This window comes from Mytilus trossulus, chromosome 1 (assembly GCF_036588685.1).
Source record: "Mytilus trossulus isolate FHL-02 chromosome 1, PNRI_Mtr1.1.1.hap1, whole genome shotgun sequence".
Lineage (NCBI taxonomy): Eukaryota > Metazoa > Mollusca > Bivalvia > Mytilida > Mytilidae > Mytilus > Mytilus trossulus.
This window is the reverse complement of record NC_086373.1, coordinates 4,440,229-4,584,407: the sequence shown is the minus strand read 5'-3', so window position 1 is coordinate 4,584,407 and position 144,179 is coordinate 4,440,229. Positions and strand designations below refer to the sequence as shown.

General features: G+C 32.4%; 9 protein-coding genes across 10 annotated transcripts in view; 4 read left to right on the top strand and 5 right to left on the bottom strand.

The window, feature by feature from the left end:
• The window catches only part of LOC134712748 (alpha-L-fucosidase-like), a 6,866-nt gene extending 308 nt beyond the window's left edge, over positions 1-6,558 (bottom strand). Inside the window, exons 1-8 of the mRNA XM_063574599.1 lie at positions 6,093-6,558; positions 5,561-5,667; positions 4,815-4,945; positions 4,334-4,470; positions 3,410-3,507; positions 2,550-2,682; positions 1,860-2,030; positions 1-214 (exon numbers count right to left, since the gene is read on the bottom strand). The exon at positions 1-214 is cut by the window's left edge and continues 308 nt beyond it. Of these exons, the coding sequence (XP_063430669.1) occupies positions 1-214; positions 1,860-2,030; positions 2,550-2,682; positions 3,410-3,507; positions 4,334-4,470; positions 4,815-4,945; positions 5,561-5,667; positions 6,093-6,439 (1,338 nt within the window). The 5' untranslated portion in view covers positions 6,440-6,558. The remainder of the gene's footprint in view (positions 215-1,859; positions 2,031-2,549; positions 2,683-3,409; positions 3,508-4,333; positions 4,471-4,814; positions 4,946-5,560; positions 5,668-6,092) is intronic.
• Positions 6,559-13,554: 6,996 nt separating this feature from the next.
• LOC134712743 (alpha-L-fucosidase-like) lies at positions 13,555-21,801 on the bottom strand. Its single transcript, XM_063574586.1, has 8 exons — positions 21,419-21,801; positions 20,816-20,922; positions 18,213-18,343; positions 17,203-17,339; positions 16,368-16,465; positions 15,758-15,890; positions 14,954-15,124; positions 13,555-14,372 (listed from the first exon to the last, which is right to left on the bottom strand). Exons 1-8 carry the CDS (start codon positions 21,763-21,765, stop codon positions 14,111-14,113), a joined length of 1,386 nt encoding a protein of 461 aa, XP_063430656.1. The 5' UTR covers positions 21,766-21,801; the 3' UTR covers positions 13,555-14,110.
• Positions 21,802-30,163: 8,362 nt separating this feature from the next.
• Positions 30,164-41,696, bottom strand: LOC134712757 (alpha-L-fucosidase-like). The gene is made up of 8 exons (XM_063574609.1): positions 41,326-41,696; positions 36,800-36,906; positions 36,141-36,271; positions 35,487-35,617; positions 34,899-34,996; positions 34,432-34,564; positions 31,322-31,492; positions 30,164-30,976 (listed from the first exon to the last, which is right to left on the bottom strand). Exons 1-8 carry the CDS (start codon positions 41,676-41,678, stop codon positions 30,718-30,720), a joined length of 1,383 nt encoding a protein of 460 aa, XP_063430679.1. The 5' UTR covers positions 41,679-41,696; the 3' UTR covers positions 30,164-30,717.
• Positions 41,697-42,879: 1,183 nt separating this feature from the next.
• Positions 42,880-50,436, top strand: LOC134712733 (kelch-like protein 18). Its single transcript, XM_063574576.1, has 2 exons — positions 42,880-43,037; positions 46,905-50,436. Exons 1-2 carry the CDS (start codon positions 42,909-42,911, stop codon positions 48,501-48,503), a joined length of 1,728 nt encoding a protein of 575 aa, XP_063430646.1. The 5' UTR covers positions 42,880-42,908; the 3' UTR covers positions 48,504-50,436.
• Positions 50,437-58,126: 7,690 nt separating this feature from the next.
• Positions 58,127-100,142, bottom strand: LOC134712721 (serine/threonine-protein kinase 31-like). Of its 2 annotated transcripts, XM_063574555.1 has the most exons (29): positions 99,929-100,142; positions 95,587-95,672; positions 95,027-95,131; positions 94,638-94,717; positions 93,418-93,483; positions 92,646-92,692; positions 91,940-92,162; positions 90,234-90,394; positions 89,250-89,475; positions 88,457-88,727; positions 88,099-88,203; positions 87,434-87,569; positions 85,654-85,697; positions 84,721-84,883; positions 78,391-78,513; positions 75,225-75,329; positions 73,635-73,724; positions 73,281-73,385; positions 72,411-72,659; positions 71,902-72,003; positions 71,492-71,572; positions 70,992-71,105; positions 70,382-70,507; positions 69,804-69,887; positions 68,714-68,863; positions 67,036-67,164; positions 66,280-66,348; positions 65,196-65,329; positions 58,127-58,885 (listed from the first exon to the last, which is right to left on the bottom strand). In XM_063574555.1, exons 1-29 carry the CDS (start codon positions 100,022-100,024, stop codon positions 58,426-58,428), a joined length of 3,930 nt encoding a protein of 1,309 aa, XP_063430625.1. In that variant the 5' UTR covers positions 100,025-100,142; the 3' UTR covers positions 58,127-58,425. The 2 variants fall into 2 exon arrangements, with proteins under 2 accessions (XP_063430625.1, XP_063430634.1); XM_063574564.1 differs by lacking the exon at positions 93,418-93,483.
• Positions 100,143-103,397: 3,255 nt separating this feature from the next.
• On the top strand, positions 103,398-112,930 carry LOC134712714 (alpha-L-fucosidase-like). Its single transcript, XM_063574540.1, has 8 exons — positions 103,398-103,837; positions 105,368-105,474; positions 105,780-105,910; positions 108,077-108,213; positions 109,977-110,074; positions 110,662-110,794; positions 111,215-111,385; positions 112,246-112,930. Exons 1-8 carry the CDS (start codon positions 103,473-103,475, stop codon positions 112,505-112,507), a joined length of 1,404 nt encoding a protein of 467 aa, XP_063430610.1. The 5' UTR covers positions 103,398-103,472; the 3' UTR covers positions 112,508-112,930.
• A 2,920-nt stretch (positions 112,931-115,850) lies between these two features.
• Positions 115,851-116,755, top strand: LOC134706312 (M-phase inducer phosphatase-like). The gene has a single exon (XM_063565146.1). The coding sequence runs from the start codon at positions 115,871-115,873 to the stop codon at positions 116,750-116,752; it is 882 nt and encodes a 293-aa protein (XP_063421216.1). The 5' UTR covers positions 115,851-115,870; the 3' UTR covers positions 116,753-116,755.
• A 3,499-nt stretch (positions 116,756-120,254) lies between these two features.
• Positions 120,255-121,067, top strand: LOC134706305 (M-phase inducer phosphatase-like). Its single transcript, XM_063565132.1, has one exon. It carries the CDS (start codon positions 120,257-120,259, stop codon positions 121,025-121,027), a length of 771 nt encoding a protein of 256 aa, XP_063421202.1. The 5' UTR covers positions 120,255-120,256; the 3' UTR covers positions 121,028-121,067.
• Positions 121,068-126,939: 5,872 nt separating this feature from the next.
• On the bottom strand, positions 126,940-143,156 carry LOC134712707 (conserved oligomeric Golgi complex subunit 6-like). The gene is made up of 18 exons (XM_063574528.1): positions 143,033-143,156; positions 140,579-140,722; positions 140,001-140,072; positions 139,500-139,558; positions 137,574-137,685; positions 137,015-137,097; positions 136,594-136,664; positions 132,138-132,231; positions 131,469-131,545; positions 130,952-131,089; positions 130,499-130,563; positions 129,955-130,046; positions 129,412-129,658; positions 128,989-129,156; positions 128,475-128,582; positions 128,169-128,222; positions 127,584-127,663; positions 126,940-127,150 (listed from the first exon to the last, which is right to left on the bottom strand). Exons 1-18 carry the CDS (start codon positions 143,138-143,140, stop codon positions 127,003-127,005), a joined length of 1,920 nt encoding a protein of 639 aa, XP_063430598.1. The 5' UTR covers positions 143,141-143,156; the 3' UTR covers positions 126,940-127,002.
• Positions 143,157-144,179: the final 1,023 nt, after the last annotated feature.

The window sequence follows — 144,179 nt, the reverse complement described above, 5'->3', positions numbered from 1 at the left end:
CAGTTTGTTCCATGGTATAATTGGTATAGTGACATAAATTCCTTGGCCTCCTGGACCAGCTTTCCAGATAAATTTGTCTGGGTAACCGAGCATGCTGACTTCTGTCTGCTCTGATGGAATTGGTGCTCCTAATTTCAGAACTGTGTCTTCAGGCCATGAAAGAAGAAAAACATAAACCACAGTTCCTTCCTTCTCCAATTTTCGTTTCGTGTACCTGTAAAACCAACATCGGTTTAACAGATCCTTGAAATATTCAATAAGATAAAAAGCTTTATATTGCATATGGTGTAGCATTCCACTATTTTGGATATTACGATCACGTGTTTTTAAATGTTATTTTACGTATCCAAAGCCTTGTTTCTATTTCTATGTTTATTGACGTTATGGTTCTATTGATATGTATATTAGTTGTCGATTTAAAAAAAACATCTTGTTTAAAAAGAAGGACGAAAGATACCAGATGGACAGTCAAACTCATAAGTCGAAAATAAACACAAACAAACAAACAATAGTACACATGACACAACATAGATAACTAAATAATAAATAACACGAACCCTTCCAAAAACTAGGGGTGATCTCAGGTGATCTCATGAAGGGTAAGCAGATACTGCTCCACATGTGGCACCCGTCGTGTTGCTCATGTTATAAAATAATCTGATAAATAGTGTACTTCGGTAGGTCACATTCATTAAAGGGTAGGGGATTGTAGTTACGACGTAAGGACCATATCTGATATCATCTGTGAAACGATTATTCCATAACAGTCAACCAAATCATGAGGGCGTCCGTAAATTTACGAAGGTATGATTTCAACTGCGGGGACAACAACATATTTTTCATGGAGGTATGATAAGTGTTTTGCAACATTTGGGTCTTTAAAGATTGACGTAGCATGGGCATTGATAGACTTAAGACTAATGACGACATGACGTCAAACATAAAAACATTGGAGAAATCGCCGCAGCAGACAAAGAGAAAATTGTAGAGCCATGGTGTAGTGGTTAGTGCATCGGACTACTAACACAAAGGTTCCTGGTTCGATTCCCGTTTGGGATGAAAATTTCAGAAACTCAATTTTCGGCTCTCCCTTGACACCATCTGCGAGTATGGTCTTGAGGAAACGATGATAGTCCGTCGGAAAGGGACGATAAATGGCTGACCCGTGTTAAGAGAGAGCCACATCTCTTGCACGTTAAAGACACCCTTGTAGATTTCGAAAAAGAGTAGGCTAATGCCGCTACAAGACAGCACTCGCACCCGCAAAGTGGAAAGGGATTAATATAAGTTGCAAAACTTGTTTCCCAATCCACTATAAATAAATATGTTTAAACTAAACTAAAGAGAAAATTTTCAAGTTTATCAGGAGATTTCAAGAATTTATGTTAAATACAGACACTAAGAATACAAGGAAGCTGATGAAACAACTTATTAAGTTGTTCAAAGAATATGGAAATTTTCAATTTCATATTAAACTTCTTGCAAAATACAATTTACTATATAGACACTCGTACTTCGTCCTCGGCCAAATATAATCTGAACAGGTCCATATATAACGTATTGACCTATAAAACACAAGAAAAGCATTTTCTATAAGTCGATTGTGTTGCTTTTTTTTAAAATCGTATTATCTGATTTCTACGATCAATCGAGTACCAGAAAAGGACGAACAAACCAGCATAAATAATATTTGAAATTATCTAGAGGTTTGTATAGTAAAAGAAGAGATGAATGCTAGGACCGTATTACATTTACATTAATACGTCTTGTCAATTTGTATTAATGTGCAAGATTTATAACCATTTATTGTTTGTAAACCTTTTACAGTTTCGTGTAGTGCAACTTAAAAGATATCATACCAAGTATTTATGATTACTGTGTCATTCTGGTGACTCCATGGAACTGTACTGTAAACTGCCTCTCCATTAACCTTCAACCATTGGCCGAACTGACGAAGTCTTTCTTCAAATATTGGCATGATTTTGCCAAATTTTGTTGGTCCTACATTCATCAGCATATTACCGCCACAACTATGACATAACAAGCAAGAATATTATTATTAAATAGATAAACTACCGCCTAAATATCATCATTAAATGATGTAACTAGGTATTAAGTGTTGATGTTGATACAATGAATATTTTTTGAGAACTTGTGATGTCAAAGTAGAATATGGGTCAGGCCAACGACTTTTAAGTCTGATGAGCCATTAATCTAGTAAAAAACTCACTAAGCTGAAATATCCTACCAACATGAACATCTCCATATTATAGTTAGAAAAATGCACAAACTTCCATGTCGATATGATTAACTATGCATGAAGCGTTGGGATAACAAAGAAGGCGGTTGAAAAAAACAACATATTTTAAACATGTTTATTGATTTAAAACCTTCAATTTCCCTTGGATTTTATATTACCAATACTTTTAATATTACATGTTCAAAGTTAATGCTTGGAACTCTTTATAATGACCAGAGTCCAGACAAGTTTTTGAATGTATCTTGAATCTAATGCTTACATTTCTTTTCCATGAGGATATTTTACTTACCTTATTGTCGATGCAAAGGTTGAAATGATTTCATGAATAGTCAGAAAGTCTCCAACAACAGCATTTCTTCGGTACCCCCAGGCATACCTATCTATAGTCATACAATTTTCCCATTTGAATTTCTGTAAAACACCTGAAAGTTGAAATAGAAATCATTTGCACCTGTATCATTGGATATAACCACGGTGCTTAATATTTCATTACCTATGATTTTAAACATATTATGAATAAGATTAAAACACAGTAATTACTACAACTGTATTACTGTCTGGTCAGATCTGTTATATATTACAACTGACAAATGTGATAAGTACTTTATGCAAGAACCTCAACATAACAACGAGAATAAAAATAAATGTACCCATTCCTAAACATGCCATTTACCTACAAATTTAATTATTGACCACACGAGAAATTGTATAGACACAATGAAAGTCAGTGGGAACAAGGTTTTTGGTACTTATTATGTTGAAGATGTAATTGAACCAAAGCCTGCATTTATATATTAAACTTCTTTGTGCACGTTGGTTCATACTTTACGAATCCAAACGGTAATTTCGACAAAAAAAATTGTAGTGAATTGTATAAACCTGGCACTCAACTTTCTGGTTGCAATCCGAACGATATTTACTATTAGATAAGTATTTAGGACACAATGTGTTATTTTTTGATAAATATCTTTTTTTGTTTTGCATGAGTTTCACTTTGTTTTTTTCATAATAGTTCTAAATGATTCAGTGTCTTAGGTTTTTTCTTAAGTTTCAGAACGATTAATACTATATTCTTTGCACGTTTTGTTACCTTTTCGGTAATAACGGGTTCCCCCAGGTTGGCGCTGTGCAATGTATTTATTCACTAACCTGGATTGAACTTATCTGTACAGGTTTTGTAGCTACCATGTTTGCATTTACAATCTTGGCCAAATCGGTCATTTGTCACAACCGTGTCCTTTACTGGACTATAAGTAAACGAATTGAAAAGAGGTCACAAGATAAAAAAAATGTAAAGACACTTATGGTACCAACCATACAGACACTTTCGGTTCCTTCAAAGAAAAGCAACAACTAGCAACACACGAATCAGCCTTGATACAGGCACACAATATGGTATGATGAAACAATAGTTAAAACCGCCTTATCTGAATCTGCCGAATGACATATTGTTGTAAACTTCTACGTCATTTGGTTTCTGGAGGAGATTTGGCTTATGGTCAATCATTTTATTTCTTATTTTTATATCGAAGTGCGCACACACGTTTTTTGCCGACCTCGAAAAGTACAAAAAAATCACTGTAGTTGTATATACAATGTATTTGTGCTGACAAATGTTAATCTTGTATTGTTGGTTTTTTTTTATTATAGTTCATATAAAATTTTGGAGTTTAGTATGACGTCCAATTTCATTGAACTAGTACACATTTTGTTTATGGGCCAACCAAAATCCGACGCCGGTTGCGGGGTTTTGTCCTACCGAAAAGGTAAACATAGCCTTAAACTATCAACTATGTTTGTAATGTAAAACCAATTAATTAAAAAAATTATCATGGCTGATTGAGCTGTCTTCGTGTAATTCGTAAAGCCCTTAGTCCATACTATTTCCTACATATGATAATACTTTGGATAATGTTATGGTATAAATTCATATCGACGCATATTAAATACGCTTATACAGAACGGGGAAAGTTTTACAAAACAATTTATATACCTAACCAGATTTCTAAGTAGTGTTGCAAAAATAATGGTTTACAATTAGAATAAAAGTGTAAAAGTATATTGTACAGTTACCTTTCATTGAACAACCAAGCAAGAAATTCTTTTGAAGTCCAGTACGAAGAAGATCCTAAATCATCAACCATATCAGCCCATACAATTTCTGGTTTATATTTACTTACTAGTTCATAAAGGTCAGGCATGGTTTTTGTCTAAAATAGCAAGCAAATACCAAATTGATACTACAATTTAAAACAATTCAACAAAAGGAAATCATAAACAGAAATATCGACTTTAATTAACAAAACTTTATATAGCATAATTTGATGTTTTTACTCTTAACATGATGAGTGGATAATATTTCCACTGTGCTAAGGTATAAGAACAACAGATATGCCAATAATGAAACATTTTTATGATACCAAGATTTCAGTATGTGTTTGGATGGATAGCTCACTGGTATTACATATTTTTTTACTAATCAACCTACTTATTTAATAAATATTATATGAAGCATAAAGTGTACTCTGGACCGTTTCTGTTTATAGAATTTTACCTTTACAAAATTCTGAGTTGTGAAGTTTGATGCCTTATCTTGCATATACAGTGGATGAAGCCACTCTGAAAGACAGTAGTATGTTCCAAACTTTATATCCGTTCTGTTTCGTATTGCTGCAGCCAGATCACCTAAAACAATTAATAAAGACTTTAGATATCGATCGTTTGTCAGTGTTACATTTAACTATCTAACTTTAGTCTAAGAGCATACACCTTCGGCGCTGGGTGTTGACATTTCTAGGCTTTAAAGTTTATTAGTCTATGTGTATGATACCAACAGGTTTCAGTACGTGACTTAACAGAATTAAACAAGCAAATATAAAGTTTCTCGTCATCAGCATGGAGAAAATGTAAATGCATTTTTTGCAAAATGTGAAAGTTTTAAAAACTAACAAAGTTTGAATTATAAAGAGCATATAATATAATGGAATCATTTATCAACGAAAATACTCTTTAAATCAAATTTTATTCATCGCTTTATATTGCCTGAAGAAAATTTTGATACTAGATTGCAAATAAACATAGATCATTTTGCTTTTAAACAGTGCATAAGAAACAATCTTACAACGTATGTGCTTTGTCGTTGTAATATTTATCGCCCTCTAGCAAATTCACTTATGAGTCAGACCGCAAATAATACGAAATCATAATTATTTCATTATATATAGAATTAAAGCCAGTATATAAAAAAAAACTTTTTTAAAGATATATTTCTTGTTATTCAATACACTTGATTTTACCTACCAACAAGATCCCTGTTTGGTCCAACTGCTTTTGCATTCCAGTTAAAAGAATGAGAGGACGGCCAGTTGGGAAATCCTTCACCATGTTTACTGGTAAGAACAACATATCTAAAAAAAATATTCAAACCTAAAAATTATAGTAAAAAACGATTATGACATACGTCAACCAACGAAAGTCACTAAACTACCTTCATTTGGTACAGAGATATAACTAATCTGTTGAGTAATAATGTTTATAAACGCTCAACTACCCATTAACCTAGTACGGTGGTGTGTCAGCACACTATTGGCAACAACTAACTTAAAGGGCCTTACTCGACAGACAGATTCTAGGCACACAAAAGAAAAGACATAAGACAAAATAGCGATTTACGAGGTTTTTCAGTAACTAAAAGCAAGTAAAAATAAATAGACCACGTTTTCAGAATAAATACCAATCATTACACGTCCAAATGCTGTAGTGTAAATCTTACGTTACAAGCATTCTCTTGTGACCTGTTCCCATTGCTTAAAATATATCTTCAAATTCTTACCCAGCTCCCGATGCTTTAAATATGTCTGCCCACTCGTCTGGATTAAAAAATTCTGCTGTGAAATCTTTTGCAAAGTCAGCATAGGTAAAATCAGGTGGGTAATTCTTTTTCATAAAATCTGCAATATCTGGAGATGGGTTGCTCGACTTCCACAACGGCCAAAACCATGCTCCATGGAAACTTGGAACAGAAAATACTCCCCAATGAATGAAAATTCCAAATTTGGCTTCGTCATACCATGTTGGTAACGGTCGTGTATCCAAAGATGCCCAATCAGGAGTATATTTTGCATTACTATAGTGTATCCCAATGCAACAAATGAACAGCAACAAGTACTGTTTTGCCATGTTTACAATTTAAAGCTCACATGATTTATCACATGACCATAGGCCTTTCGTGTTTACTACCTTGTCATTAGAAAATCGACAGAGCGTTGAATTTGTTATATCTCAATCACTGTCGATAAATATTTGATATTTTTACATTTCCTTATTGATCTATGCAACAGCTCGCATGACAGTTGAAGACATTTCTAATTAAATTGTTAGAAGCAACCAACCTAAAGCAATCATAAAGTCATTGAATGAAAGAAGTTGTCAATGATTACTTTTTTAATGTAGCAACCAAACATCTTGAAAGAAGGGGAAATACTTTCTAGTTAAATCCTCCTTTGGTTGACAAAATAAGCAAATTATTTATTGAGTTCTAATATAATGTTATGTCATACAAAAGGTATAATTATATTATTGATGAGGTATTTCCATATACCTATAGATTATCGTTAATTATCTCAACGAGACTGATATTCTCGCTTGAGTTGACACAGCGAAAGTGAGAAAAGCAATCGAGTTGAGATGACCAATGATAAATGAATTTTCCCGCGTTTCAACTAGTAATAGCGGGAAAATGTCTGTATTAACGGTTTGTAAATAAAGTATTGTCCAATCAGGATTTGTTTGTAATCAAAATTGATTACAGGTAAAAGGTATACATGTAAATGTATCTCACTTTCTAGCCGTCCTTTGAAGTGTCCACATCAAAATGGACGCCGAACTTCAAGAGCAGATCAGAATTCAAGTCTCGAATATTCTGACGGTAAACCAAAATGACATGATGAACCAAATGCGTTCGATTATATCCAGTGAAATGGGACAGATGCATGTGCAACAACAACAGCTTGCAGAAACACAGGTTTCCAAGATAGAAGCTACCTTGACGGATGGACCCAAATTCAAGAAACGAGGGAATTAAGAGCAATTTAAGCAAAACGTGAATGTGCTCAGCAAAATGAAAGAAGCAGACAGTATATTGGACGGTAACAATCCAACGCCAGATACCGTATGCAAAGCCAAGGAGAAGGTAGCGGAAGGTATTTCTTTAATGAACTATAGACAAAAGTTAATACGTATTGCTGATTCATCCGAGCTGGGCTGGCGAGTTGTACATGAATATGAAACCAACCCGCTTGCAGATGATTCTGAGGATGAAAGGAAATTGTACAAGGCTGAACACAGAGCGGAAAGAAAGGTGAAAGCTGATAAGACAAAGAAAGCTAGACGAGTGCATCCCTACGTACAACCAGCAGAACAAGCAGTTACTAGTATGACAAGAAAACCAGGCAGATGTTTTAAATGTGGTGTAAAAGGTCATTGGAAACAGGAATGTCCTAAGAAACAGCAAAGAAAAAATGATAAGGAATAGGTTTGAGAGACAAAATTAAGGATGATGTTAAAGAAGCCGGAGTAGACGAGGAATCTGAACTTTTCAAGTATGCAGAACATATGTCCAGTTATATTGTGAACAGTAGAAATGATATTACAGCAAAATCGTACTTTTAAGCATTTAAACGTTGGGAAACATTTATTAAAAAACATGGTTTTCAAGCTTTACCAGCAAAGCCGGTTCATATAGCTTTATTTATAACTTACTTGCTTGACACTGGTGCTACATGTAACACTATTAATTCTGCTATATATAGTATAAAATGGGTGCATGAAATGAGTAATTTTGCAGATCCAACTAAAAATTCATATTTACATTCATTACAAGAATCTGCCAAGAGAGTGGCTACTGTTAAGAAACACAAGAAGGACCCCGTTTCATTAGATATGTTATTGAAATTGTGTAGCATGTTTTCAGATAGCCAAGATTTACTTGTGGTTCGTGATTTAACAATGATTTTACTGTCTTTTGCTGGGTTTTTGCGTTTCGCTGAGATTAGCTCTCTTTTGTGTAAAAATGTTGAAGTTAAATCAGATTATTTAATTTTGTATATAGAGAAGAGTAAGACTGACCAGTATCGTGATGGTAATGAGGTTTTAATTTCCAAGGGGGATACCATTGCTTGTCCATATGAGATGTTTTTGAAATATGTAAATCTTTCAGGTGTCAATTTGGAATCAAATTTTTTACTGTTTAGACCTAATTTTCGTTCTAAAAGTATTTGTAAACTTATATATAAAAACAAAAAGCTTAGTTATACTACAGCCAGAGAAAGCATTATTTCTAGACTGAAACTAGTTTCAAAAGACCTGAAGCTTGGATTGCATTCAATGCGGTCAGGTGGTGAAAAGGTATAAGGAAAAGGTATAAATTGGTACCTTTAATTTTATTATAAGTGTAGTTTTTGATTAGGAATGAAAGTTCATTATCAACGCAGGTTCTCGTGTTTTCCCTATGAGACGGTCTGTCGAAAGATACTTTTGCTGTATAACACAGGTTTCCAGAGCCTTTATGACCATCAAAGAAAATATGGTTTTATCTCTGGTTTTTCCTGGGCGTGTCTTGGCCGTTGGTACGGGGAAGAACTTTCTTAAGTTAGTTGTAATGATCAATGATTATAAAATGAGTGGATGTTTACTTAAACAATGTTTATCATATTTATTACATGTTGTATATCTAAAATAAAATCCGGCGTCCAGCGTACTTGACGGGCTAGTCGGCAAAATTAAATTCGAATTTGAACTGTATAGAGTTAACCAATTCTGAGAACATGAAGTGCCAATTCTACCTTTATATAAAATCATACTGACTATGAAAAATAAATGAAAACAATACAAAAAAACATACCCTCCACCAAAAATTAACTATAACAAAAAGCGCAAAAGTTAAGGTAAAATTAATTAGAAATGCGCATTAACAACATAAAGTATAGTTTATAATAATCTATATACAAGAGAGGCGAAAGAGAAAAAAGGGGTATTCAAACTCGTTCGTCGAAATAAACAGACAGCATCGTGAAAAACAGTAAAGATCAAACAGTAAACAAAACACCACTTATGAAACTAAAACATATGCAATATCAATCCAAAAAAAAACGAATTCTTCTCCACATAAGACACATGTTGCTTTATTAAGTACAACCCGGTGAAAAGTTAAATAGCTGTGATAGCTTGAGTACCAAGTATGCAAACATCATGAAATATCATATTTACCACGGGCTAGTCGGCAAAATTAATATTGTTCTTAATTTGTATATTAATTATGGTAAACGTACATAGTGTTTATGTAAAATATGGTGTAGGCCGGTTAGTAGGTAATAGAGTAAATACATGAATTTTCCCGCGTTTCGACTAGTAATAGCGGGAAAATGTCTGTATTAACGGTTTGTAAATAAGGCATTGTCCAATCAGGATTTGTTAGAAATCAAAATTGATTACAGGTAAAAGGTATACATGTAAATGTATCTCACTTTCTAGCCGTCCTTTGAAGTGTACATATCAAAATTACATTTTTGATAATAGTTTTCAATATATCAAAGCTGTGGGAGTATTGTATATTTTTTATTCTTTTAATTTTCAATTTCGAAATGTTATATAGATTATAAGCTTTGGATTTCAAATATTTTGGCCACGAGCATAACTGAAGAGACATGTATTGTCGAAATGCGCATCTGGTGCAAGAAAATTGGTACCTTTAATTTTATTATAAGTGTAGTTTTTGATTAGGAATGAAAGTTCATTAACAACGCAGGTTCTCGTGTTGTCCCTATGAGACGGTCTGTCGAAAGATACTTTTGCTGTATAACACAGGTTTCCAGAGCCTTTATGACCATCAAAGAAAATATGGTTTTATCTCTGGTTTTTCCTGGGCGTGCCTTGGCCGTTGGTACGGGGAAGAACTTTCTTAAGTTAGTTGTAATGATCAATGGTTATAAAATGAGTGGATGTTTACTTAAACAATGTTTATCATATTTATTACATGTTGTATATCTAAAATAAAATCCGGCGTCCAGCGTATTTGACGGGCTAGTCGGCAAAATTAATATTGTTCTTAATTTGTATATTAATTATGGTAAACGTACATAGTGTTTATGTACAATATGGTGTAGGCCGGTTAGTAGGTAATAGAGTAAATACTCTGTTTATCGCTATTTTACCTATGACGACGTTTTTAATTTCAATATCAATTTCGTTAGCAACGCCACGTGACCTCATTCACAATGTTCACTAGTAAGAACAACATATATGACAAAAAAGACATTTTAAATTCGAATTTGAACTGTATAGAGTTAACCAATTCTGAGAACATGAAGTGCCAATTCTACCTTTATATAAAATCATACTGACTATGAAAAATAAATGAAAACAATACAAAAAAACATACCCTCCACCAAAAATTAACTATAACAAAAAGCGCAAAAGTTAAGGTAAAATTAATTAGAAATGCGCATTAACAACATAAAGTATAGTTTATAATAATCTATATACAAGAGAGGCGAAAGATAACAAAGGGGTATTCAAACTCGTTCGTCGAAATAAACAGACAGCATCGTGAAAAACAGTAAAGATCAAACAGTAAACAAAACACCACTTATGAAACTAAAACATATGCAATATCAATCCAAAAAAAACGAATTCTTCTCCACATAAGACACATGTTGCTTTATTAAGTACAACCCGGTGAAAAGTTAAATAGCTGTGATAGCTTGAGTACCAAGCATGCAAACATCATGAAATATCATATTTACCAATATTCTGCATAGAAAGAATATGGACTTGATTAAAGACATGACATCGATTAAAATGTTCACCAAAGAAAAAATATTAAGGATGAACGCATATACATTTTTGGATAACAAACTTTGAATTGGAAGCAATACAACCTACAACCTGTTTAAAGTTAAATATAATAATGGATTAAATTATGACTGATGCAACCATTACACTATAGGCTTTGAACAGGAAAATAAAGAATGTTCAAGGTGTTGAGGTGCTCAAACAACCAATAACCATAAACTCCACCGTCTAAAAAAATCTACTTTTTAGAGCATGTCTTACCAGATTGATACTAAGCACATACAAAACTCTCAAAGAGATAAAGTACTTGAGTGACTGAAGGCCTGTAAAAATAAATAGACCACGTTAATCAGACTTATTTGTAAGCGATGACACCTCAAAAGGTTTAAGTGTAAAATAACCATACGGAGTTTTCTGTGTAGTTATACGTATTGACAGGATGAAGGACTATAACGGGTAAAAACTTGATAGTAATACTTGTTTAGTTATGAACAAAATCATGTTTCCATCTATGATGGACATTACTATAATGATAATTCGTTTATGGCAGAATATGCTTAAGTTGACACATTTATCCTATTCCGATTTCACATCACCAGCCCAGTAGCCAGTACTTCGGTACTGGCATGAAAATAGGGATTTGTTTGTGTTATTAAAATTTGTTGTTACAAATTATTATAAATTATTATAAATTAAAGAATGTATCTCCCTCATGCAAAGCTCTGCTTCCTTTCACGGATTCGGCTATACTTTTTGGACCTTTTGGATTATAGCTCTTCATCTTTTATATAAGCTTTGGATTTTAAATATTTTAGCCACGAGCATCACTGAAGAGACATGTATTGTCGAAATGCGCATCTGGTGCAAGAAAATTGGTACCGTTAATTTTATTTATCAAGATTGAAATAGTAGCAGCACTGCAGCATTGTGTTGCTGAAGATAACAATTAAGTGTATTACAAATTAAGTGAATATTTTTTAGCCTATTTCTCTTTTTCGCCTTCGGTCCCCTTTGTCCATTGTTATCTAGTTTGTACATCCAAGCAATATCTCATTATTGTCGTTCCTAAGTCGTCCGTACAAAATTATCTGAGCGTATTTCATTGTAATATGTTTAAGGGCAATGCACAACGCGAAAAGAAGCTTGCATAATCCTTAAAATTCATTTTCCGCTATGGTGATGTTGAACGAATATATCCCCTTGGATTGGAAATGAACGATAAAATTATGTACGTATAATATATTGACTTACTAGTATATCTAGACATTTACAATGAGGATTGGTTGAGAACAAAACATATGATGTCAGCTTCCAAATAGTGAACTTTCTATATCTGTGCTCCTGCATATGATTAATATATCTCCTAGACCCAGAGTTTGCATTTCCTATCATGATTTCCTTGAGGGTTTCCTTTTTTAAAGAAGTTATAAAACCAAGAGTTCAAAAGGGAGTTTTTAAAAATCATCTCTTCGAAATTTTACAGACGAGATCACGAGTTGGTTGATGGTTATTGAATATCTGTTTCGCAGATGACGACGAATATGTTTTAACTATCGTGACCACAATCATGTCATCTTTTCTTCGAATGTAATCTACCAAATAAGACTTTTCACCGGGTGTACTAACATGAGCAACATGAACAGGATCGGTCTACCCGTCAGTTGTACCTTAGAAAATCCTCGCCATTTAATGAGATTTGTGTTGCTCAGTCTAAAGTTTTCTGAGTTGAACTAGTATTTTGTATAATGTTGTAAATCTTTTGATATGTTTCCCCGTGGCATTTTCAGTTACCATGACTTCGAGTATCTCTCTGGTATATTTCGTTTCTATTTCAAGAAACCAAGAACTGTACTAAATAACAATTTTTTCTGCTGCTTTAATAAAGGCAACAGTAGTATACCGCTGTTCAAAATACATAAATCGATAGAGAAAAAACAAATCCGTGTTACAAACTAAAACTGAGGAAAACGTATCAAATATAAGAGAACTACGACTCAGCACCGAAATGTTAAAAAAACATGAAGAGGGGTGGGCTTTATAATCTCCATGGAAACAATACTTGCAAATTTGCATACCAAATATCATTGATTTAACATTAGAAGTTCATCTTAAACTGATCTAATCACAAACTAATAGATGTACACTAAGACAAGTTTCAAAGTCATTATTAGACTGTGACTGAGGGGAGAGGCCTAATATTCTCCATGGAAATGAGATGTACCAATGCTTATACAACTGAATACCATTTAATTGGCCTACCACAAATGGTTTTCCTTAGACTGACATAATCACAAACTTATACTGGCATAAACACTAAAAATGTTTCGTAAACTGACGTTTTTATTAAACTAATAATGCTGATTTGCGAAGAACATTTATCAAATATGTAATTAAAATATAACTGAAAAAGAAATAAGTACATTTGGACCATATATGTTCACCAATACTGACAAACATTCATTAAGCACATATACAAGTGATAAAATATGCATGGACGGTTATAGATAGACACATGAATATATATATAAACTGAAACTCAAATGCATGCTTAGCTTTAATCAAACATAATAATAAACTGTCTTTTTCTTTAATTTTTTTCAGATTTATTTATATTAGATTCTTATTCAGTGATCAAAGAGTTTGCTTTAAATATTGAAGAATCCATGCAAAGGAATGTATGAAAATCAATGTTATCAGGACAATGAACTCAAACTGAATGGCAAACACAAACATGTTTCTACAACATAATTATCTGTACAAGTTTGTTGTGAAACTGCCGAATGAAAGAGTAATATAAAAAATGCGTTCCTCTACAAAGTTTGAAAACAAAATATGTTGTATAATCTTCTCTTCTATTGATAAGTTAATTTGTGTCTCGTATCTTTCAAATTATTTTTTATCAGACATATTTAATGACTTGTTTCATAAACTGAGGTAGTCTGATATTTGTGACACGATTACACATATCCATATCAATAGCCTACACATACTTTTAAAAGTCTAATTTGATATATGCGTTAGTCTAAGTACCCATGCCCATTCACATGGTAGTTTGTTCCATGGTATAATTGGTATAGTGACATAAATTCCTTGACCACCGGGGCCAGCTTTCCAATCAAATTTATCTGGGTAACCGAGCATGCTGACTTCTGTCTGTTGTGATGTGATTGGTGCTCCTAATTTGAAAACTGTGTCTTCAGGCCATGAAAGGAGAAATACATACACCACAGTTCCTTCATTCTCCATATGTCGTTTAGTATACCTGTAAACAAAACATCATTTTTGATGAGACTGTTATTAAAGTGAAAGGGTTAGCACTATAGAACCAGGTATAATCTACCACTTTCTACATTTGAAAATGCCTGTACCAAGTCAGGAATATGACAGTTCTTGCCCATTCGTTTTTGATGCGTTTTGTTATTTGATTTTGCCATGTGATTATGGACTTTCCAAATTGATTTTCCTCTGAGTTCAGTATTTTTGTGATTTTACTTTTTATAGATCTTTTCAATTAGAGAGCTTAGAAAGAGATTACTAGCAATCATTTTACTAGTATTTAACTATTTCTTTCGCATGCAATTACTATTATTAAATTGTGATTTCATTATTTTAAATTAAATTTCTACAATTTTGTTCAATAATTTTGGTGCCAGGACATTAGAAACAAACCAGTATGAATGATAATTTTCATTAATCTCGAGATTTATTTAAGAAAGTGAGGTCAATATGTCTTACAAACTTGTATTTAATTTATTATAGCTGAATAACCATTCGATTCCTTATTTTTTCTCTCTTTGTATTCCTTCTTCAATTTCGTGTTATATAATTAGTTGATTGTCATACCATGTATATTTAGTGACTGTATCATTCTGGTGGCTCCATGGAACCGTACTGTAAACCCCTTCTCCATTAACCTTCAACCATTGGCCAAACTGACGGAGTCTTTCTTCAAATATTGGCATGATTTTGCCGTATTTGGTTGGTCCTACATTCATCAGCATGTTACCACCACAGCTACAATAAAAAGTAAGAATCTTGTTTCAAAATAAATTTCTTCCTTGATGTTATCATCAAAGATTAACGTTACCCCATATGATTTGATATAATTTTAATAAATATTTTATTTAATAGTTGCAATGGCCAGGTAGGAACTGGACAGGGCAAACATTTGTTTGATTATAAATAGCCATTTTTGGAAAGAACGGTTAGAAATGTAGGAGTTGAGATATCAAGGTCAGTGCAGGACATGACCATCATTTCTTTGTCGAAAGGAGCATTATTCATATATTAAACCAAATGTTACTCTGCATTTTATGATTTAAAAATGAACTAAATATCATGTTGATGTTGAAATCTATGTACGATGAGTTGTGATGACAAAGTAGAGGTGTGTCTAGACAAAAATGTTCTCATTCAAAAATGCATGCCTCTGGAAAAACTAAAAAGACTATAGCATCTTTACTGAATACCAGCTGTATATTTCAATGTAACATCATACCAAGTTTCATGTTGACACAATAAAACAAGAGGCTCTAAAGAACATGTGTTGCTCACCTGCATTTTCAATAATTTTGTAAAAGGAAAAGGGCATTAGAAAAGGGGCATTAGAAAAGAGGCATTATCTCTGTATAACTGTTGGTTACTTGCCTGATTGTGGATGCAAATGTTGAAATGATTTGATGAATAGTCAGATAGGCTTCGAGGTTAGCATTTCTGCGATATCCCCATGATCCTTTGTCTATTGTCATACAATTCTCCCATTTGAATTTCTGTAAAACACCTAAAAGTTGAAAAGAAGAATATCTAAAAATGACAGGGTTTATTGAATATAAATACGGTGCTTAATATTTAGTTATTCTTATTTATATAGTATTAGTAAGATGGAACCACATAAACTACTAAAACTATTCTACTTTCCCCTCAGATCAGTTATTGAATACAGATGACAAGCATAATTAGATGCAAAGTACCTCAATATAATTTAGAGAATACAATGAAAAGCGCTGACGTATGTCTAGCCATACCATTTAACTGGCTTGGAAGGAGCATATTATTTATATACAATAATGGATGCAACAACCAAACGAGAAATTGTAAAGTTACAATGACACTCGATGGTAGTAACATTTAAACCACAGCTGCTGGTAACATACAGAGAACAGGGTAGATAAGAAACTTATTGTGACATTTTGTTATCAATTGACAAATGAAGGTCATCAATTTAAACCACTTTTACCATATATTGGTATCCACTAACCTGGATTGAATTTATCTGTACAGGTTTTGTAGCTACCATGTTTGCATTTACAATCTGGACCCCATCGGTCATTTGTAACAACAGTGTATTTTACTGGGCTGAAAGTAAACGAGTAGAAATGATAAAACAGCAATCATTACCCCAAACACCAACGAACAACTCATCATTCATATAGTCTGATATTTTTGTTTAGATTGCGATGATATAATAGGTCAAAGTAAGCTTTTCTCATTGTGAAACACCAAACAATACTTAGGTTTTACCAAAAAAATACATAATATATAACACACAACGCAGCAGACCAACGTATCAAAACGGATTGAGCTGACTATGTGTTATTTTAAAAAAATAAATCTTTCACTTCCATCGGACGAATCTGTTTTAACATCCTGCACAGCCACACTACGCCCCCTCTGTATAGGTTATGCAGCCGAAAGAGAGCAATTAAAGAAATCATGTGTGTATTGCTAAGAAGCCCAATATGTCGGTTTTTATAGTATAAAAGTAGACGTCAATTTCTTGTTGTGTCTTTTCTAACGAAGACTAAGTAGAAAAAACATAACTGTCACAACTTCAGATTATAAAGGCTTTGTAACTCTGTCTCAAATACTGGTTATGATATTACAGATATATTCTGTCTTATGTATAAAAAGATTATATATATTTTCATGGCTTGAATTGAATCGTTGCATTTATAAAATGAATATACAGAAATAGAATAATTTCCACAATAAGTTTTAATAACCAAAGTGAAAACAGTAAAACAAAAGAAAACAAGCGTAAAAAAGGTATCAACCAATCGGCTGTAAGGGCAAATGAAATGATTTCCAATTACCTTTCATTAAACAACCAAGCCAGAAATTCTTTAGCAGTCCAGTATGAGGAAGGTCCCATATCATCAACCATATCAGCCCATACAATGTCGGGTTTATAATTACGTACTAGTTCATACAGGTCTGGCATGGTTTTTGTCTAAAAGAACATTACACATCATTTTGATAAAACTATTATTTCGTAAATAAATTCTTATTTTAACGAAATAAAAGAATGGTCGACATGTAGTATGTTGTTTCTACATTAGAAAATGGTTGACATGTAGTATGTTGTTTCTACATTAGAAAATGGTTGACATGTAGTATGTTGTTTTTACATTAGAAAATGGTTGACATGTAGTATGTTGTTTCTACATTAGAAAATGGTTGACATGTAGTATGTTGTTTCTGCATTGGAAAATGGTTGACATGTAGTATGTTGTTTCTGCATTAGAAAATGGTTGACATGTAGTATGTTGTTACTACATTAGAAAATGGTTGACATGTAGTATGTTGTTTCTACATTAGAAAATGGTTGACATGTAGTATGTTGTTTCTACATTAGAAAATGGTTGACATGTAGTATGTTGTTTCTACATTAGAAAATGGTTGACATGTAGTATGTTGTTTTTACATTAGAAAATGGTTGACATGTAGTATGTTGTTTCTACATTAGAAAATGACTGCACCAAGTCAGGAATATGACAGTTGCTTTCCATTCGTATGTTGTGTTTGAACTTTTGATTTTGCCATTTGATAAGTGACTTTCCTATTGGGATTTTCCGAAGAGTTCAGTATTTTTATTTTACATTTTGCCTGATTGTTATCGAACCAAGTTTAAACTTATTGCGATGGAAAGTTTGCTCTTCGAAATTCAACATTATTCGATCTAGCTATCAAGATGCTTTGTATGCACTCGGGGATATGTAAATGTTATTAATTTGAATAAACTTTCATATATAAAACGCGTATTTTATTGTAAGTATTATATGAAACAGTTTTATCCAAAACAATACTGGACCTAATACTATACCTTAACATAGTTCTGGGTTGTGAAGTTTGATGCCTTATCTTTAAGATAGAGTGGATTAAGCCATTCTGAAAGACAGTAGTATGTTCCAAATTTTATATCCGTTCTGTTTCGTATTGCTGCAGCCAGATCGCCTGAAAACAAATAAAGACTTCAAATATAATGCTTATGGCAGAGTTAGCCTCTAAATCTCTAACGCTGGAGTTTATATATTCAACACTGGGGTTTACATCTCTAGACTCATAATCATATGTTCATGATACCAACAAGGTTCCAAACGTATACATACAGAAAACAAAACAAAATCTAGAATTTCGTAATCAGTATCGAACAAATTGATGTAAATTGTTAGTAACGTAATATGCGTTCTTTGGAAGAATAGAAAATACAATTCGAGAATCTCTTACTAGTATGGGTATTATACACAAAGATGTTATAGCAGTAGAAAACCCAGAATTGTATAACAAAATGCAGGATTAAATGGATGAAAATACAACTACAACACAAAGTCATATTCAATAACCTAAATTCGGCAAATACCAACTAGAGTGAACATCTTCCTCGACATATTGCTTGCTACAAATCAGGCACTGATCAAATCAATAACAAATATTCGGTAACCATGATATGATAATAGCAATATCAGAGAAGACGGCCATGCAAATGCAACTCCAAAGGCAAACGATCTTGGACAAACACAAAAACCAAACACAAACCATCAAAATGCATTACTGATCAACAGAAACCCTGACACAAACTGTGAGTGATTTCAGGTTCTCCGGGATGGCCAGTGGATTGTGCTTCACGTGTTGCAACCGTCGGGTTGCTCATGCAGGTCAACACCGATGCAAGCCCATCTCAGTATGTTACATTCTGTGAAAAAAGGACGTGAATGCAGTTCCTACAGTTGGAACATATCCGTCGTCACTTGTGAAACAGATATTACTAAACAGTCAACCAACTCCTTATTGTGTCCGTTATAGTTACGACAGGGTGATTTCAACTTCATCACTTTGAACCGTTAGTTAAATATCTTCCTAGTGAACAAAACCTCTTCACCAAAGAAATCATGATAGGAAATGCAAGCCCTTGAATATCGCATCAACTGGGAGATATCTACTCAGATTTAGGCGTTGATTGAATATTGCATATAGAAATGGAAAATCACAATTTAGAAGCTCAAATACTTCAGAGATTTGTTTTCAATCGACCCTCAATGCCAATGTCTGGATGTTAGTGAAGATATTGGAAGGACTTAACTGTATCTGTTGTATTTGTTATCTCGAGTATGACGGGATAAATGGAATCAACATAGTCATTATATTAACAAGATACTTGTATCTGCGTTGGCCACTCTTTTTATGAAACAAAACGGAAGTCTTAACATACAAATTTAATTATAAGATCATATGAATAAAGGCAACAGTAGTATACCGCTGTTTAAAACTCATAAATCCATGGACAAAAATCAAAATCGGGGTAACAAACTAAAACCGAGGGAAACGCATTATATATAAGAGGAGAACAACGACATAACACTAAAATGTAACACACACAGAAACGGACCGAACATCAGACAAAATCCCACGAGAATAACAAATATAACATCAAAACCAAATACATGAATTTTGGATAGACAAGTACCGTGCCACATCTTATCGCAATGTGAATTTACACTCAAAAATAAGAGAAAACAAACGACACAACGTTAAAATGTAATACACACAGAAACGAACTATAATATAACAATGGCCATATTCCTGACTTGGTACAGGGCATTTTTAAAAGAAAAAAATGGTGGGTTGAACCTGGTTGTGTGGCATGCCAAACCACGCACTTTTATGGCCATGTGAAATATAACATCAAAATGACAACACAACACCACAGGACTACAATATAAATAAATTGGAGAACACAACTGACAAAGAATCACACGAACAACAGCCAACAAAAGACAAGTTCTAAATTTTAATACGCCAGAAGTGCATTTTGTCACACAAGACCTACTAGTGACGCCCAGATACAAAAGTTTGAAAGCCGAAACAAGCACAAAGTTGAACAGCATCGAAGACCAAAAGATCAAAAAAGTTGTGCCAAAAACGGCAAAGGTTTTGTGTCAAAACATTTATCAACTATTTCACAAATACCCATTAAATCAGAAATTTATCCAGTGCTGTGTTGCTTCTGAAGAAAATCTGATAAAAGATTGCAAGGGTTCAATTGCATGTTTTGTTAAAATTTGAAATTAGAGGTCGATTCGTATTAGATCCAATAAGGGCAACAGAAGTTAACTGCTGTTCAATAGTCATAAATCAATTACTAGTAGGCCTAAACAAATCCTAGTCAAAAACCAAAACTAAAAGAAACGCGTCAATAATTAAAAAAAAGCAAGGACACAACATAAACCCTGAACTGCTACAAAAAACAAACGCCAAAGACAGACTTTTGTATTGAAAAAAGTACAAATCTCGACGACCAACTGGCAAGTCTTAATTGCCAAAACAGTTATTTAAAGACACTTATATGGAGGTCACAGACATAGATCAGATATTCGAAAACTAAAAGTCACGTTTTCTGGTTATACTATAAAAACATTTTTTACCCACCAACAAGATCCCTGTTTGGTCCCACTGCTTTTGCATTCCAGTTAAATGAATGAGAAGATGGCCAGTTAGGAAATCCTTCACCATGTTTACTGGTCAGAACTACATATCTGAAAATATTTTAAAAAAAAACAAGACATTTATAATTTGAATTAAGACACTGTATCAAGCAATTTTATCAACATTAGTGCCAATTCTGTCTTATTGAAATACAGGAAGAAAATTATTTAATCTGTACAAACCCCTTATAGAACTAGCCTGACTCGTCAGAATTACGCACTAAAAGAATTATGAACGCAAAATATCGATCTAAGAGTATATGCAGTTACTGAAGGCTAGTAAAAATAAAATCTCCGGGCCACGTTTTTGAAACTTGTTTAATAATTACAACACCTCCAGATAGGCTTTTAGTGTACAGTCAACACTAGCATAGTTTTTGTGCAATAATAAAGAAAACTTTTTAATTCGTAAACTTTTCTGTATATTTGAAATTCATATGTGTTTCTTTATTGTACATAAGAAACCATATAACCTTTTATAAAACAAATCTTCACCGTTTAACAATTATTAACGAAAATTACAACTGGCCTTAAAAATCATTCTCACCCTGCTCCAGATGCTTTAAATATGTCTGCCCATTCGTCTGGATTGAAGAATTCAGCTGTAAAATCTTTAGCAAAGTCAGCATAGGTAAAATCAGGTGGGTAATTTCTTTTCATGAAGTCTGCAATATCTTGAGGTGGGTGCTTTGACTTCCATAGTGGCCAAAACCATTCTGAATGGAAACTTGGAACAGAAAATACTCCCCAATGAACGAAAATTCCAAATTTGGCCTCGTCATACCATTTAGGTAACGGTCTTGTATCCAAAGAGGCCCAATCAGGAGTATATTTGGCACAACTGTACTGTAATCCTATACAGCAAATAAGAATCAACAACCACTGTTTCGCCATGTTTACAAATTAATGGTTCATGATACAAAACCACATGATATGTCACATGTATAGTACTTATTTTATTGTACTACCTGTAACCATAATTGACATAAAAAAAATCGATGAAGCATAACTTTGGTTATGGTTCAATCACCGTCGTTAAGTTATACAACACGGAAAATGTCAATTTACATTTAAATACTTAAACAAAGATATAATATAATAAGTATTTATATAAATATTCGATAAATTATTGAATTTTGCAAGTTTCGTTTCAACAGTTCGATATAAAAATACAGACAATGACTTTTCTATATTAAAACAAGTGGGAAATAAGCTGCATGTTTTCAGTAAAAATGTATGTTAAAGAGTAGTTGAAAAACATTTAAAAGATATATAAAGGTTTGTGTAGTCAAATCAGGTGTAATGACGTAGAAAAATTTGTTAACTATTTGCTGAAATTTATTCATAGCAATATGCCTGGAATATGCACATAATAGACTTAAAATTTCCATAAATTGATACATTCAGTGTCAAATTATTTCGAGTATAAAATATCCAGATTTCACGATCTATTGAGAACTTGGCACATATATTTTTGAAATTGATATTAAGTTGCGAATTTTAAATGACTGGTCGAAACTTCTGATAGGAAAGGAAGAATACAATTTTGATTGTAAGGTGTGCATGATCAACTGCAAGTGTCATTTGAACTTGACCTCGTTTTCACGGTTAAATGGTTTAAGTTTTTGTGTTTTGCTCTTATTTTGCATACTTTATGATAAAGGTCAACTATATTTGATGTCTGGGATTATTTTATGATGTGCATGTCAGTGCATTGCTACGTCTTTTGAAACATAAAATCAATGGTCAGTAAAGTAGGCGAAACATTTCAGCATGTGCACTCGACTTGTTACAGATCGGGTACATTCCACATAATAATTGGTATACACAGAAACATTATTAAACATATTTCCTAATGTTTGGGCTCATGGGTGAGCTTAAATGCTTTTATTGACGCACAGGGAGCCTTCATTTATTTCTTATTTTCTGATATCAAAAATTCGAATTTATCAACAAATCGATTTCCTGATATCAAGAAACGAATTTTTGATATCAGGAATTCGAATTGTTGATATCAGAAAATATGCTTTATTTCGCCGCATATAGATATGTACTAGTGAAAAAAAGTTTGATTTGTTCTATGAATGAAACTTACTGATGACTTTCATTAATATCGATACTTATTAACTTTCAAAGGTACCAGGATTATAATTCAATTCGCCAGATCACGGGTAGTAAGGTCGTCATATCGAGGAACGTTTAGTACAGTGATTTTGTCATAATTTGGATAAGTTTGACATGGTTAATTTATGTTTCTTCCCCAAACTATTGCCTCAGTTCTAGTCACACGAGCAGATAAAAAGCAAATAAGATGCTTGAATCTGTATTGGAGGTCAAACGATCTATATTGGAATTGTTGTTTCTCGAAATTAACGCAGAATAAGCAAGATATCGGAATTGCTATGGTTTGGTTAAGCGTTTGGTTAAGAGTCGAGAAAATCGTCATGGTTTTGGTCAAGATTGTCATGGTTTAGATCGAAATAAATATATATGTGTTCCACTTTAATACTGAAAATTTGACTGATATCGCCTGTTATTGAACGAAGATACACTATATATTAACTGCCTGAGAAGAAAAATGCCTGTTTAACCAAATTTAGTGGGTGTAATCGTCAAAGCGTAAATTAAACATGTGATGTTACTTTTCGTAAGTTTTCTACAATATAAATTTAAAAGTCACTGCTCTTTTAAACTAGCTTTCGATATAATTTTCCAAAAAAAAAGACAAAGCGTTGCTTCTGTTTCACATATAGCCTAATCTTTTCTCCATATGTCCATGCTTGATTCTGCCGGGGATATCATGAGCAGCATCACTAGTCAAATAGCTAAAGGCTACTCAAAAATGGCAGCCAGTCAAAAAGTAATTCTTATTTTTCATTTTCTTTTCTAGAAAACTATACATTTGTTGGTTTTTCTTTATTTTAAATTTTGAACCAGTTTAAGATGAATAAAAGGAGATGTGGGGTTATAGGTCCATGATACAGTAACCAACTTCAAAACTAACCAAAAGATATTAAGAGGACATCATAAGTCTTTAACCATTTACGAAACCCAATATTTACGCGTGACATGGACAACATTTTTAAAACTTATTGGTTTTAAAACTATAACAGGTGAAATTTCAATAAAAAGTACTTTCAAAGTTTGAATTTAAAATATGAAGGATTACAAAATCTTTGTAATATTGTATAAATGCAACGTTTTCATTTAATATTGTATAAATGCATCATTCATTTTTTTACATATATAAAAAACCGTAACTTTTCTCGTTTGAATTGTTGAATACATTGTCTTATCGGGGCTTTTTATAGCTGACTATGTGGTATGGGCTTTGCTCATTGTTGAAGGTCGTACGGTGACCTATAATTCTTAATGTTTATGTCATTTTGGTCTTTTGGGGATAGTTGTCTTCTCGGCAATCATATCACATCTTCTTTTTGATCACGCGTATTGTATCATTAAACTATTTCAAATATTTTACTTTTTATGTAATATAGTTTCTATACTATCTGAAAAAAAACTCCTGCTATCTAATTTTAAGTATGAGGAGGTATATCATTAAATGTGATTGAATAAAAGATTGAAAATCAAAGAAACACGTGTTATATTGTCTGCTACATGTACATTTAAACTGTTAATTTTGACCATGCTAGACAAGAAATCATCGTTTGTAATAGGACAGAACGCATTATAAGATGGACGAAGATGAAACAGATGGTAAGTTTGTTGATATATATCACAAGTACACTTCATTTGAACTTCTTAGAACATTCAATGATACTTTTATGCTATCTATATTTGCCGTTTATCATTTTTGATTATTTGATTTTCAATTTACTAGGTAATGTCAAATGTAAGATGACGCAGGAAATACATAAATGAGACAGCAAACCAACAACACAAACATATGAATTCTTCAACAATATATAAATTAAATAGGCCAACCTCTGTATCTGCCTGTTTCTATAAAATGGGTAAATAAATTTGACAGAGACAACCAGAGATCCGAAACCATCAAACTATTCTCAGTAAAGCGTAACATAGTAAGGTATGGCATAGGACAACTTGTCACGTCACTAGGTTCTGAACATTTTTGGTAAGTCGCAACTTCGGAATTCAGTAAATATGTTTTTGAAATTAAATGTGTAAAACCCTTCGTTTCACAATAGTTAGCACTTATGAATGCCTGTTTGGTGTCTGTGATGAAAACTTATATTTTCATGATTTCGTAGTTTATAACTTATTTTCAATTTGTGTAACTAAATATGTTAAACATAAAAACAACGCAGTCAAATTCAGAATTGTTTTTTTTTTATTTTGTTATTTATTTACATGATATTAAGGCTCCAAATTTACACAAATGCATTGAATTGGACTCATACAATTTATCAGAGGCAATTGCATATATTGCTCCTTTAGACGGGTCATTTGAAGTTGTTGGTGATACTGATTAATTTCTAGCATTCATAAAGTTTAAATGATATATTATCTCATTTTCAAGATAATGACATTTTTAGAGATCATAACATGCTCTTTTATGGCACTGACGAATCCTTGAGAACCATGTGCAAATCCATCATATGGGTTCACGATTACACTTTTACGTTTAGCAGTAGATCTTCGGGGTTGGTCAAACATTGCATGGCTGTTGATCTAAATTAACGTAGTATTGTTTAATTAGTTCTTTAGGATTCAAGTTTATAATATGACTACGGCAATAAAAGATTTAAAAATTAAGAAACAAATATTGAAAAATTGGATCCTCTCAATATTGATTCATATAATGCTTTTCAATGAAACTACAGTGTTAAATATATATCGTTATTTATTGCTAGACATAATTCAAAGTTGCTCACAATTCCATTCTGAAATTTAAAAGAAGCTATCTTAAAATCTTGACTTTTTATCATTTGTTATTTGTTTGAAACTAGGTCCCACTAAATATCAGTACTTTATTTGTGTTTTTAGTGATTTTGTTACTTGATTTTCTTGCATGTTTAAACCCAATCTGGTGAGTTTTACATGTGTGGCATGGTTGAGGCGAACAAGAGGTTGGGGGAGCCCGCAAACATGTTTTAAATAAGGCCGTTAGTTTCTCGTTTGAATTGTTTTACATTGTCTTATCGGGGCCTTTTATAGCTGACTATGCGGTATGGGCTTTGCTCATTATTGAAGGCCGTACGGTTACCTATAGTTGTTAATGTTTGTGTCATTTTGGTCTTTTGTGGATAGTTGTCTCATTGCTATTTATTTTGGACAGAAATTAGGCTGATGGTTTCCTAATTGGAATTCCTTTACATTGAATTTTGTCGCAGCCTTTTATATCTTGCTAAGAAATAAGGTTTTGCTCATTGTTGAATGTTGAAGGCCTCTTGATGACAAATAGCTGCTAACATCTACGTCATTTGATCTCAGATGGATAGTTATATCATTGGCAATTATATTGCATCTACTTATAACATATTACTACATTGTATACGCGTTCTTATGTCCTTGTGTGTTTCAAATGCAACGATTTTTGTTAATTTTGATAGTAACTCTTTATTATACACGACAAGAATTACATAACTGAACCATGTCGAACATGAACTTAACCATGACACGAATGAACCAAACCATGACACGAATGAACCAAACCATGACACAGATATTTCAGTTATTTTGAATTTATTGCAAAAGTAGGTATTTTTCAGAAGAATTGACCGCAGTGTTATATCACGAACATATATGTGATGTAACAGACTGTAAGAAAATAACTTTTTTTATGCACGATAAACCAATTAGCAAGTTTTAAATTTTGACATACGCAAGCTTTGTTCTGTATTAAATAATTAACCATATGATACAAATTGTGATTTACTAACATATTTACTTTATACAAAGGTACCAACCAGTTTGAATTAATGATCAGAAGTTCCGTTTACAAAATATCCCAATGTTTACATTTTTGCATTGATTGTCATCAAAAAGACTTAACACGGTCACCGTCATGTCAAACTTATCCAAACTATGACAAAATCACTGTACTAAACGCTCCTCGATATGACGACCTTACTACCGTGCAGATACGCGTTTCGTCTACATAAGACTCATCAGTGACGCAGATCAAAATAATTCGTCGCTGAGCTTTTAAAATGTTGTAAATTACACAGTTTTCAAGAAGAAAATATCTCACAAACAGGCTTTGAAAATTTTGGCAAAATGCTTGCTCTAACTGAATGTCGTATGTGTACTTGAACAATTTTTGTGAATAGCAGTGAAATAAAAACTTTGACATTTCTGGATAATTCAAGAACTTAAATTATTTTCACAGAAATTAAGAAGTGTACAATTCTTTTTTTCCCAAAGCCATTCTACAACGATTTTCAAGTCTCCATACAACATTTTGGAGGCAAACTTTACAAACAACTGACATTGGCAATTTTGTAATATGTCTTTTTCACACCTTTTGATTGGTCTAACTGTATTCTAATTTTTAATACCAAAGATTTCTCCCGCCCAGAACATTGGTGTAAAAAAAGTATTTTAAACCAAAAAAGTCATATACGACATTTTAGAAGCCCAGTGACGAATTATAAAGCCAAACAAGTACAAAGTTGAAGGGCATTGACGACCCAAAATTCAGAAACGTTGTGAATCGCTTGCGTCGCCCACCGAGATCAATCGTTATCTTTAACAATGCCATGTCGCCAACATTATAGACTAACATATTATCCATGACAAAAGTATTTTCTGGTTTATTATTATTTTGCTTTTATCTATTTGATGAGTATAAAACCTAACCCTTTTTCAACTGATTCTTATGTTGTACTGTTACGCCACTGTCCCAGATTAGGAGAGGGTTGGAATCCCACTGACAAATTTAACCCCGCCACATTATGTATGTGTGTGCCTGTCCCAGGTCAGGAGCCTGTAATTCGGTGGTTGTCGTTAGTGTATGTGTTACAAATTTGTTTTTCGTTCATTTTTTTGTAAGTAATAAATTGGGTCGTTAGTTCTCTCGTTTGAATTGTTTTACATTGTCATTTCGAGGGTCTTTATAGCTGACTATGCGATATGGGCTTTGTTCATTATTGAATTCTGTACGTGGGCCTATAATTGTTAATGTCTGTGTCATTTGGTCTCTTGTGGAGAGTTGTTTCATTGGAAATCATACCACATCTTCTTTTTTATATTGAAAATCGAAGGAAAAAAACGTCATTTGTGAGCGATAATTCCTTTCAGTCTCACAATTGTTTAGGTTGAATCGACATGTTTGGTAATTTTAGCTGCTAACAGTCAGATATGGTTTGTGAGTATAGACCCCCTCAGTATAAGCTATTAAAAACACTACTAGAGTGCACACACTGAACTTTCTCGCCTGCTTTACTGACAATTGATTTTATTTGGAAAGTCTTAAAGATAAACGGTTTTAATACAAGTGTCACAGCAACTTAATATTTTAAATTATCCATGACAATGAGGTCAAGGTCAGGTAAGTTTTGTCACATACAATTATTCCATACACAATATAGTGTTGACCTATTGATAATTCCTTATGGTATAGATTGATTTGATTTGATTTATTGTCTTTTAAATGCCACTTTTAAGCACCACTTTTGTGCTATTTCACAGAGTTAATAGCAGACATGTGACAGAGTTGTCAAGCCACAAAGTATGGAGATTTGGAAATTTTCAGCTGAAGTTTGTCCTCATAACTGGGGATTTTTTATTGGCCTTTTTATCAACATATGCATGATTTTTTTAGGGTGTTTAAACTGCATATCATCCTTTTTTGTTAGAAAAAAAACCCAATGATTCTTTACCTTTAAACACCTGCATGGCCATTTTTACTTGATAAGATAAAGATAAGGGGCTTTCAAATATTTATTCATCATATATATGTTCCAAGATAAAGTGATCAGACATCAAACATAGTTGGCAAAAAGTACCTCTGCTTCACCTACATTGTCAATTTTGGTACCACTCCTGACCATGTTTGTAACAGAAGGTGTTGAATTGATAGAGGTGTGGGCTTTCTGGTCTCCATATTTTTGTCAAGTAATTAGGGGGCACTACGTTTGCGCGCATTTGGGGATTAAAATGTTTTACGTTTGCGCGCAGCTTTTGATTACATTTGCACGCATTCATTTTACAGGTAATCTCAGGTAAATATATAAATAAAAATAAAATTAAATTATAAATGATTTTTTTTTGTAACTATTAAATAGATTAACTTTACAAGTAAAATATACGTAATAAAAATATCTATCCAATCAATGCTACCTCAGGTTTAGATTTTCTTTTCTTTTTTTTTACATTTTTTTTTAATTTATATTATACGTTTATTGAATGATTGAAAATATCAACTTTATGTACTTGTCTCGATTTTGCTGATGTACTATGGACTTATATACTTCCTATGCTTATTTATATATGTAGTTTTTTGCCAATAAACACATTACAAAAAACATTTTTTTGGTATTTTTATAACGGATATGACTATCAATTATTAAATTTTAAAATAGTTTGTTAATTCAAATTGAATATTTTTCATAATTTGACAAATCACAATAAATTGGCTAGGTCACAGATTTTCTTAACATTTTGCATACACATTTGACTTGTTGAATTGTATCTGAAAATCGAAAAAAAATATGCCGTTAAATAATTGAACAAATTAACAAATAAATAAGTACTACATATATTACTTGTATCTTACCTGAGTTTACCTGTCAAAAAATGCGTGCAAATGTAATCAAAAGCTGCACGCAAACGTAATGATTTTTGTGCGCAAATGTAATGGTAATGCGTGCAAACGTAATACACCGAGTAATTAGGCCACCATTGAATTACTTTTACTTATGTAATTTGCATGATTTCTTGTGCTCAAAATTTTTAATAAATTTCATGTTTATTCTGTATTTTAATGTTCTCAACTTCTGTGGGGTGCACAACAATATCAATACAAAATGCATAGTATAGAAAGTGTTATGCAAGTGTTATTAAAAATTAGAGTACAAGAAATCGTGCAAATTTCATAATTAAAAATAATTCTAAGTTGAAATAATAGTCTGTTTATTATAGTTAAGAAGTCAACACCAAAAAATAAACATAATAAATAATTGACTATAAGACAAGGTTTCATTGCATTTATTTTGTATCAAAAAGGTTAACAAAGAGAAAAGTAAAAAAATGTATATCAAACTACATCCATATAACAATAAATATTAAATAATGCATAGAAAAATATATGGAATGTAAGAGTGTTACTTTAAACTGTAATTTCAAATATTTCATGAAGAATTCTCTTGTTTTTAGGCATGTCACTAAAGTTGGATAATTTTACATAATTTATCTTTTTTGAATATATTAAATAAACACTACATTAACAGATCATTTTTATAGTTTTTCTCAATTTTAAGAAAAGGACGGAAAAACAAATAAATGTACAGATTAAAATGAAATCACAGTGCTTTAAAATGCCTTAATTGACAGTAATGAATTCATATGCATATGGAATACATTAGAAAAATCTCAAATAATCTCATAAATGCACTCAGAACTTGAAATTTAAATTATGACCACAATTCACAAAGTAAATAGTAAACATTATAATATCTTCAATGAATAACTGAAGTTCTAGCTTGAGATTTAATTTCAACCTAAAAGCTCAACAAAATCAAATTTGTTTATCTACCTGTATAACTTTCTGCTTATAAATGTAAAAAAAATACTATTTCAGTAAATAATTTCCTCATGAATGAGTTCAAAAGTGTATTAAACATGAGATTCTATAAAATACAAAAATTGCAGAAAAAGTATTTAATCATTGCACATGAAATTGCGATCTACTAGAGGTAGGTATTAGTTTTCCAATTCTGTTATTTTCAGCACCCAGGCCCATTGACAAGGCAGCCTATTCCAGGGGATTGTAGGGATAGTTATATATAATCCTTGACCTCCTGGTCCAGAGATCCATTTAAAACTGTTAGAATAACCCAGCATGGTAACTTCTGTGGTCTGTGATGGGAGAGGTGCTCCTAACTTTAGGACAGTATCTTCTGGATAGGATAATAGTATGGCATATACTACTTTACTGTTTCCTGAGTTTTTCATGGTATACCTGTAAAATTCATTTTATCATTTTTATGCGGTGTTATTTTATGTGTACCATTTTTTTCAGTTAATGAAAAATTATATTCAGCTGGTGGATATTTGATTTTCTGCCAAATTCTGCACACTTGAATTTACTCATGAAATCTACATAATATACCTTTTCCTCTTTCAGTTGAAAAAAAATCTTAATTGCATTGGAATTTTATAGCAAATTAGCCAGGTATCAATTTATTAAATGCTTAGAAGTGACCACTCTTAACATAGTAAAGGTTAGACACATGAGTAATTGTTTGTGATACAGTAAATGTAATTACATCAATTTTAAAAACTTTTTCCGACTTCAAAAACCTACCACACATTCTTAGTAGCTGTATCATTCTGGTGACTCCATGGTACTGTACTGTATATACCCTCTCCATTTACATTCAACCACTTCCCTAAGTCTCTCAGTCTTTCTTCAAACAATGGAATTATTTTCCCCTCCTTTGTTGGTCCCACATTCATCAACATGTTACCACCACAACTGTAATACATAACTATACAACTGAAAAAATACAGCTGCAGGGGCAGATCCAGCCATTTTTAAGGTGGGATCGTGGGTACAAAAATTTTAGCAAAAAATTAAACCTTTATTTTTTCAGTAAAAATTTCATTTATAACACTATTAGTTGATACTTTATGATTATGGTACAAAAAAAAAACCCAAAAATTGATTTGGTTTGGCCCCAGATGACTTTAAAAATTGAAAAAGCTCCAAATGATCTCCCTTTGGTGCAAAAATGCCATTTTTTTGCCTTAAATTTGAAATATCTTTTTTAACTCATCGGTGACCTATATTTTTTATTATTGTTTTCAAATAAGCTGTACATAAACTAAATAATTGTAAAATTTAAGCAATTTCTTATATAAGTTATTTTTTTATTTCGATATTTCCTCTTTTTCTCCTATTAGTTCAACAGAAAAAAAGGACATTAACAAAAATGTATGCTTCTTCCAGAGGTAGATTTTATCTTAAATGAACGGTGACCCCATTTTTTTATTTCATTTTTCTTTTAGGTATATGATAAAGTACATTTATGAAAAAATATAGCGAAATCCTATATTAGGAAAAAACCAGATGCTCCGCAGGGCGTAGCTTTATACGACCGCAGAGGTTGAACCCTGAACGGTTGGGGCAAGTATGGACACAACATTCAAGCTGGATTCCACTCTTAATTTGGATTGTGATTAAATAGTTGACACAGCATAGGTTTCTGACACAGAATGAATGTATTCAAATGAACTTAAAATTTTTGTTTTCTCTTAGAGCAATTCACTATGCTGTTGAATATTAATCCTCTCAAAAAAATGTTTGAAGAAATTTTCTTTTTATTTATGAAATTTCAAATGAGAAAAATTGAACCCAATTTTTTAATCACATCCCCCTTTCCCTTATTCCAAAACTAATTTCAATTAAAATATTCTAATGAAGTTTGCAACAATTACTACTCATTTAAATACATCATAAAATATTAAGATGTAAAAAAACTGCTTGTTATCACTGAATGGTAAAGATTATTTAAATTTATCAGTTGGTAGTAAAAAGTGAATATACATTGTACATTGTATATAACAAAGATTTAAGTTGATTCTAGACAAAGAAAGATAACTCCAGATAACTCCAATTAAAAAAAATTCTTGCAGATATTTCTTGCTTACTATACTGGACAAAGAAAGATAACTCTTAATTTTAAAAAAAATTGCTATTTCACAATATTGTGAAATTAGATATTTCTTGCCATTGCACAATACTGTGCAATTGAAAAGACTTGCTATTGCACAATACTTGATATAATAATTTTATATCCTGATTTGGACCAACTTGAAAACTGGGCCCATAATCAAAAATCTAAGTACATGTTTAGATTCAGCATATCAAAGATGCCCAAGAATTTATTTTTTGTTAAAATCAAACTCAGTTTAATTTTGGACCCTTTGCACTTTAATTTAGACCAATTTTAAAACTGGACCAAAAATTAAGAATCTACATACACAGTTAGATTTGGCATATCAAAGAACCCCAATTATTCAATTTTTGATGAAATCAAACAATGTTTAATTTGGACCTCGATTTGGGCCAACTTGAAAACTGGGCCAATAATCAAAAATCTAAGTACATTTTTAGATTCAGCATATCAAAGAACCCAAAGGTTTCAATTTTTGTTAAAATCAAACTAAGTTTAATTTTGGACCCTTTGGACCTTAATGTAGACCAATTTGAAAACGGGACCAAAAATTAAGAATCTACATACACAGTTAGATTCGGCATATTAAAGAACCCCAATTATTCAATTTGGATGAAATCAAACAAAATTTAATTTTGGACCCTTTGGGCCCCTTTTTCCTTAACTGTTGGGACCAAAACTCCCAAAATCAATACCAACCTTCCTTTAATAGTCATAAACCTTGTGTTTGAATTTCATAGATTTCTATTTACTTATACTAACGCTATAGTGCGAAAACCAAGAAAAATGCTTATTTGGGTCCCTTTTTGGCCCCTAATTCCTAAACTGTTGGGACCGAAACTCCCAAAATCAATACCAACCTTCCTTTTGTGGTCATAAACATTGTGTTTAAATTTCATTGATTTCTATTTACTTTAACTAAAGTTATTGTGCGAAAACCAAGAATAATGCTTATTTGGGCCCTTTTTTGGCCCCTAATTCCTAAACTGTTGAAACCAAAACTCCCAAAATCAATCCCAACCTTTCTTTTGTGGTCATAAACCTTGTGTCAAAATTTCATAGATTTCTATTCACTTAAACTAAAGTTATAGTGCGAAAACCAAGAAAATGCTTATTTGGGCCCTTTTTGGCCCTTAATTCCTAAAATGTTGGGACCAAAACTCCCAAAATCAATACCAGCCTTCCTTTTATGGTCATAAACCTTGTGTTAAAATTTCATAGATTTCTATTCACTTTTACTAAAGTTAGAGTGCGAAAACTAAAAGTATTCGGACGACGATGACGATGCCGACGCCAACGTGATAGCAATATACGACGAAATTTTGTTCAAAATTTGCGGTCGTATAAAAATCATTTATACCCAGGAGCCCCCTTAAAAGGGAAGTTCCAACGCAGGATAAAAGATTGTTCCAACTATATTTCCCCATTCAAATGCATTGATCGTCAAAAAAAAGGGGGGGATTAAACCCCTGAAACACCACCACCACCACCCTCTGGATCTACCACTGAGGCAAATGTTCCTTGGTAGTCTCACTAGACATACTGGATTGCTTTAACAATGATAAGTCTAAAGCACCTTCCTCATGAAAAAAAACTTGTTTCAGATAGGATTCAATTTTAATTTTGACTTTGATATTAACATATATATATTTTGTCATGATTATTTTGATAGTTAAAACATTAAATGACCATCGTGAAAAGTTGAAATGACAAGTTATAATAGTAGAGATGATCTTACCTTACAGTAGAAGCTAGAGTAGATATGATTTCATGGACACTGAGGAACTCATTAAGATTTGTGTTTCTTCTGTAACCCCATGACTGTCTGTCTATAGTCATACAATTTTCCCATTTATGATTTTGTTTTGTACCTGTAATAAGACAAATTTTCCATTTTATTAAATGTCTTTGTAATCAGATATCATGCACACTATTGAGGTATGAACAAGTTACGACAGATAAATTACTAAATTTAATTCTGCAATGTATCAGCAATCACAAGTATAAAAAAAGAAGATATCGATGAGGTAGGATTTTAAATGAGATAATTCTCTACAATATACCAAATGACACAGAAATTAAGAACTATAGTTCACCATACAGCTTTCAACAATGAGCAAAGCCCAATAGAAGCATAAAGCTGTTTTTCAAATGTATGTATCTACATGTGCCTCTAAAATGTGCCTCTAAGAATACATAATATACCTGGATTATATCTGTCCTGACAGGTGTAGTATCCACCATGTTTACAAGCACAACCTTTACCCCATCTATCATTGGTTACTACAGTGTCTTTTACAGGACTAAAATAAAGGTTTTAGGAAATTGCTTAAACATGTAATACATGTACACATAAAATTTACAAATTTATTCATAAAATGCATTTTAGCATTTGGGATCTACTATTTGATTTTTATAGATGGCTAGGATGAAAAATTTTGTCCTTATATTTTTCACTTTATTCTGCCTTTTTTTATTAGTTTATTAGTTTAAACTGACTATTTTACATAAATTGTCCGCCTGACTATTTTTTGTCAAAGTGTTTCCATTCTGTCTTTTTTTTTACTCAAAACTCCTGTCCTGTCATATCATGCTTATTGTCAAGCATCATTGCTCCCCACACATAAACACCAAATGGTAGCTTCCTTATTTATGTTATCATTAAAACATAAAAAAAAAAAAAAAAGTATAAACACTTTTTTGATTTAAGGAATTTTTTTTTTTCAATTGTTTTTTTAAATTTTGAGTTTGGAGGAGATAAAGACATATGTACTGTGTTCATACAAAATGTACCTCTTGTTATACAGCCATGTTAAGAATTCCTTAGATGTCCAGTATGTATCAGGACCAGCATCTCCATCTGACCACACGACTTCAGGTTTGTATTTGTTTACAATCTCATACAGTTCTGGAATGGTCTTGTGCTGAAAATAAGAAAAGGATTGGATTACAAATTGATAAAGCCTCCTACCCCTTCGTTAGGGGTCTCCATTGTGAGTGCTCAAAGTAATTCAACTACTGTATCACTAGCCTGTCAACATTGAGGTTATGATTCTAATACCACATGTGAGAGGTGATTTCAACTCCAATCTTCATTGACAAGGATGGTCAGTTTTCCTGACAAAGTCTTAAGGTTTTCTCCAGGCAATCTGTGTTCCTTGGCCAATAAAAACTGACTGACACAAAATACCTGATAGTGCTCAAAGTGGTGGAAAACTACAATCAATCAATCATTATGAATATATTTGAAAACCTTTGGATATCTTTCTTGTTTTTGTATGTTGCCATTGTTGCTAGCTTATTCAGACTGAATATATTTGAAAACCTTTGGATGTCTTTCTTGTTTTTGTATGTTGTCATTTTTGCTGGCTTATTTAGACTATAATTAGGATTAACTGTGTGTCCTATATGGATCTCTTCTTTATTGAAATTAAAAGTTTTATATACCTTAACAAAGTTCTGTGTTGTAAAATTTGACTCTTTATCTTGGAGATATAGTGGATTAAACCATTCATATAGAGAATGGTACAGTCCAAATTTAATGGCAGTCCTGCTTCTGATGGCATTAGCTAATTCACCTGAAAACAGAAAAAATATAATAAACATAAATACACAGAATTTTTTTTTCTGCTAATGATACAAACACTCTATGTTGTACCAACTGACATCTTATTTAGGCAACAATTTTAGAAAGAAAAGTAAACATAAGACAGATGAATATGTACAGTACTCACTGCCTGAAATCAAGGTCTTTCCAAATTAAACTATAACAACCTTCTTTTTTTAATGTACAAACCATGTAATTTATTCTCTTTTTAAATCATATTTTACATGAAACCCAATTATAAAACTATCATCCACAACATTTCAGCATACCCTTCAGTGGCGGATCCAGAACTTTTCCTAAGGGGGGCTGCTGACTGACCTAATGGGGGGGCCCACTCCAGTCATGCTTCAGTGATTCTATATATAATCAACCAAATTTTTCCCACAAAAGGGCCCCCCCCCCCCCCCCCCCCCTGGATCGGCCTATGCCCTTTATATCTAAACGCTTTCAGGAACGTCCAGAATTCCCTCCCTTTCTTATTTATCATGAAAACACATACCAACAAGATCTCTGCTAGGTCCAGAAGCATTAGAATTCCAATTAAAAGAGTAATTTGATGGCCAGTTGGTGAATCCCTCGTGATGTTTACTTGTCAAAACAATATATCTACAATAATTTTGTTAAAAACATAGTGTATCAATAAAGCAAGATATGTTAGATTTACATATTAGAGCAACCAAAAGGAAATTGACACATAGAACTCAACATATATACACATGTAAACCTTCACAAAAAAATATCTGAAATATTATTGTTCCAGAAAACTTTTAATAGAGTATAAAAAAATTAATATGCTTTGAAATTGATAACATAAAAGAAAATGTGTTCTCCCCCACTATGTTTTTTCAGGGAGGGAGTAAAATTATGCAAAAAGAATGGAACTTTATAAGTGCTAAATCATTATGAAGTTGATATTAAAAATCTGAGGTACATGTAAAATATTCAAGATTTGTTGACTTATTTGTAGATCTTATTGTTCTGGTCACTTAAATGTTTTAAAGTTCTCTCTCTCTCTCTATCTGTTATTGTTTTAACATATACATGTACATTCTTTTAAAGTAAATAACAAATTATGCAGGAGACTGAACTCATAAGCCCTGCATTTGTTTGTGAACAATGCATAGACTGCTTTAGTTTTTGAGATAAGATTAATTAAAAATAATGGTAAAATATGGTCAGCTTATTTATATATAAATTAGTAAACATAATAGCAAACAATCCTACAAATTATGAGAGCTTTCTGTCAAATATAATTTGAGGAGTTGCATTTATAATTAAGACACTTATATAAAACTGGAAAAAATGGTGTAAGTCCTATTCAATGACTTCAAAGGAGTTGAATTTGATAGGTGTCAACCAGGTCAAGGTCACTTTGAATAATTTATAATAAAATGGTTTAATCAAATTAAATTTTTGTATGCCACCATGTGAAGTTGACCATTACAACCCAATTTTGCAATGGCCAACTACACATGAAGGCAAACAACAATACTACCAAGTATTGGCAAGGCCGTAACTACCCTTGAGGCAAGTGAGGCAATTGCCTCACTAAAATTTCCACACTGATTATTTTTTTATGCATATATATATATAAATATGATAGTCATTTGTTGTTCTATCTCAAATTTGATTTCTATATCTTGTCATCATTCCTTTTAAACTATTCGTCCTGGATATAGCTCGTAATTTAAAACGTGTGATGTTTCTCGATTACATTAACCTAGTAACGACAATCATTATGGATCTCTAGTTAAAAACAGGCTCGTGCAGAAAAAGTAAAAAGCGACACTGAAAGTAAAGAAGGAATAATTCTAGTAAATTAGTTTCTTTGGTGAACATAGTCTGAGCATTGCATATAAATTCATTAGTATAATCCAAAAACGACAAGTAGACTGACAAATCAAGTACTGGGCATCGCAAGGGGGCAGTCCTGTCTGCGTATTCATTTTACGAACTTTAATCTTTCTCTTTACATATAATGAAAAATAAATAATACTAGAACACACCCGTGATATCGCGGGTCCATGACTGAATTAAAGTATATATAACTATGTGCAAGCCTTATTTCAGTATTATTATTGTCATCTGATGAAGTCATGCTGATTATAAGATACACAGTTTTCTCTGTTTTCAAATCTTTCTGGTTGAACCCGTCGAACTTGAATTGTGATTAATATTCGTTTTGTTATCTTAGAAAGTCTTACTGATTAAAATACTACAATAGGTAACCATTTGACAATTGTTGATGGAATTTAGTAGTGTCAACCCTGTGATTATGACCCGTGTAAATAACATAGTCTTAAATACACCGTTTGGTGATGCTCCTGTCAGATGCAGAACGTACAGATAAGGTAATAGGTAACAGGTGAATATACTATTGGTATCGGTATCGGACTCGACTCGGAACTTCTTACTTATTGGCAATATTAATTACTTGGAAAACAAAAGGGCCTGGAGTCGTGGAATTTTTAATCTACACCTGTGTACTATATTAGTTATATATAAAGTTGAATTCTTTGATTCGTCGTTTTTACGTGATGACGGCTGACAATTTGGACCTCATAATTTTAGTATTATAGATGAAACATGCATGGACTAGTTTTTATCCATGTTTCTTTAACCTTAAAAATTGAAAGAATATCCCATATTCCAATTTGATATTGTTGAGGAATGGTAAAACTATTAACACAAGATTTTGTCTTTACTTATTCGGGACTTCGGAATTTCGTTTCTTTATATTCGGGGTTTCGGAATTGGACAGCCCAACCCCTAACCACTAAATTTATAGATTCTGGAACTAAAATATCACCAACTATTTCCAGAAATAATTGGAAATTACGGACCTACTTGTAAACGTCAAAAACTTCATTCCAATTTCCCCTGTATCCATATCAGATATACTTACTCTATAGATAGAATCATATACCTGTATCTTATATCATTCTATCCCTAGTTTGTCTACTCTTTGTCAGCATAAAACGAGTTTAATATTTTGTAACTGCGACTGTATGATGGTGCTTACGGGAAAGCTTAATTCCCTTTTGTAAACAAAACTGTTACTACCGATGCTGCTACCGAATTGCTGATGGAGAAGGGATTTGAAGAAGACATTGATCATTGTGTTGATGATAATGTGCTACCTTTAAAAACACAGACTGCCCTAAAACGACTGACAACTTGGAAAAGAGCATGCATGAGTGGCCAGAGATTGTGCGGTCTTGTCATACTCCATGTTCATCTCTCGCGATAAGGATATCAGCAGACCACATAATGATTCTTAAAAGATTTGACTGAACCAGCAATAAAAAAAATTTGGCAAACTGTACTGAATCGATGTTTGTTCTATGTTCTGTCATCAAACTAAAATCAGTGATATTTGGATGATTATCTTACATATAAATTTAAATAAAGTTAAAAATTTGGTGTCAGTAAAAGTCTTAAAAAATGAAAATTTATATAAAAAGTGTCCAAATTCAAAACATTATCAAACTCTCTAAAAATGCCTAGAATGCAGGATTTTGCACCATTCATTTCATACCAGTCCCTCCAAAAAAAAATTTCGCCTCGCTTGGCTCGGCTCAATTATCTTGCCTCACTAACATAAGATGTCTAGTTACGGCCTTGTTTGGAGTATTCTGTAAAACCAACTCTGTCATGAGGGAATCAGAGTTTCTTTGCCCTGATTCATAGATATTTGTTGTTATACATTTGTACCTGTCTATTCTGGGTCAGTTCACGACAAGAAATGGTAAAAATTCTTGCCAAATGCATATACAATGTAATATATGGTTATTGTTGATGCACAACAATAAAATATACACTTTCTTTAAATGATAAAAAAAATACAGATTTTGAGACCTAATGTTAATGTTTTCCAATAATAATGGTAACAATTATTGAAACCATTGACAAATCTTGATAAAATTTGAAGAAATTTAAAGCTAACAATAGCCGAAAATTAATGTTTGACTCTTGACGGCAAAGGGCATGCATTCCTTCATATAATATAAGGAGAAAGAGTACATGGACCATTGGCACTTACTTTGAGTACATGTCAACTCGTACTTTCGGCAACTCGTACTCAGCCAACTCGTACTTTCGGCAACTCGTACTTCTACTAAGTCGTACCCTATATTTTTTTAGCATTATAATACAAGTTTTCTACGTTTATATCCGTAGATATGGATATTTTAACTCCCTGAAGTATCCCAATGCACCCTGAGGTAGATCCATATAGAATATGAAAAGGATATTTTTTAGTGAACATTGCGTTGAACATGTCTTAGTTTTTTCGTGTAAGTAGTAAATATTTATCTCTTCTTCCTGTTGTACTAGCTGATCATATACAACTCTTTATAAATGCCTATAAGAATTAAAATGTATTGGTTTATTTTTTTATAATTATGATAGATAATTTTATTTCATAATTCAATTTACTTACAATTCTATGCAAAGGCACTTGACATCACGAATATTTAAACATTATTGATAATTTTTTAACCTATAAGAAATCACAAGTAATATGTGACACTTTAATAAACAAATTATGTATTGCAGTTCGCGTGCCGGTGATTCATTGATCATTGTTTCACACCTGAAGCATGTCGATTACCAGTAAATCGGCCCTTATTCACACACGAAGTGTGCCATTAATTAACCGTTATCAAAACAACTTCATGTCTGATCTAATCTTTCTGCATGTACGTTTGCACAATAGTTTAAAATGTATATTTCATCACAATACTACTATCATTTATATACGTATTGACATCAATTATACAGTAGCACATTTGGCTTGTAAAAGTATAAAAGTTAAAACAAAAATTAAGCCAATATTTAGAAGAATTATGAGAGACGTATTAAAAAAACCCTACTAGTATCACTAATATTTACACACACATTGTAAGAGTTTTATCATAAAACATTTTTACAAGGCTTTGTAACATGGTTACGAGTTGGTAAAAATAGGGTACGAGTTGGTTGAGTACGACTTGCCGAAAGTACGAGTTGTCGTGTACCCCTTACTTTGCACCAGATGCTGCAAATATATCTGCCCATTCATTAGGGTTATAAAATTCAGTGGTGAACTGTGATGCAAAGTCAGCATAAGTAAAACCTGGCCGAAAATTCTTCTTCATGAAATCAACTGCTGACTTCTGTGGTTTGGGTCCTTTCCAATAGTACCAGAACCATTCTGAAGTAAAACTTGGAACAGAAAAGACACCCCAGTGAATAAAAATGCCGAGTTTTGCCTCATCATACCATGATGGCAGTGGTCTGGAATCTAAAGAATTCCATGTTGGCTCGTATTTAACAGACTGAGAAACAGAAAAAATAAGTAACAAGACAGACAGGAAAAGAACATGCACATTTGCCATTTTCCTGCTGTCACATGATCAGCTGGTGGATTTAGAAGGCTTTAGCAGATCGTTTCCTGAAGAAACCTTTCAAAGATAAAACTACATACCACAAAATAATTTAAAGCAAAAACATACCTAAAAGTACTGAATTGATATTTTTCAATTAAAAAAATACTATATAAATAAACTCATCATAATTTTTTTTTGTAATTACGCCAGATGTCCGTTTCGTCTACAATTTCCTCATCATATAAATAAATACCAGAAGTCCGTTACTAGAGACTGCTATTAATACCAAAAAAATGTCGAACAATTCGATACTTATACAGTCTTACATGTGTCAGAGGTGTGATGTCACTCATCATATATATATATATATTACAGATCTAAAGCATGTTATTGTCAAACAAATAATTCATCAATTGATTGTTGAGCAAAAGTGATCAAAAGTTAAAATTTGGATTGTCCAGAGGTTTATCGAATGAAATCTTGATAAATCATAAACACAGAATATAAATTACTAGAGTGACATTTATTTGGTTTATTTTTAAAAGGATTGTACACGCTTTCCAGTTTGTGTCAAAAAATCAATGATTTGGGTATTTAATTTATTTCATTTATCATATTTTTGATCTCCCCATCCACCCACCACCACCACCATATTTCTTTTGTACTTGAGCACTGTGCAAAGGGATGTCAGACTTAAGATAATAATTTTTCATTTTTCAGCTTGCCTCAATTTATGCTGTCCCAACTGGCAAGTTCATGTAATCTAACCTAACAATATTAGAACAAATTAATTTGTGCTGGGATTATCATACTAGTATAGGTATAATTGTCCCAAAAATATAATTCTAGCAATTAGTGCCCAACAATCACTTTTTTTTATTATTTATTATTAATATTTTAACATTTAAACATAATCATATCCAGTGCCAATAAGAATATATTAGTCAAACTTATATAATTCCTTAAATTGTTCATGCCTTCCTCCAGTTTTACCATATTGACATTATGAAGACAGATTATTTCATCTTTTGATTGCCATTAAATCAGCTCCATTTTTTATTAATGTTATCTTTGATAATGTGTTTCTTCTAGGAAATGTCATTAGTAAGTTCGCTGTGTTATGCATTTTTAATATTTACTTAGGTTTTCAGCTGTTTCTTAAATTGTAAGAATCAATCTCAACAGATCTTATCTGTGTCTAAGGTAAACAAGCAAGTGGTTTCTTTTCCTTTCCACATTATGTCTCTTTGCAAAACAAATATGGCTGACGATGTATCTGTTTTCGTGAAAGAAGATCTACCAAAGACTGCATTTCCTGTGTTCGAAGACATCAGAAGACAGGGAAAATTATGTGATGTCACATTAAAGGTTAAACATACTGTTAAAAATGAGCTCTTATTGTTCATCACTACAGGTTGCCATTGTTGGCCAAAAAAAATCCATGTCTACACTCCCCCCTCTTTACATCATCTTCTTGGTGCTTTTCGACTGAAGAAATTGACGTCACAAATCAATCAATTTAACATCTTCAATATTTCGAAAGACTCATTAATTTAACACATAATGAAAACCAGATCAAGTGGGGCAATCAATATAAAGTTGAATTAACCCGCCACGTTATTTTTGTGTGTGCCTGTCCCAAGTCAGGAGCTTGTAATTCAGTGGTTGTCGTTTGTTTATGTGTTTAATATTTGTTTTTCGTTCATTTTTTACATAAATAAGACCGTTAGTTTTCTCGTTTGAACTGTTTTACATTGTCTTATCAGGGTCTTTTATAGCTGACAATGCCATATGGGCTTTGCTCATTGTTGAAGGCCATACGGTGACCTATAGATGTTCATATTTGTGTCATTTTGGTCTATTGTGGATAGTTGTCTCATTGGCGATCATACCACATCTTCTTTTTTATATTTTAGGCATAGTTTTTATGTCCTGTCAATACCTTATCATGTCTATTCATGGCTGTCCTGAGAATCTGTCCAGCTAGAACTAATGAAGAGGGGGGGTCCTGATCACAATTTTATTAAATCCTGATGCCCCAGGAAGCGAAAATAAGAATTCCTGGATCCCGAAAGGGTCAATCCCAAAAGGGTCACTCCCGCTATTCCAACCTAAAAACACCCGATCCCGGAGTCCTGATAAAGGTTGAAATCATACAATAATCACTTTTCCATTGTGTTCTCAGATATTTTGTATTATAACGTCAAAAGTTTTTAGTCTTTAGAAGTGTCAACTTGACACTATTATCTTTCTGTATTTTTAATCACTCTGGTACCAATCCGTTTTGCCATTTTAACATAACACTGTCTTTTGCTCCTTTTTGTAAATCTTGTTTTGTAAATATTGGAATGCTTTGTATTTTTTCTGCCTCCTGTGCTGCTTTTTTAGCTAGTTGGTCTGCTAGTTCATTACCTTGTATATCAGCGTGTCCAGGGGTCCATTCAATTGAAACAATGATTCCTTCAGATTTTAGTGCCAATATACCGATTTTGATATCATGAATAGTTTTGCCGTAATTATCTGTTTTCCAATTTAAAGTTAAAACTCCAATTGCTGATTGGCTATTTGAGAAAATTTTGATGGATTCATTGTTATTTCTGTTGTTTGGAATTATAAGATAATCTATTACCAGCTTGATAGCTACTAATTCCCCTAATAAAATATATCCTCTATTAGAAACTGGCTGCGTCAACTCCATGCTGTTTGATATTAAAAAAGCTGCCCCAATCCCACATGGAGATGGGTTTCCTTTGCAGGAGCCATTAGTGAAAGCTAATGTTGTATTTTTTTTTAGTTGATGTATTTTTTCCAAAATAATAGTCTTTCCCTGAAATGCTTGTTCCTCTGATCTAGACTTTTCGAGATTTTTCCAATTCTCTGGTGGGAATTTTGAGGCTGCTAACCTTGAAATTCAAATTGAGACTCAGATACAATCATTATCAATCTCTTTTGACCTCTTCATGTCTTCAGACTGTAATACCATTCTTCCAATTGGTAAAAATCATACACAATGCTTATTTTATTTACACAAATAAAGTTTGAATTATCATGATTTTGATGGTGTCACTTTTACTGTTATAGAGTTCAGCTGATAGAGTTACAATGTATGCCCCTTTACAAATGGAAAAAATGCTGAATTTTTCGTGTATGTTCTCTAACTTTATTTTGCTTCAACCAAATGTTATAAATCCTATCCACAATGCTTACTGCCCCAAATACAGACCAAGTTTGAAATTTGGTTGTGTCATGTACATGTACATACTTAAAAGTGGGGGGAAAGATACCAGAGGGACAGTCAAACTCGTAGATCGAAAATAAACTGACAACGCCATGGCTACAAAGTAAAAAGACAAACAGAGAAATAATAGTACACAAGACACAACATAGAACACTAAAGACTAAGCAACACGAACTCATCAAAAACTGAGGTTGATCTCAGATCTCAGGTTCTCAGAAAGGGTAAGCGGATCCTGTTCCACATGTGACACCCGTCATGTAGCTCTGACATGTTATTACAAAACCTGTAAATATTCTAATTTGGCAGGTTACATTCATGGGTAGAAGGGAAGAGGATTGTAATTATAACATAAGGAATGTATCGAATATCATCTGTGAAACTGTCATTCAATTATGGTCAACCAACTTGTGATGGCGTCTGTAAAATTTACAAAGGGATGATTTCAACTCATCAACTTCATCATTAGGAACTCTTGGTTTAATTACTTCCTTGTGAACAGTAATCCTCTTTCAAGGAAATCATGATAGGAAATACAAGCCCGAGAATATAGTATCAATTGGGAGACATATACTCCATATGCAGGCACTGCTGGAATGATGCTACATAGAAATGGAAAGTTCACAATTGGGAAGCTGAAATCATCTCTTTTATCATAAAGTTTTGTTTTTAACCGACCCTCACTGTCAATTTCTAGATGGTAGTCAAGATATGAGGCTTAACTGTATCTATTATCCTTCATCTCTTGTTCAATGGGATAGATGTGTTCAACATAGTCACCACATTTTTAATTATTTAGTGAGAGATCATAATGTATATATAGTGGAAAGAAAAGTTAAAGGATATTGCTAACTTCTTATCTTTCTTCCTAAGAAGTTCCTGTATGTAGTCAGCCTAATAATAATAAAGAAACAAGTCAGCAAGAAGAGGGGCACAATTGGTTCCCATTGGTTTGCCAACAGTCTGTTGAAAAATACGTTCTTCAAACTTTACAAATATGTTGTCAATCAAGAAATCAAGCATCTTGATTCTAGAGTTATGCTCATTTACAAATGAGAAAAAATGTTGCATTTTTATATATGCCTGTCAAAATTTTGACGGGACGTATTATGGTATACACATGTCTGGTGTCCGTCCGTCTGTCTGTCCGGTGTTAACATGTCGCACGGTAACTTGAGAACGACTTATCCAAATTTCATGAAACTTAATATAGTTGTTTCTTATGATAGTCAAATGATCTGTATACTTTTTGGTGAAAATTAGATTTAAATTTTTGATTTACGGCACTTTGTAACTGAAACAGGGGGGGTGTTTTTTTCACATGTCGCACTGTATCTCAAAAATGATTCTTGATTATGGCTTAAAACTTTAAACACTTCTTAGTTATATTAATTTTAATATCTGTATACTTTTTGGTGATGATTCAAAATTTCATTTTTGAGTTATTGAGTATTTTGTAAAAAAGGGGGAGGGTTTTTTTACATGTCGCGCCATATCTCAAAATCGATTTATGATTATTGCTACAAACTTTACACATGTCTTTGTTATATTTATCTTAAGATCTGTATACTTTTTGATGATGATTCAAAATTTCATTTTTGAGTGATTGAGTATTTTGTAAAAAAGGTTGAGTTTTTTTTTACATGTTGTGCCGTATCTCTATAACAATTTATGATTATTGCTTAAAACTTTACACACTTCTTTGTTATATTGATCTAAAGATCTGTATACTTTTTGGTGATGATTCATGAAGTTCATCTAAACCAAATGTCATGAAACTTACAAATGTATACACAATGGCTGTTGCCACAAAATACAGATCAAGTTTGAATTTGAGTAGCATCACTTTTATGTATGCTGCTTTGAACAATCATCAAAGTTTTCATAAAGAAGTATAATGTCATTTTTCATTGCTGTTTTTTTATGTTATGTTTAAATCAGTTTGATATGGTTTTGTAATTTTATTTGATAATAATCAAGTTTTGTTTGATTATTTTCAGGTTGGAGACAGAAAATTTACAGCACACAGAATAGTGTTAGCTGCTACTATTCCATACTTTCATGCCATGTTCACACATGATATGGTAGAGTCTAAACAAGATGAGATTACCATGCAAGGAATAGATCCAAACGCTTTGGAAGCCCTTGTTAATTTTGCATACAATGGAAAAGTGCAGATTGATGTAGACAATGTACAAATACTACTTGTGGCTGCAAGTTTTCTACATCTGCAGGCAGTCAAAGAAGCTTGCTGTGATTTCTTGAAAAGAAGACTAAAACCGTACAATGTTTTAGGAGTAAGAACATTTGGGGACCAGTACATGTGTACCAGTTTAGTGGAGGCTACAAATAAATATCTGCAGAAACATTTCAAAGAAATAATGAAATCAGAAGAATTTTTCAACCTCAGTCTAACAGACGTATTGGAGATCATAACAAGAGATGAGTTAAACATTGATTCTGAAGAACAAGTATTTGAGGCAGTGATAAATTGGGTAAAACAGAACACAGAGGAGAGATGTAAGGCATTACCAGAACTTATGGTTAAAGTTAGACTGCCATTACTAACACCTCATTACTTGTCGGACAGGGTTGCCACGGAAGAACTCATTAAAAACTCATTGCAATGTCGAGACCTGCTAGATGAAGCAAAAGACTACCACCTGATGCCGGAGAGGAGAACTCTTCTACAAACATTTAAAACAAGACCAAGATGTTGTTCGGACATACCTGGCATCATATATGCTGTAGGAGGCTTGACATCCTCTGGATATTCCATGAACTTGGTGGAATGTTACGATCCCATTGTCAATAGATGGACCGTTGTAGAACCAATGACAACGATCAGAAGTAGAGTAGCTGTTTCTGTTCACATAGGTTGTTTGTATGCTATAGGAGGGTATGATGGAGAAGACAGATTAAATACTGTAGAAGTGTATAAACCCAGCAATAAAACATGGAAAACAGTCTGTAAAATGCATTGTAAACGAAGTGCACATGGTGCAACTTCTCTTGGTAAACATGTTTATGCTTGTGGTGGCTATGATGGTGTTTCATCACTCAGAACTGTAGAAATATATGACCCAGATGCAGATAGTTGGACTATGGTAGCTAGTATGTTAAAACACAGAAGTGCTGCAGGTGTTGCCTGTCTTGATGGAGAAATATTTGCCTGCGGTGGCCATGATGGATTATCAATTTTTGATTCAGTGGAGTGCTATAATCCTTCAACCAATACATGGAGATACATACCTAACATGTTAACAAAACGATGTCGTCTGGGTGTTGCTACATTAAATGGAAAACTGTATGTGGCTGGTGGATATGATGGATCTATCTTTTTAAATAGTGTCGAATGCTACGATCCTCTGAAGAATGAATGGGCCTATGTCAAACCACTACAGATCAGAAGAAGTCGTGTTGCTATGGTAGCGTCATATGGTAAACTATTTGCGATTGGTGGTTATGATGGTATTGTTCAGTTAACTACAGTGGAATGTTACGAGCCTGATAAGGATGAATGGAAATCTTTACAGCCTATGTGTGCTCATGAAGGTGGAGTGGGTGTAGGAGTCCTTCCCATTGACTTAGATTCTTAATGATGAGGAAAATACTTTAATTGAATGAAAATAAGAACTGCATATGGCAAAATTCATGTAATGCTATTTATGAAACCCAAAAATGTATTTGGATCAAAACACAATACATAAAAAGCATAAGAGTAGTAGGTAGAAAAGTTTGATGGAAATTGAGATTACAAAAGTTTTCCAACTTATACACATGTTAAAGTACCTTTAATTTGATATACATGTACATTCCCTTGGTTACCATAACCAGGGTATTTGTACATTTAAAAAAGTGAATTTCATTATGAATTTAAAATAATAGGTATACATGCATGTAAATCAATGAAACAGCAAATACATGAAATAACAACACAATATACATGTACTGAAAGAATTGAGACTCTTTCACCCGTCTGCTCTTCATACAATGTTACTGTAACTACTTGCATAGCAGTGACAACAGGATTTCATAGAACTTTCTGAGAATTATTGATTGCTGGTGGTACTTGTTATCAAAATGATTTTGAAGGTTTTTAGATAGCAAAACATGGACATTTTGTCATATCTCCACAAAAGGTGTAATAAGTGTATGAATTTTGTGATTTTGTAGTTCATTTTATTTTTACAAAAAAGCTATATCGTATATGACATGTATATAGTTGCAATATGAAAACTTCTTGCATATAATGCAATGTACTTTTTCACTGTAGAGATTGGTCTGTGATATATATATTTTTTGTTGTTGTTAAAATTGCGAAGTATATAACGTTCATATTGTGATAATACTATAGGGTTATTGCATGAATATTGGGGAATATTGTCCCGAGTAGAACTTAAGTATATTGGACGAGCTTGTGAGTGCAATATATGTTCTAAGAGGGACAATATTCCCCAATATTCATGCAATAACCCTTTTATTGTATAGCAATATAATATTTGAAAGTAAAACTTTTTTTAAACTTAGATTTTGTCGTTAATGACGTCATGAGTTTTGAAGATTTATTGCATTAGTGCAATATTAGAATTTATTGCACGCTAATTTTTTGTTACTTTCTGTGGGGAATATTATATTGCTATACAATAAATTTATATTTAACTTAAACATTTGCCATGTTCATTACTCAATTTCTAGTCTTAAAATGTTCAAAATCATACAAAATTGGAAAAAGTTACAATATTAACACGATGAATGGCCAAACATTAAATGATTTAATAATTGTCTCGGATACATATTATGAACATGCAAAAGCATTCAACATGAAATTTCATAACCCATTGAATTCAATGTTCTTAAAAGTCCCTTTTGTAATTAAAGTAAAAGTACATATGTATAAATAATATGAGAGTAAAATTGAATGATAAAGAATTTTGCACATTTTGGAAGTCTTTAAAACTATTTGCATTAGAATAGACTTAGTGCATATTGTGTGCATATTTTCAATTTTATTCACCATGAAAACCATGTTACAGTGTTCTCCCAAGCTAGCCCTGATATGCATAGGCTTACTAAATTACTATCTAGCCTGCATGAAATCTACTAGGCTTATTAAAATGTAAATAAAATTTTTAAAAGAAAATAAGTGTCAAGCTTGTAGCTTGTTTATCCTACAGACTGCCTAAGTATTTTCAAACCGTACTATGCGACTAAAACAGCATGTTTTCCTTAATTTAAAGCACCACATTTACAATACTTTCTGTTATAAGATCTATTTACATAGACCAAATCATCGGCTTTCTTATACCTATAGAACTACACAGCACTATATATACAGTACAGGGCGTTTTGGTCCTTGGGAGAACACTAGACCATTATGGACACTAACATTAGAACCATTTTATTGCTTAGCACAATTCTTAGTAATACCCTTATGAAATATGTATTCAAGGTGATTTTGATGTAAAATGTACATATGTATGTTCTATATTTGTTTGAATAAAAAATGGGACCAGTTACCACGTTTCTAAATTTTGGTATTTATTATTTAAAGGTCATGACACAGAGCTGGAATATAAAATTGCATTTCATGATAGGAAGTTAATTTTGATATTGGGATTGGCACATCTTTCTTTGGACTGTACATGTTGCCAAATGTGATTTAGCAGTGACAAATTCAGGCTCACTGTTAGTCATATTCATATTATATCAAACAATGTCTTGATTCTAATGAGACAGGTATTCACTGTGAACAAAGCACAGATGTGAATAATTGCAAGTCACTAACAATGAGTTAAACCCGTACTGTTTAGTAAGCTTTGCACTGTCATATGTTAAGCTTGTAAAGTTTACATTGAGGTTGTGAGTTCAAATCCAGCACATGAACTTAAATCTTTTGACCATAATTGACAATCTTCTAACCAAAGGTCAGCGGTTCTCTCTGGGCACCCTGACTCCTCCATCAATAAAAAATGAACGCCACAATCAAATAAGCACAACAGTTGTACTACAGTTGATTGCATTGAGTGTGTACTAGGTAAATGTAACATCTTTGGTTAGGTTGCTTGTTAGCTGAACCATATAGTCATTATAAGGTTAGGTAAACTACCCTCCTTTGGAAGAAGCCTAGTCCCACAGACAGATAGATTGGTTATAATTAACTGTTGAACCAATCTACTCTTAAGGAGGGTAGTTTACCTAAAAATTTGTAAGGGTTCGGCGGAACCCAGTGTCTCGCCTACTTTTGCTGTAACTCCCAGGCTCAACAAAAATGAGGAAAACAATCAATTCCTCTTGATACTATCTTTTGATTGTAAGAAGCTTCTGTCCAAGTTTGGTGAAAATTTCAGGATAGTTTATGAATCGAATAAATGTTTGAAAAACTTTAACTGCAGACTGTATGTAAAATTAACTGGAAGAAAAACTAAGTCCATTTATAAGTAAAATACAGATACATAGGTACCAAATATTGACAAAATTTCCTTTCTAGATACTAGCTTTTGATCATAAACAAGCTTCTGTCCAAGTTTGGAACAAATTTAAAATAGTATAAGAAAGTTATTAAATTTTTAAAAAAATTTAACCACAGAGTGAATGTGTTGTTTCCTGGCAAAAAACAGTCCATTTAAAAGTATAATACGGAAAAGATGGATTAATTTTTTTACAAAATTTACTTCTGGATACTATCATATGATCATAAACAAGCTTAAGCTTCTGTCCAAGTTTGGTACAAACCCAGAATAGTTAAAGAAAGTTATTAAAATTTTAAAAACTTTAACCACAGAGTGAATGTAATGTTTCCCCGTAGAAAAACTAAGTCCATTTATAAGTAAAAAACAGAAAAAATGGAATTTTATTTTTGCAAACTTTACTTCTGGATACTATCTTATGATCATAAACAAGCTTCTTTTCAAGTTTGGTAGAAATCCAGTATAGTTTAAGAATGATATTCAAATTTTAAAAACTTTAACCACAGAGTAAATGTAATGTTTCCCCGCAGAAAAACTAAGTCTATTTATAAGTAAAAAACAGAAAAAATAGAATTTTCTTTTTACAAAATTTACAAGCTAACAAGCAAGCTAACCAAAGAAATCACATTTACCTAGGTACACACTCAATGCAATCAGCTATTAAAGTATTGCATTAACATTTATGATCCAAGAAAATGAAATCAATGTCAGATAAACCAAGCCGTAAATGCATGTACCTACACCTTTAATACAATCTTTCCATAAACAGAATATTGATGACCTATTGCAATTGCTTTAAAGAAACAACCACACCATGGAAATTCTTTGACCTATGAAAATGAGGAGGTGGTCAGATGAACCCTGCTAGACAGACATGTATACCTTAAAATCATTCCATGTATCAAATACAGTTGACCTATTGCTTATAGTATCTAAGAAACAAAGTTCACCAAGAAAACTGAATATTGACCAATGATCCCAAAGATGAGGTGAAGGTCAGATGATGCCTGCCAGACAGACATATATACACCTCTCAATCATTCCATACACTTGAATTTTGATTGTCATTAAACATACATATGTTCCGGACCATATGAGTATTTGGACCATACGCGTATACATGACATGGTCATAAACACTCTGGTACATTAACTTTTAATACTTCTAAACTCTTCATATGGTATGACCGATCATCAAAACAACGATATCATATAGGTAATTTTGTTATTATATTAGAATAAAAAGATAAGCTAAATAAGAATTAGAAGTTTCACCTAGTTAATTCTTCTTACTAGTCAAAACTATAATAAACACATTTTATACTTATGGTCATTACCGATGGTCAATACCGATTTGTTATTACGAGTGAATGGCAATATTCCGACTTAAAAAAAAAAAATTCCAAAAATTTCTTAATGAACTGAGCAACATTACACAATTAAGAAGGTACTGGAAAGTAACATAGTTTATTTAAGTGGTTTGTGAATATGATGTATTGCAGTCATGTTCCGATTTTTTAGATCTAGAGCTTCTTTTAAAGAAACACAGTAGACATATCTGAATGGCCTAAGACCTCGGTTTCACTGTACGCAGAGCAACAAAAAGGCTAGCTTTTCACTCGCAAACAAAAGGTGTAAATGAAAAGGACCTATGATACCGTATGGAAGTAAATGTCACCCAAGCCTACATGTAAGAATGTAATTAACGATGAAAACTAACTATGGCATCAATATTTAATTTTTACGAAGTATTTGTATTATAAAAAAAAAAAAAAATGTCATGCTAGTAAAAATACCATCATTTTTTTAGATAAAGTTTTTATTTTATTGAAACCTTTATAATGTAATTTAAAAAAAATATATACATATATGGTCCAAATACTCATATGGTCCGGCCTGTTCATGACCAAACCAGTATTATACTCATATGGTCCGACCATACGGTCCAAATACTCATATGGTCCGGAACACATATATATTTAAACAGTAGACCATGAAAACTGAACATTAACCAATGAATCATTAAAATGAGGTTATGGTCAGATGATACCTGCCAGACAGACATATACAACTTACAATCATTCATTCACCAAATATAGTTGACCTATTGCTTAAATTAAGAAAGAAAAAAAAAAAAAAACACAAAAACTTAATATTGAGCAATGAACTGTTAAAATGAGGACAAGGTCAAATCAAACTGACAAGTAGATATTACCGTGGATTTATTATTATTCATTGGATACCAATTTTCTAGGTTTCCTTGGTACAGTTGAACCACAAATTTAAATGTTCAACAGAATACAAATTTCTATCTAGTTGTATGCCGACTTTGGCAAAACCATGAAAAGGTACATTTTCTGCAATCCATGAAAATAAATGAATCTATAGTATGTCTGTTTGCTTTGTTCGGACATCTGTCAATACATGTATAATCGAATTTTAAGCATGTCATTCAAGTGAGAGGTTGGGTTAGCTATAAAACCAGGTTTAATCCATCATTTTCTAAATAAGAAAATGCCTGTACCAAGTCTGGAATATAAGTGTTTATGTCTCACCTTCGATGATAGAGGGGCATTACCTTTTCTAGTCTGTGCGTCTGTTCTTTTGTTAGTTCCTCTTTGTCTGTCCCATTACAGGTTGAAGTTTTTGGTCAAGGTAGTTTTTAATGAAGTTGAAGTCTAATCAACCTGAAACACATGTTCCCTATGATATGATCTTTCTAATTCTAATGCCAAATTATAATTTTGAACCCAGTTTCACAGTCCACTAAATATAAACTAGAGGCTCCAAAGAGCCTGTGTCGCTCACCTTGGTCTATGAATATTAAACAAAGGAAGCAGATGGATTCATGACAAAATTGTGTTTTGGTGATGGTGATGTGTTTGTAAATCTTACTTTACTAGTCTTGCTGCTTACATTTATCTCTATCTATAATGAACTTGGCCCAGTAGTTTCAGTGGAAAATGTTAATAAAAATTTACAAATTTTATGAAAATTGTTAAAAATTGACTATAAAGGACAATAACTCCTTAGGGGGTCAATTGACCATTTCGGTCATGTTGACTTATTTGTAAATCTTACTTTGCTGAACATAATTGCTGTTTACAGTTTATCTCTATCTATAATAAAATTTAAGATAATAACCAAAAACAGCAAAATTTCCTTAAAATTACCGATTCAGGGGCAGCAACCCAACAATGGGTTGTCAGATTCATCTGAAAATTGTAGGGCAGATAGATCTTGATCTGATTAATAAATTTACCCCATGTTGGATTTGCTCTAAATGCTTTGGTTTTTGAGTTATAAGTCAAAAACTGCATTTAACCCCTATGTTCTATTTTTAGCTGTGGCGGCCATCTTGATTTGATAGTCGGGTCACCGGACACATTTTTAAAACTATATACCCCAAAGATGATTATTGCCAAGTCTGGATTAATTTGGCCCAGTAGTTTCAGAGGAGAAGATTTTTGTAAAAGATAACTAAGATTTACGAAAAATGGTTAAAAATTGACTATAAAGGGCAATAACTCCTAAACGGGTCAACTGACCATTTCGGTAATGTTGACTTATTTGTAAATCCTACTTTGCTAAACATTACTGCTGTTTACAGTTTATCTCTATCTATAATAATATTCAAGATAATAACCAAAAACTGCAAAATTTCCACAAAATTACCAATTCAGGGGCAGCAACCCAACAATGGGTTGACCGATTCATCTGAAAATTTCAGGGCAGATAGATCTTGACCTGATAAACAATTTTACCCATGTCAGATTTCCTCTAAATGCTTTGGTTTTTGAGTTATAAGCCAAAAACTGCATTTTACCCCTATGTTCTATTTTTAGCCGTGGCGGCCATCTTGGTTGGTTGACCGGGTCACGCACACATTTTTAAAACTAGATACCCCAATGATGATTGTGGCCAAGTCTGGATTAATTTGGCCCAGTAGTTTCAGAGGAGAAGATTTTTGTAAAAGATAACTAAGATTTACGAAAAATGGTTAAAAATTGACTATAAAGGGCAATAACTCCTAAACGGGTCAACTGACCATTTCGGTCATGTTGACTTATTTGTAAATCCTACTTTGCTAAACATTATTGCTGTTTACAGTTTATCTCTATCTATAATAATATTCAAGATAATAACCAAAAACTGCAAAATTTCCACAAAATTACCAATTCAGGGGCAGCAACCCAACAATGGGTTGACCGATTCATCTGAAAATTTCAGGGCAGATAGATCTTGACCTGATAAACATTTTTACCCCATGTCAGATTTCCTCTAAATGCTTTGGTTTTTGAGTTATAAGCCAAAAACTGCATTTTACCCCTATGTTCTATTTTTAGCCGTGGCGGCCATCTTGGTTGATTGACCGGGTCACGCCACACATTTTTTAAACTAAATACCCCAATGATGATTGTGGCCAAGTTTGGTTCAATTTGGCCCAGTAGTTTCAGAGGAGAAGATTTTTGTAAAAGTTAACGACGACGGACGACGGACGCCGGACGCAAAGTGATGGGAAAAGCTCACTTGGCCCTTCGGGCCAGGTGAGCTAAAAATGATAGTGTGAATGGGGCATCCATGTACTATGGACACATTCTTTTATCCATTTGTTTTATGTGCCAGAGCTTTGGATTATTAACATTGTTTTGAATTTTACTTGTAGTTTGGTCTTTTAGTGATTCAACTTGGTACATCATAAAATATTTCTATACACCAAATATAGTTGACCTGTTGCATTTTGTATTTGACAAACATACCAGAGGCAAAGCATATAAACTTCAATTTTAACCTCTGAACCATGAAAGTTAGATCAAGGTCGGTTGGAGTCGACATGTATACCTTACAATCATTTACATACACCAAATATAGTAGGCCTTTTGGTTCTAGTATATGAGATATGGACTTGACCATGAAACTTTGTTCACAGATCCATGAAATGAGGTCAAATGCAAGTGAAAACTGTCTGACAGGCATGAGGACCTTGCAATATATTCCTTCTAAAATAAAGACTAGTACCTATAGTTTATGTTGTCATAGTCAGTTTGGAATACAGTGTTCATACCATAAACTTCATGAACCATTGAAGCTAACAGGGAATTTAGAAATACCATCTTGTTTCTAGAATAATAGCATATGTAGTGACATGCTAAGCAATACTTCAAACAGAAAGTACAGGTAGATTATCAGTGTAGGTTATACAGATCCCTATAGCACCCACATGTTACAACTAATCTCTATTAACTGCTGATAAAAGGAAGTCATTCTGTCCATCAGTTTCTCAGATAAGTGTTACAAAAATGATGTTTTACATTCAAACAAATTTTGAGAATTCATGGTATCAGCAAACAGGAAGAAGTTGTGTGAAGGCTAACATGTCCAACTGATGGATGTGTAATGTGAATTCAATAGAGCACCCATTCACTGAGAAGGATGTAATATACCTTGCAGTATATTCTACAGATATGAAAATACAGAACACTATTTTTAAGAACAAATTTTTTTATTTTATATAAAACATTTTTTTCAAGTAACTTTGACTAGTATGATAATTAAATGAAAATGATTGATTCTCAGTGAAAATAAACAAAACAATTACTTAAACAATAAAAGTACAATAAAATTAATTCTGTAGACACTAAGCATGGGATCATATATCATGCATTTTTTTCTAATAATTTCTGTATAAGTTTGTTCACCCAGAACAACTTGTTTGTATAAATTCATTCAAATTAAGTTTCTTAAAATGGGCGTTTATTTCACCTTATGTATAGCAATGATGGATAGTGTACACTTAACTTTATAATTAAAATCTGATATTTTTCTTTTAGCTAGAAACAAAAAAATCATATTGATCTACAAAATACAAGCCTGATATTTTTAAGAATGTGAACTATATTATCAAAATTTTATGTATAAATACATTGATTAGAAAAGATTGTAATTCAAAACTCCAACTATGTTCTGTACAAGATATATGTCAAATCTGTCAATGACCAATTCCTTCATACAATAATTTGTTATAAATGAATTTGCAGCACCAATTGTCATTATTGATCTCATTAGGCTTGAAAATTAAGTAGTCTGACATCAATGAATATAATGTCTGAACATTTTCATCTGAAAATATATCTTTGCTCTTGTTTAAAGGAACTTAATCAAAATTGACTACCAGAAGTAATAGTCATGAAAGTATTCATAAGTTTTGTGGAACAATTTATTAAAAGAAAAAATTACATATTGTCTAAAACAAAGATATCATTAACTTTACAAAAACACTTGATTGCCATTTAAGGTCAAGAAACAGTAAAGGAATGTAAAACTTCTCCATGATAAACTTGAAACGAAAATCGAAAAGAAAAAAAATGCATTTAACTGTCATAATTGCTAAAATATTATTCAATAGAAATACTTAAAACTTGACAATTATTATAGTGATTTTACATTTTTTCCATTTAAGAATATCTATTTCAAAAGTAACAACTAATTCTTTTCAGAACATAAAAGAGACTTATGCATTACTTTTAGCTCAAATTCAACATGCCGAAGAAGTGTGCAAAATTCTTTACAAATCTTGTGACCTGGCCCATTTACTTTAACTTGACCTGAAAAGGATCTTATACTACAAATCATAACTAGAACTGATGGCTCATTGTTCAATATGATTAACAATCTTATTACAGTCTTAAAGCCACCCTCTTAAAAACATACTGTATCTACAATATTTTTTTTAAAGGACTCATACTTTTTATCCCCAAAAAAGTTCAGACTGAATGCAACACAATACACTATCTTGTTAATTGCTGACATAAGTAGAACTACCATTTGGACAACAATACACTTAAGAGTCTTTCCCTACAACATTAAATTCCATCTTTCACAACCATAAAGTCTATTCTTCTGTTTATTTGACGATATGGAAGTTTCTATAATCCTTGACACCTTAAAAGGTAATAAAATCTACAAACTCTTTCCATCAACTTGACCTTCAGTTCAAATTTAATCTCATATTTTTTCTAATAAAGACATGATAGAAACGTACATGAAAATAACTAACAAGTTTCAGAATTGTCCAGTTCATCCACTTCGTCCGGTATTGGACTGATGTTTCCTCCTGTCTTTTCCTCTGCCTCCTCTACCAACCCCTCAGGTGTCTGGTAACTCTCGGTTAAGTCTGTGTCAGACTCAGGTAATCTGGGCATTTCTGACAGGGGAGGCAACTGTGAAATACAATTAGCCAACATTTGAGCATTGTTCACAAATATTCCATCATCAGCACTATTATTCTGATTTGAATCGAACTCCATTGGATTAAATTGGGACACCTCTGGAAAGGAGTCCTCCCCTACTGGTACACTGCTGATTGTTACAGTACCATGTGCTGGTGGGAAAGTTTCTTCACTGAATGTCTCCTGGTTTGGCTGAATATCCTCACAAGGAGGTAAAGCATTGACATTAAAGTTCTCTATAACACTACAGATAGAAGCTGTTGTTGAAAAGGTTTCATCAGTACTGAAATATATAAATATAAAAGCATAATTATAAAAACATTTTAAAAACAGCATATTTTTACTGCCACTAACTAAATATTCTGAACAATAGAATACCAATAAGCAACAATACTGAATAATTTTAATAACCATTTATCATGGTTCGAATTTAACCTTTAACGTTTGTTATTTAAAATTGCAATCAGGGGCGGATTTAGGGGGGGGGGGGGGGGGGGGGGGGGGTGTGGCGGGCGTGCGCCCCCCCTAAAATTTGCAAAGTATGGGTTGTCTTCAACTTGTTTCAGTATCAGAAGAGACCATTCCTTCTTATTATTCAAAGTATATAAAACAGTCAGTTTAACCAGGGACTTTCTATACTAAGTAACTAAGTAACAGAATCAACGTGTTTTCTAATCAACTGACCTACGATTTATTCAAGTTCTATAAATATTATATACTTCAAAGGAAGGTGTCTGAATGATAAATGAAAAAAATGTTTCAACAGTTAAAGTACAAAAAATTGTTACATTGTATTTGCCGTTTTTATAATCAATTTCTTTGATAATCGAAATGCCGAATTATGTATACCGTATTACATGCATGGCCGCATCCCCACAAAATAAAAATAACTTCGTAAATGAATCTCATTCTGATTTTAGTGGTTTGTGGCGAACACAGTATATGTATATATAAAGTCTGGCACGACCTCCGAAAATCCAAAAAGTTAAAACATATTATGAAAGGACAATTGAAAATCACGGCGAAAAGTGGAAATTTTTCGTTTGCAAAATCTAGTACTAGTATCTAGTATTGGTCATGTGAGCTGATATGATCTGTCTTGTCTCACATTGCTTCCTACGATCCGCCCGTCTATCTGTCAACTCTTTACATTTCCATCGTCCTAACCAAGTTTGTCGAGGATGGTGTTATGGAGTGTTAAAGTAATTCTTAAGTGAACCGGTTTCATTTCACATAATTTTAACCATGTTGAATGGCTAAGACACATTGACGATCTGCAAACAAGGGCTTCATATTTTTGAGATGTTTCTGTTTTTCTGTTTATCACAACTACCAGCACCAATGTCTTTCAAGGATTAGTTGACAGATATTTATGACCTGATATTGATATATTGATTATTTTAGAAGTGATGGTGTCTTGAGTGTACCGTAGATACTCGCCTATTAGTCGATCCGACTATAAGTCGGATGCCCTTTTCAGCTCCAAATTCTGAGGATTTAGTCTTGACCCTCGTATAAGTCGGACAAAATTTGGACATTTTTTTTGGCAGCTGACAGTTACTGAACGCCGGTAAAACCAATGCAAATCCAGGAATTATATTCATTTTCTGTATGAATTTTTGTTTGGTTTGAATTTAGTTGATGTTGATTATGATAATTTATTTAGCTGTAAATAATGATAATAAAGATGTATTTATTCCTGTTGTTTTGTTCACTGTTTGATTACAGATTAGCCATGTGTCGTTTACGTAATGCATCAATGATTTTGTAGGGTATGACTAACAACCTATTGTTTGAGAAAACTAACATAAACCAATATGAACTTGAAAAAAATTAAGGTCAATCAATATTTTTCGCAGCAAACATGACCCAGTGTTAAAGGAGCATGTAGACTTCATAATTCTTTTTATATAGTGATGATTAAAGGATTAAAACAATTAAAGAACCTTAGTGAGCACGCTCACATACCCCACGTCCCCACATTGTCATTGGAGAAATTAAATAAGTAAGGAAAAACATTGTACAAGAAAAAATATTGAATAATAATTTCCTGTCAATATGCACATCTACATGCATAGTTTGTCCTTATTAGCTACAAAGTTTCATGAAATTCTGTTGTGTGGTTTGAGAGGAGTTGAGATGACAAACTGTTGAAGTAGTACCTTAAAGCAAATAAGTTCAAAGAGGTGTAACTCCAAGAAAAAAAATTGAATCGTAATTTCCCGTCGATATGCACATCTACATAGTATGTCCTTATTAACTGAAAAGGTTTCATGAAATTCTGTTGAGTACTTTCAGAGGAGTTGTGATGACAAACTGTTGCAGTAGTGCACTAAAGTAAATAAGTTCAAATGGACGTAAGGCCGTGTCTGTTTTTTTCTTTGTTTTGCGTCAACTGATTCTGAGAAAACCTACCAGACAGCAAGGAAAAAAAACACACACAAAGAAAATAACACAAGAGTCTGCTTAAGTTCTGGACTGATTAAGGGGACGACCATTTGATATTCTGGGGGGGGGGGGGGGGGGGGGGGGCCAGGAGGATTTTGAAAATAAATAACTCAGCCTTGATAATCACAAAAATAAATGGTTTGTTCTGTGGTAGTTTGAAAATAAATAACCTGATTTGCAATGTATTGAAAATAAATAACTTAGCAGGTTTATAGCTTCTTGGGCCTTCAGCGGTTCCAAAACCCTTCAAAAATTTTTTGCCTCGCTCCGCTCGCCAAAATAAGTTTGACACAACTTTTGATTCAGTTTTCAAACAGGCTAAGTAAACTAAATTAACTTTAATACTATATATGTATGCAATACAGGTTTATTGCTTGGGAATATATATAAAAGATCCATTTCGTGAACAAAATTATAAAATACTTCATTTAATTATACCAATTGTATTTTATAATATACTTATTACTATGTATTTGTGTTTCGTTTGTCCTGTATCGCTATGTATTATCTTAAAATGTTGTATATTATATTGTCCTCTTGTACACAAGTATGTGTCTGAGGTTATGAATGCAATCTTGAATCTTAAAATTTCTGCAGGGAATTATGATCTTTTCTGATTAAGTGGTACATAATGACTTGACTATACATGTATTATTCATAATTAACAAATATTTAAAAAATTGTATGTTTTCGAATAACATAAATATAGTTGTGAAAATGAATAATCAGTCCCTTGCTTTAATGAAAATGAAAAATCTTGCTTCAATAGTGCAGAAAATGAATAATCTGTCCTCTCAGTTAACAAAAATAAATAACCGATCAAAAACAAATCCTCCTGGCCCCCCCCAGAATATCAAATGGTCGTCCCCTAACAGTGACTTTAGATCAATACTGTCATATCTAAGTGAAAGAGCAAACATGACAAACAGGAAATTTAGCAATGTACAAACTTGATATGACTATATTCTGAGAAATCATAAATGGCCTTGGTATTTCAAACATTTCCCATTTATACTGAAGCCTTTGAGAAGAGACATGTTTTGATCTGAGATGTGTCATGTTGTATTAAAACCTATGTATAATCAATAATTCCCTGTATCAAATCAATAATGCTTTAAGCATGAATTATCTCCCATTTGCAGAGTTATCTTCCTATAATTTAAATACTTTATGTAAACTTTTTGGCAATATATTAATATTTTGTTCTGCATACTTTTTTTTCAGAAAATAAACTAATGAAATTATGTCATGTATGTTTTATATCTTAATATCTTGTGGAATTAAAAATGTACATACTAATTTATCCTATCCTATCAGACAGTAGATATCATTTAAAGAAATTTATTAGAAATATTTGCAAAAACTACTATTTTTCATATAAAAAAGTATAAAAATTTATTTCAATTATAAAATAAGATAACTTTGCAAATGGGAGGTAACTCTTTCTTCAAGCAAGTAAGGAACGCCTACTGTAAGACCTGTACCAAGGAAGAACCATTACAGTGAAATTTGTTGATCTTTTCAATATCAAATTTAGTGAATCTTAATATTAAATAAAAGCTCTGATACATTCAAATGTTTTATTAATTGAAAACAATTCTTAAAACAAAATTTAAAACAAATAAATCAAAACTTAACATGAGAACTAAAGTATAAAGGTGTTTTTGAAGACATAAGCACATCAAAGGCACTCTTTTGTTGATTTGAATTAGTTTTTTCACAAAATTTGTCAGTCAGCTCAAAGCTTACATATGCACCAAACATTTTAACAGCATCTATAGCCTTGAGAGATGTATTCATTTCATTTTTTCCCCGTTAGAGCTAGATGAAACATAACATTTTATCAGAGTCTTATCCCCTATGGTGATAGGTTCATTGAATCTTGTATTTAACGTGTCTCTTATGCTGGCTACGTAAAGGCTCTCTAGGATCTGAGAAAAGTTTCTGTGCCGGCGAGCAGAAAGGCATATGGAGCCAGAACGATCCTTTTATCTTTGAAAAGTGAAACACAAACGATCTCGCTCGCCGGCACATTTATACTGGCCATTTCTGCTGTCACACGTATCTAAGTCAAGATCGCTTAAACGCTTTAAATAAGGAGCGTACTTGTTATTTAAAGCGCAAAAAAGATTTGAGTATTAGAATACACAAAAACACGGCTGGAAAAACCCGGAAAATACGGATTTTCTACTGACGAACAAAAAAAAGTTTGTGTTTGTTTTTGACACAAATTGGCCAAAAACCTACCCGCACGCGGACGCAAAACAAATAAAAAAACAACTATGGCCTAACTCCTAGAAAAAAAATTGAATCGCAATTTCCCGTCGATATGCACAACTACATAGTATGTCCTTATTAACTGAAAAGGTTTCATGAAATTCTGTTGTGTGGTTTGAGAGGAGTTGCGATGACAAACTGTTGCAGTAGTACACTAAAGTAAATAAGGTCAAAGGGGCGTAACTCCTAGAAAAAAAATTGAATCGCAATTTCCTGTCGATATGCACAGCTACATAGTATGTCCTTTTTATCTGAAAAAGTTTCGTGAAATTCTGTTGAGTGGTTTGAGAGGAGTTGCGATGACAAGAAACAGGACTGACGGACGGACTGACAGACGGACGGATGGACGGGTCAAAAACATTATACCCTCCGCAACTCGTTGCGTGGGGTATGGGGTATAATTAAGTGAAGCTAATCAACTTTATATTAAAATAACTCCCAACTCATTAGTGTCATCTGTTCACCTATCACTGATATTTTTTACACCTTTAGTGAATACAACTCTTTGTCTCTTACCAGGTAATTAGGGGTTAACAATGGATTATATTGGCTTGCGAATCAGTTTTGTTATCTTTGTGTTTACCTGAGACATTTTAATGAATAATATTTTGATCTTGGGAATGACTATCAAAATTATTTTTGATAACTGTATGATTTATAAGTATTGCATTGATATCATGATATCACAATAATGACACATTAACTCCGCTAAATACATCCTTTTACATAGTTGGTACATTGTAATCTTGTTTACATTTTTGGTTCTTGGCTCTTTCTTTTGGGTTCATGCACAGACCATTTGACCATGAAAATCAATACACAAACCGGAAACAGTCGGCAATTCAACACAAATTGACAGAAAAAGGTTAACAGAGAACAAATAAAACACAAAGACAGTATTGTAGTCATTTATTTTCGCCAAAAACTTTCAATTTAGGGATTTATGTAGGTTTGGCAATCACCGACGTAGTTTTGACCAGGAAATTCACTCCTGACCACTTTTCTCGAGCTTGGATTTTTCCACTGGTCGCTGGATCTCGCTTATAAGTCGGTACCCCTCTCTGGATTCTGAATTTTACTCCTAAACTTCCGACTTATAAGCGAGTATCTACAGTAGATTGGTTTGCATACTCAGTTTGCATAGGAACACAGAATCAAAATAAAATGTTAGCATGATCTTCAGTTTCTGTTTTGGGTTGCAGCTTTATAAACTCTATCATAGATATGCAGAATGAATCTCTTACATGAAGTGCGCAAGTTATTGGTGTTGGGAGTTTGTTGAAGATTTTTCAAGTTTGTAAGAGACCTTGCCATCATAACTGAGAGGTTTTTCGCGGAACAGGAACATATTGTTTTACATCTGGTCCGTCCATGATACTAGTGATTGTAGATTGTTGTCAGGTTGGATTTAGGTGGTTTAAACTTGAAACTTTAATTTCTTGCTGACTGTACCTCACAATAGTTCAAAATACCTACATTGCACCCCTTTAGAAGAATATTTCCAAAAACCTCAAAAAAATTTTCGCCTCGCTCAGCTCAGCAAATATTAACATTGCGCCCCCCCCCCCCTAATCTGAAATCCTGGATTCGCCCCTGGCAACATTTGTTTAGGAATTTCAAAAAGAGGGAACAGTTTTCTGTTTATTAAACTTCAGTTATAACCATTTGAAGCTCAGTTTTCAGAGCAAATCAAATAGTTATTTCTAAGGAGAATATTTAAATGAAGTGTAGCCAGTTTTTCAACAAGAAACCCTGACCAATAATTGGTATAACTTTAATACAAGCATATCTGGTGAGAGCTGAACATTTTTTACAACACAAAACGGCAATAAAAAATCAAATACCTTGACAATTAAGAATCAATGTACCTTGTATCGGACTTATTTGAAGCTGGAATGGCCATCTTAGCTTTGATGTATTCACAGTCCAGCATCTGGTTAGCTCTGTATCTTGAATCAGGATTACATAATAGGTTATATAACAATGAAGATATCTGGGGATCCTGAAAAGTAAACCATTCTTATATAACAAGTGAAATATTGGATAAATCCAGTTTGTATTGAAGCTGTATAATTCACCCAAACAACTTATAATCATGGCAATGTTAAGATTCAACTAGAGGTACTGTCAGCAAAGATGAGAATATGACACCACCTCTTGTATTCATCTTTATATACAAAGTAATGTCATTGACTTGCACGATATACTTAAAAGTCATAAGTTCTGAGTAAGGTACTGTAGAGAGTGTTATTTTCGTGATAGTAAAATTCACGATCTTCATTGAATAAGGTATATGAAATATTTTGGCTGTTAATAATTTTGGGGATTCAAAACATATTTCAATACCTTTGCATGGACACTTTTGATTTGGTAGAATTTATTTAGGTGATCCAGGAAAATAAGCGAAAATTTACACCCATGAAAATTACCCGCTATAAAGTGTGACATCCTTTGATTAAATATGACTATAATTTTAAACAAAGTTTTTAACTATGACCATGCTAACATGCTCACTTAATTTGTCATACACCCTCTGATGGTTGGTATCACACAATAAGTAAAGCATAATTTGTATCAATCAAGACACTTAAAAGTTCTGAGTTGGACATGACTTGCCAATAAACAGTTATTCGGCTTTGATTTGCACTTTGGTTAGGTTGTTGTCTCTTTGACACATTCCAAATCTCAATTTCATCCCTCTCAAACACATACAAATCTTAGTTGAGAACAAATTGTATTTAAATGCATATTTATAATTTATTTCATGATTTTACAAATTGAATTATTTTCAATGAACTTCCTGTGAAGTTTTGTTTAGCTTTTAGTAGACATTTTTTTACATATTTCCATGGTTACAATGCAAAAAAAGACAAAGTCCACCAAAATGCATCAATGTTCTATTTATAAGCTGAATCCAAATCATTTAAATGTTTATTTTAAATGAATTCAAACCATTTGTAGATCATTCAGTCTTGGATAACCATCTGCCTTAAATGGTATAGAGATGGATGGGAAATAAAGCTGAAATAAAGAAATTTATAAAATATTATCATTTATATAAATTATTAAACATTTATTTGTGTCCTGGCATTTTTCAATATCACAAGAACCATAACTGATGAACTGTGAAAGTGAAAACCATTAATATCAAATTTGACCTCCATTTTGTCATCAGTATCAACAAATTTGAAAAGCTTTGGTTGAATGGTTCATTAGTAAATGCAACATGACTAGAATTATTTTTTTTCAATCTTTCAAGAACCATAACTCCTGAACAGAAAAAGTGAAAATTGCCATTATTGACCATGACCTTAATTTTTATCATCAGTAACGACAGATCTAAATTTGAAAAGCTTTGGTTGAATGGTTCATGAGTAAATACACAGACACAACTGAAAACACAATTTTCAATCTTTCAAGAACCACAACTCCAGAACCGTAAAAGTCAAAATCATCAACATTTAAGTTGACCTCCATTTTGTTGTCATTCACAACATATTAAAAAAATTTAAGCTTTGGTTGAATGGTAAATGCATGGACAACATTTGGCTGCCGCCCGGCCGCCCAACCAGCATTCATCCCAAAACCAATAACCAACATTTTTGTCACAAATAACTGGTTTAAAATCAGAACCAGACCAAGAATGCAAATTTTATCATGGTAAAATCAAGCATAGAACAATGGAAAATATTTTCAAATTAGACATACCCATAATATAACTAATCCTAGACAATACATATCAGTTGATTTGGTTCCTGCACTCCTTCCACAAGCAACTTCAGGACATCTAAAACACAGACCATTTTCTGCTAAAAAGGCTTTCTTTAACCTGTCCTCCTGAAAAAAAAAAGAAATCATATGAGGATGAGAAAACAATTTAAAAACAAACAAAACCTTCAGTTACTTAATTGATACTCCTGCTTAATATTTCTTCTGTGGATTAAGACATTCAATATTTGGAAGCTGATATTGAATCAATAAGAAAAAACAATGATGTACATGGGATACTTCACATTTTTTATTGCTAATGTTTCACTTTTTTTTTATCTTTCAGTGTGGTAATGTTTCCTTCTCAAACAACTCAACTGAAACAAGTGAAACTGCAAGCTACTGCTCACTGATGATACCCCCGCCGCGAGTGGATAATATTAATAGTGTAAAAATATGCAAGTGTTCGGTAAACAGGAAGTTGTCAAGAGATGAATCTGAAAACGCATCACACCTTATAGCTGACTTATATAAATCCTGAAACCAAATTTCCGAAATCCTTGTATTGTAGTTACTGAGAAAAATGTGACGAAAATTTTCAACTTGGCTATCATGTGTAAAATCATACAAGTGTTCGGTAAACAGGAATTTGTCAAGTGATCAATCTGAAAACGCATCACACAGTATAGCTGACTTAGATAAACCCTGAAACCAAATTTCTGAAATCCTTGTATTGTAGTTCCTGAGAAAAATGTGAAGAAAACTTTCAACTTGGCTATCATGTGTAAATTCATACAAGTGTTCGGTAAACAGGGAGTTGTCAAGTGATCAATCTGAAAACGCATCACATGGTATAGCTGACTTAGATAAACCCTGAAACCAAATTTCAGAAATCCTTGTTCCTGAGAAAAATGCGACGAAAAATATTCATGGGACGGATGGACTGACTGACGGAAGGACAGACAGAGGTAAAACAGTATACCCCCCTTTTTTTAAAGAGGGGGTATAATGAGTTTTTTCTCAGTCAAGCAATGAAGACATTAGTCAAATGTCACTTCTTTCAAACTTTGCCCATTGGATGAGATTGCAGTAAAAACAATTTTTTTATTTTAGGAAATGTTACAAATAATGATATCAAAATTTCCAATGAAAGTTGGTTCTTTTGCAAAGCCTTTCCTTTCCTTTGACATTCAAGAAAACAGACTTTTTTCCCAAAATTTCAGTATACCAAACATTTTCTATGTCGTGGTGTTATGGCTATTGTTTCAGAAAAAGGGAGAAGGTTTGGATCCATTAAAACGTTTAATCCTGCTGCAAATGTTTGCACCTGTCTTAAGTCAGGAATCTGATGTACAGTAGTTGTCGTTTGTTTATGTTATTTATATGTGTTTCTCGTTTTTTTATATAGATAAGACCATTGGTTTCCCGTTTGAATGGTTTTACACTAGTAATTTTGGGGCCCATTATAGCTTGTTGTTCGGTGTGAGCCAAGGCTCCTTGTTGTAGGCCCTACATTGACCTATAATGGTTTTGTTTTTTTTCTTCTTTTATTTTAAATTGTTATTTGGATGGAGAGTTGTCTCATTGGCACTCACACCAAATCTTCCTATATCTATAAATATACAATCATGTCAGATAATTGGAACAACAAAATATGAATTCATACTGTTCTACCTACCAAAGATTTTGAGAAATCTGGACATAATAGAACAATATCTCCGTCAGCAGTATAACCAATATTACTAGGATTTATTTCTCCGTGGATTATGTGTCCCTCATGCAGACACTGGATGGATTTCCCAAGGTTTTCAATGATCTTCTGCCGTAACTGTCAAATAAAAACAATCAAAAAGCTTCCATTATCTATATAAATGAACATTTTGTCAACAATAGCTTAATGAATGTACAATGCATCTGAAAAATTCATCAAAATGCAGACTTCTTTATCAGTGTTTTTTTTTTATAAGGGTTAAGGGTAGTGCTTCAGAGATACAAGAAGTTCACTTTATTTACATTTCTTTTTAAAGTTTAGTATTGGTATACATTACATGTATCAAGTTTCATATTCTTAAATTAAATATTTTTAAATCCTAGTTAAAATCAAGGCAACAATTTCTAAAATTTGCACAACCTTATTTACCTAAATTGTAGATTTCTTTTAAATTAGTAAGGGCCGATTTCAGCCTCAATTTTCAAATTCGTCTAACGAAAGATTTTAGACACTTTTTAAACACTTTAGTGTCTATTTCAATTGATTCAATTAGTCTATGTAAAAGATTTTAACTGATTAAGTCAGGGCTGTTCCAGAAAATACTATGTCCCCCCCAGGGACGGCACTTTTTTTTAACCCCCACCACCCACAGAAATAAAATTTAATTAGAACAGCACTCCCTTTGCATTTTGGTATTTCAAATACAACCACCCACATAATATTTAAAAAAATTGCCTTCCCTTGGGGACATAGTATTTTCTGGAACAGCTCTCATTTAAAACACTCCGATTCAAGCTTAAATATGAAAAATCTATCAGATATGCCAAAAATCGTCACTTTTCAGATGGCTTTTGTCAAAAATGAAAGTGGCCACATCCTTGATCATCCTCGACCTTTATATATGTTATGTATTATCATCAAATACAACTTATATTTCAATATTATGAATGAACACGAATGCTTACATTTTAACAATTTTGTGAAACTGCTATATTTTGGGGCCAAAAAGCGGTCTTACTGGACCTACTCCTTTGTAATTATGTTCCATTAAACCAACCTGGATGTCTAATTGGGCTTTGACTATTTCTTGTAAACACATGATTTCTTGGTGTTCCACTTGTACATAGGCTAATCTCTCATTCTGTAAAAACAATATCATGTTATAAATTTGAAATTTAATGTCACAATCTTCATTCCTTAAAATTGCAATATCAAATCAAATCTCTTTTCTGCCCCCAAAAAAATTGTTCCTTGCATCTTTATTTTTACAAATTCCAGTGGCAATCAAGTCGAGCTGTGAGCTACTGTATCCAACAAGTTTAAAAGCAATAGATGTGTAAATTAAACACACATAATAGCATGCTTATATGAATTTCAGGGTGCTCTGATTAGTGTTCTTGAGAAAATAAATGTACACTAAAAATGCATTAGGATTTTATTCATTGTTTAAAATCAGCCATCTTCTTCATCTTCTTCTATACGTATAAACTTCCAATTATAGAACACCTCTGCAACAGATATTATCCAGAATAGAGTTAATTAAAACTTATAATGTATGCACTAAAAGTTATGAAACCAGATTGCTAATACTTGAGCTCTCAATAACCTTCTTTATCGAGTTTTAAATATATGTACCTTGACAAAGAATATACTCTGTACTTGTGGCAGCTGAGGACAGTTACATGTGACTTCTTTATATCGACTGACATTCTTTATAAACAATTCCTTGTCTAGATGATCAGCATCACCAACCATGTACTCCTGTCAAGTATAATTAAAGAGAAGCATAAATACAATGGTATTATAGATACTGTATATGTTGTTGACAAGGAAAAAGGGCATAATAATTCTCATTACCATTTGTAAGTGTTACTTCCGTAAGTCCTTTAAAGCTAATAAACTGACAGACATCCATAACCTAATCACATAGCAAAAGAATTTCAAAATTTTCTGAAAATAATATGAATAAATGTTTAAAATCAATATTACCGGGATTACTTTTTAAGTTTTTTTTATTTTTTTTAAGGTTATTTAGCCATGAAATTTCATCAAATCTTGTAAAATTGATCAATAAATGTGAACATATTTATTTTCAATTTTAGCCTTTTCAAGATGACTTCACAGCATTCAATGCTATCAACTATCAATATTGAAGTAAGTCTGTTGTTTACTTTAATTTCCTTTTTGATTATCCAACATACCATCATTGCATTGTTATTTGATTTCTAACTTATTCCTACTTTACCTGTAAGTAGACTGGATTTCCTGCAAACTGTGAGGAATACATCCCCTCCTTCCATGTGGTTGACAATGTATAATATTCTAATTCTCTACCTGCTGTCACTAAACCATCATACACCTAAATCAAATGATATTTCAAAGTCAGGGTCTAATTTGGAACTCTTATTTTCTCTTTGTTAATTTTTTAATGGTACCTTACAAACACTTATCTACAAGCCCAGTAGTCAGCACTTTTTGTGCTGACATGAATTATTATTGATATTGTTATATTCATAAATTAACTGTTTACAAAATTTAGAATTTTTACAAATACTAAGGCTTTTCTACCTCAGGCATGGATTACCTTAGATGTATTTGGCAACACTTTTAGGAATTTTGATTCTCAATGCTCTTCAACTTTGTACTTAATTTGGCTTTTTTAAACTTTTTGGGATTTGAGCGTCACTGATGAGTCTTTTGTAGACGAAATGCGCATCTGGGGTATATGTATAAATAAACACCTACCAGTAATGATTTAATTCCTAAATCTTCAAACTGACTTATTAGTTCAGGAAAATGGTTTGTTGTAGCTTTGGCTAAATCAAGCTGAAAAATAAAAGGAATTTAGTTTACATGTACAATTCATAGTTGAATGCTAGTTAATATGGTATGGTTGAAATTAAATTTCAGAGAGAAGAATGCTCCATTATATTTGTCCCTTTGTTCTCCCAAAAACTCTACAATGAACATTGATATAAGTTGTTCTGATTTCTTTAAGAAGGATCTTCTTTATAAAATACTAACAAAAGATACATGTTTTAAAAGCTTCGTATTATGTTGGTGTTATATTTGACAGATTTTATAGTATTTTAGAGTTATTTCAAAAGGGTGCTTTATTCATATCTCAAAATTTTCCAAAACTACAAAATACCAACCAAAAATTTCTCTTGATTAAGCAGTGCTTTGTGTAGATCAGATTTTAAAGACTGGATTTCTGATTTAACTTCTGTTAGTTCCTCTTCTCCAGAGTCACCTGCCTGTAAAGGAGTAAAATAAATTAAACCAATCTTACAGATATTTCAATAGAAGACATATTGGAGTGTTTTTATATCATACCAATATCATTAGAACATGATCATTTTTTTTTAAACGTACACCTCTTAAAAAGGAGTGATCTCATTATAGTTTTTGTATAAAACATGTTTATGAAATGTAATATAACATATTGGCTTGATACTAATTCATGAAATATGGTGTCAACTTCAATAAAGAGATTTAGATGACACATCAATACTAAAAGTGTGATGCTGCATTATAATTCCTACAGAGGCTGTTAAAAAAGGATGGACTGTCAGACTAATGGTCAAAGTCAGTTCAGTGTTCACCTACATGTGAGAGGTGCTATAATGAATTTATTTGTATTACTACTTATAACATAGCTTGCCTCTTCTAGGTCCTGCCTGTCAGCATCTTTATGCCTCAATTTGGATTTCAGTCCTCTAATTGTTTTCTTTATTTGGTTAAGCTCCTCTGTGTTTGGGTTTACTGTTAACCATGGCTCAATGCCTTCCTTATACCCTGTGAATTCTCCAATTAACTTTTTAAAATGTTTGATATTTTTCATTTCATTAGACAGTTCCTTTACAATGGCTTTTATCACTGCAGCAATCAAAGATGCATCACCAGTCTGCTCCTAAAAAAATATATTAAATTTATTAAGAACAATATCTCTTGAAGGATAAACACCAAAATCCCCAAAATTAAATTTGACCATCGTTGTGTTATCTCTTGTATCATATCAAAATTTGAAAAGCATTGGTAAACAATTCATAAGTTATTGCATGGAAACAACATACTGTGGAGGTATTATTATTCGTTGCATACCAATTTTCTTGGGTTTCATGGGTACAGGTGAAATACGAATTCAAATGTTCAGCGAGTTACTTATTTCTTATAGGGTCTGTAACAGAGATTGTCAAAACCACTTTAAAAAATATCAAAAAACATGAAAATTGATACCCACAAAAATAAATGAATCCACAGTAAAGTGCATTTTTTTTAATTTATCAAGGACTGCTACTCTTGAAAGATAAAGGTGAAAATCGTCAATTTCTAACATGGCAATCTTTTTGTAATCACTATAAACAGCATATCAAAATTTGAAAAGCTAAATTATGCTTACTCCAAGTAATAGTCTTTGATTTTATTTCTAAATGGGAAAAAGAAACATAAATTAACATCTAAGTTTTGACTCTGTCTTCTGTGATCAAATCAATGACCTCTATCATTCTATGATACCAGGGGAAATACTTACCAAATCTGTACATAAAATTTCTTGCTGTAATAACTGAGCATATCTGTTTAACATTTCATCCCAGGGTATTGTCAGGGTTCCTCCTCCAGAATCTAGATTCATCATCTAAAACAAGAAAGTTATCTGGAGATTATTATTTTTATCCTTTCTAATATAATCTGCATAACTCATTTGTATGTTTGTGTTTTTTAGGCAAGGGAACAAATAATTATTACTGATTCTTGCTCATATTGTATCAGTTTTAAACAAAATGACATCTGGAATTAATTCAGGATATGTTCTAAGTAGATATCAAGTTTTTAAAATTGGTTCCCCCTTACACTGACCTAATCATAATATGTAAAAATTAATTACTTTTGATAGGTTAAGTATGTTCTGTTCCACTGTGTTTTCAAATGAAGATGTTAAACTTCTTATATTCCTACATTCAGCTTCTCTTTTCACCTGCAATCAAAACAACAATTATAAGATCTACAATTTTACTTCAAATTCAAAAACTTGAAATTGATTGACTAGACATGTTATGTGACTGAGAGAGAAATATAACATTTTTTTTCAAATAAAGACGTCATGCTTAATATTTTTTTTACATTGCAGTTGAAATTCTATTCTATATCTGTTTATATTCATCGTTTAACAGTTTAAGAACAAGAGGCTCTCAAGAGCCTGAATCGCTCACCTTAATTCTTTTGGTTAAATCTCTCAATTATTATTTTGGCTTTTCAATTTATTTAAATGTTTTTTGGATCGTCCTATTTTCTTCAAAAGCCAAAACAGCAAAATTTCCTTAAAATTATCAATTCAGGGGCAGCAACCCAACAACAGGTTGTCTGATTCATCTGAAAATTTCAGGGCAGATAGATCTTGACCTGATAAACAATGTAACCCAACGTCAGATTTGCTCTAAATGCTTTGGTTTTTGAGTTATAAGCCAAAAACTGCATTTGACCCTATGTTCTATTTTTAGCAATGGCGACCATGTTTGTTGATAGATCATAACTTCGGATACAATTTACAAACTAGATACCCTAAGGAACATTCAGTTTAAGTTTGGAAGTATTTGGCCCAGTAGTTTCAGAGGAGAAGATTTTTGTAAAAGATTACTAAGATTTACGAAAAATGGTTAAAAATTGACTATAAAGGGCAATAACTCCTAAAGGGGTCAACTGACCATTTCCGTCATGTTGACTTATTTGTAAATCTTACTTTGCTAAACATTAATCCTGTTTACAGTTTATCTCTATCTATAATAATATTCAAGATAATAACCAAAAACAGCAAAATTTCTTTAAAATTACCAATTCAGGGGCAGTAACCCAACAACAGGTTGTCTGATTCATCTGAAAATTTCAGGGCAGATAGATCTTGACCTGATAAACATTATAATCCCATGTCAGATTTGCTCTAAATGCTTTGGTTTTTGAGTTATAAGCCAAAAACTGCATTTGACCCCTATGTTCTATTTTTAGCAATGGCGACCATGTTTGTTGATAGATCAAAACTTCGGATACAATTTATAAATTAGATACCCTAAGGAACATTCAGTTAAAGTTTGAAAGTATTTGGCCCAGTAGTTTCAGAGGAGAAGATTCTTGATATAGTTTAAGACGACAGACGACGACAGACGACGGACGACAACGGACGCCAAGTGATGGCATAAGCTCACTAGTCCCTTCGGGACAAGTGAGCTAAAAACAGTATGTTTATTTGACTGCATTTTAATTAGAACATTTCTAAAGTTTAACTGAAGACTTTTAGTGTGTTTTTATTCCTTTAATCAGATTGTGAATATTAAATTACACATTATTTCAATTCCAGTATTAGGGAAACAAACCTCTTAAGAAAATTCCAAACTTAAAATTTTAACATTCAGAAAATAAAGTATCTTTTACTTTATCCAACCATTTAGTATTTAATTACATCATGTAAGTATTCTAATCTTACTTTCCAATCATTATAGCCAGGTACCAACTCCTCCAATGTTAAGTTGTTATGTACATTGAAAGCAAGAAATGGTCCATAATTCTGTCTCAGTAGGTTTTCTACTTCCTGAAAATGAAACATTTATTTCATGTATTAGTTTTAAAGACTTCCCTTAAAAACTTAACTAAGATCTTTTGTAACTAATGGCTGAACAATTAGCACCAGTTATATCTAAGAGGATTCAACTGAAACTGACATTTTAATTTACAATTGCAATGTTGTCACTTTTGTTTTCACTTACAGCTGTATAGAATGATTTTTTTCAATATTCATATTATATCCTCACACAATCCCCTTGCAAAGTCAGTGATATTGTTTGCCCTAAATAAATGGAGAATACAGGCTTTGAAAAAAAATGGCTTAAAATTATTCCCCAAAAGACATCTTCCCAAACAGTGCAGTCTCAGTAGTACTTGTGCATGAATACAAACTGAAATACAATCATTTAAACATTTTTCATGCCTAAAATGACTACATGAGCAGATTTGAGGGTCCATTTATGTATCATCACTGACAGTAAGGCCAAAAATAAATAATTGTTTGTTTCCCCAAACCCGACCCTATCAAGTCAGGTGAGGGTAGGTAGGTAGGTAAATTATTTTATTTTTTTGGTAATTTTTTTTTTGTACTTGTAAATAGGAAATTACAAACCATCATGTATAGGGCTGTATTTTAAATTCTAGGGTGTATTAAGCTATCAGTTTCCTCATGTCAGATTTATCAAATAAAACTCGATGTATAATTTGAAATATTTTATTTAATTGGGTTTCTTTTGGGTGGTAATTTTCCAATAATGACACAGTCTCTGTTGCCCCCACAGCTGCACAGAAGGCACATATATGGGGCTGTGCCACAGTAGAGTCATAATACGTGAATTCAACATGTGTTCGTCACAGTCTATCTGTAGGTGCACATTCAACACGCCTTCAACAGCATCACCTGAAATAAAGAACAGAGATCTTTAATAAATAAAAACAATAATATCCTAGAGTACTTTGTATATACATATATTGGGAATTTTCAATGAAGAAAATGTCTAAAATACTGAGCCTTCTGTTTATTATATTAAGCAGTATAATCTGTCAGAAATCTGTCCAAGTTCAACGTCAGAGTGTACTAGTAGAATGAAGTTTATACCGTTCATTGAAGTATGCAATTTTCCACTGAAAAAGGATTTGAACATTGAACCCATATCAAACACTGAATAACTCAATGGAACATGCATATAAAATATAATCAACTGAGAGTGTATGTTAGATGTGGAAATTTCATTCAATGTTGGGTAACAAAATCATGCTATGCAAGACCATGTTATTATATATTAAAAATGATAAGAAAATCTTTTGGGAATACTGAAAAAGCATTCCTTCAGGTGTGATAACAGATCAACAACTTGGTTAGCAGTCTGTCAAATGCTCTGGATTCTCGAACAGCTACCATTGTGGTAGCCTTCTATTTAGAGAAGTATGCATGGGCTGTCTGCTTTAACAAGACTAGTGTGGAGTGATCTGCTTTTATTAGGGACCAAATGATTAATTTAAATCAATTGCTTTCAGGCCTCGGGTTAAATTAGTAAGGGCATAAGGAAATCATTAGGGAATTTAGGTAAAGGGTTGGAAAATTTGCAAGAAAAAGAATGCAAACAAAGGTGGGGAGACTCTCCTTATCCTAAAAAAGTCTACCTTTGCTTGCAAGAAATAGATGTTGGGACGGTCACTTTAATATTATGCATACCTGTTAACTTGTTAAAAGCTTCTTCTTTTCCCTTAGAAAGTTTGTTGACAGCTTGACTGGCTCCCATCATTTTATCAAAGGTGTTGACAACATTTGAGGAGGAGGCTTCTTTTTCTTTAGAAGTCCCATCAATATTAATGTTAATTCAAAATTTCAAAAACTTAAATATGTATAGGAAGATGTGGTATGAGTGCCAATGAGGCAACTCTCTATCCAAATAACAATTTATAAAGGTAAACAATTATAGGTCAAGGTACGGCCTTCAACACGGAGCCTTGGCTCACACCTAGCAAGCTATATATATAAAGGCTTGTATAAAAAGTCCAAACACAAAAATACTGAACTCCGAGGATAAATTCAAAAAGGAAAATCCAAAAACAAAAGTCCAAACACATCAAACGAATGTTGAATTGTTGAATAAAGGGCCCCAAATTTACAAGTGTAAAACCATTCAAAGGGGAAAACCAACTAAAAAACGAGAAACGAGAAACATGTAAAAACTACATTAACAAAAAGTCTTTATTAAAGTCTTACTAGTGCCAGTGTCATGTCATCATCGTAGTGTGGACTATTAAATATTTCTGTAGAACCACTTTTTTAGATACACGGATCGTCGGATGTGTTTTTTTGTCACGAGCATCCTCCTCCTCTTCAGTCAATTTTAAATCGGCTATCACGTCCTCACATATGTCTTCGAACATTTCCAAAATCGAAAATTTGCGCAATACATTTGTAACCAAGTCTTTCTTAAAGTTTCCAGCCGAATAAACGGCAACAAAAACTGACAGAACGGCGTCCATGTAAATGTATGAACAGTCTAGAGAATATTGTTCTGAATATCGTAAAGACCCGAGACCACGTGGAAGAAGAAAGCCAAATCGCGTCATCAAGGCGTTTTCAACAATGCCGATTTCAAAGGCGATTTGAAGAACAGCGTCTCCTTCTCATGTCTTATGTTTTGATTTTTCCATTTCATAGGAGCACCGCACCACCACATGAATTTGGATAAAAAAAAATTCTTCACAAAATCGGCAATAAAATTATTCCGGTCGCGGCGATTTTTCCGGGTCGGTCGGGATTGGGGAAACAAACAATATTTTATTTTAGGCCCAAGGGGTCTTATTTCAAATGAGGGTTTACCTCTTGAAAGGGGGTCTGCAAATTGAAGTTCCAGTCAAATTCATGGTTTATTATAAATTTCCCAATTTGATAAAAATGACTAAGGGGGTCTGCAAATTGAAGTTCCAGTCAAATTCATGGTTTATTATAAATTTCCCAATTTGATAAAAATGACGCATATTTTCCCAATAAAAAAGGGTAGAGGTAGTTTTAAAAAAAGCCAACAATATCACTGAAAGTCAGACTTTTGTAAGGCTGCTGACAGAAATCATACCTGTAAAGCATGAGAACGTTCGTCTAAAGGTAGAGATTTTAACTGCTGGATACAAGCATCAGCTTTGTCATAATATTCTTGTCTGGCACTGTTCCGAGTGGAGATTAAGGTTTCCACTTCAACCTAAAACATATCAAAAACAGCTTATTTAGTTATCACTACACCCTGAATACAATCTATACAACTTTAAACATGATAGATTTTTATTACATTATTGGTTATTTGGTAATGTACTAATGATGTATGCCCCCCATAGAGAGGCTACCATACAGTCTTCAAACAAAGACAACCACACACATTATATAGCAGGATCAGGATCTAATAACGCTATTTTTTTATTTTTAACCAAAAGGCCCGAGAACACATTTATTTCGTAGTGCATTTCTTTTAGACAATACAGGCCTCTACATTATCATTTTTTCTTACTTGTCCCTTCGGACAAGTTGCAAGAAAATCAACTTGTCCCAACTCATAACTCACTTGTCCGAATTTATAATTGAAAATTCTCCATATTGATTATACATGTTTATGCAATAATAACACTTGCCCTTTGGTTGTACCTAATAAAGATCAATAAAGGGAGCATTTTGTTATGTTATATGAATACTACATCAAAATTCATTTTATTATTTCAGACTGAAGGCTTATTTGCAAGACTGAGCTCTCTAACACATTGTCACTATCATGTGTCGTTCACATACCTGCCAACTTTCACGATTTAGGCGTGTACTACACGATTTTGACCCTTAGTCACGATTGCACGATCGTGTTCCTAAAAAACCCTCTAAAACACGATTTGGTGAAAATCTACACGAAAATTGTTGTTCCCGATTTTGAACTGTGTCTAATGGAGGAAAATCGTGTTCAGCCAATCAAATTGTGTGTTTCTCATGTTCAAATTAATCAGCCAATCAAAAACGTTTTCTCTCAAGATTGTTTTAACATGCTAGATATTGAACTTGTGTTGTATTCCACTGTTTGTTGATGTAAAAACGTGAACATAGCAAATGATTTTTCAACTGCAAGGAGGTTCTTACACAGAATAAGAATAAAAGCATGGCTGATTGAAAAACTTCAATGATGCAGTACTACCATGAATATAATAAATAGTAGTTTATTCACTAATTTATTGACATTACATACACACTTGGTGTAACAATTCTGACATTATATTTGGAACAGCTTTTCTAAATGAAGAGTCCTATTATTTTGAATAATAAAGAAGATATAAGGCCAAGAACATATCAAAATTCTTGGACATGTGACAGTGTTGACCATATAATACCAGATAGGTCATAAGATGTATAGTTCTTTGGGAAAAGTTTCTTCAAATAATATGCATATGAATGTGTACTCATTTTTACTTTAAAAGTGCTTTTTAATGTCCTAACATTGAGGGGGGATCCCTTTGTGTTGTTCCAAACCTGATAAAGGTCCTTCTTTGAGTACAATTTTAAATTGGAAAAGTCAACAACTATTTAGTATCCTTACAAATGAAAATAATTCCTGGTCTTACAGCTACATGTTCATATTTTCTGCTGATATAATAACTAGAATCATGCAAATTAACTTAAAAAATGGGATGTAAGCTCATCTTACAAATCATGCAAATACGACACTTTTTTTAGACTACAAAACAGCATGCGCAAAATAGTCATCGCAAAGAATTTTAAACTTTGAAATTGTTGTCGCGCGCTAAAACCCCCATGGGCATTTTCAAAAGTTGGCAGGTATGCGTTCATTAAATCATATCTCTTCCCATACTACTAGGTTCTCCTATTCATGGACCTATATTCATTCTGAAGTGGTGGTATGGTTTAAATATACCTGGCACCTTGTTTGCAAATAAACCTTTTTAATTTATTGATGGTGCCAAACAAGATTTTACAATTTGTCTTGATTTTTACATACATTGATATATCATCATGAAGTACATAAAACATTTTAGTAAAAAGTCTGCCTTTTTAGATTTTATCTATTTTTTTCATCTTAACTTGTTATTTTAACTTATAGATCTTATTAAATAATACCTTTTTTAATTTAATATTATGTCTAAAAGCAAAATCAAATGATACAAACTTTAATTAAAAACTTTAAAGTTAAGGTAAAACTCCATATCATGCATATGGAGGTGCTCCTAATTCAAGAGGCTTATACTAAGAAGAAACATTTACATTTGGTTTCCTTCCCCTTACTTATTTTCCCCTGGTCAATGGTTGCCAGCATGTTCAAATACGTTCAATCAGAGACATAATATACAAGTTTATATGTCTCTGGTTCAATCAATGAATATTTATTTCATTTAGTATGATCAATAAAACAATCATTCATATTTTTAGGAATGTATAAGTCTTGAATTTGATCTATTAAACATCTGAAATCGATTTTTTCACTTGTCCAATCGGACAAGTAGTATGATGAATCTACTTGCCCGACACCTATTTCCACTTGTCCCGGACAATCGGACAAACGGTAATGTCGAGCCCTGCAATAAATTCAAATTAAAAAAATCGCACCTGCTCTTTCTCAAAAATATTTTTACAATGTAGTGTACTACCAGTGAGACAAATAATATCAAAATTATAGAAACTTCTAAATGAGAGTCAACTTTTGTATACGAAAAAAAAAACTTAAACCAAGTCAAGTCTATTAGAAAATAGATCTTCAGGAATGTTCTGTAAAAGTCATCCGGAAGCGAACAAGATTAAACATATGGTGTCCTTTCACAATTTTAAATGTATGATGTCCTTTCACAATTTTAAACGTATGGTGTCCTTTCACAATTTGAAACATATAGTGTCCTTTCAGAATTTTAAATGTATCAGTCATAAATGAGAGTCAACATCTTCCTAGGTTTATAGCTTTAATAATAAGGATGACTGATACCTGAAATGAATACACAGTATATTAGTAAATGATTAGTTAACTTCTACCAGCTCTAACTCAAAATATTGACAATTCTGTGTTAAGGGGGTGTAAAATTCAGTTTGACAGATTCAGACGTGATAAAATTTGACCTTTTAGAACTGGACCAATTCACTACTTAACAAAGTTTCAGCACCCAAATTTTTTTGACATGTAATTACATCCCCCTACTTAATATTTCATGCATTTAATATAAAGAAATAAATTGGGAACGTGTATTAAATAAAACATGCAAGTTATAAACTGTTTACACTAGGGACTATATTCGTAGACAACGAAAACCAAAGGACGATAACGGAGTCCTTGGACCTAATAGGACAGAAAGACTTGACCAATCTTTATTAAACTTTGCATAACCTAAGCTTAGGCAATAATGAGATAGTTTGCCAAGTTTCATGGCCATATGTCAAATATAACAGAAACTATGGTCATTTTAGTATTGACATTTGGCTGTTTATTTTTGACGTATAAATTAAATATCTTCAACTGTCAAGATTTTGGCCTAAAAACTTGAAATTTTGCAAAAATTTGCTTTTTAAATGCTCTTGAATATTAGATATTAAGTATTAAAAGCATCTGCACACTCATTTTATTTATCAGATGTATTGTATTTATTCCAAAGTCAAATTTATATGCGCCTATGCCTGAAAATAGAGATTTTCCAATTCAGGGAAGCCTTATATAAATATGCATTTTTCTCAGCCATTTTGAAGTTTTGAAGTTTTTGAAGCCTAAATTATTCTTTCATATGTATTAAATGTACTTTAAATGTATAGAAAAGTTACAAAAAGTATACCACATGAGTATAAAATGGTCTTGGACCATGCAGTACTGAGAATTATTTAGAGTCAATTTAGGCGGTAGTCCATATTGACATATAAAATTGCACACAGAAGCTATCAGAAGTGAAAATGTGTTACTTTTTGTTCATTTCTATGCTAAGATGTTATGATACAAGAAGTCTAAATGCAAAAGGACTCTTGTATTTAAATTTTTTGAAAGACAATATGGTAGGACGGCCAGTTTTTTCACTTTTGGATGGAAAACTTGCATTTAGTTTTAGTCTCAATAGGCATAAATTTTGACCACTTACTATCATACAGGGGAAAAAATATGGTAGCTTTTAAAGGAGTAAGGTGTACTGAATATAGTTAAATGCTTTTTTTACAGATTCAGTGAAATATTTGTGATGGACTACAGATTTGATGTACAAATGTACAAAGCGCTTCACATTTTACATACATCAATTAGGCCGTTTAACCAGGGCATGAATACAAAATATGCTGCACTTTTTTTCTGTGATAATCTACTTTTCTCTTTATTCAGAGTTCACAAATGGTTAATTGAATTTGATTTAAGCATAGAAACACAAATATCAGAAACAAAAAAGCTGTCAGATAGAAAGTCAGATGCCTCTTAGGCATAAAATGTAAACTGCTTTAAAATGCTTATTATAGCCGTAGAATGCCAAAATGGCACTTTATAAAAGAATTTCTGTAAACCAAAGATGTAAATCCTTTACTTTTATTGAGTTTGACAAATTGAAACCAGCAAATCATTCAGGAAAGTTCCCAAAGTACAGAATCTAGATTTCAGGAATCCATCTCTTAGGCCCGAGAACACAGTTATTTCGTAATGCATTTCTTTTAGGCAATAAATTCAAATTAAAAAAATCGCACCTGCTCTTTCTCAAAAATATTTTTACAGTGTAGTGTACTACCAGTGAGACAAATAATATCAAAATTATAGAAACTTCTACCAGCTCTAACTCAAAATATTGACAATTCTGAGTTAAGGGGGTGTAAAATTCAGTTTGACAGCTTCAGACGTGATAAAATTTGACCTTTTAGAACTGGACCAATTCACTACTTAACATAAAGTTTAAGCACCCAAATTTTTTTGACATGTAATTACATCCCCCTACTTAATATTTCATGCATTTAATATAAATAAATAAATTGGGAAAGTGTATTAAATAAAACATGCAAGTTATACACTGTTTACACTAGGGACTATATTCGTAGACAACGAAAACCAAAGGATGATAACTGTGTCCTTGGACCAAAAGGAACCTCAAATTATAAAATTAATCAGATATTGTCTCTTGGAAAGAGTGTACAACCCTTAAAAGCAATAAGTTGAGCAACTGTTTCCATTTTTTGGCAAGTAAATCTACACCTTTTACCACATTCCTCCTTGATAATACAAGGCATAAAAATATTGATAACAAGAGTGCACACACTGAAATGTCTCGCCTTCTATACTAATCATTGATATTATGTTGATAGTACTAAGTATAAAGCTTTATTAAAAACTGTCACATGAACTTAACATTAACCATGAAAACTAAACAAAGACCAATGAACCATGAAAATGAGGTCAAGGTCAGATCAACCATGCCAGGCAAACAATGCTTAGATGCAACAAATATAGTTCACCTATTACTTATAGTTTAAGAAAAATGACCAAAAACACAAAAACGTAACACTGTGCAACGAACCGTGAAAATGAGGTCACCGTCAAATAAAACCTGTGCGACTGATATAAAGATCATAAAATATTTCCATACACCAAATATAGTTGACCTATGGCATATAGTATTAAATAAAAAGACCAAAACTCAAAAACTTAACTTTGACCACTGAACCATGAAAATGAGGTCAAAGTCACATGACATCTGCCCGCTAGACATGTACACCTTACAATCATTCCATACAACAAATATAGTAGACCTGTTGCATTTAGTATGAGAAAAACACACCAAAACACAAAAACTTCACTATAACCACTGAACCATGAAAATGAGGTCAAGGTCAGATGACACCTGTCAGTTGGACATGTACACCTTACAGTCCTTCCATACACCAAATATACAAGCCCTATTGCTTATAGTATCTGAGATATGAACTTGACCACCAAAACTTAACCTTGTTCACCGATCCATGAAATGAGGTCAAGGTCAACTGAAAACTGTCTGACAGACACGAGGACCTTGCAAGGTACGCACATATCAAATATAGTTATCCTATTACTTATAATAAGAGAGAATTCAACATTACAAAAAATCTGAACTTTTTTTTCAAGTGGTCACTGAACCATGAAAATGAGGTCAAGGACATTGGACATGTGACTGATGGAAACTTTGTAACATGAAGCATCTATATACAAAGTACGAAGCATCCAAGTCTTCCAACTTCTAAAATATAAAGCTTTTAAGAAGTGAGCTAACGCCGCCGCTGCCGTAGTCGCCGCCGCCGGATCACTATCCATATGTCAAGCTTTCTGCAACAAAAGTTGCAGGCTCGACAAAAACCATTAAAAAAGATCATTTCTAATTTTTGGATGTAACATTGAGACGGAATTTAAAACCATAGCCAAAGTATTGAGAGTCAACAGTACAATTACCTTATCAGTACAAGATGAGATTTCTTTCTGTATGAGATTGTACCGTGTTATAGTAGACACTAAAGGCTGCAGAGTGGTGACAGTCTGATCTATCCTTTCATCAGATAACACGACACTAATGGCCTCTTCTAATATACTTCTTTGACCTGTAGGGAATTGGCATCTGTAAATAAAGTTAGTATTAAAAGAATTGCATCTATCACAAACGGCATCAACTAATAAAGTAATCATACAAAGCGGTTTAAGAACGTCCAAACCATGTTTAACTCTGCCATATTTTAGGGCCTGTCCCTGTTAAGAACCTCTAGCCTATGTAAGTCTTGTTTTTGAAGTTGTTTTTTTTGTAAATTTGTTTGTGTTGAAGTCAAGTGTGGTGTCCATTTTGCATAAATTGTATACATTATTGTTTAAGGGTCAGCTTAAGCCTGCCTCCAGGTGTGGGGTTTCTTGTTGCATTGAAGACCCACTGGCGGCATTGGGCTGTTCTGTGCTTTTTGGAGAATGGCAGCAGCTACCACATTTAACATCTGTACTTATGTTAAACAAAAGACACTTAATTTAAATCAATAGGATGTATTATGACTTGGTATGTATTTATAAAATGTCATAGCAAAGAGTTGGGGAGAAACCCACTATCAAAAATAAAATACAGATAAGCACAGAGTAACTCAAAGTCTAAAAAGAAATTAAAGAACTCTTTTGAATGGCATGAAATTCCATTCTTTTTAATCACAGTGATGGGCAAAAGTGAAATACAGGTACATCTCAGGCAGCTCTCAAAACCAATAAAATGCATTGAGTCACCAATTTGAGAAGAGGTTTAACTTTCAGCAAACACCAGTTGTGTGACATTTACAAAATTTAAATGAGGTAATATTAATACGAGAATAAATTATAAACCAAAATGTTAAATAACTTTTATAACAAACCCACCTTAGGTGTCGGACTTGTTCACACATAGTAGTCACTTGTTCTAACTGAAATGAAATCGAAATATAAACTTCATGATGATAATGCATTGAAGTTAAACATCCTTTGGCAAAAATAATACAAATATCAGATGTGAAAATTTCTTTTTTTTTTTTTTCTTTTTTTTTGTTTGTGTGAAAATTTCAACATTAACCTGCTTTGACGTAGACACAAGAAGCCAGATTTTTTAAAACACCCTATTCTGCAAAGATATACTCAACAGAAACATATGACTACAATTCAACCTATCTTTGCCCTTATTCCTAAATGCTGCATGATTAGTGGAGAAGTAACAATTCCTATTTTTTATCAAGCCAGGCCTAAATTAAAATATTGTTTGTTTGCCCTTTTCCGACCCTATGTTTTGAAACAGGGTAGGTAGGTAGGTAAAATATTTTATTTTTTTCCCCAAAAAAATATCTTGGCTCGGTATATTATTTGTCATGGGTAGGCAGGTAGGTATAATATTTTATTTTATAGATACAAACTCTGCATAATGTCATTTGTGTCCGTTTTGTTTTTGCAAATAAGTTTTCTGGGACTATTAGTTTTAAAAAAAATATCACGTTGAATGTGAAGCTAATTCATATGCACTACTATTTTGTTTTCAAATATCAAAATATAGAGCTGTGCTGCATATCTTCAACGTTTATATGCCTGGAACTTTGAACTTGCACTTATATTCTGTACTACGTACCTTGTATGCTTACCTTACGATTTTCTGTAAAAGATAACTTTGTACTGATAAGATATGTCCGGGCAGACATACATTACTAGTAGAAAAAGTCCCTGGAGTGTTAAAAACATCGTGTGTGCCTTTGTTTCCAATTAAAATGCTACAACTCTGACAATTGTCACGTATTTTACATCGCATTAATAAATGATCTGTATGGACAACTTGGCGATTTTACTGCCAGATATTCTCCACTTTACAGGGTTTTGTCACTTTTGATTCATATCAGATATCGGCATCGTTAACATAATCATCCTGATCTGAGGATCACAAAAGGCCATCCCTACATAGAATACAACATCCGTTTACAAATTAGTTTGTTCACACGTTGATAATTTTGTATCAAACGAACTATTTTGTAAATGAACCCTGCTCTTTAAGTATAAAGGTACAGAGTAGCGTACGTCGTATCATGATGGAAGCGTTCACATGCTGAACATCGATTTCAAACAAATGCTTTGAAACTTCAAATGCAAGTGTTCATGTCAAACGCTCAGGTGATACCAAACGGACTGGACCTTATACGTTAAAGATTAAACCCGAGAATTCCGGATAAAATAGTTTTGAGCGGGAAATACAAATATAAGATTTTTGGTAGGAACGAAAAAATAAAATAAAATAAAATCTTGCTGGTAAATACAAATAAAAGATTTTCAGGCGCAACAAATTTATAAGGTCGGTCGGTAAAGGGCAAGCAATCAATATTTTAATTTAAGCCTCAGGGATTAAACCCATCATCTCCAACTGCAAAGACAAACATCTTACCATGAAATTACAAAGGGGATATCAAAATGCAGTGATCATAAATTAAATAAATTACTCACACATGTTCTAGAAAATTATTTGGATATTCACTTATTAATTCATTATTCATCTATAATAGATAGATTTATAGCTTTATATATACCTTAATTAAAAAGCTTGTGCCCAAAAATAAACTTACATTGATTCAAAAGAAAAAAAGATTGATGAATGTATAATTGACATATAAATATTGATTTATTAATTTACCTCTAATTTGCTAGTTTGAACTTGCTCTAAAATCAATGTTTTCTTGAGGAGTTCTGCCTTTGTTTTGTCGAGTTCTCTTTGTTTCTTTGTCATCTGAGCCTGTAACACCTTAGTTGTATCTTTACTAGCTTCAATTCTGTAAATATTAAAAGTTTTATCTGATTTTCATGGAAAGTCCGAAACATGACATTCATCAATGAATTATAGAAGAAAGTTCAAGTTCCTTACAGATAGACATGTACCGGTATAATCTGCCAATGAATCAACTGACCAAATATAGCTTTTGGATCACTCATTGTTATCAAAAAGATTAGCGTTTCATGAATTCTTATTTTGGTCTAATTTAGATATTAAAGCATGAAAATGATATTGAAATATAAACTTCCCACCATAAGGCATACTTAACTTGCTCACAAAGTTAAAAGTCTGCAGGCAAACATATTACTTTATTCACTCTTACTTAAGTTAGCCAGTTTTTACTCTCACTCCTGAATACCATTTGCTTGGCAAAGAATTAACAACTACCAATTTTTAGTCTTTAAATGTGAACCAGTCATCAATGGTAGCCATTATCTCCAGAGAACATGACCCGTAAGACTACCAAGGCATATGTATAAATAATGAGGAACATTATACCACATGTAAAGAATTACACAAGTACTTACTTTGAATTTTGCATCAATACTTGTTGTAACTGCATATTTTTCTTTGCCAATTCCTGTCGTAATTTCTCAATTTCAGCATTTAGATCAGGGCTACCAGTTTCTAGTCTACATAATAAAACAAAATTAATATGAACAACACTCAAATGGCATGAACATTTCAATGATTTTCAATGTAGTTGTGTATGGTTAAGTCGAAAACGTTAAATATGAGACAAAAAAGTTGAGAAAATGCCAAATTCTCTGCACATTATAAATAACATAAAGTAAGGAATATGGGAACACATTTAGAATCTAATAAAAAAAAAAAAACATGTCAAGGAATTGTAGACCATTATAAAATTTCAAAAATTCTTCTTACCTTTGAAAGTTTCTACTGGGTTGTAGCTTTCCTGCATCATTAGGCCTAAAACTATTTCCCCCATCATTTGGCCTAAAACCATTTCCACCATCATTAGGCCTAAAGCCATTTCCACCATCATTAGGCCTAAACCCATTTCCGAGATCATTAGGCCTAAAACCAAACGCAGGGTTAGCTGCCACATCCCCATAGCCTCCACCCCCACTATCAGCATATCCCCCTCCACTGCCTATAATCTGCTCTCCCATTGGGTTCTGCATTAATGGACTTGCTGAAAATATTACATCAAAGTCATATCTAGGTATACATGTTATTTGAACTGTACTAGGAAAAAGTTGTAAAACTACCAGTCACTGTGATTCTGCTAAATTAATAGTCAAAAATGTTTGGAATGAACCCAAGGTCTGTTTTACAATCAAAATGATGTGTTATGGTCTGAATGTTGCATTATGAAAATAACAAACCAGTTTGGGAGAAAATAAATCGGATTAAATAAAATGTTGATATTTTACTGTAATCAACTTAATGCATACAATGGCATACATGTACTTGTAACTATCTGCTAAATAGTCAAACATGTTATTTTTTAACAAACTCCTGGTCTGTTTAACAAACCAAATGACATATTATGGTCTAAATGTTGCATACTATCTGTGAAAATATTTTAATAAATAGTTGAAATATGTACCCATTCATTTGCAAGTTTTTGATTACTAAGAGCATTTGAAACTAGGTCAAACATCAAAATAACAAAAATCTGTGTAATCAAAATGATAACTTTCTTTGGACCTACCTGTGACTCTGTTAACCGGTAACATTCCTGGTGAAGGAGTGTCATCAGACTTTGTTGCATTCATAGCAGGTCGAGTATAAGCAAAGCCGTGTTCCTTGACCTGGTCATTTAGACATACGCCACTACCATACAATATTCCATAATGTCCAGTGTTATCCTTCAATGGTACAGTCTTCACTGCTTCAAGCATGATATTCTCTGTCACATTCTTCAGATAGTTTATACCCTGTAAAAGACATTTTATTTTATTAATTCTTGTTTTGTTTCAAAAAATATATCACCCCACAATGCCAAAAATGTATGGTGTGTACTATCTAAATCTCTTTAGAAAATAAATGGGAAATGTGTCCATGGGACACAGATGATGCCCGCTCCCATTTCATAACATTTGGTCAAGGCAAATATAAGTTAGAGAATGTAATTATGGGACTTACAAATGTACAGACATACGAACGTACAGACATATGTACAAACAGACAAGGGTAAAACTGAATGCCCCTAAACTATTGCAGGGGCTTAAAAAAACTTTAAAATCAAAATTTGTTTCAAGCTTTACTGAAATTAGTATTTTTTCAAGTAAAGTGTTGTCATAACTGATATGTAAGATAAGAGAGAATTACAAAGATGCTGGATGTTTAGGCTCATTAACACATTTTATCAAATATAATACAAAACTTTAATTGGACTATATCTAGCCAAAAAACAAGAACTTTTCAAAAATGAATTATCTGTCTATTTTTCAAACATTTTTAAATTCTAACAATGGCTGAACATTCCACTATCAGATTGAAAGCTTTGGATAGGATTTCATTGAATTCCCCATTTTGGTTTCTACGTATATTTTTCTACTCTGACTAAAGACAAGTGATGAATAGAAAAAGCTTGGAAAATTAGTTGGTTTACAGTATGTAAGAGTAAGAGTAATAAAGTTAGACACATCTGTGTAGTTTTCCTAATAAAGCTATATTTCATAATGTTACTTACATTTTGATCAGAGAGATCATGAGCATAACAATTATGAAGGATAAGTTTGGTAGCCAGTGGTTTGACTGATGCCAGGGACGGTGGAATCTCCACCAAGTGGTCAGCTTTCACCTCTTCTGTATTACCATAATCTATGTATTGTACCTTAATAGTGTCAGAACCTGGAAAATAGAAGTAAAACATGTATAAACCAAACAGTTTATTCAAAAAGATGGTCATTAAATGTAATGTTAACAAATAAAAGAAATCTCTACAAATGTTTACACTTCCTGTAGGATTTTTTTTTTTAAATATATATGCATTAATTGGTTGTAACCACGGAGGCAGGTGTTATTTGTGAATGATAGCAAAGTTGTATTATCTAGTGTATTGCCATCCTTTTTTTGGTAATTGTTAAAATCAAATGAGTCAGTTTTTTGTGCAAACCATTTTTTCTTGAAAATTTAATAAAAATTTGCATGTAACACTGGAAACCTTCCTCCAAATAACTGGCACTGTTTTATAACCAGGTTGTTGTCTAAATTGAAAACAGAAAAGTATAGTAAAAAATAATTAAAATGAAAGTTTTTGATTCACTTGTTTAGATTTTTTCTTCTTCTGTGTATTGATTTCTTCTGTAATACAAACTTTAACCCTATTCAATCAGAAAACTGCCTGAATATGTCATTAAGCTATTTTAATATCCCTGGTTTGAAACCTTTTATGTGTTGGTCATAATCAGAAGTCTTTTTTATTACATTGATAAATAAATCCAAGTTTGGCCCCTTTAGGAAAACTATTGTTACTCAATAATTTTACCTAAACTTTAAAAACACCAAGCAATCAATAATTGAAATATTAATTGCTTGATGTTTTAAGTCGCACATCAAATATAACAATCACATAGATGCCAACCCCTTTTGAGACAATCAGTAACAAACTATCAAATTTTCCGTATTTTTGAAAAGTTTTCAGTAATCATTCAAAAACTTGCATTTACCAATAAAAATTACTGACGAGTGGTTGCAAAATGATGTGCACTAAAATTTGTCGTTCAACATGTTGTCTGTAGTATGAATTCCATTCATTAATTGTTTAGATGTTCTCGACTCGTACATTTTCGTTTTGTCAAGGAGAAGTAGAGAAAGGGGGAAAGCTACTTCATAAAATGCAAGTTTTCCTCTTCGGAAGTCAGTTAGTTCCCATCAATAGGTTGATAACTCCCGAGAAACCAGAAACATTACATTGTCGTTTTCTAAATACCGGACCAGGACGGAAAAGTAATGATAAAAATCCGCGATTTACAAAATTGAACGGTGATGATTGGGAATCCGTAACTATTCGACTTTGACCGTAATAGCGTAGTTTGTATCGCAAAATCAGAAAAACTACGGAAAAATCGTAATGGTTGGCATCTATGCAATCATTTAGGACAAAAACATTAGATAGGAATAAACCAAAAGTGGGATCTTCCACATTCTAGTTCAGTTACATAACATATTATATTGACAGAATGAATCATGGTATGATCCCTCTTAGCAAACTATTGCTTTTTTACATTTAACCTGATGATTGATTGATTGATGTTAAAACTCCAGCATTAAATGTTATAATCATGGGTTATCGATATGACTATACTAAAAGTGGGATTTTCCAGTCTAGCTAACACAGCAACAGTCTAAATAGATAGAATCTACAAACACTCTACCATGAAACAACAATCTTACCTAAAGACTGTCTAATCTGACATCTATACCATTGACCATCTTCTGAGAACAAAGTGGCGTAAATCTTCCCTTGAACAACAGGTCCAGATAATTTGGCAGCAGCTGGACAAAGGGCAGACAACTGTTCACAAAGATCCATCAGTTTCTGTGTGTTTTCATCAGTCACTGTTTGAATCCATACAGTTATTGGGCTCTCACAATGTGTGATCAGCACATTTTCTCTCTATCAAAGCATAATTACATCAATATAACTTATTGACAAGAGCTTTCAATTGCCCTAATAAAATGAATGATCAAACAGATTATAAATTTTCCTTTAACCTTAAGATCTTGCACAAAAATGTGGTTAGCATTTTCTTCATACAAAAAATATAGGTTTGGTTTGCTTAAACTTGCATTGAGGTGAGTTTTATTTTTTTTCTCTGTGTTGAAGGCCTCACTGTGACTTTAAAATGAAGCAATACTAACACTGCTTTTGTGTAAGTTTTTTTTAATTAAGTCCATAAACTGATTAGGTGTCACTGACAGATACTCCATATCAATTGTTTTTCTATAGGTCAGGTATCTTTTTTTACAGACTTCAAAACACCAGACACAGTTGCTCAGAGTATTTTTTAAAATACAGACATCACCATGAGAGCAAAACTTTGATCACTGATCTATGAAATAGGTCAAAGTAAGGTAACACTATCTGACGGAAAAATACCTCTTTCCTGGACTGTGTTGGAGGCATACTCTGGACTAAATCTGGAACTGTAAAAAGAATTATATATAAAAGTAATTATTTTACAAATAATTCTAAAACAAGAAAGTTAAAAATTCTAAAACAACTAAGTCTTGAAACCCTCAGAAATTAATGTGAACTATAATATTCTCTGAGCTGTTCCAGAATTAAATGCATAGGGAACATTGGAGGCACTCTTTCAATCCCCAACCACCCATTAAAAATTTATTTTCATTTTACTTATAATGCAACCACCAACTAAAATATTCACTAATTTTGAGTTCTCCCCTCTCCCCTAATCCCCAAAAATTTATCAATTTAGGAACAGCTCTCACGGCAAGTTGATATCCAGATATAAAATTAATAAATTATGATCTTTTGCAAATACTGTGTACCATTTGTATTACTTTAGATGCTTGGTGCTTTAATTAAATATACAGAAACTTTATAAATTAATATTTATAAAAACAAAAATACCATCTGTTGTAATGCTAAAACAATTCAGTTTAAAAACTTTTTGAGAAGCAAGACCAACCTGACGTCAGATAGTTGTCTGATTGGCACAATTATGATTATACAATAATACTACATCTCCTTATTGTTATACTATTAAACTATAAAATCTGGCCACAAAGTGTTCAATATGCACAGAACTATCCAACAGACAAGTCACCAGAACTTTATATCAGATTTTTTTTATTTCCATACAAATCACATATAAAAGATATACCTACACTATAATACTAGTTTTTACCTGCTTGTGATACTTGGGAACTAGGGCTACCCTCACTCAAATAATTTAAAAGGTTTTGCAACTTATCTAGAATCAAAATTATAAGGGTCAATCAGTATCAATTAAATCAGAAATACACAATAGTTTCAAAATATTCTCAACAACAAAATGTCACGATTGTAACTCCAGATTAGCCTTTCTACATTGAATGAACTTTCAACATATACAAAGCCCAGAGTATGAAAAGTACAAAGAATCAACAAAATAGGTCAAAGCAACTACAGAATACAATGGACTCAAAGCATCATACAAACAGTTAGTTATGAAAGCTTCTTAATATTCACCAGGTTTTTTTATAGTTAAAAAAATATAAATATTAGATTATCAAAACCTAGTTTCAAATTTAAGAACTCAACAATATAAATATTTACAAAGTTTAAAATAGAAATCCTGTATAAAGGAAAAATGAAATATGTATGTAAACTTCTTTCCATTTTTTTTTAGGGAAAAACATACATTATCATAGTATAGGTCCTCTTTTAAATGTATTTGTTACTTGCAATAACATGTAATCATTCATCTAAACCTCATTTGTCTTTCACTCAAGAGATTGATTGAACTTATCAATTTTCATATTTTTTATTGTATGCAACAGGATAGTTGTCATCCAAAAACTATAAATTTTTTAATGAACAAAAATGTATATCATTGTTTAGCAAATTCTAAATTGTGGAAGAAGCCATGGAGTGCAATAATAAACTATCAAAAAAATGTTTGAATTGACAGTTAGTCTCATTCTTCATACCAAGACAACAGTCTTGTCTGTCCATGTAGGGGCAATATTACCAGTAAAAATGGATAACAAGAAAAAGTATCAAAACTTAAAAGTTCCAAAACCCAAAACGCAATACTGTAAATTTAGATATTTTTGCTTGCGTTTTTTAGCAATATTCTGAAAAATTCTGTAAGATTCATAAAAATAGATTAAAAAGGCGAGTTTTTATTATTGCGATTATAACCTTGTTGCATTTTTCGCTATAATAAAAAAAAACATTGCAATAATTGCTAAATTTACAGTATGTAAAATGAAATTTTGCTATTTTGAAATGTGATAGTGAATATTAAATGACTCCAATATAATCATTGTTATATTAAGATATTATAATTTCCAAAACAAACAAAATAAGAACAACTGTGTGTGCACAGATAATTGTTTTCAGACAGTTTCAACTAAGTTTCACCTAAATCTGGTTTCTTCATAGGCTTCTGTATATTCCTTTTATTCCTTGGTTTCTCTTTCTCGTCAGAATCTTTGCCAACCCTGAAATCATTATGACATTGAAGCTTATTTAGCATTTACTTAAGAGAAATATTTATTTCGGATGAAGACAATATATCAAAAAGGGTTTCTCAAATATATAGACAACTGGCAATGTGAACATCCGTTGGCCCTTACTCAACATCAGCAAAAACCAGAGAGAAAAAAAATCAACAAAAATGCCAAATAGAGTTCAAAGAGCTTTGTCAAATCATGCATGTGTTACATCCCCAGTTCATGAAATATATGTATAATCACTATGTTATTTAAAGTTTTCTGTTTTAATTCAAATATCACTACTATTTCACTTACTGTTTAAAGTCTCTCTTTACTGAAATTGTCTTTCCATCAACTTCTTTGCCATCAATTTCTGACACTGCCTTGTCAGCATCTCCTTCTGAGAAATACTTGACAAACCTGTTTATAAATGATCAAAAGAAATATATGGTTGTAAATGACTGACTGACAGCCTAACTGTTTGCCTTAATCATATACTAGGTTTGTTTGTTTTAGGAGTACCTTGAATTAAATAATAGCTACTAATTCGGGCTTTGAAATTAGCAGGAGCCAACTTGCAATCGCCCCTAAAATTTGGTGTGGGATCTCAAAGTTTCTGCTTTTCTTGTATTGAACTATATAAATTGGCTGCACATTTTAAAACATAGGCTAACATTGCCAAAATCAACTTCAATTCCTGACTATGGATTCATCTGTTTTAAGGGGATGTTGTGAATATTGTATTTGATTTTATGGTTTTGGAACGTTTGCATTTAAGTATACAGAAAACATGTAGTTTGTTGAACATTTAAATTCTTGGTTTAAATCCATGCATACAATAGAGTTGATATACTTGCTTTTAGTGTTGAACTTACCCATATTTATAATCTCCTGTTTTAGCAATTCTGATGAACATGGAAGCTGTTTCTCCAAATCTTGAGAAAACTTTTCCAACATTTTTCTGAAAAACATTGACGAAAGAGCAGTTTTATATTAACAGTTTTCCATTTTTTTAATAATGTCAGAATAAAAATTAAGTCTAAAGAAATAGATATAGGAAGATGTGGTGTGAGTGCCAATGAGACAACTCTCCATCCAAATAACAATTTAAAAATTAAACCATTATAGGTTAAAGTACGGCCTTCAACACGGAGCCTTGGCTCACACCGAACAACAAGCTATAAAGGGCCCCAAAATTACTAGTGTAAAACCATTCAAACGGGAAAACCAACGGTCTAATCTATATAAACAAAACGAGAAACGAGAAACACGTATATATTACATAAACAAACGACAACTACTGTACATCAGATTCCTGACTTAGGACAGGTGCAAACATTTGCAGCGGGATTAAACGTTTTAATGGGCCCAAACCTTCTCCCTTTTTCTGAAACAATAGCATAACATCACAACATATAAAAACATACGATAAAATATCAATTAGCAGACTTAACTCAATCAAAAAACGTATGATTACACAAAGAACGAATAAATTTGATCTGTGATATCTGAATACAAATGCACAGTTAATTAAATATTAGAGACAAACAGTCATGACCAAAAGGGTATCAAACAAATTCAAACACACTGAGAAATATTTACCCAATCAATGTTCACTTTAGAAAAAAACCCGTTTTTTTATAATCTTGAAGTTTATACAAATGTAGTCCTTGATTCGTTCTATTTCAGAAATGTCGAGTTTGTTTTAAAGATTACAATAGTTATAAAGGTTACTTAAGGTAACAAATATATGTCATTGGAGAGATAATTCAAGTGGGAACATATTTATCCAGGTCACAAAGTAAGTGAAAGTCTTAGAAAAAATTTACAACAATAATTTGAAGTACAGTACGGGTAGGGACTTATTTTTATGGATGTCTTAATCCGTCTAGTCGGATATGAATAATCCGACATTTTTATGGTAGGTAGTATGGTCATTAATCAACAAATCCAGGTGTGATTGGCAATATATTTGTCCTTTCATCTTAATCCGTGCTGCTAGAATTACGGTTCACTGATTTCAGAATCAGGTTACCTGTAATTTTAACCTCTCAGTCACTTTATTGATTACATCGTTTTTGACATAAAATATTTTTACAGGTGAAGTACTGGAGAAAACTTTGTTTTAATAAAAATAGCCTATTTTTTTAATTATGGTTTTTATATTTCAACTGCTATTTATTTTCTAATTTGTTCCTCAAAATTATTTTTGTTCTATGTTCTTTGTTGTTTATTTTTTGTTTTTTTGGGTATCTGTTTCTTATTTGTTTGCATAAAATTTCAAAACATAAATATTTTTACATGTATTCTATTTCTGGAAGCTTACGGTTATTTTTGTTTTACTCGTAAATCCATTAGCAGAATGCTGTCTCCAGGGTTTGTTTGACGCGGCCACATGCAAAATATTTCTATAATATGTATTTAATATTCAGTCTGTGTTGGGTCAGTTCCGAGATATAAAAAATAATTGCAGTGAGCAATACTTGTATATTGTTTAGTAGCTTGCTGATTCTTTGTAGTTTTTACTTTTTACTGAAAACAATTTATTGTCCGAAACTTCAAAGTTGGAGATGTATCAATAAAATATAACGCAAATAATAACACTAGAAGAAGATATTGATTCTTCCCGGACATAAGTTTATTTCAAGATTTCCGTGTTTGTTCATTAGGCTAAATTTATATAATTGATCTGCATTTGGGGGTAGGGGGAAAATAGGGTCCGGATCTCGAAATCCCGGGCTTAAAAACACGAAGTCTGAAGGTCCCGAATTTAAATAAATCAAAATCCCGACATCGCGAAAAAAAGACTTCCCAGATCCCGAAAGTGTTAATCCCGAAATCCCGAACTTAAATTGAGTGCGTAATATTAATTTACGCACAATCCATGTAAAAAGGAAACTTGTATGTTATATATTTTTAACAGCAATTTGTTAAGAAAAATTTGCCGTGAAAAGATAATTCCATGATACACATATTAGTGATCAACAGCGTGTGCACGTGGTTGAACTTTAACTTGACTCCACTCACAATATTATTGAATGCTAATAAAAGATGTTAAAGATCGATTTTGTCCACTGCACGAGATTCTTAAATGGCGGGAAATGTCGTAACAGTAAACTCAGGTGACCTTACTGAACGACCGTGGGAAAATCCATTCATGATTAAATTTGATGTGGAATGATTGACAGTATTTATTCAATAAACTATATACGGTTAAATTTTGATTTTCGTGTATCGATTCGTAAAATATATTTATAATAAAAACACCGGCGATTTTCATAAAAGAGTCGACTGAGACATGAAAATAGAAAGGCAATATCTCGATTGTCAACATTTTTTTGTTAAATAAAAAAGAGGAATCGAAATATGATCACGGCGTTATAAATATTGTATTTAAAGAAACCAATTGTTTGACTTTCGAAAAGATTAACGGGAAATATGTCAAAATAGAAAGCACGAGTGATCTGTCTGACCAAAATGTTTTACTTGCGAGAAACGATTGACAGGTGTGAATTGATGTAGAGGCTCCGACGGGGAAAGTTGTATCAAAAGGAAAATAACTTTATTCACAATGCCTATACATATTTTATAAATACGATATGTTGGCCTTATACTTAAAATTGTGTTTCTAATAATAACATATAAAGGAACAGGACGTTAAAAGGGGAAAATAATATAACCATCAATGAAAACTCGTATAATTTACGGGATTAATGTCTCAACAATTTGATATTAACTTCGATTGAAAACAGTCTTGGTTGTTATTAGGCTTATTATTTATATTTACGGTTTACAAATACAAATGCAAATACAAAATAGTTTATTGGCACAAAACTATTATAATAATTGACAACACAATATATTGTTAAAAATCATCTTTATTTCATTTTCAAATTATAAAAAAAAAAAAATCCCACATTCATGATATTTAATTTTAATTCTAAATATTTAATTTTTAATTTAAATTCTTACATTTAATTTTAATTTAAATTCTTTCTCTTTGAATACAAAACAATATTTTACATTTATCTATTCTCCATACATGTAAATACAAATATATCTGTACAGGTAAAATTTAATTCTAATCAAGCTGGTACAGATTGATTTACGACCTTCCACTTGGATATTGCACAGCAGGTGTTTATTACTCTGGGACAACTGTCCGACCAGTCTGACATCTAGACGGATTAAGGCTTCCATAAAAATAAGTCCCTACCTGTACTGTATTGTCGCAAATTAGCTTCCTCCCTTGTGTTTTTTAGGAGTTCGTATGGATAGTAAACCTGGCAATTGTAACAAGCCCCTGTGCTTTGACATCATAATTTAAAATATTTGACAGCACAATCTAAAAGTGATTGTTGCTGAATGTGATTCGGAGTAGATCTAAAGTCATAAAATAATAAAAAAAAAAAAAAAAAAAAAAAAAGATCTAAGGTCATTCGGAGGCAAGATTCAGCTAAATACCAAAAGTGTAAATATGTTTATCCACTTTTAACTCGAATAATTCAAGCCCTTTCCGTGTCTGATTTTCTCCCACACGAGGGCTTGAACTCTTTATGATCATTGGCCGCGTCGCCTGCTCTCTGTGAGAGAGAGCCAATCAGCGGCGATCAGGATAAAGAGTCTGCGCAACTGTCTTGTAATTGTCTTACCAAACACGTGTGTTCAATTAACACATATCCGATAAAAATTAATTAACATCAATTAACATCATTTAACATCAATTAACCCTTCCTTAGCTGCCAATTTAAATCAAAATTCCCATATTGCATAGCGGTCTTGATCGAAGAGACGTTCAGGCGTTAATGCAGCCTTCGTAGATCAGCCAAATGTAACAACTGAATTATTCGGGTTAATCCACTTTTTCAACATTTAATACATTCTACTTTCAATTTCATTCTCAAAAAGTTGATTATCTTGACCAGTAGGTGTTTCGTGCATGTCCTTATTCATGTCGTTGTTGTTAAAAGGCATACAGAGCTAAATAGTATAATCTTATACATGTTAGTGCATTCAATAAAGACTTTCATGTTTAAACTGTTTAAAATGTTGAGATGTAGCTGAAAGAACTTTCCAAAGAAACCGCGGGAAATTTTCCATTTGTAAACATTGACCATTTTTTAAATGAAACCGAAAGTGTATGCGATGACATTTGAGAAAACTGTTGAATTTGTTAATTCCTATATTGATACTGTATTGCATTGCATTAATATTTACTTCATCTGCTGACAAAGGAAGGTTTCCAATCCAAACATCGTAAGTTATGATTTTGTTCGCCATTTTCACCCACGTGGTCGGTGATGAGAGTGCCATCTACATCCTCTGTTGCAATAGGCCATCCTAATTAATTTTGTGGTTATTATCCGCATGCGAGCAATTTGTCATCAAGATGAAATCAAACAAGCATCTACACTGTTTAATTAATTACTAGTAATCGATATGGATGAACCGATAAAGAGTTTTTTGATCTGTGTGACAAAAATAACTTTATGTAAAACAGTTTGGTCAATGATGGTTTATGAGGGGGGGGACAGGGGTAAGGGAGTCAGGAAGAAAGGGGGTAGGAGAAAGGAGAAGAAGGCTGGGAGAAAGGAGAAAAGGTTGGAGAAAAAAAAATATATGAAAAAATAAAATATCTTTCTTTTTTCCGGTAAATTAAAAAAAAAAATAAGGAAAAGAGGGGTAGGAGAAAGGAGAAGAGGGGTGGGAGAAGGGAGAAGGGTACCTCCTGTCCTCCCCCTCGTTTATAATCATATCGGTTCCTTTTTGTGAATGTGTATTATTTTTTTTTAGTCTGTACTTTAATCATTCTAGTCATTTACTGTGCTTTATTTCATTTGATTGCCAGTAGTAAAGCGGCTCAAATTTTGGACACCATGATTAGTTAATAAAAAAAATAGTAACTTTATTAAAGGCATTAATTAACTATACAAATCCTTGCACATACATACAATATAAAAACAATTTGATATCAAGAACACAATATAATACATCTCGAGAATATATAAAAAGATTGGTGTTCATTAAAAAAAAATCAGGCAATATACTCATAGAAAAATATGATCACCGCGTGCGTTTAAGTTTTTCTACATTAAAAATGTACCATATAAACAATATAGGTTCTACAGATTGGAATTCTTGTTAATTCAAAAAACTGAACTCAGATACTTCCGACCGAATGGAACGAACGAACGAACGAATGAATTTATTCTCATAAACTAGTACATAGCTACAGAGAAAATAACAGTTCAGACAGATGTTCAATGATATGATGTATCGTATAAATCTACACAATTTTTCTAGTTCTATACAATATTTTCAGATGAGAATACATTATTAAATTTAATAATGTTAGCATTTTGTTTACATAATGTGGTAAATATTTTTCTCTTTCAATGTTAAAAAAATTGCATGACAAAATGTAGTGAAATTCATTGCCAATATCTCTTGAGCTGCAGAGATGACAATACCTTTCCGATCTCGGAATATATAGTTTGCCACCTTCCCGTCTCCACTGGCAAACGATCATTTCCGCATCTAAATTTACACAAAGTATATAAAAAATTACAATGTACAATGCAAAGCTGTTTTAAATTTTGATACAAAGACCTACAAACTAACATAAACATTTCTGTATTAAACAAAGTATAAGTATGGTAAAACTACATTGAACTGAAATTCTGAAAAATAAAATATTCTTCTGTATCAAATTTGGATAATTTCAGTAAGAATTTACACCGGTCATTTGCCCTTATTTGTCACGTATTTCAAATGTTTGGTGGAACCCAATCTTTCAACCTACCACTGTAAAGTCCCCAATATAAGAAGCTTAAGCTAGCACAAATCAGTCAAAATTATGCATACACCCTTTGGATTTTTATTTACTATATATATATATATATATATTTCTTTTATTGTTTACTTTGTGTCTTTTTTTATGTAGAGGAAGATGTGGTATGAGACAACTCTCCACCCAAATAACAATTCATAAAACTAAACAATTAAAGGTCAAGGTACGGCCTTTTTGTACATGTATAAAACCTTTTACTAATTATTTTTTGCAAAATTCACATACAAATAAGCCTATTTCGGTTTCTACAAAATTACTGTACAAACATTTTGACATCATTAAAATTTTCCGCTGTTTACATGGTTATATTGGTGTACCAGAACAACGTTGCTGCCTCTCACTGCCGTTCTCTCCACCAGGTCTAGCTTTCCTCCTGTTCGTTAAAACTTACGATCCTTGTTAATCGTATATGTTTTGTGAGAAGATTCGCTGTCTAGAGTAAGACCTCTGAAGTTCACTTTACATGTGAGGGACCAGATCACATGATTTTCCATATCCAATAATAGAGCCCTATTCCACAAATTTTGGTCGGACACCGCAGCTCAGCACAGCTCAACATCCATTTAAAAATGACATTACTTTACACGGCAAATCTAGTCAGATTTTATACTTCAATATTAATAAACAATATACTCGACGAACAAACGGTAAAGAAACGTAGTTGTGATATCAGTGTATACTGATTATGTTTGTATTTTAAGACTAAAAATATCATATAAAAAGAAGATGTGGTATGATTGTCATGTTCATTACTGAGGTATAATTTGCGCTATATTTATATCAGTTAACTATTTCTTGAATTACTTAAAGAATTCTTCAGGGAGTTTTAAACGGTCACAAACATGTTAATCCCGCCACGTACTTTATGTGCCTGTCCCAAGGCAGGAACTTGTAGTGCAGTGGTTGTCTTTGGTTCATGTTTGTCATTTTTGATATTCGTAAGGTTTTTTGTTATAAATTAGGCCGTTTGTTTTCTTGTTTAATTGATTCACTGACATTTTCAGGCTTGTCTTGTATTATAACCGACTATAATAGAATAAACTTAAGCGTAGGAAACATCACCGCCGCCACTGTCGGTTTTATAGTCATATGTCGACCATGTTCTAATGATCAAGTTACTAAGAATACAGGTGAGGGATATGGGCCTTTAATTTTCAGGATAAGACTTTGCTCTATTAATTTAATAAGAATTAACTATTAATGCCAGTCTGCATGCTGACACTAGAATGTTTTTATTAATAATTTTATTGTAGTTCAAAAGAATCTTTAAAGCTATTGTTCAGAGTAAATTGTTATGTTGAAATCTAACAAATTGACTTACCTAATGCAAATTTTATAGAATAAATGAATCAAAACATCAACTTTGCATCTTTCTTGTCAACATAATTATAGACCTACAGTAAATGAACAATGTGAACTGGTGATAAAAAGCCGAGATGGGACACAGAAACGTAGACAAAAAAAAATAGCAGTGCTTTTTCCTATCAGAAAAAAGAGCCATGCCCTCCACTGCCACCCTGTCCCTTTCAATTTCTAGCTGGAGCACTGTTGACGATATGGGCAGAGACATATAAGATCAGTATACGCCGTATAATTGCCGGTCGTATGTCTGACTCTCTTATACCATGATGTCTCTGATATGGGTCACTAACATTTTCTCTTATTTCAATGTATAACCATTTTTAAATTATTTCTGAATTATCTGTATTTGCCATATTTTCAATTTGATCAAGTTTATACACGATACAACACAGTCACTGTCAAACATTCAAACAAACCATAACAAACAATCCACACTGATCTGTGTCCACACTTGATCAATATCTGTCCGTCACCGTACCGGATATTAGAAACTGTGGAATCCAAAAATTGTTTTGCCGCGGTAGTTTGACACATTGATTTGTGTTCGTAATGATAAAAATGATGAAGATGGCCACGATCGTTTATTTATTGATTTGTATTCTCTTGGCACTCAAAGGAATAACAGCAAAGTATACACCTGATTGGGACTCAATAGATTCAAGACCATTACCAGATTGGTACGACAAAGCCAAATTTGGAATCTTTCTTCATTGGGGAGTATTTTCTGTTCCAAGTTTTCATAATGAATGGTTTTGGCCACAGTGGAAGTCGAGGCATCCAGCTCCAGATATAGTCAGATTTATGAAACAGAATTACCGACCTGATTTTACCTATGCTGACTTTGCTGCAGATTTCACAGCAGAATTTTTTAATCCTGATGAATGGGCAGATATTTTTAAAGCATCCGGAGCAGGGTAAGTTTCAAAGGATTTAGGGGGACCTCCCTTTTAAGAAAAATAATTGAAGCGACAATAAAATATGTTTGGTTAGAAAAAGTTCAAGGCCATTCCCTTTGCCTATTATCATGTTTCATGTTCCTGTACATGTATACAAACCTTTGAATGTTAACTAGGTGACTGTGCAAATGTCAAAATGGTCGGATTTTTTAGCATAGATCTATAACTAGCATCAGTGGAAATACCACATGATTAGAATAAATAGAGATTAATGGGTTTGACAAGTAACTGACAATGACTGATACATTTACGACTGTGTTTTAACCCCCAAAAATAAATACTGACATCTGATTAGTTTCTGATACTTACATGTATGATAAATGATACACATGTACATGTAATCAAATAAGTGATAATATCAACGTTAACCTTATGATTTAAATCTGAATTTCTCACCCTTTTTATATATATATCATGGAGCAAGAAATAGTGACCTACATATATTTACATTTTCCCGCGTTTCAACGAATAGCGGGAAACATTTGTATTAACGATGCGTATGAATTTTCTTATTTAGTCACGTGAAAATTTTCATGTGCGGGAAAATATTTCGAAAGCCTTCACTTTCTACCCAACAGTCGTCATGGTCGTAGTGTCAAGTTTATTTTTACATATTTCAGATATATGTAACATTTTAGTTTAATTTATGTTTCTGATCATGGTTAGTGTTTTTTTGTTACGAATAATTGTAACTCTAATTTTGTATATACTGTCCAAGTATACCTCTGGAGACAGTCTTCCGAGCACAGGGTTTGGACGCAGGTTTCCAACTTTTTTCCACTACATATTTGGTATTTAATGTAGTTTGACCCGAGATAACTCGTTTTGGTTGTTTTTTCCTGGCCGGCGGGATCGTCGATGAAAGAGCCTTTGTTATTATTTGGTATTTAACTAAATATACTACCTGTATGTCATATATCAGCATCCAGTAAACATCTATAATTGTATTGATTTATTTATGTATTTATGCTTATGAATTGTATTTTCAACTAATTAAAATCCGGTGTCCTTCAAGCTGTCTGGGTTATCGGCAATATGAATATATTGTTTTGTTTTATTATAGCCTATGTATTCAAGGGGTAAAAGGTTAAGGTAATACATACATGTATGCATGTATTCCGGCCATTGATAAATCATTGTATCAAACCTCATCAAAAGTCAATAATTGTATATAGTCATACATGTACAGTCCTCATATGATGATTAAGTTTATGAAAGGTAATAATCAAAATACCACATCCCAGCATCATGAACATAAATCATAAATTTTCACTAGACGTTCAAGATTTATCCGAGGAATTAGTATTTGCAAGTATCCTGACCCAGTACCTGAGTATCAAATTTCCTATCTTTTGACATCTTTTAATATATTTATAATCACAATTTCTACAGTGACATTAATCTGTTAATTCTTCGTGAACCATATATCTCATTTTATGTCTTTCCTAGAAGAAACATGTTTTTTCATACATTTGTACTATGTTTTAGATATGTTGTCTTGACCAGTAAACATGGTGAAGGTTTTCCAAACTGGCCATCAAGTCATTCTTTCAACTGGAATGCAAAAGCAGTGGGACCTAATCGGGACCTTGTTGGTAAGTACATGTACATACAATACATGCTAATGATGACTTGCTGCTGGATTAATTGTTTCCAATATTCCGAATGACAGACAAAAAAGATTAAAACAAACGGAATTAGATTCATTACAATTAAGCTTAAGAGAGATAAATGTAAGGTCGTCTGTATGGTGGATAATTAGAAAGTGTACATATTGTATACATATCAAAAGAAAATGTGAGCTCTAGATCTTAAGTAATATTTCCACTAACAACTATTTCGATTATACTTATTAGCATTTATATATTTTAGTTTGATATGAACTGTAGACTCATTTTAGGAGACCTAGCTAATGCTATAAGGAATAAAACAGATCTTAAGTTTGGTACATACTACTGTATATCCGAATGGCTTCATCCCTTGTATATGAAAGATAAGGCGAACAACTTCACTACACAAAGCTTTGTATTGGTAAGTATAATACATAGTCCTCATATAAAGTCATCTTCATTAATCTTGTGAATGAAGAGAAACTTGATGTAGGTCATTGTGACAGCACAGAAACCCAAAGGACATCTAAAGGTCAACATGCAGTATCCAACAATAGACATGGTCTATATAATATATAAAGTCTTACATATCCCAAAGTCTAGAAACTCTCATTACCAAATTGTTTAGATCCAAAAAAACAAACTTTGTCCTTTATAGCTTGTTGTTCGGGGTTAGTTAAGGCTCCCCGTGTTGAAGGCCGTACATTGACCTATAATGGTTTACTTTTATAAATTGTTATTTGGATGGAGAGTTGTCTCATTGGCACTTGCACCGCATCTTCCTATATCTATTTAGATATAAATCATAAAACTTATCATGTAAAACTTTAATATCCTGTGAAGTTTTGTTCTTATACTTTATATAACTCATTTGTTATTTAGTTGATTAAAGTTTGTACACAATTGATAATTGTTAGTCCATATATGTGAACCTCCCAATGGGAGTTCAATGGTCAGTGTACATCTACAAGAAACTTTATATATAAAAAAGAAGATGTGGTATGATTGCCAATGAGCCAATGAGACAACAGTTACTATCCACAAAAGACCAAAATGAAACAGACATTAACAACTATAGGTCACCGTATGGCCTTCAACAATGAGCAAAGCCTATACCACATAGTTAGCTATAAAAGGCTCTGATAAGACAATGTAAAACAATTCAAACGAGAAAACTAACAGCCTTATTTATGTAAAAAATATATACAAAAAACAAATATGTAACACATAAACAAACGACAACCACTGAATTACAGGCTCCTGACTTGGGACAGGCACATATATAAATAATGTGGCAGGGTTAAACATGTTAGCGGGATCCCAACTCTCCCCTAACCATTGTAACCTGGGACAGTTGTATAACATTACAACATAAGAACGAACTATAAAAATCAGTTGTAAAAAGGCTGAACTCATCAGATAGACAAAAATACAAGTGGACGTGGCTGGAAATATTCATTGAATTGTAAATCCTTTTTAGCTCACCTGGCCCGAAGGGCCAAGTGAGCTTTTCTCATCACTTTGCGTCCGTCGTCCGTCGTCGTCGTCCTGCGTCCGGCGTTAACTTTTACAAAAATCTTCTCCTCTGAAACTACTGGGCCAAATTAAACAAAACTTGGCCACAATCATCATTGGGGTATCTAGTTTAAAAATTGTGTCCGGTGACCCGGTCAACCAACCAAGATGGCTGCTATGGCTAAAAATAGAACATAGGGGTAAAATGCAGTTTTTGGCTTATAACTCAAAAACCAAAGCATTTAGAGCAATTCTGACATGGGGTTAAATTGTTTATCAGATCAAAATCTATCTGCCCTGAAAATTTCAGATGAATCGAACAACCTCTTGTTGGGTTGCTACCCCTAAATTGGTAATTTTAAGGAAATTTTGCTGTTTTTGGTTATTATCTTGAATAATATTATAGATAGAGAAAAACTGTAAACAGCAATAATGTTCAGCAAAATAAGATTTACAAATAAGTCAACATGACCGAAATGGTCAAATGACCCCTTTAGGAGTTATTGCCCTTTATAGTCAATTTTTAACCATTATTCGTAAATCTTAGTAATCTTTTACAAAAATCTTCTCCTCTGAAACTACCAGGCCAAATTAAACCAAACTTAGCCACAACCATCATTGGGGTATCTAGTTTAAAAATTGTGTCTGGTGACCCGGTCAACCAACCAAGATGGCCACCATGGCTAAAAATAGAACATGGGGTAAAATGCAGTTTTTGGCTTATAACTCGAAAACAAAAGCATTAAGAGCAAAACTGGCAAGGGGTTAAATTGTTTATCAGGTCAAGATCTATCTGTCCTGAAAATTTCAGACAAACAGATTGTAAATTTTTAACAATTTTCATAAAATTTGTAAATTTTTACTAACATTTTCAACTGAAATTACTGGGCCAATCATTATAGATGGGGATATTTGTATGCAGCAAGAATGTTCAGTAAAGTTAGATCTACAAACACATCACCATCACCAAAACACAATTTTGTCACAAATCTATCTGTGTCCTTTGTTGAATATTCACATATACCAAGGTGAGCGACACAGGCTCTTTAGAGCCTCTAGTTTTTCTTTGCAGTCAAAGGCTTTACCTGAACTTTATGAACTTGTGAACAGATACAAACCAGAGATATTATGGGCAGATCTGGCAGACGGTCAAGGACCAGCTTCTTACTACAAGTCTAAAGAATTCCTTGCCTGGTTGTACAATGATAGGTAAGAATTCCTTGCCTGGTTGTACAATGATAGGTAAGAATTCCTTGCCTGGTTGTACAATGATAGATAAGAATTCCTTGCCTGGTTGATTCCTTGCCTGGTTGTACAATGCTAGGTAAGAATTCCTTGCCTGGTTGTACAATGATAGGTAAGAATTCCTTGCCTGGTTGTACAATGATAGATAAGAATTCCTTGCCTGGTTGATTCCTTGCCTGGTTGTACAATGCTAGGTAAGAATTCCTTGCCTGGTTGTACAATGATAGGTAAGAATTCCTTGCCTGGTTGTACAATGATAGGTAAGAATACCTTGCCTGGTTGTACAATGATAGGTAAGAATTCCTTGCCTGGTTGTACAATGATAGGTAAGAATTCCTTGCCTGGTTGTACAATGCTAGGTAAGAATTCCTTGCCTGGTTGTACAATGATAAGAAAGAATTCCTTGCCTGGTTGTACAATGATAGGTTGAATTCCTTGCCTGGTTGTACAATGATAGGTAACTTCCTTGCCTGGTTGTACAATGATAGGTAAGAATTCCTTGCCTGATTGTACAATGATAGGTAAGAATACCTTGCCTGGTTGTACAATGATAAGTAAGCATTCCTTGCCTGGTTGTACAATGATAAGAAGAATTCCTTGCCTGGTTGTACAATGATACTAAGGTAAGAATACCTTGCCTGGTTGAACAATGATAGGTAAGAATTCCTTGCCTGGTTGAACAATGATAGGTAAGAATTCCTTGCCTGGTTGTACAATGATAGGTAAGAATTCCTTGCCTGGTTGTACAATGATAGGTAAGAATTCCTTGCCTGGTTGTACAATGATAAGTAAGAATTCCTTGCCTGGTTGTACAATGATAGGTAAGAATACCTTGCCTGGTTGTACAATGATAGGTAACTTCCTTGCCTGGTTGTACAATGATAGGTAAGAATTCCTTGCCTGGTTGTACAATGATAGGTAAGAATTCCTTGCCTGGTTGTACAATGATAAGTAAGAATTCAAAGCGTATCATTGATATCAATGTTAAAGCTAAACTAATTACCTGACAATATAAAATTCAAAGACATTTCAAATCTCAGTGACAAACTTTTGGACAACAACTTGCCTACATACATGTTTATACGGTTCACAACCACAAATTATTCTCCAAAACTGATCTTAATTTGTCACAATCTGATTGAAATACAGAGCATGGAATGCCATTGATCAATAATTCGATTACATGGCATCGAAGAGTTGTCACAAAAAATGACATGATCTGTATTTTAATCCAATTCAATTATCTTTATTGTTGTCTGAGATTACTTGATGACATTGTGGACTAGCTGGGCCAGCAATATTTTATCGCTTTTGGTGACTAAGACAATGATATGTATTTCCCACAGCATCCTGTGAGTAAGATGAAATGACCCTTTTGGATTTTGAATTTGCAACACATATTATAGAAGACTCATCAAATGCTATAAACGTTGAGATTATAATGTCGATAAACTAGTTTCCAAAGAGATAAAAACTACTTTCTCTTTTAAATTTGTCCTTTACTTTTATGACTGTCAAAAGAGTTCAAACTCAATTTTGTCCTATCTAAAAATTTTAATTCTAAACTTTGACAATAACAATGATCAGTTTTGTTTACTTTTTAAGAATGTCAAAATGTTAAATGCATATATGATATAATATACAGTACTTTAAAGTTTTTTTTCTACAGAAAGTAATGTGATATTATTCAACTTCAATACCTATATAATACATATGATTTATTTCAGTCCTGTGAAGGACAGTGTGGTCACAAATGACCGCTGGTGTCATGAATGTTTCTGTAAACACGGGGGATACAAGACGTGCAGAGATAAATGGAATCCAGGTTAGTAGGAATTAACACAGAGCACATTAGTTTTAAAGGCAATTCACCGTTTCAGAATCTAATGCATCCTGGGTAATATTTTCAAAAGTGTACACCAAAAAATTGTGATTGATTGAAAATCTTACCAATGCCGTAACGTTATTTTCATTCTGGTGTATGAACAATGAGATTACCAATAGTCTTTGGCTTTAGATTCTGAAAAGGCGAATTGTAAACATTGTTTTGTTCTTCAGAAAAGAAAAATTTTGGGTTGAGGTTCATGAAGATTGAATAAAATGATAAAGTAATCCCCACTTTTATGAAACATAGATGATGTTAATGTCAAAGAAGAAGAAGAAATGTTGGTGAGAAATCAGATGTCTATAAATTGTGGGACTTATTGTGATTCAATTAATGAGGAATTTTGATGGCATCAGTTTTGTTATTCAGTTGTATTCAAGCTGGTTCATACACTATGCCATTGATTAGATTAGTTATAGAACATGCTGAGAAATACAAACATGGGACTTTTATATACAATAGATTGCTACTACATAAAAATTCTCATGTTTTGAAATTAAATGCAATTTAATATATATTGTTTCAAGGTAAACTGCAGAAATATAAATGGGAAGACTGTATGTCAGTGGACAAGTATTCCTGGGGGTATCGTAGAAATGCTCCTCTTGATTCATATTTAGATATAAACCAGATCATCTCAACGTTTGCATCAACAATCAGGTAAATAGAAAATAGCAAATGACAATCAAAAGAATTTGAAATGGAGGTTAAGTGTTTTAACTTTACTTAATCTCACCACTTATGAATGCAATGCACCAACCAAGTAAGGAATATTGTCAGTCTTGAACCATATTTTATTTATTTTTTGCTGATGGTCACCTCTAACAAATTGTGTTTGGTACTTTTCTTGACACTTGCAAAAAAGAGCTTTCAAAATTTACAAGACAAGTCTTTTGTTGACAACTAGTTTTCGACTAATTTTTGTTTCTAGGTTGTTGTCTCGTTGGAGTTTATTTCAACATCTTCAATATCTTCCTTATTTGTATTTAGTTTTGAATACATTGGGGAATTGTGAGAAATTGATAAAAGTTAGAAGATAGGTATCATGGTATGACGTATATTAAAAAATCTCTTTTTCAGTTGTGGTGGCAACATGCTGATGAATATTGGTCCAACCAAGGAGGGAACAATTATTCCAGTATTTGAGGAAAGATTACGACAGTTTGGAAGTTGGTTGAAAATAAATGGAGAAGGTGTTTACGGTTCAGTACCTTGGAGCCACCAAAATGATTTCACTACAAAAAATGTTTGGTAATATTTTATATATTGATTTTTTTATTCAAGTATATTGAAGAGTTGATCAGGTTTCAGGATCTATGTGTCAAATTTAAATATATGTTTTATATGATTAGTTAACATCATTGGTTAATAACATAACTTTATCTATTTTCAATTTGAACATACCCCCTTGGAGTGTTGAAACAAAAAGTTTTTAGATTTTGTGTGGAGTACATTGACTGAGCTTGTGCGACAGCGTTTAAGACCAGGATTTATTTATAACACTTTTAACACTCTCCAAATAATGATATTTTCCCAAAATTGCCGTTTTCTGTTGGAAAAAGATTGTTTCAAAGACAAATGTTGGAAATACGAAATATGACATTTATACCTCATATCATTTTGTTTTGTATTGTTGCAGATGAGTTGCGACTCAATGAAATTGGTATATAGTAGTATAGATAATCAGATCATATGCAGTAGCATGTTCTCATTTTGATTTGCATGAATAATTTGCCACTGACATTAAACACAATTTATCACCACCTGATCATCAATACAAACAATTTGAATTTTTTTATTAAGCATATATTAATTTAAACAACTATTAAAACAATTCCATTTAAAATTAATAAAAAAAGATATACTGTGGATTCATTTATTTTCGTGGGTACCAATTTTCGTGGATTAAAGAAAATTTGCATTTTCATGGATATTTAATTCCGTGGTTTTGCCGAAGTCTGCATACAAGCCTATAGAAAATTTGTTAATCGTTGAACATTTAATTTCGTGGTTAGACTCTACCAACGAAAGCCACGAAAATTGGAATCCAACGAATAATAATGAATCCACAGTATATCTTTTGATATGCTGTCATATTTTGAAAATTTAAGGTACACTCAACAGAAAACAGAAAATGATGACTCTATGGTATATGCAATAATGCTTACATGGCCAGATGATTCTGTGTTAATGTTAGGAGCACCAATACCTTCCCAATCTACACAAGTCACTATGCTTGGATATGAGGGAACAGTCAACTGGAAAGCAGGCCCGGGTGGACAAGGGATGAATATTACCCTATCAAATATACCATGGAATAAACTGCCTTCTCCATGGGCATGGATGTTTAAGTTGACTAATATAGCAAACTAGGCTGTTTGTTATGCATAATATTTTTACCAGAAAGAGATTTGTCTTGTCTAGATATTAAGACACACATCATTCCACAATCACTACCAGAAAGAGATTAGTTCCTGTTTTAAAGGCACACAACATTCCGCAAACCCTATGAAATTATCATAAGACAATCACATCTGTGTATTGCTAAACTGAAATAAACATTGGTTTTTGCAGAGTTTGAATTGTTTTGAATTGAGATATAGGTATTTTAAAATTAAAATTAAGATGAATATTTTAATACATTTTTCAGAATGTAAATTGTCTTGATTTTAAATGGACACATGTTGTGTGTTATGATTTTTATCTCTTTGTATATTTTTTTAACATTTATTTACATTGTTTTTTTCTTTATAGTTTACTTTTGTTGTTATAGAAATAAAAAAATGAGACATTCTTTTCATTTGTTTAAAAAGGACAAATTGTGCACTGTACATAAAATTGAGAATAGAAATGGGGAATGTGTCAGAGACAACAACCCAACCATAGAAAAAACAACAGCAGAAGGTCACCAACAGGTCTTCAATGTAGCAAGAAATTCCCCCACCCAGACGCGTCCTTCAGCTGGCCCCTAAACAAATATATACTAGTTCAGTTATAATGAACCCCATACTAAACTCCAAATTGTACACAAGAAACTAAATTTAAAATAATACAAGACTAACAAAGGCCAGAGGCTCCTGACTTGGGGACGCACTAAATTGTGGCGGGGTTAAACATGTTCATGAGATCTCAGCCCTCCCCCTATACCTTTAGCCAATGTAGCCAACATACTTTATTGTAACTTTATATGACTATATTATTATCTTATGTTAGAAAAGAAAGTATGTGGCATAGATGGACATGAGAAAACAATTTCAATATACTGTGGATTCATTTATTTTCGTGGGTACCAATTTTCGTGGATTGAGGAAAACTTACATGTTCGTGGATATTTGATTTTGTGGTTTTGCAGAAGTCTGCAGACAAGCCTATTGAAAATTTGTCATTCGTTGAATATTTAATTTGGTGGTTCAACTGTTTCCACAAAATCCACGAAAATTGGTATCCCACGAATAATAATGAATCCACAGTAATAGGAAATTATTTAATAAGCAAACAGATATATTAAATATGGTTGACATCCTGGCAGGGTACTTAGGTCTATAATTCATTGGCCTACTTACGGACAGAAAAGATCTTTTGTAGTGGTAAACCCATGTTGAGTCACTTTATTGAGGGGGGTATAGATGTGCGGCCGCATTAGTTCAAGTAGAGTAAAGGAAGATCTACAAAATCATCATCATTACAAAAAATTTGCAAGGGTTGCGCGGAAACCAGTGTCTTGCCTACTTTTGCTGTTAATCACAGGCTCAACTCAAATGAGGAAAAAAACAATGAAAATATTCATCTAGATACTAGCTTTTGATCATAAATAAGCTTCTGTCCAAGTTTGATACAAATCCAAAATAGTGTGAAAAGTTATTAAAATTTTAAAAACTTTTCCCACAGATTGAATGTTATGTTTCCTGGCAGAAAAAACTAAGTCCATTTATAAGTAAAATGCGGAAAAATGTCATTTTATTTTTACAAAATTTACTTCTGGATACTATCGTATGATCATTAACAAGCTTTTGTCCAAGTTTGGTAGAAATCAAGTATAGTTTAAGAAAGTTATTAAATTTCAAAAACTTTAACCACAGAGTGAATATTTGTGGACACCACCGCCGACAGAATGTAGGATCGCTTAGTCGGGGTTTTTCGACAAAGGTCCAAGGCTCAACAAAAACAATTTTGTCATGAATCCATCTGTGTCCTTTGTTTGATATACACATAGACCAATGTAAGCGACACCAGCCCTTTAGAGCCTCTAGTTTCTGGTTTGTGTTCAAATTGACCTTCCATTTTCTCAGACGACCAATTATACAGAATCCATTTATAACAAAATTGGGAATGTGTCAAAGAGACAAGCCGACCATAGAGCAGATAACAGCCGAAGGCCACCAATTTGTCTTCAATGCAGCGAGAAACTCCCGCACCCATAGGCGTGCTTCAACTGGCCCCAAAACAAAAATGTATACTGTTTTCGCGATGTATTGCTGTTCATATACATGTAATATTTGCCACTGAACGTTATGTATACACAAATCTATCAATATATTAACTTAGAGATCGAGTTAAAGGGTAAATAAAAAGGTGTGAGATGGGAACAGTATTGAGTTCCACAATAAAATAGTACGACTAAAGTTGATAGTAAGTTTTACACAATTCAGTACATTTCCGATTAATCTAAGTCCAAATGATTGTTTGCAATACTTATTCCAGATATACTAATCTACCAATAACAGGACAATAGGCATTAAGGTTTACTAAAGATCCCTAAAATGCATATTTTAAAAAATGTTTACTTAATTAAGTAGCCTTAAAAGAATGTCTGTTCTCAATTATTTTGTTTAACCTTTTTTATTTACTTTTATTTTTAACATATATAAAATTAAATAAATCTTGGGTTTTTTTTCATCATTATTCTTATGATTTTTCCCCTTTTTTAATCATTTAATACCCCCCAAGGGTGACTGGGTATAGAAGTATGGTCACTTGGTCTTCTCCCGACCAGCAGTAAAACGCTTGCCGAAGTGGGGCGTCCGTTTGGCTGTGCGGGATGTATCAAGTTCGCAGTCACGTCCGGTCAGAAGGGGGACGTTAAATCCGATGCCTCGTGTAAAAAGAGTGCCACGCTCTTTGCACGTTAAGAACCCTTGCAACAACTCTTTCAGGGGTCCGTAGGTGGCCTGTTGCAAGGCAAAATTTCTGTTCCTATCCAATATACCCTCATTTTCCAGTGGCAGTCCGAATTTCCCCGACCATCATCTCAGATGGCCTCTTTTGTATCAACCTACCTATTGTATTTATTGTGAACTTGTTCTCGTCCTGAATATGCATGAAATATTTGCCACTGGACGTTAAGCAACCAACAATCAATCAATAATCATTTAATTTTTCCTTTCTTTACATTTTGAAATAAAAAAAAACCTTCGTTAACACTTTTCTCATTCCTGTGCACTTTTTACTTTGTGTCTTGATTGTAATCATCTTTTAGACTTTGATCTCATAGAACATTACTATTGGTCAATCACATCAATCAGTGACATTGATTTGCCAATTTACCTACTAATTAACGAAGACTTTGCATCTTCAATTCGCCAGTTAACAGTTTGAGTAATGAGATGAGTGCGAGTTCTGAATTAGAGACCGATATTACTTATTGTCAAAAACTTAATATAAAAAAATCAACATTTGTAAAATTTAAATATTAAACATTTAAATCTTAATACTTGACAGTAATAATTTAGAGAAACAATGACAATGCTTTCAAAAAGATTATTCGACACAGATGATGAATTTGACACATTTCCAGCATTTGTATCAACTCTGAGTTTTGATTCTTCTCCAGTTAAGGCCGATAATCTTATGTCTGTAATGACTCCAAACATCAAACGAAATCTGTTCACAGATGACGACGAGGATTCTGGTCTCGGTATGGATGACCATATTACTTTTACATCAAGTATGCAGAAATCTACCAAGAGACAGCGTGAAGACGACGATAACTCAAGCTGTTCAAAACGTCCAAACGTTTGTTCAGATATAAAGGCTGTGGTAACCAAACTTGAAGAGAACAACGACTTCATTGCCAACGGTAGTAGATTACATACTTTACCAACTATCACTGGAAAACATGCTGATTTGAAAAGCATCACTCCACAGACACTTGCTGATGTTGTTAACGGAGAATACGATGACGTCATCAGTGACTACAAAATCATCGACTGCCGATACCCGTATGAGTTTGAAGGCGGACATGTCAATGGAGCAGAGAATATGTATTTGCACGATACCATTTTAACTTTGCTTCAGCAACCAACCAAAGATAAACAGATCATCATCTTCCACTGTGAGTTTTCGTCCGAAAGAGGTCCTAAAATGTTACGATTTCTCAGAAGCAAAGACCGAGAACTGAATAAAGAAAACTATCCATCACTGAACTTTCCAGAAATTTATTTACTAGATAATGGCTTCAAAGCATTCTTCAATGAACAGCCAACTCTATGTGACCCAGTCAGCTATCGACCAATGCTTCATTCCGACCACTCAGAAGATTTGCGCCATTTCCGAGTCAAATCAAAGCCATGGACAGCTGGAGAAAAACGAAGATATGCTAGAAAAGTGATGAGATTTTAGGACCGTCTTATATTGTTTGTTATTATTGATAGTGCTATAAATAACCTGTGATAAAAGAACTATCAGTGCTTTGATTTTATTGTACTGTGTTTTACTGTTTTTGTTAATTATTTAGTCATGTTAATGTATTTTTGATTTATTAAAAATTATTAATATATATATATTGTGTTTCTGTCGTAATGTTTAAAAGAGAGGCGAAAGATACCATTTTAGGGACTCGGGAAGTTTAAACTCATTACTCGAAATATTTACAATGCCATTATTGCCATGGCAAAAGATGTAAAACGACTAAAAGACCATGCTCACAAAACACAACATAGGAAAACAAAGACTTAGCAACACGAATCCTAACAAAAAATGAAGTTGTATCAGAATATCTGGAAGGACTAAAATTTGACCAAATGTGAAATTTTGTTGAAGATGGTCTTAAAACCCGTTTTACCATGACAAAAGATAATTTGAACCACACTTGACAGGATTAATATGTACAGAAGATTTGATGTAAAGAATAAGTATTTCCTTTCTATGGGGTGAAAAGTGACCTCCAGATAAATCTTTAATTCAGTGCCGGTTCAAAGTGATTTGTCGGTAACTTCGTAAGAGGTCATTAATTTATATCTTATTGGGAGAATTTGGTGTCTCTGGCAGATCCGGCTTGGATTTTTCAAATACTCAAAACTTGTACAGAATAAGAACGTTTAAAATTTAGACATATTGGGTAGACACCTGTAAGACTATATTTTCCATTAAATGGATATAAGAAGATTTGGTATAAGTGCCAATGAGATGATTCTCTTAAACATATGCTTTTAGACATACATTTGATATTACTAGCCTAGTAATGGAAAATAACGAGAACTAATTACATTGCAAATAGATATAAAACGATGCGGTTTGAGTGCCAACAAGACATCTCTCCATTCAAGTCACAATTTGTTTTTTTAAGTAAACCATTATATGTCAACGTACAGTCTTCAGCACGGAGCCTTGGTCTATACACAGAACAGCACGCTATAAAAGGCGCAAGAAAAGACTCGAACAGGAAAATCAACGATATAGTCTGTATAAAAACGAGTAAAACGAGAAACACTTATGAACAAAATGAACAAACGACAACTATAGAGCATCAGGTTATTGATGTATCATTGGTTTAAATGGGTTTTTTTGTCGTTTGGTTGCTGTTGTATTTATATACAGCTCATTTATTCATATTCATTATGATATTGTGGCATTTGTTGCACCTATTTGGAATCATATGCCGGACTCATTACAAGGCGAAATATTTTGACATTTTAGAGGGAAGTCAGGATTTTAGAAGAGCAATCCTACCATTTCTAATTATATTTAACAAATACATATAAAAAAGATGTGGTATGATTGCCAAAGGCTATGAGACAATTCTCCACAACACCAAATCGACACAGAAATTAACAACTACATGTCACCGTACGGCCATAAACAATGAGCAAAGCCAATACCGCAAAATCAGCTATAAAAGGCCCCGAAATGACAATGTAAAACAATTCAAACGACAAAACTAATGGGCTTATTTATTTTGAAAAACAACATAAAACTAATATGTGACACGTATACAAACGACAACCACTGAGTTACAGGCTCCTTATATCATGTTCTCAAATCTAGATATCATCTCCCATTTAGGAAAAAAAAACGTGAAAAATGAACCTATTATGTGTTGCTCTCCCAGCTAAATAATGTATCAAAAATCAAAGATGTAGAACATATTCTATCATAATCATTTGGTAACTAATGTATTTACTGTCTCCTCCGGCATGCCCGTCTTGAACATTAAAAAATACTAAATAAATAACTCTTGGTACTCGGTTCTGTTGTCAACGTGCAAGACAGTTAATAACACCATATAGTAAAACCATAGAACTCTTTTTGTCATAAGACACTGCCAAACATCCAAACATACTATCCACACTCATCTGTGTCCACACTTGTTAAATTTAAATAAATGGGAAGCACTGCAACAAAGTAGGCATATCCCTTCTATTTAAACATGACATCTAATACGGATAGAAATCGTTAAAAGTAGTTTTATCCTAAAACTTGCATATGAAGCCGCAAAATTTGCAGCACGGTAAACTAAGTAGAGGTGTTTGAAAAACCAGAGCACAGCCACTAAAAACATCTTTTTTTTGCTCACTGGAAATAGACCATGGTTCAGTTCCCTCCGTGCATGCAATACATTATTTGGTACTTAAAATTCACAATTTTTTTTGTAATACTATATCTTACGTTTTTCTCTGCTAAACTGGTGTATATAGATACATGACATACATTGTATTGATGACGACACCATAAAATAAGACTACTTCGACAGGGTTAACAGTTTTGCACTAAAATAAAAAAGATTGGTTCATTTTTCATGTTCCGATGCCGCTGCAAATTTGTAAGGCAAAATTTAAAACGATGATTGAAGTTGTATCTGCCTGACTGTTGTTTGATGGACACCTGAAAGTATATAAATGGGTAGATGATATATTTTTAATTTCAAATTCAAATGCTAAAAAAAGAGACCTTACCAATAAAAGCCTTCTCTTTTCTCAGGCGTTATCACCAGTCTCATGAGGAGTAATGGAAATTTGACAGATTTAGGCTCCTATAGGTGCCTGATAGCTTTATAATGTTTTATTGCTAAAGTTTTCAAATCATTAGAAATAGAATAATATTCAACTTAAACTTAGCGTATGTGTAAAATATTTCAATTGTCTGATTCAACCTTCTTTTAATTTTACACTTTGCTCCTCTTTTTTACAGTTATAATTAATATGCATAAAATCCTGGTCACTTGGCAATAATATATACGAAGCAATTTAGTTCTTACAAAAAAGAAGATGTGGTATCTTTGCGAACAAAGTTTTAGTTTAATACATATGGATTAACACTAAAAAAAAAATTATTTTGTTGGGTTTTTTTTCGTTTGCAGGAGTTAAGTGCTATTCTACTTTATACTATTAGTTTTTTTCGATATATTTTCGCGGTTACATATTTTTTTTTTATTTAATCAAATTTAAATTAAATTTTTATTTATCTTCTGTTATTATATTCTTTTTAATATTACTTTGTGTCATGATTGCAATTAATTGTTGAAGCCTTTGATGAACACGGAATGATTTAGAAATCTGTAAGATGTAAGAATATCAATTAAAAACATTGATTGGCCAATAATTAATTAAGCATTGTCGGTCGACCCCGAATTGAACACAACTAACACACACTGAGTAATGAGATGAGCACGAGTTCCAAATTAGAGACAGAAATTACTTATTGTCAATTCAAAAATTTTAAATATAAATTCATAATATTTCATATTCCAGTATTAAACATCCAAATAGTTATACTTGACAGTCACATTTCAAACAAACAACAACGATGATATCCAAAAGATTATTCGACACAGATTGTGACTTTGATTCAATCTCAGCCTCTGTATCAACTCTGAGTTTTGACACTCCAGTAAAGGCCGATAATCTCATGTCTGTGATGACTCCAAACATCAAACGAAGTCTGTTCCCCGATGATGACGAGGATTCTGGCCTCGGTATGGATGATCATATTACTTTAACACCAAGCTTGACGAAATCTGCAAAGAGACAGCGTACAGAAGATGACAACTCATCATGTTCAAAAAGACCAAAAGTTTGTAATGATATAAAGGCTGTGGTAACCAAACTTGAAGAGAACGACGACTTCATTGCCGATGGTAGTAGATTACATACTTTACCCACTGTCACTGGAAAGCATTCTGACTTGAGAAGCATCACTTCACAGACACTTGCTGATGTTGTTAACGGAGAATACGATGACGTCATCAGTGACTACAAGATCATCGACTGCCGATACCCATATGAGTTTGAAGGCGGACATGTCAGAGGAGCAGAGAATATGTATTTGCACGAGACCATTTTAACTTTGCTTCAGCAACCAACCAAAGATAAACAGATCATCATCTTCCACTGTGAGTTTTCGTCCGAAAGAGGTCCTAAAATGTTACGATTTCTCAGAAGCAAAGACCGAGAACTGAATAAAGAAAACTATCCATCACTGAACTTTCCAGAAATCTATTTATTAGATAATGGCTACAAGGCATTCTTCAATGAACAACCAGATCTATGTGACCCAGTCAGCTATCGACCAATGCTTCATTCTGACCACTTAGAAGATTTGCGCCATTTCCGTGTCAAGTCAAAATCATGGACAGCTGGAGAAAAACGAAGATATGCCAGGAAAGCTATGAGATTCTAGACTTTGTTAAAAAGATGATGATAAATAGTGCTATACATAATCTGTGATACAAGAACTATCAGTGCTTTATATAAATTGTGTTTCATTGTTTTTGTTGATCATATACACGTGTTATTGATATATTAAAGGTTTCAAATATTCATATTTTGTTTAATTTGTTCTTTTATCAAAAGATCATTTTATATTGCCTTGATGTAGAATTTCATAAGGGGCAAGGTTCCGGTACAGAATTAATTAAATTAGTGTGCATTTTGTCTTGGTTAGCGTGCATTTCGTCTTGAATACTTCTGACCTTGATCTCATTTTCATGGTTCCAATTATTTATTTTCATGCTTGAATATCGCACGAACATTTATTTGTACTTTTGACTTAAGTGCGCAGCATTTTGTTTTGCTGATTATCACTTTCGTCTCAGACTGATAAGTTTATTTATTTTCATCTTTTATAAGATCCTCTTGCCGATTGAAGCACCTCTCATAAAATCAAATGGTCGTTCTCTTATATCATCAAGTTTAAGACCATCGAAAGTGCCAACCATCTGCTTGTTTAAATTTCACGAAGGGCCTAATAAATATTTGACAGCTTTTCTTGTCATAATTGTACTTGATAAAAGCATCTATGGTTTTGAATGATTATTTCACCTACTCTCATTGCAAAAGTGTTTTTTTTTTGTCGCAGAAAACTCGACATGAGGATAGTGATCTGTCGGCGGCGGCGGCGTTAGCTAACTTCTAAAAAAGCTTTATGTTTTAGAAGGTGGGAGACTTGGATGTTTCATACTTAGTATATAGATGCCTTATGTTACGAAGTTTCCCTCTTTTACATGGCAAATGTCCTTGACCCATTTTCATGGTGCTGTGACTACTTGAAAAAAGATTCAGATTTATTAAAGGTTTATTTCTCTCTTATTATGAGTAATTTAATATCTGTATTTGGTATACATGTGCGTACCTTGTAAGGTCTTCTTGTAAGCTGTCAGACAGTTAAAACTTTTCACTTGAACTCATTTCATAGAGTAGTTAACAACGTTAAGTTTTGGTGGTCAAGTCCACATCTCAGATTATGAGATACTAGTATAAGCAATATGTTTACTATATTTGGTATATGGAAGGATTGTAAGGTGTACATGTCCAACTGGCAGGTGTCATTTGACCTTGTCCTCATTTTCATGGTTCAGTGGTTATAGTTAAGTTCTTGTTTTGTTCTTTTTTCTGATACTGTATGCAGTAGGTCTACTATATTGTATGTATGGAATGATGGTATGGTGTACATGTCCAACTGGCATGTGTCATCGGACCTTGACTTCATTTTCATGGTTCATTGGTCAAAGTTTAATTTTTGAGTTTTAGTCTTTTTTCTTATAGTTTATACTATATGAAATAAGCCAACTGTATTTGGTGTATGGAAATATAATATAACGAACATGTCAGTCTCACAGGTTTTATTTTACCTTGACCTCATTATCATGGTTCATTGCTAGATTAAGTTTTTGTGATGTGGTCTATTTTTCTTAAACTATAAACAATAGGTCAACTATATTTGTTGTATATCAGGATTGTAAGGATTGTCTGCCTGTCATGGTTCATATGACCTTTACCTCATTTTCATGGGTCAATGTTTAGTTTTCTTGGTTAAGTCTGTTTAGAAACTATAAGCAATAAGTCAACTATTTAGTGTATTCAATGATTGTAAGGTGTACATGTATTTCTTGTTTGGTTTATATGACCTTGACCTCATTTTCTTGGATCATGTTAAGTTGATGTAATAATTCTAGGAGGGTTTGCACCTTAAATTTAGTTTTACCCTCAGGCCTGCCATGTTCTATAAGTGCCTGTCCTAAGTCAGGAGCCTGCCATGTTCTATATGTGCCTGTCCTAAGTCAGGAGCCTGCCATGTTCTATATGTGCCTGTCCTAAGTCAGGAGCCTGCCATGTTCTATATGTGCCTGTCCTAAGTCAGGAGCCTGCAATTGAATGGTTGTCTTTGTTGCTGTTTCCCATACTTGATTTTCATTTGTTTGCATACTAGTAGTTTGTTCTTATGTTTTACTGTTTCAGCAATGTCCCAGGTGAGGGGGAGGGTTTGGCACCAAGGAACTATTTCAAGCCCTGTCACATTCTGTATGTTTTTGTATTGGCCTGTCCAAGTCAGGAGCCTATAAATCAGGGGTTGTCATTTGTTACATATTTGTTTTTCGTATATTATTTTATACATCAATAGGCTATTTTATTTCTTGTTTGAATTGTTTTACATTTGTCAGTGCAGGGCCTTTTATATAAAACACTTACCTTTAACACATATGATATGCAGGATATACTTGAATATTTAAAAGTTCACAAATGTTTCAGTAATAGTTATACACCTAGGGAAAGGTATGTCTGGATAAGAAACCCCGTCGGCCGGAGGCCGTAGGGGTTTCTTATCCAGACATGCCGTATCCCGAGGTGTATAACTAACTTACACCCCTTTTTAGACTCTATATTGTTAACATTGATTATCAAATGGAAAAAAACCAACGATAGCATATATTTTATTGACAATATCAAACCATGATTTATAAGATTTTTTGTTATTACATGAAAACCCACTAGTAGCCTTTTTTTGGTTATCTTCGTTCACACTTTGACAAGTGAGTATGTTTTACCAATGTCAAGGCTGTTTTGCATATTCCAAATAAATCCTTGAGTTGATATGGATCAGCCGGTCAAGGTTGACCGTATCGTGTATTCATATTAAAAACAAAAAATACGTCACGCTCCTTGTATGCAGTTGTCAATATGAAAGGGTACGAGACGGACGACATTTCTTAGCAAGCGTTGGATTTGGTAGATGAGACTAATTTAAAAGATAAAGGCAATATTATAACCCAAAGTACTTACCTGTATCAGTTTAATAAAGGTAATCATAACTATATTTTCTATTTAACGGTTTTATGGGGGGAAAAAGGCCCCCCACTACTCGAGAATGAATAAACATTCATATTCGGACCTACAAAGGGATAAGTGTGTCCAGCCACGCTCAGCATACAAAGATACAGATTTAATATTTCGTAACTCTCTCTTCTGCGGAAGAGGGGCTGATCCAGCTGGGGTTCCCAACTCAAAAGAAAGGGGCGGGGGTTCAAATAAGTCAAATACATTGATCTTTTAAATCTGGTCCAACCCGCGGAACCCCTACCCCGGATCGGCCACTGGATAACGGGGGGGGGGGGGGGGGGGGGGGTTGTCGAGAATTAGAATCCCCCCTTTTTTTATAATAGTAACATATGACTGGGATAAAAAAAAATATTACTTTCAGCAAAGGAGTAATTGAAGGATTTTTTTAAATTTAAAACAAATGCTTAATTTTTTTTTCGCTATTGGAATTTCCCTAAATGTTTTTTTTTTCATATCTTGAAACAATTTGTAGTGAAAACTGTTTTAAAGTAATTTCTTGTGTTCGTGCTATTTAAAGAATAATCAATTTCTATTGTTACGAATAACAATGGACTTTGTTTGCGGGATGTAGAAGCAGGGGTTTCCAGAAACCCCGCTTGTCACAGCCTGTGGTCAAAATCTATTGTTGTTCGTAACAATAGATCTATTCAATTTACACGTGTTTCAAAAATAGAAACTATGAAGTATAACAATAGAGCTGGGGTGTAATTACAAATAAAATTGATTGCCCCACTTTAAATTTATAAAAAAAAAAATCTCCTTTTCCACTTACAGAATACAACTTCATCCTCTTTACATTTTGTCCAGCCCTCTCAAAGGTAAAAAAATGATAAGTCTCTTAATCTTGTCCACAAATTGCAAAAGCAAATTTTTTTTTCAAGATTAGGTAGTAATTTTGTAAAGCAATGAGACAACTTAAATTACTACCAACAACTGTTTGTTTGAAGATGGTCAAAACAGGTACTATAGGATTGTATGTTTGCGAGTTACATACAGTATTTAAAAAAAATCAGGAAATATTTATTAATTGAAAGATTGCACTGGAATTTTTTCTACCACATGGTTAATCTAGAATTAAAATGATAGACAACTATTTGATGTCCAGCAGCAAATATACCAATACATAAGAATGATCACATGTAATGAGACTTTAATAAATTAAACATTGAATTTAATTAAATTGAATTGTAAATGAAAAAATAAATATACTCTATTTGTTATGGGGCCAGCAGAAGGACGCCTCTGGGTGCGGGAATTTCTTGCTACATTGAAGACCTGTTGGTGACCTTCTGTTGTTGTTTTTTCTGCGTTCAAGTTGTTGTCTCTTTGACACATTCCCCATTTGATCTGTTTTATACTAGACTGACATTTTTTAAAATATGCTTGCTTACAAATTGGCAATCTGCAGGAAGACATGTCTAATCAGACACATATTTCTGAATCAAGCCTACCAGTCTGTTTTACTCCTGAATGTCTTATGCTTGACCACTAACCAGACAAATTATTCTGAACCAAGCCAACCAGTCTGTTTTACTCCTGAATATCTTATGATTGACCACTAACCAGACACATTATTCTGAACCAAGCCAACCAGTCTGTTTTTACTCCTGAATGTCTTATGATTGACCACTAACCAGACACATTATTCTGAACCAAGCCAACCAGTCTGTTTTTACTCCTGAATGTCTTATGATTGACCACTAACCAGACAAATTATTCTGAACCAAGCCAACCACTCTGTTTTTACTCCTGAATGTCTTATGATTGACCATGGAGAAAACAAATAGTATAAAATCTGATCCCCAACCTCTAGCACGTGTACACTTCAAAGGGACCAGCTATGCAGCTGATAAAGTCTTAACAAAATTATTAGATAAACAACCGTCTAAAGATAGTATTCTTATCAATAGGGATCTTTGATCATACTTTCATCCAATATTTATCTTTTTTTCTTTTAAGTATATCTGTAAAATATTAATATAATCCTTAATAGGCAATAACTCTCTAATGGAGAAAACTAACAATTTCATGCATTTTGACTGTTTGCAGTTCAGTATCAGCTTGTAATTATAGCTTTTCAAAGTTTCTGTGAACTATAGGGTCACAAAAATAACAGAAACTGGAGAGATTCATCACTCATAGGCATTAACCCTCAAATGTGTCAACTGACTATATCAGCCATGTTGTTTTTATAGCAGATATTGTCCTGCAAGTCATTATTGCCATACATTTCTCTCTTTCTGCTTTAGTTTATACAATTTTTGATGGGGGCATTAACTCAAATAACATGAATAATGAGCCAACTGACAATTTTGAACATGATAATTCGTTTATAAATTATGTCTTTCTGTGCATTTACAGTTTCCCTGTATATATCAAAGTTTGAAAATTGCAAAACAGATGTGAGAATCTTCAATCAAGGGCAGTTACTGCTTTGAGAAGTCTTCTGACTGTTATAGTCTAAACGAATGGTAGGTAGATCTTGACATTCTCAAACTTTTTTCACAGTCAGGTTTTCTTGTCTTTAAGGGTTCACAAGATATAACTGACAATATGATAATTAGGAGAAGTGGTTTGATTGCCAACCAGACTTTTTACCACTATGTTTAGCCTTCACAACCATTCTGTGTGACAGTGGGATCATAGGACACAATTTTTAAACTAAATAACTTAAGAATAACTTGAGCCGAATTTGTATACATTTTGGCCAGTAGTTCTATAGAACATTTTGATTAGAAGTAAACTAATCAGGGCAATACAAATGCCACAAATTGAAAGTGAAAAGAAAACCACAGCAACAAACATCATCAAACTTCTCTGAAAAAGACAAAGAAAAACAACAAAAAAACAACAAATGATTCAGAAAGTGTGACTTAGTACAGGCCAAAAAATAGCAGGTTAAATCAAATTAAATGGTCACAAGCCACCAACCCCTATTTACCTATTCATTCCATGTCATAAAAATAAAACACACAATAAGCCCTCATTATAATATATTTGATTCATAAATAAATAACAAAAAAGATTTGACAGTATATATCATGATAATAGTTTAACCACTTGTTCAGGTGTCCTGGGTACAATGCCTTGTGGTTCTTTATAGTCATTTTCTGGTTTACACACAGCTTCATACATTTGTTTATAGGCACCACATATCAAATCAACAGATTGTCTTTTTACATTTTCTCTGAAAACAAAAAATTAAGAATTGCATTACTAAACCATAAAATTTAACAAATATATCAGTAGAAAACACTGAGGTTATAAAGTTCAAGTAGCCTTTCAAAAATTATTGCATCCACTAATTTCTGAATTAAAGAAACTTAGGAAGCAAGATGTAAATACAGAAACATTACTTTTCAAGCCATACATGATGATTATAAATCAATTATATGTGAGCACTCACACCTGCAAAGTTGAAAGGGATTAATATAAGATGTAAAACTTGTTTCCCAATCCACTATAAATAAATATGTTTAAACTAATTATATGTGAAACATACTGATTAATTCTTTGTTAATAACAATATCCCTAGAGTTAGTATACTGTAATTATTTTATGTTATTTCATATTACTAATTATATCAAATGTTAGCTATTGCTACAAACATAAATATTTACCTGACTCTAGCACTCAATATCAAACCACACTGAGGAATCCCTAGGGAATCAGGACTGGCTAAATAACTGTCAAATTTATTCTGAAAATACAATATTCTCATACAGTAAAATCTGTTAAAAGTTTGAAGGATGTCTACAGCTCACTACTCACCCCCTAATAGGGTGCCCCTATTGATTTTACTAACCCTCAATGGATCCGTAGGGGGTCAGTAGCAAACCATATAACTTATCCATACATAACAAATATCAAGCATTAAAACTTATGTGGCCATTCATGAAATCAATCTTAATTTAACAAATAAAAATATGCATTTAACATTTTGAACATTTTGATAAAAAGATAAGTTTCCAACAAAAATATCATCTTATATAAATGAAAATATGTTTTTCTATGTATTTTCCTATTGACAAAAAAATCCATTTTCTTCGAGTTTTTACAGCTTCATATCATAGCATGGTTGTAGAAGTCTCTTGTCTTTACTTAAGCCATTACCAAATTGATTTGCATTTGGGAGAATCAAATGTATGAAAACATAACGCCAGAAGTATTTGATATGTCATCATAATTCCTAATCTCCTACTCACCATTGCTGATTTTGTGGCTAATGGATCCATTCCTGGCAGATTGGATAAAGGGCCCTGAAATAATATAAATACTTTTAGCTATTTTATGTATCCTTTTCTATCTAAATGCATTTCTATGATTCAGGGTGAAATCAAAAACTATCCTGCATTATATGAGTGCATCAAGATGAACTGTTATCTATTTTACTGCAAAACGTGACGCACTTCTCTTTCAAATGAATTAAATCAAAATTTGAATAATTATAAAAGTATTTTTAATAATAAACAGAACTGACAAATAAACAAAAACATAATTTAGCGACAAACCTGTTTTGGTTGATGTTGCTGGACATTAGCATACACATGTGCTAGTCCTACTCTGTTTAATATAAATGAGGCCTGCTCACTAACAAGGGTATCCACTTGGGCATCAACCTAATGATGAAAAATATACCATACATGTACAAATATTAAAATATCATACATGTACAAATATTAAAATATCTTACAAGTACAAATATTAAAATTTCGTATTAGAAACTAAACAGGTCTGTATCAGTTAATACGATAAACCAGTGCATAATATTGATACGAGAACTAGTAACAATAAGCTCTGTATTCAAAATGAAGCATCAAAATATTTTATCACAATTTTGATTATTTAAATCTGCTTGTTTTTAATAGCATGTTCAACAGCAAGGTATGAAAAAGCAACATTTTTAAACTAATTTTTCAAAGTTTCCTACAAAAGAAAAAGCTAGAAATATTATCTTTATTTCGATCTTAAAAGCTTCCTTTTCAAACTTGGTGTCATTTAATGACAAAAAAATGTAATTCTAACCTGAGCCTGTAACATTTCAAGTCGTGTATCTGTAAACTCATACAACGCAAGTGTATTCTGGATCAGATAAATACAGTTTATCATATAAGTGGCCATATCAGATGTGTTCAATCTACTAGCTGACACAGAACACATTTGTACTAACGGGTCAACTATACTGTTTAAAATCTGAAAAGAATTGTCCAAATTAAAATAAATTCACCTTAAACTCATGTAGTTTTGTTTACATCTATAATCTCAACGCAGTTTTTCACATTGTTCTTTTTTCTTGTTGACAAATATTCGGTTTGTTGTATCTTCTTTTATTTATATAATATTTTTTCTAATGTATACTTAACTAGTTGACACTTCTGTTGATCAACTGAGATCTGTTGTACAATTTGGTAACATATTTTATTTCAATAAATACATCATGCTAAATACCTGTTTAAAATCTTGTTTTTTATTGTCATAATCTATGACCGAGGCATCATGACATGCCAAAATATCTTTCAATAACTGTAAGGTTTGATTCAGTGATGCTGTAGGTCCTAAATCTGATGGAGGTAGCTCAACTTTGTCCAACAACTTGTTACCATGACAATTCAAACTGTTGAAGAACATTCTGTGGCTGAGATCTTGTATTTCAGTTATAGTGGATAACAAGGCTGCTTCCTGGTTAATTATTTGCCTGTGAGAAAAAATGAAAGTGGTTGTAAAAATCATCAATATCTACTTGATAAAAAAAGTGATATTGAGATTTAAAAATTCAGTTTTAACTGGAAATTGTTTTAATAGGGAGATTAATGGAAAAATCAATTAAATAAATAAAGCAGTTCTTAATTTACAAAACTTAAGATATAAAGATGAAGTAGGCAGTGTGATAAAAAAAATTGTTCATATTTTTTTGTTTTAGAAATTAATCAAGCTTGGAAGTTTTTGTAATTTGTTCAGTGTATCAAATATACCTAAGGTTTACATACATACCCAATTGTATCATGGTAAAACTTGAGTAGATTGTGAAGTTTGTATAAAGTAACAGCATCTTGTTCTGATACCAACACTTGCTCCACTCGAACCTGTAACCATTAAAAGGGTGGTATTATTACTCTTATATATAAATCAATGAGAGTAGTTGTAATTTCAAAAACTATTCAGGAATCATGTCTGTGGTTGTCTTTTGTTGTAAGTTATTATTTTATATCTGGTGGGTTATTTAATACATGTATAAGCAGCAAATCTTTGAAAGACTCAAATATTTTTATGAACATTTTTTTAGACTAATGCATTTGGAGCATGACATGTTATTTAGGCATCTTACTATTGTTATAGACATTATTTTGACATCTGTTTTTTTGGTCATTAGGTTGCTGTACCATCACATCTTTTTTTTATTTGTTCATTTACATGTCTGTTACTGTATATTACAAGGTTTCTGCAATTTCAAAGACAAGAGGTCCTTCAAAATGTTCTACTTATTCACTTATACAAGGAGGAAATATCTATGTAGAATATTAATAATAAAACTGACCTTGAATGGTCTACAAACACCTTCTGTGATATGGCCAAGGACTTCCTGGGTCTGTTCGTCTGTAGCTGTAAAAAAATAAACAAATAATATTAATATATTGTACAGAGTAAGTTTTTGAAAAAATATCTCAAGAGTTTTATATTTCCTATTAATTTCAAATAAACTTTAATTATTTTTCAGATTTCAATAAAAAAATTTAATTCTTCTTATAAGAATAAATACTTTCAATAGCAATCTTATGATCATTGCTTAAAAGTATGACAATTGATATAAGAAACAAGTCATTTACGTAACAACGACTTTTAAAATAAAAGACAAGAAACTTCAAAATCATTTTAAAACAATTACGGTAGTTTTCATTCTATTTTATTTGTGTGCTCGGCATAAGAATGATTTCACAAAGCAGTCCTAGAAATATTTCCATATTTTGAATACAAATCTATATTTTCTCACTTGAACATTTTTTTAGCAATGACTGAAGATGTTCTTTCTCTGATGCAGTAGCCTGATGTAACCATGCCAACATATCTCCTACATATCTCAGAGGATCATGGGAATGCAGTTCTATTGGTCTTGGGGTACCACCTGGTCCTACAATATGAGGTAAGAATAAATTTATAGAATTTGGTATCTTCATAAAACACCTTATAGCTAATCCTAGCTGACCCGGCCGCTTGAACTTTTGACGTCAACAACAATGACTTTTCCATTGTGGCGCCAGATATTTTGTTTTATGACGTAAAAATTTGACAGGAACCTGTGTGATATCCAGTAATGACGGACAAATAGCGATAAGGTGTATAGGCACTCAGAAGGAAAGGATATGCTGCTAGGCAACTGGAAAGACATAGGAAATATTTCATTCACAGAAAATGAGAATAAAATAGCTTTAAAACCAAACATTATGAAGTGAATTTTGAAAGAAATTTACTACCTCTAAGAGCATGTTTTCCGTAAAAAAACAGCTTACCTCCCCTTGTCAGAGCATCAATTAGACCTCGTACCACAGCTGTTCTTCTGGCAGTACCAAATTCATCAAGCGTGTACCTAAATTTAACATCAAAATTGAGATCTATTTGTTGGATACACTTTATGAAAATAAGAAAGCTAAACACAAACTAATCATTTTAATATCAAAACAAACAGCCAAAAAAACACGGAATTTGAATTTCAGGAATGAAAAGAATCTTAGTTTAAATTGAATGTTTATCAATTTCATTGTTTAAGGGTTGACCTTTCTTTGCATTTTTATAAATACAAATAACAATTCCTACTGTGGATTCATTTATTTTCGTGTGTACCAATTTTGGTGGATTGATGAATACTTGCATATTTGTGAATATGATTTTGTGGTTTTTGGCAAAGTCTGCATACTTTTCTGTAGAAAACTTGTATTTTGTTTAATATTTAAATTCATGGTTACCCTGTACTCATGAAATCCATGAAAATTGGTATTCAACGAAAATTAATGAATCCACAGTATTCTAGTTATTCCATTGGTAAAATTCAGGCCATCTCTAGTTGGAAAAAATTACAAACAGAAAACACTTCTAGATCTACATAGAGAGAGAGTTACTGGTGATGTGCTAACAAAGAGAACATGACATATTAGGAGAAATATTTTCAAGAACAAATTTACCTATACAGAACTGGTCTGTCTTGCAATGATTCCATGGCTTGACATAACATGGAGGATACATCAGGGGAATCCCCTGTCAATGTCCGGCAGTCATCTAAAAATAGACAAACAATTATTAGGAATGTATTTATTTGTATGGACAAAACATTATACACATTTCACTAAAAGTTGATGACAGTAAACACTGGTTTAGATTAAAAATTAAAACAAGAATGTGTCCTCAGTACACGAATGCCCCACTCGCACTATCATTTTCTTTGTTCAGTGGACCATGACATTGGGATAAAAACTCTAATTTGGCATTAAAATTAGAAAAATCATATCATAGGGAACATGTGTACTAAGTTTGAAGTTGATTGGACTTCAACTTCATCAAAAACTACCTTGACCAATAACTTTAACCTGAAGCGGGACTGACCGACAGACAGATGGACGAAGGGACAAACGGACCCACAGACCAGAAAACATAATGCCCCTATACTATCGTAGGTGGGGCATAAAAAAATTGTAAATGATCTTTTTGGTGGGTCTTACACATTTTTTTCACTTCTTAAGGAAAGCTTGGGTCCATCTCATTTAAGTAACTGTATAATACTTGGTTATAAAATTGAACTACAATGATATGGTACAATACATTTTATGGGTATGATTCATAAGCAGCAATTGCATGAGATTTCACCAAGATTCTAGAATATTTATTAAGAGACTTTGGCCTTCTACATATTAAACAGGGTCATGTGAAAGACATACACTACTCTATTGAAAAGGAAAGACATATTTTTGAATGCTGATTGGCCTACCTTTAAATCATCCAAACATGCAATAAACAACCCGACATGATTTAGCTATGACCTTCAACTTCAATAACATCAGGAATTAAAAAATTATTACATATACATGACATAGGCAGCACCAGATGGGCAAAGTGAGTATTATATACAAGAGTTAACAACCATAAGTTTCTTTGTTTGCAGGATATATGTATTATAAGCAGGGTTTCCGCTGGCGGTCGCCATTTTCACAATTTGCGAAAAAATAATAATTGTGGCGATAAAAATTCGTCATTTGCGAAAGAATTTGGCGAAAGAAATATATAGAATGATTTATTTTCCTCCATCTTGTTTATTTACTTTTTTCGAGTTTCTCGGACTTTACCCGATCATACAATACTCGGAATTCACCTTGACCTCATTAAGGTTTGGACAGAAAATCAGTAATCAGCTGATTGCATTTTATAGCTATCGACAACAAAGGACTATATTAAAAAAGGTGTTGATTGAATTGTTTGACAAAATGATATGGTTAAATGGCTTCTGCTAAATGTCACATACAGAATTTATTTACCACTTTGCGACGCACGTGTTTGAAGAAAACTTTTGACGTCTCCTCCGCTTTTAAAGATTGTTTAGAAAAGAAAGCTGTTGTTGTGACGAAAAACTTTAATTATCCTTTGACTTAAATATCGGTAATTGACTACAAAGACGTTTTTAAAGCCGTTTGAGTGACACACGTGTTTCAGGCCTAGTTTTACGTCTCAACTTTTTCATTTACGATGGTCAAGAAAAGAATACTGTCATTATGAAGAAATCTATCCAAAAGGTTGGCTCGAATGAGAGTAGCCCTTCAATGTAATGACTACACATGAAACGAGGGATCAATTTCATGCGATAAAAGCTTTTGTTTTGTTGTAAAAAAAAATTTTTTTTTTTTTTTTAACTTTTGATTTTTTTATTTCCAACAATTACAACATATACATGATATACATACAATATAATACATTTAAGGGCATACGATACAGTTACAGGGAATGTAATGACGTTGCTAACGTAATTTGTTATTTTCGCGACGTCAAACTGTGACATATCGGGAAAAGATGCATTTTTCGACTGATTTTAATCATTGAAACTGATTTAATTTGAAAACGAGTTCATGGACCCCTATTTTTCAAAACGGTATTTTGTTTTATTTTGCAGGGAGATTATGTGACCCAAATTTCATAAGACTGTAAATGGAGGATTTTTTTTAATTTTGATAAACATGCAGTATAAAATGACGTTTTTTCCTCAATTCATGAACATTTGATAAATATAAGTTATTTCTGAATAAAAAAATTGCAATTTTTTTTAGGATAATTATAAAATACAGATATTACCGATTATTTAACAAAAAACAATATGTGTTTATCTTTTATAACAAAAAAGTTATGTCTTTCTTTCGAAAAAGAAATTACGGCCACAAATCTGAATTTTGAACAAATATACAAAATTTCGACCTCATTTTATTCAAAAAGTAGCACATGAAGGTATATTTTTTATTACATATTTGCTTTAATCAGGTAAAAAATAGCCTATATGCAAATTTTCATTAACTTGTAAATACAAGATCAAAACTGTATCGTATGCCCTTAAGATAAATACAATGTCATTTTTATAAATAAATCTTAATTGGAAATATTTTACATTTTCTATAGAAAAGATAAAGAAATAAAAAAAATAAAAAATTAAATTAAATAAAATAAAGAAATAAAGAAATAAAGAAGGAAAAATAAAAAACAAAAAACAAAAAAACAAAAACAAAACTCAAAAGGATTATCCAGTTACATCCCTATCTTTATTTTTAATATCACATAATTATGTTGAAAATTATTTTTTTTATATTTACGAGACATATTTCTTTCGTAACAGCCATCAACACTGATCAAGTACATAACATGGCAATAATATTTTCTTTAATAAAGATTATAATTAAGTAGTCCTAAGTAATTGTAACAACAACAAAAAAGACATTAGTCAGTATACAATAATAGTTTTTCAAAAACATTCCATACATTGTCAAATTCAGTTATCTTTTTATTTTTTACAGCTATCATACTCTCTAATTTATACATATCTTTCAGTTTTATTATAACTGCTTGCAATGAGAGATTCTTTTTAAAGCATCTAGAATTATACATATATTGTTTAATATAAAGAAAAATCATGTTATATGGGTTGTTGGGAAATATCTTGGATAAGTCTCCAAAAAGAAAGTTTAATTTATTCATTGGGAGACTTATTCCACCGGAAAGGAACCAGTTATCAACATCCTGTAGAAAATCTTGTACAGTATTGCAATTCCAAAATAGGTGTTCTATAGACTCATTATCTGATTTACAAAATGTACACAGAGGATCATCAGTCAATTTTATTTTTACTAAATACTGATTTGTGGCAATAATGCAATGATTAATCCTATATTGCAGCCACTGTAATTTACTATTTTTAGTAACAGCAAAAGGCAGTCTGAAAATCTTTTTCCAGTTCAGGTTCTGTTCACCTAAAATTTTAACCCACTTAAGCTGTCCAGTAGGAATAACATTATTTCTTGTCAGTACAGAATACATATCTTTTGATCCTTTACAATGTTTTAAAAATATTTGTAGACATGATGATATAAAAGGACAAACTAATTTGTAAGATCCTTTAGGGAAAGATTTTGATGCCTCTTTCACTGCCGAAATAACACTGTTAAATTTAAGAAAATCTGTGTTAATGTTATATTTTTTGATTAAATTGGTCAAATGAAATATACAATCCATTTTGGTCAACTATATCATTTACAAATCTAATACCACTTTTGAACCAATCTTGATAAATTACTGATTTATGACCAATCTTAATATTATTGTTTAGCCATAGTGGATTTGATAAAAATGAATCATAAGTAAAATTTCTTTCTTTTTTGAATAATCATTTCCCAGGATCTTAGTACATCTTTCCAAAAATGGTTGTTAACTGTCATATACAGTTGTCTAATATAATCAACACCACAACTAAACAACTTTCTTTTAACTATGTTTGACATGAAAATATTTTGCCATTTACTATCTCTCTGCAAAATCCTCCTAATCCAAAAAAAAATTCTTAGTACAAAAGGGAACATCAGTATTTTTCTTTTAAAAAAACTTTCCCTACGCACTATACTGGTATTATATAATCAAAACATGTCCATTAATTTTGTTATATTCCAGGACGTATATCTTCTTTATTATTAAAAGTATAGTGGTCCAATCAATTAGAAAAGTTGTTTAAACATTGATGAATAGTTTTCCCTTTTAAATTAAAAAAAAAATTGTTGTTTTGAAGTAAATTTTTAGTGTTTATTTATTAACATGTAAACTCTAAAATAAGTTTGAGAGCATAATCATAGACACAATGGGCAAAATCGTCTTATTTAAGGGAAAGGGGGAAGGGGGGGTAGAAAAAAATGTAAATTTTAAACGAAAAATATAGTTATGTTATTTGGCGAAAAAAATAATAAAGTGGCGAAAAATATATTGTTTTGGCGAAAGAGGTGGCGAAAAAAATAATTGACCCAGGGGAAACCCTGATTACAAGTTATAAGACCTATAGAAAAATTGTTAAACACTGATCATGATAAATTGATTTGATATTAAGCTTCCTGCTGTAGCACTTACTTTGTGTCCATCTATAAAGTCTTTCATAAGCTGATTCTTGGTGTAAAGCCATAGTTTCCATTATTTCTAATCTAAACATATCAAAAGCAATATAAATAATTTGTGTCCTAGCAATGTTGCACACTTTTTTAAAATTATCATCTTTAACCTTATTTGAAAAGAAAACACTCCTCTTCCATATCATTTATTTAATCAATTCAAAATTATGAAACAGAAAGACCATTGGCAAAACTTATTTTGGAACATCATTTTTATTCTTTTTTAAGATTCAAGAATAACAATTTTTCAGTTAACAATGAACATAAAATGTTTAAAGGTAAAAGTAAATAACATTTATTGTAGAGAGTGCTGCTATCAGACCTGAAGATAAGTTTAATTTGGGAGGAAATCTATAACAGTATTTTGTTTTTAAATTTTATACCCTGCTGTCTGTTGGTTGGTTCTTAATAAAACCTTGCAATCGTTATGTATCTTCTTCACTTTCTCAAGAGCTTGGAAAAAATCCTAAAAATACAGAATTGCTTAAATGTATCAATCAAACCAATCCTTGTTTTCACTCAAACTTTATAACACTTCCTTTAAAATATTATTTGGGAACTTTTTTCACTTCAGATAAAAAGTCTACCATTTTTAATTTTATAACATGTATCAGTTTTATGGAAATTTCCTCTTAAATAAGAAAGAAATATGTGGTGGATGACTCAAACCGCAGTAAAGACATGATATGCTTCTTTCACACATTTGTATTGTGTAGTATATATGGAAATGAAGTATTTTGTGTAATTATTTCATATACCCTCGGGAATTATTTTTTTGGCGGATTCCAATTTTCATGGATGTGAGAAAAAAAAATCTTTTTTTCAGGAATCATTGGTTACATGGCTTTGGCAAATACTGCTTAAAGTTATTGTTCTTTTTTGATCATTCAAATTTTATTAGAAATCTTTTATTGATATGACTTCTGTAGTATATCAATTTACCAGGTGAATAGATCCATCCCTTGTTCCTCTTAGAGCTTTTACTTCTTCTGGCTTTAACTGAAACTTGGCAAGAAAAGCATCAGCAACCTGAGCCTTCATATGAAGTGCTTGACTAAAAAAGAAAATAAACAAATAATTTTGATTACCAGTATAACATAGTAACCTTTGGTATGGTGTACTCATCCCTGATATCAAACAGTTGTGACAAAATCAACCACTTTTGAAATTAAATAATAGTGGCTGACATTCAGAATAGAGTAAGAATGGTCAAACAAATATTGAAATAAGTATTGTATGCTCTAACAGAAAATAAGATGAGACAAATTCTAACTTATGTCTAGTAGTTCAGAAATTGATGATCTTAAAATACATGCAAATTTTTTTCTTGAAATGAAAAATAAGCATGAAAATATGGGAACAACTTCAGGCTGTTGTTTTTCTGTTTTAACTCTTTAACATTTTTAGCTCACCTGGCCTAAAAGGCCAAGTGAGCTTTTCTCATCACTAGGCGTCGGGCATCTTACAAAAATCCCTTTTCTGAAACTACTGGGCCAATTTAAACCAAACTTGGCCACAATCATCATTGATATATCTAGTTTTAAAATTGTGTTTTTTGACCAGGCCAACCAACCAAGATGGCCGCCATGCCAAAAATAGAACATAGGGGTAAAATGCAGTTTGTGGCTTATAACTCAAAAACCAAAGCATTTAGAGCAAATCTGACAAGATGTAAAATTGTTTATCAGGTCAAGATCTATCTGCCCTGAAATTTTTAGATGAATCAGACAACCCATTGTTGGGTTGCTGACCCTAAATTGGTAATTTTAAGGAAATTTTACTGTTTTTGGTTATTATCTTGAATATTATTATAGATGGAGATAAACTGTAAACAGCAATAATGTTCAGCAAAGTAAGATTTACAAATAAGTCAACATGACCAAAATGGTCAGTTGACCCCTTTAGGAGTTATTGCCCTTTATAGTCAATTTTTAACCTTTTTTCGTAAATCTCCATGATCTTTTACAAAAATCTTCTCCTCTGAAACTACCGGACTAAATTAATCCAAACTTAGCCACAATCATCATTGATGTATCTAGTTTAAAAATTATGTTTTTTGACCCGGCCAACCAACCAAGATGGCCGCCACCGCTAAAAATAGAACATAGGGGTAAAATGCAGTTTTTGGCTTATAACTCAAAAACCAAAGCATTTAGAGCAAATCTGACTGGGGTAAAATTGTTTATCTGGTCAAGATCTATCTTACCTGAAATTTTTAGATGAATCGGACAACTTGTTGTTAGGTTGCTGCCCCTAAATTGGTAATTTTAAGGAAATTTTGCTGTTTTGGGTTATTATCTTGAATATTATTATAGATAGAGATAAACTGTAAACAGTAATAATGTACAGCAATTTAAGACTCAAAAATAAGTCAAAATTACCAAAATGGTCAATTGACACCCTAAGAAGTTATTGTCCTTTATAATCAATTTTTAACAATTTTCATAAAATTTGTAAATTTTTACTAACATTTTCAACTGAAACTACACGGACAAGTTCATTATAGATAGAGATAATTGTAAGCAGCAAGAATGTTCAGTAAAGTAAGATGTACAAACACATCACAATCACCTAAACACAATTTTGTCATGAACTGTCTGCTTCCTTTGTTTAATTCACATATACCAAGGTGAGCGACACAGGCTCTTTAGAGCCTCTAGTTTCATTTCATGGCCATTTATACTTATTACAGTACTAGTTTTGCTTGAGGGTTGTATGGTTGCTAATATTTGTCAATTTGTCTCTAGTGGTAATTTTTCTATTGTCAATCAAACCACATGTTTTTATCTATTGTACTAATTGAATTTGTATACTTTTTTTAAACATCCAAATAAATATAACGAATTTGATATTGTTATGTAAACTCACCTTTCTGTATGTAAGTTAGTAGTCTGGTTTATAAGATCATGTGTCTGTTCTTTGGCAGCCTTAAATTTAAACATTTTTAAAGCATAACTAGATGTTTTCTGAGGACACATAAGCAACTAATTACCCCAGCCAGTGTAATGAACATGACATCATTTAGATGTGGTAATAAAAAATGTATGTAAAAGCTGTTTGGAATAACTTTTTAAAAGTTATAACATAGTCTTGATAATGGGATGAGAGCGATTTTATTGTGTTTTTTTTTAAAGTTAATGTGTTATATTTTGCAAAGTTTTTGACCTTTACCTTTGACATAGGAAATTTTACATACATTATGACACACCCTCTAGTTTTATCAGATCCAAAAATACACATCTTGTTAGACTGACGTTTTTTTAAATGTTTTGTTCTAAATATTTCATCAAATATTTAAAGATCAAATATTTAAAGATAATAAAAGAGTTGATACTGTATTCCTATAAAGCACCTGTAATTATATCTAACCTTAAGTCTTGAAGTCATATCCTGGCAGCAGGTATTCATGCCTTCCACTTCAGCATATACACTGTCCAATTTCTATAAATAGAAATTAATAATGAGGTTCAGTTGTACATTGAATCATGATTAAAGGAACAAAAGATACATCTTGACACCATTTTTATGTGTATTTTGCCCTTGTAGTCTTTATCTATATATTTTGAACTGATTTTTAATCACATGATAATGTTCGCATTTCAACTGTTTGCCATAAACTTTGTAAGCAAAAGAAAGGATGAGTTACTTTTAGGGTAATTGATTTAGTGTTTATTATATGTAAGTGGGTCCTTCCTACATTTTTCAAAATACCTTTTCACAGCAAAACACATGCTATTCATCGGGTTTTATTATGTTTTTTTCCCTAACATATGTATAGTCTTTGAAAGTGCATAAAGCAAAAAAAATTAAAAAAAAAAATTAAATTGCCAGCATGTAATATTTGCCTTTTGTGCTGTGTATATATATGTGTGCGAAATTTATTAAAAGCACAAAGCCAGCCACATCATTTAAAATTATTCAACTGTCCAGTTATTATAATTAAGTACCTCCTTCACTGCCTGGAATGTTGTTATGAAATCTTCATTGATAGCTAGACTTCTTCTTTCAATGTCACTTCTTAAATTTCTTCTAGATCTCAAACTATTTTCATTAAAAAATGTTGACAAAGCCTTTAAGGCTTCCAGCATGTCCTACAATGTAAACATTTCATAACAGATAAAAATTTACTATATTGGAAACTCATATTTTCTTATATATTTTATGCAAAGTGACATTTATGAAAAAATACTATCTTCATGACACAATATGTATATTGAAAAGGAATTATTTAAGTTGTTTTCCAACTACAAATTAATATCCTTCATTACAGCTTTTACCTTATTGCTAGCAAGACAAATCTTTGTTTGGCCTTCTTGCTTTGCTTGTCTCAATGTTTGCCCAAGCATGGCAATTAAGATAGGTGGGGCTCCAGCTTGTATACATCATACTTTAATATTATTGGACGTTATGTTTGAGGTTAAGGACACTAGATTTAAGCAAGGATTTGTATAGTTAGAACTATACAAATCCTTGATTTAAGGTAGCACAATACAAAGATTTGTTTACTTCCAATCACTAACCTTCGAAATGCTGTAACTTTCTTATGAATGCATAGAAAATAATAAAATAGGTATATATCAATAGATAAAAGATTGATCTTTTAAATGAATGCAATATATATATTATATTATTATAATACTTTTATCATGCAATCATTATGTAATCAATTATTATGTAATTAGTGGCAAAATCTGGGTTAGTTCACTTGAATGAATTTAGCTCTATCATCTCTTTTATAACTATACAGAAAATTTTAACGAAATCTTAATCAACACATCATGGGCTTCAAAAGAGTGTCTCAGATTGTCTCTATGGTATTCCATTCTCTCATAAATCTCTAATTAGTGTAAACATCCTAACCACATAAAAGAAGATAATGTTTAATTAGGTGTAAAATTTGTTCTATACATTTTGTACATTCTATCTGAAATCTGAGACACCCTTTTGTACATAATGGCCATAGGAACAACATATAATAAAATCACCCCTCTAGTGATATCTATGCAGAAGCTAAATTCATTTAAAAGTGAAAATTTGGTGAAAAATATTTTGGACATAATTAACATTATTATTGGTTACATAATTGTTGCATAATACTAACATTGCATTAATTGGAAAGAGTAATCTGTTAGCTATCCAAAACTACCACTTTTATAAATTTTCAAGCATTATTAAGAAAGTTGCAGCATTTTAAAACTTGGGAGTTGGAGTTATAAAATCTTTGTATTGTGCTACCTTAAGGTATTTCATTTGACCCATATATTTCATCTTTTAGTACTGTGATTATTTTATTTTATAAAGTCAGCTCATGCATTAATGTAAAAGCTGTAACATTCTAGTATGTATACCTGTACAATGTACAGTAACTTTTAACTTTAAATAAATGATGACTTTAAAATTAATGCTATAGAGATACTTCTTTAAATGTCACTTCTAGATCTTCACAAATACATATATATGTATATAATGTTTTGTTCTTTTGTTGGTTTTTCTGTATGATGAATTGTAAAATTATTATGTTGATTTATGTATGCCTTCAACCCATTTGGGTAAAAATGTGCATTTATATTCAATAAACCTAATTAAAACCTGTAGTAGAAAAAAATACAAACTTTTGATTTTTACTTTTTCCATCTGAAAACTTGAACTGGACATATAAAACAGAAGATGTGGTATGATTGCCAATGAGTCAACTATCCACAAAAGACCAAAATGACACAAACATTAACAATTATAGGTCACCGTACGGCCTTCAACAATGAGCAAAGCCCATACCGCATATGAGTTTTGACCAGCGAGATTCGAACCCCCAATCTCAGGATCTAAAGGCAGCGCTCTAACCAATTAAGCCAAAGAAGATCTTCCCCAACTCAACTAGTCAGACTACCTTTATATATCCAGGTCTACAACACTCTTCTCCCTTTTCTTTTTTCGGGCTGCGTACCATCCATCCAAGCAACTCACAGGTCCACTTCTGTACAACCCCAAGACTTCTAAACAGAAACTCTCTGGCCAGTTCCCTAGATGTCACCTAGAACCGTCATGGTATCCTTTGACCGGCTGGTCAATCCTCATGACCAATTCTAACATCTTACTGCCAGGCAATATTCTATTTACAATGTTTGTACCAGTAGCAGATGCTCGCAGTGCCATTGTTGTGAAAATCCATGGATGGTACCAGCGGGATTCGAACCCCCAATCTGGGGATCTAAAGGCAGCGCTCTAACCAATTGAGCCAAAGAAGATCTTCCCTAACTCATCAAGCCAGACTACCTGTATATCTCCAGTTCTACAACACTTTAATTTATTTAGACTACCAGGGCAGACATGCAGAGTAAAGGGGGTTATTTCCTGTTTTTCTTTTATTCAAATGTGTCCGAATGCAAAAAAGGTAAAAGTACCTTGTCATTGTCTAAACGTGTCTCTAGAATTTTGTTTAATTTTCTAGTAAGAGGATTTGAGGCATGTGACGTGGAAGAAGTTGAATCGGCTAGCTCCTTGTCCGCCATGTTGTTTTCTGTGTTATTCTAGTGTCCCGGACAATGCCGGTTCGTCGATTTTCCGTAAAACGTTTAAATTACAAACAGGAATTCTCGAATTCAATTTTGATATGTTTTATATTGATCTTAATTCAATTCAATTTGATTTGATTTATATTTTTTTATTTTGATTTGATTTGATTTGATTTGATTTGATTTGATTTGATTTGATTTGTTTTTGATTTGTTGATTTGTTTTGCTTGGATTTGCTTTGATTTTGATTTGTTGATTAGATTTGATTTGATTTGATTTGATTTGATTTGATTTGATTTGATTTGATTTTGATTTGTCGATTTGTTTTGCTTTGATTTGATTTTGATTTATTGATTTGATTTTGATTTTGATTTGATTTGATTTGATTTGATTTGATTTGATTTGATTTGATTTGATTTGATTTGATTTGATTTGATTTGATTTGATTTGATTTGATTTGATTTGATTTGATTTGATTTGATTTGTTTTTGATTTGTTGATTTGTTTTGCTTGGATTTGCTTTGATTTTGATTTGTTGATTTGATTTTGATTTATTGATTTTGATTTGATTTGATTTGATTTGATTTTGATTTATTGATTTTGATTTGATTTGATTTGATTTGATTTGATTTGATTGATTTGATTTGATTTGATTTGATTTGATTTGATTTGATTTGATTTGATTTGATTTGATTTGATTTGATTTGATTTGATTTGATTTGATTTGATTTGATTTGATTTGATTTGATTTGATTTGATTTGATTTGATTTGATTTGATTTGATTTGATTTGATTTGATTTGATTTGATTTGATTTGATTTGATTTGATTTGATTTGATTTGATTTGATTTGATTTGATTTGATTTGATTTGATTTGATTTGATTTGATTTGATTTGATTTGATTTGATTTGATTTGATTTGATTTGATTTGATTTGATTTGATTTGATTTGATTTGATTTGATTTGATTTGATTTGATTTGATTTGATTTGATTTGATTTGATTTGATTTGATTTGATTTGATTTGATTTGATTT

What these genes read in the sequence shown, in the direction of transcription:
- LOC134712707 (XM_063574528.1), bottom strand. Translation starts at nt 143,140, where the DNA reads ATGGCGGACAAGGAGCTAGCCGATTCAACTTCTTCCACGTCACATGCC. An exon ending in GGGATGGATCTATTCACCTG is followed by an intron (nt 137,098 to 137,573) that starts GTAAATTGATAT and finishes CTGTATTTTTAG; the next exon opens with GATTTTTTCCAAGCTCTTGA. An exon ending in TGATGCTCTGACAAGGGGAG is followed by an intron (nt 131,090 to 131,468) that starts GTAAGCTGTTTT and finishes CTCATATTGTAG; the next exon opens with GACCAGGTGGTACCCCAAGA.
- LOC134712733 (XM_063574576.1), top strand. Translation starts at nt 42,909, where the DNA reads ATGTCTCTTTGCAAAACAAATATGGCTGACGATGTATCTGTTTTCGTG. An exon ending in TATGTGATGTCACATTAAAG is followed by an intron (nt 43,038 to 46,904) that starts GTTAAACATACT and finishes GATTATTTTCAG; the next exon opens with GTTGGAGACAGAAAATTTAC.
- LOC134712757 (XM_063574609.1), bottom strand. Translation starts at nt 41,678, where the DNA reads ATGGCAAATGTGCATGTTCTTTTCCTGTCTGTCTTGTTACTTATTTTT. An exon ending in CAACACAGAACTTTGTTAAG is followed by an intron (nt 35,618 to 36,140) that starts GTATATAAAACT and finishes TCTTATTTTCAG; the next exon opens with CACAAGACCATTCCAGAACT. An exon ending in ACATGGCTGTATAACAAGAG is followed by an intron (nt 34,997 to 35,486) that starts GTACATTTTGTA and finishes CCTTTATTTTAG; the next exon opens with TCCTGTAAAAGACACTGTAG.
- LOC134712743 (XM_063574586.1), bottom strand. Translation starts at nt 21,765, where the DNA reads ATGGCGAAACAGTGGTTGTTGATTCTTATTTGCTGTATAGGATTACAG. An exon ending in TTTAAAGCATCTGGAGCAGG is followed by an intron (nt 20,923 to 21,418) that starts GTGAGAATGATT and finishes AAATATTTTCAG; the next exon opens with ATATGTAGTTCTGACCAGTA. An exon ending in TACAGATAAATTCAATCCAG is followed by an intron (nt 15,891 to 16,367) that starts GTTAGTGGATAC and finishes TTCAACTTTTAG; the next exon opens with GTGTTTTACAGAAATTCAAA.
- LOC134706305 (XM_063565132.1), top strand. Translation starts at nt 120,257, where the DNA reads ATGTCTGTGATGACTCCAAACATCAAACGAAGTCTGTTCCCCGATGAT.
- LOC134712714 (XM_063574540.1), top strand. Translation starts at nt 103,473, where the DNA reads ATGATAAAAATGATGAAGATGGCCACGATCGTTTATTTATTGATTTGT. An exon ending in CTACACAAAGCTTTGTATTG is followed by an intron (nt 105,911 to 108,076) that starts GTAAGTATAATA and finishes TTTTCTTTGCAG; the next exon opens with TCAAAGGCTTTACCTGAACT. An exon ending in CAGAGATAAATGGAATCCAG is followed by an intron (nt 110,075 to 110,661) that starts GTTAGTAGGAAT and finishes TATTGTTTCAAG; the next exon opens with GTAAACTGCAGAAATATAAA.
- LOC134706312 (XM_063565146.1), top strand. Translation starts at nt 115,871, where the DNA reads ATGACAATGCTTTCAAAAAGATTATTCGACACAGATGATGAATTTGAC.
- LOC134712721 (XM_063574555.1), bottom strand. Translation starts at nt 100,024, where the DNA reads ATGGCACTCTCATCACCGACCACGTGGGTGAAAATGGCGAACAAAATC. An exon ending in GAACAAGTCCGACACCTAAG is followed by an intron (nt 84,884 to 85,653) that starts GTGGGTTTGTTA and finishes CTTTATTTACAG; the next exon opens with ATGCCAATTCCCTACAGGTC. An exon ending in GAAATCCAGTCTACTTACAG is followed by an intron (nt 70,508 to 70,991) that starts GTAAAGTAGGAA and finishes TATACTTGACAG; the next exon opens with GAGTACATGGTTGGTGATGC.